This window comes from Chelonia mydas, chromosome 15 (genome assembly GCF_015237465.2).
Source record: "Chelonia mydas isolate rCheMyd1 chromosome 15, rCheMyd1.pri.v2, whole genome shotgun sequence".
In the NCBI taxonomy this organism is placed as follows: domain Eukaryota; kingdom Metazoa; phylum Chordata; order Testudines; family Cheloniidae; genus Chelonia; species Chelonia mydas.
In genome coordinates, this window is record NC_057856.1 from 2422591 (window position 1) to 2543476 (window position 120886).

At 53.8% G+C, this 120886-nt stretch overlaps 1 protein-coding gene across 2 annotated transcripts; it reads left to right on the forward strand.

Annotated features, from left to right (window-relative positions):
- Positions 1 to 8730: 8730 nt before the first annotated feature.
- DTX1 (deltex E3 ubiquitin ligase 1) lies at positions 8731 to 112917 on the forward strand. Of its 2 annotated transcripts, none has more exons than XM_037878913.2 (10): positions 8731 to 9138; positions 10503 to 11871; positions 71439 to 72120; positions 105661 to 105722; positions 106459 to 106620; positions 108503 to 108564; positions 109793 to 109951; positions 110403 to 110564; positions 111065 to 111154; positions 111421 to 112917. In XM_037878913.2, exons 2-10 carry the CDS (start codon positions 11613 to 11615, stop codon positions 111643 to 111645), a joined length of 1863 nt encoding a protein of 620 aa, XP_037734841.1. In that variant the 5' UTR covers positions 8731 to 9138; positions 10503 to 11612; the 3' UTR covers positions 111646 to 112917. The 2 variants fall into 2 exon arrangements, with proteins under 2 accessions (XP_037734841.1, XP_037734843.1); XM_037878915.2 differs by lacking the exon at positions 8731 to 9138 and adding an exon at positions 9691 to 9870.
- The last annotated feature ends 7969 nt before the right edge of the window (positions 112918 to 120886 follow it).

Genomic DNA, 120886 nt, shown 5'->3' on the forward strand with positions numbered 1-120886 from the left:
GTTTTGTGTGTGCCAGGGTCGGGCTGTTAACCCAGGTGTCCGGGCTGACTCCAAGTGGGTAACTGCGTGCCAAGATTGTAGCTCTGACCATGGAGGGAGAACTGCACTTTAGGTAGAAAGCAAATTAAAACAGGGCCCTTCCTATGGAAAATGCTGAAACACCGTATGCCATTTCCTGCACAGGAGCTGACATTTCAAAGCTGTACGTCTGCCTGGGGTCCCGGTAGAATTCTCCCCTACCAGTTCTAAACCCAAACAGACATACAAATGCATCTGCAGGCCCCCAAGGCCCTGGCACGCCTCCCGTCATCAAGACACACACAAAGGCAGATCTATAAACACACAGGGCCCCAGTATCAACACTGCTGGGAGCACAAGAGGCTGTAACCAGACAAGTCTCCCCAGCTGCTCCAGTGGGGGAAGGGAGTTTTGCCCTTGCAAACAGAGGGTAGGCTCCCCAGTGAGCTGGAGATCCCATGTGTACCCACACTCTCTGCCCTGCAAGGATGCATCGGGGCGAGGGCCTCGTGCTTTCACACAGGGAGGTCCGCTGCTTTCAGCCCTCCCCAGCCTGCTGAGCTCTCCATTTCCAGGTTAGGAGGACTTGTGGCCCCTTAGTCCTCCTGTTCTTTTTGCGGATACAGACTAACATGGCTGCTACTCTGAAACCTGTCATTTCCAGGTTGGTAGCCTTGATCAGACGGGGCTGGTGCCCACCATCCTAGCACAGGAGAGGCACTTGGCTCGCTCTGCCAGACCATAAAGTGAGTCTGGATTGTGCCACTGCCCAGCATCCAGGCAGCCTTTGCACAAATCCCACTCAGCTTACCACAGGCAGGAGAATGAAACCCACCACGGAGCAAGTTCGCCTGCCCCAGGTGAAAAGGAGAGGTCAAGGCTGCAGCCTTGTCCCCTTCAGCTGGGAGCATGTGCTTTACTCTGGTGTGTTATTTGTACACCGGAGCACCTAGGAGCCCCGCGGTGCTAGGAGCTATACGAACACAGAACAAAGACGCTCCCTGCCCCAGAAGCTCACAGTCTAAGTAAGCTGAGGGCTGCTGTTTATCCATAGAGCAAGTAGCACAGGGCAAGTTTCAAACCCCTCCCCGCACTGCCCGGAGAGGTCTGGCTCAAGTCTCACTGGATTGTCTCTAAGGCTGCCATGGCTTCCCAGTGGGGGCAGCTAACGAGGTGAGCACTGGGTGCTGGGTGGGACGCCGGCACTCAGCCACTAGGAACTGGGCTGAGGCTTCACAGCTCGTTACACCGAAGCCCTTGAAGGGGTCGAACAGGAATGACCAAGCCGAAGCGAGGGATCGAGCAAGGCTTCAGTCCCCAGCCCCTCTCTTGCTATCAGCCGTTCTAGAGAGAGCTGGCACGCTCACAGCGCGGGGGACAGGGACTCTTGGCTGGCTCTGGCCTTCCTGGGACATGCCTAGAAGTCCAGGCACTGAGTTGCCCCCATCCTGAGCTTTTGTCCCACTGCTAGGAACATACCTTGGCTCCCACCTCCCTGCCGGACAGCGTATGGCCCTTTCTCCCGGGCCCTTGTGACTCTCCATCCCTGGGCTCCTGTTGCCCTCTAGTGGGGTAACCAAGAGCTGCCAGAATGATCCTAAATCCCTGTCGCAGCTTGACACACCGGCTCCCTCACACTGGAGAGTCTCTCCTCTTCCCCTTCTCCTTCATCCCCTCCCAACGTGCCCTTCCACTGGCGGATCCATACACAGCTCTGCTAATGAACCTCTCTCCTGACCCACAGCCTTGCAGCTATTCCAGCCCCAGGCTCCTCCCCACGAGCTCTGCCAGTGCCCCTCAAATCCAGGCCTCCAGAACCCCCTGCTAATCCAGTTGTGAGTCCCACAGACAGCTCTTCCAGTATCCCTCAGTCCCGACTTGCAGTCCCCTTCTATTGCAGCCCTGGGCTCCCCATGCAGCTCTGCTGATGCCCCTCAACTCTGAAATGCACCCCAGCTCTCCCAGTCCCAGGGCCACACCTGGGCTTCTCTTTCTGTGGACAAGTGACCAACAGGGTTTAGGCCAGTAGTCAATAGGCAAACCATGGGCAAAATCCAGACTTCCAGATGCTTTTGAATGGACCCCCAAAATCTTTTTAATTTACTTATCATTTTTTTATTATTATTTTCTCTGGAGTCTGGACCTTGACTAAGAAATTTGGACCTTGTCAAAAAATAATTGACTACCCCTGGTTTAGGCCATTACACATGAAACAAGAGTAATCTTTAACCCTTGCAGGCCCCTGGACGCTTGTCTGTCTAGAGCAGGGGTGGGGAACCTATGGCCCGGATCCACTCCGTTGCTTAATTTCATCCGACCCACAGCAAGTCTCGGTGCCCCCCACCCTCCACCCCATGGGGCTGGAGCCGTGAGCATTGGCTCACCCCGTGGGGCTGGGGGAGAAAACCCTGAGCCTCCGCCCCCCAATGGGTGAGCTGAACGTTTTATATTTCTCTCCCTAAAAAAACCTCTAAATTAAGTTAATTTTTACTTGTGTGTGGCCCGCGATTGATTTTTTTTCTGTGGGTCAATGGCCTGTGATAGAAAAAGGGTTCCCCACCCCTGGTCCAGAGAATCGTGTCCATGCGTGGAACAAGAAGCTCATTCATTGGGAGCTGGTCCAAAGGCTCTGCCAACGTTGTACAGAACATGCCTCTGGTTTGCGTGGTTTTGGGAGCGGGGAGAGGATGTGAGGGCAGGGGAGGGGAAAAGGGATGTATCTGTGCAGGGCCATGCAGAACGCTGTTAGGACTATAGGTTGTGATGAGTATTCAACCGAAAACGTGTGAACCTCAGAACAGAGCCAAGCCAACTCCTCCGAGGGCTTGAGCCCCTCCGGCCCAGCAGTGCCTCTCTCTTCATTTGGGCTTGGGTCTCCTCTGGGGGAGGGGCAGGGCTTCTCTTCTCTTCCCTGGTGCTGGCTTCTAAGAGGACTGGGCTGGTAGCCCGCAGGCTCCCTCCATCTGCCGAGGTCTCAAGGGGGGCAGTCAGCTGGCCCGCTACCTCCAAGATGGTGGGATATCAAGACAAGACCATTCCCCTCATGCCCATGGGGGATGTCATCAGGATTGCCAGCCCACCAGGTCAAAAGGCTTGAGTCAGAGCCGCAGACCCCAGGATCATGGGGCTGACGCCAAAGTCATGGAAGATCATACGGTGTTGGTGGGGTTGTCTTTGATTGTTGAGCTCCCCCTGGGTGTGGGCAACAATTAGTGGTGCTGACTGTGACAGGCAGGGCCTTGCTTGACGGGGTCACGCTCAGGAGGCTTCAAAGCCCTTTTCCCCTTTCCAAGGTGTTTTTGGGCAGCGGAGGCTTGTCGGCTGGTTTCCCTCAGCTATTCCAGAGATGCAGCAGCTTTCAGCACCTGTGGCCTGGCCCTGCTGCTGACCTGCTCCTTCCTGAGCTCACTTCCTCCAGCTGCAGCAGGCTGTGCAGGCGTGGCTCTTTGGTGGGGCCTGAGCTCAGAGGGGGTGTTAGCCTCCTGACTGGGGTGGAGCGTGGCCCATCACAGTCTCTCCAAGGTGATCCTGCCCCGCTGCAGGGGCTCCAGCTGCTGCCCCATGGAGCTTCTAGCTCCTCCCCAAACCCCAGCACTAATGCATTCATTCGGTGTCCCCTGGAAGAGTGGACGCACTGCCAGCATGGCTTCTTGTGGTGGGAGATAGCACAGCAGCTCTCCTTGTCTGGTGCTGCTGGCTGCTCCAGCCCAGTGGTGGTTCCCCTCTTCTCGAGACCCAGCTCTCCCACTGTGACTGACTGTCTCACCCCTTTCGGGGAGCTAAGGTCCCAAATCACCAGTGTCCAGCACAGCACTACTCATCCATACCACGTCCTCTCCCGGTGGTGCACCTTCTGCTCCTCTTGTCGGTCAGTGGAGTGGCACCCCAGCTTTCCCTTGCAGAACTCAAAACCCCACGGGCAGCGTAAGCCATCTGCACATCCCAGACTTGAGCGTTTAGTCCCTTTGGCTTCTCCCCAGCTCCTGGCTCCTGCCCGAGAACACCAACCCACAGGGCCCACCACAGGGCAAGCTCCACTCCTGTGGCTTCCCCATGGCTCCCTTCCCCTGCTAAAGGGAACCCTAGAGCCCTTCTCCCTTTCCCCTGGGTCTTCCTCCTGCATCTCCTCCTGTAGCCGGGATCCTCAGTTCCAGCCTCCCTGTGAGGCCAAGTGCCTGGGGGCTGGCTGTCTCCCAGGCCTACCACAGGAGCCTTTGGCGGTGTGGACTCCCAGCTGAACCCCCCATGCCAGCTGTGCTTGCCCAGCCCTTTGTGCACCCCTCCCAAGCCAGCTGATCCCAGCAGCAGCTGGGAAGGGAGTCTGAGCCCCGTAAAGGGCCAGCCGGCCTTGGACACTCCTGCCCCGCATATCTGCTCTTCCCGCAGGCCCCAGAGCTTTTCTGCCCTCATCCCACTCCTCCTGCAGCTTCAGAGGTTCTACAGCCCCTCTCCCACCTGGGGGTCGGGATGGAGGGAGAGGGGGAAGAAGCAGGGAGCAGAGCAGACTGACCCATTGCTCATAGAAGGGGAGCTGATGGCCCTTTCTGCTCCCCTCTCCCCCCTGGGGGAATGGTATGCACTGGTCCCCCTCCCCTGGGAGAGAATGGTGTGGGCTGCTCCCCCTTCCCCCCACCCTACCCAAAATCTCCTCTAGGCTCCTGAGGGGAAGGGAGAGAGTGCTGCCTGCCTCCTGTGGCAGCCCTGATTGGTCACCCTTCCCCAGGAGGTGGGGGAAAGGGGAAGGCAGCCAATAAGGGGGAGTGTCCCCCCCCCCCCGAGAGATGGAGTTGGCCAGGGCGCTGGGAGTTCTGCCTGTGGGGGCAGGGCAGCATGGCCAGTCCCATGGTGGGGGGGTGACATAATGTACCCCATATAACCCCCTGTACCCAGGGGCAGGGGTTATGCCACTCCACTCAGCCCAGAGACTGGCTGTCCAGGGGATGGGCTGCGCCTGGTGGCTGGGTTGCAAGCTGGGTTGCGGGTTTGGAAACTGAGTGAACTCCAAGGGGTGCAAACCAACCCTCCCCCAAACCTGGTGAATCCAGCCGGCAGGGCCTGGGCACAGCTGGGCCCATGTCTGACTCCACAGTATGGGGGTGTTAGAGCATGTCTCAGCGCCCTGTGTTGGCAGATCCCTGGCACAGCTCTTCCATCAAATGCTCAGAAACCACAAATCCCTTCTCTGTTCCTCCCAGGAGCACACCTGGGGCAACACCCGCATGTCCTACTTCCTCCCACCAGCCCCCAAGCTGTGCACCAGACCAGTGGTTCCCAGAGTTTTTACTGAGGTGACTTGTCTGCTGCATTTTGTCTTTTTTGGAGGCCCACCCAAGGCCCAAATAGGTGGGGGGAGGGGGCAAAATAATAGGCCAGTGGCTTTCTCCCCCTTCAGTGCCTCCTCCTCCTCGCCCAGCCGAGGGGGCACTGCCCACTCGCATCATCACCTTCCACCCCACCCACAGCCCATAGCCCAGCCCAGTGTGAAGAGGAGGCCCTGGGAAGGGGATGGGTGGGGTGGAAAATGAGCTTGCCCTGCACTCACCCTGAAGTGGTGACTGCTACTGGCTCCCTGCTCCAGGTGGTGTGACCTGGTGCCCGGAGTTACAATGCCACTCATGTTTGGCCCAGCCCACCTGCTGTCATGACAGAGGAGTGGCCAGACCAAATTTGAGTGAGCGACATTATGGAGAGGGAGCTGGACCACACCTCAGTGCGGTTGTGACCCCATGCGCCAGATCACAATACCCAGAGCCGATAGCTGGGCCCAGGAGTTTGTTAAAAGTACCTAGATTAGACACACAGATTGAGATCAGCCACCAAGGGGCGCTGCAAACCAAAACCCCTTTACATCCCTAGTGTCTTGAAATATCTATTATACAGGACACAGGACCTTTCTTTCTGTTCACAAAGGCAGTAGGTGAAAAGTGGGGATGCTACGGACACTCAGGGCAACGAGCATGGATAGATGAAGATATGGGGAGGGTTGGGGCAGGGGGGAAGAAGGGGCAAAAGAAGGCACCATAAGACAATATGGGCCCAATTCACTGAGCACAACTCCAGTGGCATCAATGGGACTTGATGGAGTAACTCAGAATCTCTAACAATCCAACCAAAGTGAGGTGTCATTTAGTGCAGGGGTTTTCTTTCTTTCTTTCTTTCTTTCTTTCTTTCTTTCTTTCTTTCTTTCTTACAGGTCTCAACAGGCGAGTGTCCACCATTGAAAGTGACCTGCAAAGGATTTTTTAAATTGTGCTTTTGCCCTTTTCCTTTCCTTCACATGGCTGTGCAGAAGAAAAGGGTTTTGTTTGTTAATTTTTTCCCTGCTGGTGGTTTTCGTTCCGGGCTGTCAGCAATGCCAAGCAGGGGTCTCCTGGCTTTGCTGGAGGAGCAGTGGGCAGTGGAAGGGATGTTGAGCAGGAGTTCTAGGCCCCACCACTGAAAGCGGAAATGAAATCCAGCGCCCTTCTCAGACATCCTTCTCCAAAGCCACCAGGGGTGGGGTGGGTGGAGAATGGCCCAATTCCCCTTGCACTCACACCACTATTACCCTGGTGCATCTCCATCAGTCCCAGTGAAGCTCTTCTGATTGACACCTGGGAACAGAACAGGTCTCTTAGCCTCTGCTCAGTGGGAAAACAGAAGGGAAGGTCCCCTCCCCATTGCAAAGACAGCAGCCTCCCTGGGGAAGCTGAGGTTGCCACCTGGTTGACTGAGCTTTGCCCAGGGAAGGTTGATTTGCACTGTAAGGTCAACACCTGCAAAGCTCTGTAGCCCTGAACCCACTGGGTGGGCTGCCTTCAGACACAGCCTTGCAAAGCAAGCTCCTGTCTGCCCTGCCTGGATGCTAACCTCCTTCTGGCTCTCCCCCACCCCCCCCGATCCCTCATCTGTGCAGCAGGCCCTGTCTGGCTGCTGCATTTCAGTGCTGCTGAATATCCGTCATTGACATGGGGGGCCAGGCTTTGCACTAGGTGTTTCCTGGATGCAGCGTACCCCTGCCAACCCCCAGTCTTTCCGCCGCTAGCCATTGTGCCAGCACGAGGTGGGAACAAGTCTGCTGTATTTGATTTTTGTAAACCCACTACTACGAGCTGCAGGGCGCAGCATGTACTAGAGGGGAGCTGTGTCACTTGGCAGCTGTGAAATAAGAACAAATCTGGATCTTGGCACAAAATGTGAACCCAGGTTTGACACCAAATGTTTTGCAGATCCATAAACATTCACATGGATCCACATGTTCAGATGTGGCCTCTCATTCTGGGGGCCTTTGTTTTTGGTTGCTCAACTTAAACACCATCATCATTAAACTGATTTCCAGTAGGTAGCCCACTGTAGTGGGAAAGACAATTCTTTGTGACTTTGTTTCGCCCCCCTCTCTTTGTCTGTCTAATTGACTCCCCCTGAAAGCTCTCCAGGACAGGGGCTGTCTCTCACTATGTGTCTGTGCAGCACCCAGCACAATGGGGCCTTTAGTTGCTACTGTAACATTGCTGGTCTTTAATCTTCCCCTCAGAGGCTCCTACTGCTGTTTCCAGAGTTCTCATTTTATCTTGTCCTACTAATCCTGGAAACTATGGAATGTTATTATGATGATTTAGGTCAACTCTTGTGACATTATCACATGTCCCATGATATTTGGCGTTTTCTTAAAGCCCCAGCTCCTGGAGTCATGTGATTAAGTGAGAATCTCAGCCCTCATTTTTTTTTTAAAGTAAGTTTCCAGCCTTCATGGCCTCAGAGAAAACCTTGAAATGTGACCCCAGTGCAGCCCAAAGGTTCCAAAACTAAAAGACAAAGAAAAAGAAACTCAAATTTATCATTATTTTTTTAAATCTCATTTTTGGTTTTTGCAGTCTGACTCATGAATTTGGAATGGATTGGAGTTGGCAACTTTTATAGTACACTTTGGAACTGAGCATGGTATGAAAGCCTGGATAGATAGATAGATGGATCTCCATAGTAATCATACAGCACCCTAGGGGCATCCCGGGGAAACAGCAGATCAATTGTTTGTCATTCTAGCCAACGCACATGTGGTGGCTACAGGCAGGCAGCAAGGATAGGCAGTTGGGGTACAGGCAGGGACACCATTTCAGATTTCAATGGGGAGGGGGCAACTTTCAGCTGAGGTCCAGGTGCAACGCCCCCTATACTTGGGAGTCTCGGGGGGCATAAAGCCCCCTGATGGGCATGGCATGATAGAAGGGCAGCCAGGCCCAGTTTGATTGGTGTTGCAACCCCATGTGCCAGGTTGTAATGCCACTCAAATTTGGGATGGCTGGATAGGTAACCTGGGCCCCCTAATTAGCAAAATTCTGTTTGCATCCATGGCTCATATATTAGTGGGTCTAGGCCTGCTTTCCAGAATACTGGTGGGTCTGGGGACCCTTGGATCCATATGACCTTGTGCGTTGGGCTCCCTGCCCAACCTAAATTGCCACTGTGGTATAGGGCAGTGGAGGCAACGTGGACTAACAATTAGCATTAGAAAGTGGGAGCCAGAACATCTGAGTTTTATTCCCAGCTCTGCCCCTGAGTCTTTTGGGCGAGTCCTCACCCCCCACTCCGTGCCTCAGTTTCCTCAGCTGTAAAATGGGGACAATGGTTCCTGCCGTGCTGAGATGAAGGGCATGCATTCAGGAGGGATCCCCTGGGCCAGCCCAAAACCGCAGAGGGGAAACGCTGCTTTAAAGTCACCCCGCCTCCCTCCCCAAATCGGGGCAGGCTGTGCGCGCTCTGCCCCCGGGCGCATGGCCGAGGGACCCCCAGCCAGCTCCCTATGGGGAGGTCGCCCATCGCTTTCCATCCCTGCCCCTCCTTCTCCCCGGCCCCCGAGGGAGGTAGTCCTGGACGGCGGTCGGCCGCCTCTCGCCCCCCAGCCTCGCCCCGGCGCGGCGGCCAGGCGGGGCTCCAGTTAGGGATGCTCCGGATCCTCTGTGCGCAGCCTCTTCCCGCGGCTCGGCTTGTTGTTTTGGCGAGGGCTGGGCGCCGGGGCGCCCCCGGGTTTGCGCTCGCTCCTCTTGCTGCTGCAGCCAGTCCCCTCCTCCCCCAGCCCGGCCCCGGAGCGGCGGCGGCCGCCGCGGCAGAGCGGAGCCGAGCCGGAGCCGGAGCCGGAGCCAGGTGGGTGAACAGGGATCCCCGAGAGGGGGCGAGGAGGGAGAGGGAGCGAGCCGCCGCGGGGTGCCAGGAGAGCGAGCAGCCATGGCAGCGAGCTGGGTTTGCAGCAGGGAGTTGGGGAGGGGGCGACGGGAGCTGGGCTGGCAGATGGGCCCAGGCTGCAGGGAAAACGTCCCATCGGGACCTCGTGGGGGCTGCTTGGGGGGGCAGGTTTAAGGGACCTTCCTGACTCCCCTAATAGCTGTGCCCAGAGCCTTGCCGTAAAGGAGGAGAAAATGGAACCACCTGCCCCTCCCGGGTGAAGATCTCAGCCCTGGGACTCGTGTGCTGCCGGGCCGGGCGAGATGCTGCCATGCGCTGCCCCTGTAGCCCCCCTGCCCCTTCTGTTGCTGGGGGGGAGAGGGGGCAATGAGTCTTGGGGACCTGCCGCTTTGATCCTTGGGGGGGGTATTTGTCTGGGGATCCCTTCGGTGTCAAAACGTCCCAGGGACCCGAATCGGCTGCTGCTTCCCCGCACATCCGTGCGAGCGGAAAGTGCCCAGCGTGCCCCAAATCACTGTTGCTGGCATGCCCAGGGTGTGTGCGTGCGTGCTGCAGCCTCTGCCGGTGACCTCGTTTGTGGCGGGGAGGCGAGCAGGGAAGGCAGCCCAGACAAAGCCGGGGCGGCAGGGGAGATGTAGGAGCAGGGGCGAGTGGCTGAATCGCGGCTGCGGAGCTGCACCTGCAGTGAAGACGGTCAGTTCGAGCTGGGCTGGGGCAGGCGGAGGCATCCCCAGGAGATGTGCCAGGCGCTTGCTGGCTGAGGGGCTGTGGTGTTTGTTTAAATGGCGGGGGGAGGGGAGGATCCACTGGAGACCCCATTTAACCGCACTCCGGCAGAATCCGTGCCGTGGCTTGGCACGCTAGCCCGGGGACTGCAGTGCCTGCCAGCAGGCGAGGAAGGGGTGAGGGGCCTGCAGTGCTCTTTAAGCCTATAACGGCATCCCTCTCCTTTATCACACCAATCCCTGCACCCCCACCTCCACCTTAAAGGGACAGAAGGCATCAGGAGCGATCCTGCATCGGAGGGGCGGGCTGGATGGCCCCGATGGGTCTCTGGTCGATGGGATTTCTCCACTGATGAGTGAAATGGACAGAGATGGGGCTCTGGTCATCACGAAGCCAGCAGAGAGGGGTCACTGAGCTCTCATAGGGGGCCAGCCTGGCATATATGCTAGATGGATGGATGAGGAAGGAGACAGCCCAGGGAGAATGAGCCTGGGGTCAGTCCCTGGGCTGGGAGGTGGAAATACAGAGGGGGGCGGGGGATGGGAGTCTGCTCTCCCAGACAGAAAGCCCCATCACTGATTGATGCTTTCCCCTTTCAGGCTGCATCCCCCACCTGTCCTCCGGCAGCAGACGGGCCAATTTCTCCCCTTGCTACAGAGATGAGACTTGGCCAGCTGCTGTGGAGCCATCCATGACAGAGACTGAGCAGCAGGAAGCAAGAAGGAGAGGAGGGGGTTTCCCCTTCTGCAGCAGCAGCTTGTGAGCCCCAGGACGCAGCCCCCCCCACCCCCTCCTCCCTGCTGGGCTCCCTTCACCCCCAGTAAAGACACCAGAGCCATCCCCCCCAGGCACAGAATGTGTGATTCTGGCTGGGGGGGATGCCCTCCCCAGGGACAGGTTTCAGAGGAGTCACCTGCAGTGAGCCCCAGCTGTGACCCGTGGGGAGGGAGCTGTGATCCCATCCGACCAGCGGGGCAGGGTGCCTGAGGCCTTTTGGGACTGAGTGAGGCAGTCTGTTGGAATTGGGGGTGGGGAAGGGTGTGGGGGAAGCAGCTGGAGACTGATCACCCTGGCATGGGTTGTGTGGCCCTGCACAGCCTCCCCGAGGGCCTGGAGACAGGAGCCTCCCGAGACGAGACGCTGGGCTTGGGCTGGCTGTTCTGGGCTCTGCGGAGGCCTCATTACTCACACTGCTGAGGTCAAGAGCCTTCAGCAGGCGGCTGGGCTATGGAGGCACAAGCCTGAGAGCACCAGGGGCCGAGTGTAACCAGAGTCGAGCAGGGAAGAGGGGAGCGCAGGACAAAATCAAGGGTGGGACCCTGCATTTTCCCAGGGGTCTCCTATTTGGATGTGAACAGAGGGGCAGCAAGGGCTGGATCATTTTCCTTCTGCTCCCACCAGCTGCGCCAGGTCTTCGGAGCACCAGGGATTGGGTGTGGCCAAGATGCTCGCTCCAGCCTGGCTCCATGTGCAGTTAAGAGAATAGACAGACTCTGTGCAGCCGGGATCATTCCCCCGGGGACCAGCACGTTGCAGGGATACTGCTCGTTCCTCATCCCTGCTGCTTTCCGAAGGACTCTGAAACCAGAGGTCAAGCCAGTCAGGCCCAGAGAACCACCCCCAGAGGGCAAGGGCCCTGGGAGGATGCCCTCCTGCTGACTTCCCCGTCTGTCTGCCCTGCTCAGGCTGCTGCCTGCTGACCTGGCGCCATGTTGCGGCCGAGCTCGGGGGTGCTGATCTCGGTGAATGGGCTGGGCTTCCCGCCGCAGAACCTGGCCCGCGTGGTGGTGTGGGAGTGGCTGAACGAGCACGGGCGCTGGCGGCCCTACACAGCGGCCGTCTGCCACCACATTGAGAACGTGTTGAAGGAGGATGCCCGGGGCAGCGTGGTGCTGGGGCAGGTGGATCCCCAGCTGGCTCCGTATATTATCGACCTGCAGTCCATGCACCAGTTCCGCCAGGACACAGGTAGGGAGGGGCGCTGCGGGTCTGTGGGGTGTGGCTGGGGTGAGGGGTGGCCATGGGTGTGCTAAGATCTTGGGGTGACGTAGGGAGCTGCCAGTGGGGTTGGGCTTCAGGGCTCATCGAGATCCTCAATCTCTGCTTGGGTTGGGTGTAGGATTCGCACTGCCTCTTTGCCTGGTAAAGATGGGCATGGGGCTGATCTGGTCCCTCATGGCACTGCCGCCATCCAGCCCGGAGAGCAGAGTGCTCTTGGTGCTAGCCTCAGCTGTGGCTCTGGAGACAGCCAAGCGGCCCAAAAGGAACGTACACACTTGTGCAAATCGAGAGAGATGTGGATTAACCACAACCAGTGTTTATCGAGGCCAGGTGGTGGAGAGCACATCTTTTACTGGACCCATGCCAGTCGGGAGAGAAACGAGCTCTTCCTCAGGGCTGGGAAAGGAACTTGGGGTGTCACAGCCAAATGCGGGGGGCGGGGAGAGTGGGAGATTGGTTAGATATTACCCACCGCGTCTCTCTAGTATCTTGGGACCAAAACAACAACAACAACATCGCCGACGATATGTGTGTGTCCGTCCGTCCAGCTGGTGTACATTGCATCCAGCCAGCCATCCAACTGGTGTACGTATCTGTCTGCCTGTCTCTGTCTGCCAGGCCTGTCTGCCTGTCTGGGTTCTGCTTCTCACCATCATCACTGAGCATTTAACAATTCTCACTGCCACCCTAGGAAAGTCTCATGTGAGCTCATTTCCTCTTTTCTCCCCACGAGGCTGCTGGGAGGTGTCCCCCCTTCTCGATCCCCGATCATCCGCCCCTCCCCTCCCCTACATTCTGGGAACGCAAACACTGCGTCCCATGAGACACCCTGGCTGCCATGTGGGGACTGAGGTTTGGGGGGAGGTGTCACTCCAGCACTCCCATCACTTGGGCATGGGGGAGGTTGGCCCCAGTGACCATGGGGAGTGGTGGGAGGTGGCTGCTCTGAGCTCTGGTGTTTCCTGCTGGCCTAACTGTGGCGTGGTGCTTGCAGTGTTTTCAGAGAGAGGGAGTGCTGTGGTGGGGGAGGGCAGCCTGCAGGGAGGTGAGAAAGGGCATTAGAAGGAAGGGTGTACAGAGGGGCTCAGATACCTGGAAGGTAGAGAGCAAAATGCAGATCCTGCTGTGGGCCAAAACCCCAAAAGAGGAAGATCCCCAGGATCGGCTCAGGGAGCTTAAAATGAGGTGGAATCAGTTCCTTCCACATGGATGACATTGCCCCGAACCAGAGGCTGGTGAGATGGCTGGGACAGGGGAGCAAAAACCCGGGGTGCTGTTTCTGGCTCTGACACCAGCCTGCTGTGTGGCCTGGGGCAAGTCCCTTCCTTGCTGTGTGCCTCAGTTTCCCCCAGCCCTATAGAATGGGGATGATGACACCCACCCAGTGGAAAGGGCATTGGAGATGGGACATGCAATGTAATATGCTTCTGCTGCTGGCTCTTCATGGGGATAACCAGGAGGGGAATGTGGGTCTGTAATGAGGAATTGTCCTGAGAGTGGGAAGCCATGGAGAGGTGGCGGAGTGGGGTGGGAATGGGACCACTGCACAGCTGGGGTATCTGCTGCCTGCAGGTAGCCTGTGTGGACTCCCTTCCTAGGACGCTTGGGCTCTCTTTTAGGGTAGGCTGGGGTTGGGGGGAAAAGGACTGTCTGCAGGACAGCTTGTGATGGTGTCTGGCATGGGGAGCAGTACCTGGTGTGGACAGGAAGGAGGGGTGAAATACAGAGATATGCGCATCAGCTGGATTTCTGTCTCCAGACTCCCACAAAAGGTTCCTTAGCCAATGACACCTGCAGGCCCCTGGCTCCAGGGTGCCCTGTTTCAGCGGGGGCAGGGAGGGTCCCCTGCTCGCTGCACTCTCTGTGCCATGGCTGAGGTTACAGAGGGTGGGGACACGAGCTCTGTGCACTGGGCTTGTGCTCTTTGTGGTTTCTGTGTGACGTGTGGTTTGCTCTTCCATTGCAGCTCGGTGCAGAGCTCTGACTGGGAGGGGACTGGGCGTTAGAGATGTCACTAGCGGGTGGCTGTGTGGAGGTGATCACTCCTCACAGCCCCCTCTCCTCCAGCCCGCCTACCCTCCTCTCACTGCGGCTCCCTTGCTGCCTGGGCAGCATGCTATTGCCAGCCCACGATGGGGCATCCTCCCCACGCTGGCCCTGAGAGGGCTGAATTAGGCCGTGTGGGCCCAATCAGCCAATTAGGCTGCAAAAAGGGCAGAATTAAGCTGGAGGAAGCTTATTAGAAGACGGCTCCCCTTTGAGGGAACAGGCATGGAGGCTGGGAACAGTGCAGCAGGGAGGAAGGCTGTAGTCCCCCTCCCTGAGGTAGGGGAGAAGCAGCCCAGAAGGAGGGAGCCGGGGTGAGAGCAGAACAATGGTGGAGATGCACACCTCAGCTGGTCACGACGGCCCTGGACTGGCACCCAGCATAGAGGGCAGGCCTGGGTTCCCATACCAGTCACTGCAGAGCGGTACTGTTTGGGGGCAGTGAACAGGAAGACTGCCTGAGTCACTGTTGGAGTGACAGGGTCAGGGCAGCGGGCGTGAGGGCTGCCTGATGCTGTGTGGACAGAAGAGACTTTGAAAGACACCCCTGAAGGGGAGCCCATGCAGTGACCAGCCTGGAAGGCTGAGTCCCCAAGAGCTCCTGGTGCGAGAGAGGGGCTGGAGACAAAGAAGGTGAGATGGGGAGATGGAGTGCAACTACAGGAAGGGGCATTGACCATACAGAGCTAATTCCCAGAATAGCCAGGAGGAGGCACTGCCTGCGGTGAGTAGAGCCCCGCGTCACACAGCCCTACGTGTTCTGGTCAGTGTGGAGGGTGCAGTCTGCCTAGGTGCCCAGTCTGCTGGCCAGCACAGCGGATGCCTTCCACCTGCGCCTACCTATCACTGTAGATGTTTTCCACTAGGATGGCCCTGGCACGCGGGACAGCATGGCTGGTGCCCAGCTGCACAGTGAGTACCTTGGGCACAGATGGATCCAGAATGGCCGGTGACCTTGTTGTTGGCGGGTGCTCCCAGGCTGCATGCATTGTACCTGGCTTTAGCTGGAACATTAGGGAGTAGAGTGGGTGGGTTCGAAGCTTGGGGCATCTGTAACTTTCAGCAGCAAAGCAGGTGCATTTCAGCTGGATGTACCCAGAACATGGTGGCATGGCAGGTGGCGTTCGCCTGATTTACATCACATGGCTCTTAGGGGGCATGTTAGATTGTCCTGTGTCTGTGCCCTGACTTTCAACAACCTCTCTTGCATATCTTCTAACATTGGAAACATTGTAGGGAGCCCACACAACGCTCTCCACAATTAGCCTCCCACTGCTTGTGCAGGGCAGACTTGTGGGGTGCCATTAGTCTATAGATTTGTGCGCACCAGCTTTTGTACAGTGCCTAGCATATGGGGTCCTGGTCCATGGCTGGGGCTCCCAGGCACTGCTGCAATAAGTCAATGTACAAAGCTGTTGTTGTTATTTACATATTGTGGCAATTGGACAATGCTATTGTGGTGGGTCCCGCGTTTTTCCTTGGTGTGATGGGTCAGGGCACTGCCCCTGCCCCTATTCTTGGGCTCCGCTAGTGCCCTGGATGGGGAGAGAAAGGGAGTAGGAAAGGGACCCAGGTCTGCCCCCTACTCTGGTCCCAGCCCCTTCAGCTTCACAGGCTTCTTACCCTCTTTGCCCTTGGGCTGGGTTTCTCTCAATCCTCTGGGCTGGGGGAGTCCCACTGCCCAGCTTGGGCAGGGTCTACCTTCCCCTGGTCAACACCAGAACACCTCCAAACTACAGTCAACTCTCCTTCCCCTCCTCTGTCTGACCGGGGAAGGGGGTGTTAATTGGCTCCAGGTGCTCTAATTAACCTGCAGTAACCTCTCCTTAGTCCACAGGGAATAAGGCTCTGATGATCCTGGGTTTATATACCTCCCATCTATTACTCTTCTGCTGCCCTCAGGCCCTGCTGCATCACATATTCCCCACCCCAACACCATGGGGTTGGGCCACTTGGAACGAGAAGCAGTGCTGTCGAGACAGGCCGGTAGCATTGCTGTGTTGGCTTCCAGCTCTGTGCTGTTCCTGAAGTGGGAGGGACCATCTAGTCACTCTCGCATTCTCCTTGTTTCGGTGCATCCACTGGAGTGGGGTGTGGTCTGTTACGAGGGTGACCCGCCGCCCTGGTAGGTAGTATCGGAGAGTCTCCATGGCCCATTTAACTGCCAGACATTCCTTTGAGACAACAGCGTACCGTTGCTCCCTGGGAAGGAGTTTCCGGCTGAAGTACAGGATTGGTAGCTCCTCCTCCCCAACCATCTGCGAGAGGATGGCCCCTAGCCCTATCTCCGAGGCATCCGTTTGCAGGATGAATTCCTTCTCAAAGTCTGGGGCTATGAGCACTGGATGACTGCAAAGGGCCGTCCTTAAGTCTGTGAATGCTGCTTCTGCTGCATCGGTCCACTTTACTATCTCTGGACCCCAAGCTTTTATCAGGTCCGTCAGCGGCCAGGCCCTCATGGCGAAGTGAGGGATGAACCTACAATAGTACCCCACTATCCCTAAAAATGCTCTGACTTGCTTTTTGCTGACTGGTCGGGGCCAACCCTGTATTGCCTCTACTTTGTTCCATTGGGGTTTCACCAAGCCCCTTCCTACTACATACCCGAGGTATCTGGCCTCAGCTAGCCTGAGTTAGCCCTACTTGGGAGGGTTGGCCGTGAGGCCAGCCTGTCTAAGGGCGTCTAGTACCTCTTCTACTTTTCCTAGGTGCATCTCCCAGTCAGGGCTATAGATGACTACATCGTCTAAATAAGTGGCGGCATCCTTGGCGTGGGGTTGTAGTAATTTGTCCATAAGTTGTTGAACATTGCGGGGGCCCCATGGAGTCCGAAAGGGAGAACGGTGTATTGACACAGGCCATCGGGTGGAGAGAAGGCTGTCTTCTCCTTGGCCTCCTCAGCCAGGGGGATTTGCCAATAGCCTTTGCTCAAGTCCAAGGTGGTCAAGTATCGGGCCTTGCCTAACTGATCAACTAGCTCATCAATGCGTGGTATTGGGTAGGCATCGAATTGACATATTTTGTTCAACTTTTGGAAGTCATTACAAAACCTCAGGGTGCCATCAGGCTTGGGGACTAGGACGATAGGGCTGGACCAGTGCCTGTGGGATTCTTCAATAACCCTGGGTTCCAGCATCCTCCTCACCTCCGTCCTAATTTCTTCCCTTTTGGCCTCCGGTATTCAGTATGGTTTTATTGTTACCCTTGCTCCGGGACATGTGACGATATAGTGCTGGACCATTGTTGTACAGCCTGGCTGCACGGAGAACATATCTTGATTCCGCTGGATCATAAATGACCTCTGTTCATTGTGTTGGGGTTAATTCAGGGGATATCCTCACCTGTCCTTGTGGGCCATCTGCCTGGGGTGGAGCTTCCTGGGTGACCAGGCACCTCTCCTGGTTGCGCCAGGGCTTCAGTAAGTGAATGTGGTAGATCTGCTCTGGCCTTCAGTGGTCCGGTTGCTTTACCTTGTAGTCCACCTCCGCAATGGCTTCCACTATCTCATATGGCCCAGGCCAGCTGGCTAGGAGCTTGCTTTCTGTTGTCGGTACCAGCACCAGCACCTGTTCTCCTGGCTGAAATCTCCGTGTTTTTGCCTAGAAGTTGTAGTAGGTCTGCTGGACCTCTTGTGCTTTCTCCAAATGCCCTCATACTATAGGGGTCACCCGGGCTATTTGCTCTCTTATCTGAGCCACGTGCTCAATGACGTTCTTCCCAATCCTCCTTGACGATATCTAATATGCCACATGGGTGGTGTCCGTAGAGTAGCTCGAAGGGCAAGAATCCTGTTGACGCCTGGGGGACCTTCCGTATTGCAAACATCAGGTACGGTAGAAGGGTATCCCAGTCTTTTCCACCTTGGACCACCACCTTCCAGATCATGCTTTTGAGGGTACAATTAAATCGCTCAACCAGGCCATCCGTTTGAGGATGGTAGACTGAGGTCTGCAAGGCTTGGATGTGGAGTAGGGTACATAAGTCCCTCATTAATTTCAGCATAAAGGGAGTTCCTTGGTTGGTCAAGATTTCTTTAGGGATGCCCACTCTAGCAAAAACCTGGAGCAGTTCTTTTGCCATTGCCTTGAACTTGGGGCTTCTTAGGGGAATGGCTTCCAGGTACTGTGTGGCATGTAAGGATGAGAAGTTTGCTTTGGTGGTCCCGGGCCGATCTTTCTAGTGGCTCCACTAGGTCCATGACTATCCTTTCAAAAGGGACATCAGTAACGGGCAAGGGCTCCAGCGGGGCCCGTAAATGAGGTCAGGGGCTGTGTAACTGTCATTCTGGGCAGGAGGCGCAATAACGCTGGACTTCCGCCCGTACTCCCGGCCAGTGAAACCTCCTGAGAATTCTATCCAGGGTCTTATCTACTCCTAGATGTCCCTCGAAGAAATGGATGTGAGCTAGCTCTAACACAGCTCTTTTGTGCTTCCGTGGTGCTAAGAGCTGCTCTACTTCCTCCCCCTATATTTGCGCTAGTCGGTACAATAGGTCATGTTTGACCACATAGTATGGCCCTGGGCCTTTGGTTTTCCCCTGTACGGGCACGCCGTTTACCTCCACTACCTCCTCCCTCATGTTTGCATATAATGGGTCATAGGCTTGGTCCTGCCCAAAATTCTTGCATGCGGGGCCAATCTGGCCTAATTTTGTGGGGTCAGTTTCAACTCCACCCCCGAGTTGCTCCTACTGGTGCTGGGGACTGCCTCCAGGTCCTCACTGGTCTGAGCTGTCTCCTGGCCTCCCGGACAGCTACTGTCAAGGCTGATTCTCCACTCTGGCACTTCGAGTGCAGAAGGTGGGGGCCCGCAAGTATTCTAAAAATTAATACTGGCTACTCCAGGCTGGTATTAAACTCCCAAGGTTACAGCTTCTCTCTGACCTTGGATGGGTAGATGCTGCCACCACCCAAGTGCAAAACCCCTTTGAGAACCCAGGAAGGCGCATTTGGGGATTCCTTCATGTGGGGCACCCTCAAGCCCTTTCACCCCCCCGTCTGGGGAAGAGCTGAGAAAGAAAACGAAGGAAATCAGCTGTTGCCACCAGCTAATTAAACAGCATGTGCACAAACCTCTTAGGACACAAAATCCAATTCTGTTCTTAAAAAAGGTAAATTTTATTAAAAACAAAAAGAAAAAATACATCTGGAATTTAGGCTTTTTGCTAGGTTTAAAAAAAAAACAATTACAAGGATTAAGCATCAAGAGGTCCAGCTTAAAGGTTACAAGCAAAACAAAAGCACCTGGGGTTAGCACAGAGGAATCCACAAGCCATAACGAAATAAAAGAGAGAAACTTCATCGCGTCTCCCTAGACATTCCTGATCTACTCACATCTCTGGGGTTTCAAATGAGGAGTTTCTAGGTATGATCTGATTAATTTCATACCTGGCCCAAGCTTTTACAACATAGCTCCAGCCCTGTCCCTGCTCTCTGGGATAACAACACAGACAGATAAAGGGGAAGTTTTTTTTCCCAAGTTTAAAAAGTTCTAGCCTTCCCATTGGCTCTTTTGGTCAGGTGCCCACTCCCTCCCTTTTACCTATGGACTTTTTAACCCTTTACAGGTAAAGCAAGTAGAGAACAGCTACTAACAGGGATTTTATAGCTAACTGGCTGGCTGCTTGTCCATAAAAGGGAGCTACTCCTCTCCCCTTCATTTATCACACCTACCAACAAAGGTGGCTTTCTGATTCCCTTTCAGAATCCTGTTTCCTAATCTTTTATCTGCCCTCCTTTCCCACCTAGACTCCCAGGGCTTCCTGGGGTATGAAAATAAATCTGGGACAAGTCTGGCGAAAATTGGGACAGGGCTATTCATGGGTGCCTTGATCTCAGTCCGGGGGTTGCTGCCCTCCCCTAGCTCTATTTGTGGGAGTAGCTTCTAAAACCATGTGAAGTCCCTACTGATTAGGACTGGGTAGGGGAGTCTGGGGATCACCCCTGTGATCACCCCGGTAGTATTCCCCTGGATCTCAATTCGCACTAGGATCGTGGGGTAGAAACTTATGGTGCCATGGACGTATAGGTCAGTTGGCCTTGCCTTACTAACTTCCCTGAGTCCAGTGTGAGAGCATTCCCCGAATCCACCAAAGCTGTGGTCTCAATGCCATTCATCTTTACCGACCTGGTGTACCCATGTGGGGTCATTGTAACCCCCACCAAGCTGATTAGGCCACATCGCGTCCTGTGATCCCCCAGATTGCACTGCATGGGCTCCTCCCTGTTGGGGCACTGGGCTGCGATGTGCCCCAATTCCCCACACTCGTAACACCAATACCATACCCCAATTGTTGCCCTCTGCCTTGGGCTATTTGGCCCGTCCCAGCCCACTCCCCCAAAGTCCCCAGGACCCTTCAGGGCCTCAGGCTGTTCCTGGGTGTCCTTCCTTCCTGTTACGGCTCTCCTGGAGTTCTCAATAATCTAGGGCCTCAGGGCGTAGCCACTTCCAGCTCAGGTGGATTAGGTCAAACTGTTGCAACCTGTGGTGCCTTGTCCTAACTATACCGCCATTCATGGAACGTCTGGGCTTGCAACGCCGTTGTTAGAATCATAGAATATCAGGGTTGGAAGGGACCTCAGGAGGTCATCTAGTCCAACCCCCTGCTCAAAGCAGGCCCAATCCCCAACTAAATCATCCCAGCCAGGGCTTTGTCAAGCCTGACCTTAAAAACCTCCAAGGAAGGAGATTCCACCACCTCCCTAGGTAACCCATTCCAGTGCTTCACCACCCTCCTAGTGAAAAAGTTTTTCCTATATCCAACCTAAACCACCCCACTGCAATTTGAGACCATTACTCCTTGTTCTGTCATCTGCCACCACTGAGAATAGTCTAGATCCATCCTTTTTGGAACCGCCTTTCAGGTAGTTAAAAGCAGCTATCAAATCCCCCCTCATTCTTCTCTTCCGCAGACTAAACAATCCCAGTTCCCTCAGCCTCACCTCATCAGTCATGTGCTCCAGGCCCCTAATCATTTTTGTTGCCCTCCGCTGGACTCTTTCCAATTTTTCTACATCCTTCTTGTAGTGTGGGGCCCAAAACTGGACACAATACTCCAGATGAGGCCTCACCAATGTCGAATAGAGGGGAACGATCACGTCCCTCGATCTGCGGGCAATGCCCCTACTTATACAGCCCACATTTGCGAGCAGGCTGGCTAACCTAGTGAGGAGGGCTTTAAACTAGGTTCACTGGGGGAAGGAGACCAAAGCCCTGAGGTAAGTGGGCAAGCAGGATACCTGGAGGAAGCACAGGCAGGAACGTCTGTGAGGGGAGGGCTCCTACCTCATACTGAGAATGAGGGGCGATCAGCAGGTTATCTCAAGTGCCTATATACAAATGCACAAAGCCTTGGAAACAAGCAGGGAGAACTGGAGGTCCTGGTGAAGGCAAGGAATTATGACGTGATTGGAATAACAGAGACTTGGTGGGATAACACACATGACTGGAGTACTGTCATGGATGGTTATAAACTGTTCAGAAAGGACAGCCAGGGCAGAAAAGGTGGTGGAGTAGCACTGTATGTAAGGGAGCAGAGCTCCGGTATGAAACTGCAGAAAAACCTGAGTGTCACTGGATTAAGTTTAGACGTGTGAGCAACAAGAGTGATGTAGTGGTGGGAATCTGCGATAGACCACCGGACCAGGGGGATGAGGTGGACGAGGCTTTCTTCTGGCAACTCGTAGAAGCTACTAGATCGCATGCCCTGGTTCTCATGGGCGACTTTAATCATCCTGATATCTGCTGGGAGAGCAATACAGCGGTGCACAGACAATCCAGGAAGTTTTTGGAAAGTGTAGGGGACAATTTCCTGGTGCAAGTGCTGGAGGAGCCAACTAGGGGCGGAGCTTTTCTTGACCTGCTGCTCACAAACTGGGAAGAATTAGTAGGGGAAGCAAAAGTGGATGGGAATCTCGGAGGCAGGGACCATGAGATGGTCGAGTTCAGGATCCTGACACAGGGAAGAAAGGTAAGCAGCAGAATACAGAGGCTTTCTTCCGGCAACTAACGGAAGTTACTAGATCGCAGGCCCTGGTTCTCATAGGAGACTTCAATCACCCTGATATCTGCTGGGAGAGCAATACAGCGGTGCACAGACAATCCAGGAAGTTTTTGGAAAGTGTAGGGACAATTTCCTGGTGCAAGTGCTGGAGGAGCCAACTAGGGGCGGAGCTTTTCTTGACCTGCTGCTCACAAACTGGGAAGAATTAGTAGGGGAAGCAAAAGTGGATGGGAACCTGGGAGGCAGTGACCATGAGATGGTCGAGTTCAGGATCCTGATACAAGGAAGAAAGGAGAGCAGCAGAATACGGATCCTGGACTTCAGGAAAGCAGACTTCGACTCCCTCAGGGAACTGATGGGTAGGATCCCCTGGGGGAATAACATGAGGGGGAAAGGAGTCCAGGAGAGCCGGCTGTATTTCAAAGAATCCCTATTGAGGTTACAGGGACAAACCATCCTGATGTGTCGAAAGAATAGTAAATATGGCAGGCGACCAGCTTGGCTTAACAGTGAAATCCTTGTGGATCTTAAACATAAAAAAGAAGCTTACAAGAAGTGGAAGATTGGACAAATGACCAGGGAAGAGCATAAAAATGCTGCTCGGGTATGTAGGAATGAAATCAGGAGGGCCAAATCGCACCTGGAGCTGCAGCTAGCAAGAGATGTTAAGAGTAACAAGAAGGGTTTCTTCAGGTATGTTGGCAACAAAAAGAAAGCCAAGGAAAGTGTGGGCCCCTTACTGAATGAGGGAGGCAACCTAGTGACAGAGGATGTGGAAAAAGCTAATGTACTCAATGCTTTTTTTGCCTCTGTCTTCACGAAGAAGGTCAGCTCCCAGACTGCTGCGCTGGGCAACACAGCATGTGGAGTAGGTGGCCAGCCCTCTGTGGAGAAAGAAGTGGATACAGAGGGCCCTAGACAAATTGGAGTATTGGGCCAAAAGAAATCTGATGAGGTTCAACAAGGATAGGGTCCTGCACTTAGGACGGAAGAATCCCACGCACCGCTACAGACTAGGAACTGAATGGCTAGGAAGCAGTTCTGCGGAAAAGGACCTGGGGTGACAGTGGACGAGAAGCTGGATATGAGTCAACAGTGTGCCCTTGTAGCCAAGAAGGCCAATGGCATTTTGGGATGTCTAAGTAGGGGCATAGCCAGCAGAACGAGGGATGTGATCGTTCCCATCTATTCGACATTGGTGAGGCCTCATCTGGAGTACTGTGTCTGGTTTTGGGCCCCACACTACAAGAAGGATGTGGAAAAATTGGAGAGAGTCCAGTGAAGGGCAACAAAAATGATTAGGGGACTGGAACACATGACTTATGAGGAGAGGCTGAGGGAACTAGGATTGTTTAGTCTGCAGAAGAGAAGAATGAGATGGGGATTTGATAGCTGCTTTCAACTACCTGAGAGGTGGTTCCAAAGAGGATGGTTCTAGACTATTCTCAGTGGTAGAAGATGACAGGACAAGGAGTAATGGTCTCAAGTTGCAGTGGGGGAGGTTTAGGTTGGATATTAGGAAAAACTTTTTCACTAGGAGGGTGGTGAAACACTGGAATGGGTTACCTAGGGAGGTGGTGGAATCTCCTTCCTTAGAAGTTTTTAAGGTCAGGCTTGACAAAGCCCTGTCTGGGATGATTTAGTTGGGGATTGGTCCTGCTTTGAGCAGGGGGTTGGACTAGATGACCTCCTGAGGTCCCTTCCAACCCTGATATTCTATGATTCTAGGATTCTATGAAATGCCACTGGCCTTCTTGACAACTAGGGCACACTGTTGACTCATATCCAGCTTCTCGTCCACTGTAACCCCTACATCCTTTTCTGCACAACTGCTGCCTAGCCATTCGGTCCCTAGTCTGTAGCAGTGCATGGGATTCTTCCGTCCTAAGTTCAGGACTCTGCACTTGTCCTTGTTGAACCTCATCAGATTCATTTTGGCCCAATCCTCTAAGTCAGTGGTTCCCAAACTTGTTCCGTCGCTTGTGCAGGGAAAGCCCCTGGCGGGCCGGGCTGGTTTGTTTACCTGCCGTGTCCACAGGTTCGGCCAATCGCGGCTCCCAGTGGCTGCCGTTCGCTGTTCCAAGCCAATGGGAGCTGCTGGAAGCGGCACAGGCTGAGGGACGTACTGGCTGCCGCTTCCAGCAGCTCCCATTGGCTTGGAGCAGCGAACGGCAGCCACTGGGAGCCACGATTGGCCTAACCTGTGGACACGGCAGGTAAACAAACCAGCCCGGCCCTCCAGGGGCTTTCCCTGCACAAGCGGCGGAACAAGTTTGGGAACCAGTGATCTAATTTGTCTAGGTCCCTCTGTATCCTATCCCTACCCTCCGGCGTATCTACCTCTCCTCCCAGTTTAGTGTCATCCCCAAACTTGCTGAGGGTGCAATCCACACCATCCTCCAGATCATTAATGAAGATATTGAACAAAACTGGCCCGAGGACCGACCCTTGGGGCACTCCACTTGATACCGGCTGCCAACTAGACATGGAGCCATTGATCACTACCCGTTGAGCCCGATGATCTAGCCAACTTTCTATCCACCTTATAGTCCATTCATCCAGCCCATACTTCTTTAACTTGCTGACAAGAATACTGTGGGAGACCGTGTCAAAAGCTTTGCTAAAGTCAAGGAATAACACGTCCACTGCTTTCCCCTCATCCACAGAGCCAGTTATCTCATCATAGAAGGCAATTAGGTTAGTCAGGCATGACTTGCCCTTGGTGAATCCATGTTGACTGTTCCTGATCACTTTAATCTCCTCTAAGTGCTTCAAAATTGATTCCTTGAGGACCTGCTCCATGATTTTTCCAGGGACTGAGGTGAGGCTGACTAGCCTGTAGTTCCCCAGATCCTCCTTCTTCCCTTTTTTAAAGATGGGCACTACATTAGCCTTTTTCCAGTCGTCCGGGACCTCCCTCGATCGCCATGAGTTTTCAAAAATAATGGCCAAGGGCTCTGCAATCACATCCGCCAACTCCTTTAGCACTCTCGGATGCAGCGCATCCGGCCCCATGGACTTGTGTTCGTCCAGCTTTTCTAAATAGTCCCGAACCACTTCTTCCTCCACAGAGGGCTCGTCACCTCCTCCCCATGCTGTGCTGCCCAGTGCAGTAGTCTGGGAGCTCACCTTGTTCGTGAAGACAGAGGCAAAAAAAGCATTGAGTACATTAGTTTTTTCCACATCCTCTGTCACTAGGTTGCCTCCCTCATTCAGTAAGGGGCCCACACTTTCCTTGACTTTCTTCTTGTTCTTAACATACCTGAAGAAACCCTTCTTGTTACTTTTAACATCTCTTGCTAGCTGCAACTCCAGGTGTGATTTGGCCTTCCTGATTTCACTCCTGCATGCCCGAGCAATATTTTTATGCTCTTCCCTGGTCATTTGTCCAATCTTCCACTTCTTGTAAGCTTCTTTTTTGTGTTTGAGATCGGCAAGGATTTCACTGTTAAGCCAAGCTGGTCACCTGCCATATTTACTATTCTTTCTACAAATCGGATGGTTTGTTCCTGCAACCGCAATAAGGATTCTTTAAAATACAGCCTGCTCTCCTGGACTCCTTTTCCCCTTCTGTTGTTCTCCCAGGGGATCCTGCCCATCAGTTCCCTGAGGGAGTCAAAGTCTGCTTTTCTGAAGTCCAGGGTCCGTATTCTGCTGCTCTCCTTTCTTCCTTGTATCAGGATCCTGAACTCGACCATCTCATGGTCACTGCCTCCCTGGTTCTCATCCACTTTTGCTTCCCCTACTAATTCTTCCCAGTTTGTGAGCAGCAGGTCAAGAAGAGCTCTGCCCCTAGTTGGTTCCTCCAGCACTTGCACCAGGAAATTGTCCCCTACCCTTTCCAAAAACTTCCTGGATGTCTGTGCACCGCTGTATTGCTCTCCCAGCAGATATCAGGGTGATTGAAGTCTCCCATGAGAACCAGGGCCTGCGATCTAGTAACTTCTGTTAGTTGCCGGAAGAATGCCTCGTCCACCACATCCCCCTGGTCCGGTGGTTTATAGCAGACTCCCACCACGACATCACCCTTGTTGCTCACGCTTCTAAACTTAATCCAGAGACTCTCAGGTTTTTCTGCAGTTTCATACTTGAGCTCTGAGCAGTCATACTGCTCTCTTACATACAGTGCAACTCCCCCACCTTTTCTGCCCTGCCTGTCCTTCCTGAACAGCTTATATCCATCCATGACCGTACTCCAGTCATGTGAGTTATCCCACCAAGTCTCTGTTATTCCAATCACATCATAATTCCTTGACGGTGCCAGGGCTTCCAATTCTCCCTGCTTGTTTCCCAGGCTTCTTGCATTTGTGTATAGGCACTTAAGATAACTTGCTGTTTGTCCTGCTTTCTCAGTATGAGGCAGGAGTCCTCCCCTCTTGAGCTCTCCTGCTCGTGCTTCCTCCCGATATCCCACGTCCCCACTTACCTCAGGGCTTTGGTCTCCTTCCCCCCGTGAACCTAGTTTAAAGCCCTGCTCACTACGTTAGGATCTGTCTGGGATCTCTCCAGGATCTCTGCTTTCAGCTGGGGATAGTCTGCCACAGCCTCCGCTTCTGGGCCTCCCCACACAGGAATGGGGCGAGGATGCCAGACCACTGATCTTGGGGCCAGGCCTCCCACAGGGCTGCCCTCTTGAAGGCCAGGAGGTATGCCTGCACATCATCCTCCCACGTGATTTTCTGCAGAGAGTTGCTGGCCCATATGGTCCACGTCCCGTCGTGGCCGTGGCTCAGCTCTGGGAGGACCTTCTCCTGGTTCACCACTTCCTGCAACAGGGCGCGGTCCTGGGCAGCCTGGCTCATCCGCAGGCGATTGGTCTCCTGCTGCAGCTGTCCCGCCTCCTGTTGGGCGGCTGCCTGGACCCAGGTAGCCTCCTGTTGGGCTGCTGTGGCTTGCACCAGCGCCTTGACTGTGCCGTCCATCTTGGGGACGAGGTTGGGGGATTGGCGCACCCTGGATTAAGTCCACAACATGGTAAATCCCACTTCTCACACCATGTGTGGCAAATGGCCAATGCTATTGTGGTGGGTCCCACGTTTTTCCTTGGTGCAGTGGGTCAGGGTGCCGTCCCTTCCCCTATTCTTGGGCTCCACTAGTGCCCTGGAGGGGGAGAGAAAAGGAGCAGGGTAGGGGCCCAGGTCCGCCCCCTACTCCAGTCCTAGTTCCTTCAGCTTCATAGGCTTCTTACCCTCTTTCCCCTTGGACAGGGTTTCTCTTGGTCCTCTGGACTGGGGGAATCCCTCTGCCCTGCTTGGGCAGGCTCTCCCTTCCCTTGGTACTCTGATTCTCTGGTCAAGACCAGTATGCCTCCAAACTACACTCAGCTCTCCTTCCCTCCTCCTGTGTGATCAAAGCAGGGGTTTTTATTGGGGGGGGGGGGCTTAATTGGCTCCAGGTGCTCTAATTAACCTGTAGTAACCTCTCCTTAGTCCACAGGGACTAAGGCTCTGGTGATGCTGGGTTCATATACTTCCCGTCTACTACTCTCCTGCTGCCCTGCTGGCCCTTTGGCTGTATCACAATACATCTATTGCAGATCCTGTCCAGATACTGGCCTCTGCACAAGGATCAAAACCACAACAAGAATGAATATCCTTAACAGAAATAAAACATCCATTCATTTACTCTGAGCCTCTATAGGACTATAACTTAACGGATACACAAGAACTCCAGTTTACAGCTAATTCCTAGAACTACATGTTACACAACATTTAACTGACCTGGAGAATTCATTGCCGCAAGATGCTGTTGAGGCCAAGAGCTTAGTAGGATTCAGAAAAGGATTGGATATTTCTATGGCTAATGAGGACATCTCCAGTTACATGGGGGGGCGGGTAAAGCTTTTGTTGTTAGAAAGGGTACAAACTCTCATGCTTCAGGGCATGAGCCAACCACAAACAGATGGGGTCAGGAAGAAACTTTCCCTCTGAGAAGGGTTATTCCATAATTGTCCAGTAGGGGGTTCCTTGTACCTTTCCTCTGAAGCAGCTGGTGCTTGTCAGGCTGAGACAGGGTGCTGGCCTACGTGGACCCCTGGACTGATCCAGTATGGCAATTCCTGTGTTATATGCCCATATGTTGTAAGACCACTGCAGAGAATTACCTCTCCAGAGCCAATCACCCCCAAATCCTTCACCCCTGCTCCTCCCAGACAGCACAGCTCTGTATTAGCCCAATTTGACGCCCATCAATGTGCTTTCGACTGACCCATTTATGAAAAGATCTATCTGACATCTACAGACATGATGCCTTACACCTTAGACAGATACACGTGTATCAACAGCAAAGATAGATAGATCATAGGTACTGCCTGAATGGTTTGGCTTTATAAAGTATTACTTGCAGGTGCCCACCCAATGCTTCAGGCTCTCTCACAATACATCAAGCAATCATAGAATCATAGAAGATTAGGGTTGGAAGGGACCTCAGGAGGTCACCTAGTCCAGCCCCCTGCTCAAGGCAGGACCAACACCAACTATGATAATGATAGAACAATACTCGGTACTGCCAGTAGACATAGATTCAAACAGATGCCGAAAAATGCCTGGCATCAGCAAGGCACAGAGCTGATTGAAGATTTCCTGGCGGATCAGTTGACAGAACTGAAATTTTCTGTGGGAACTTCTTAGGCTGTCCAAACCACCCGGCTCCTAAGGATCACAGGCTCCATGAGCTAGCCAGCTCTGTGCATGGCCTGCCTGGCAGGTGGGCAGGCTGCCTGCCTTCTCAGTTCCCCGGGATGAGGGTGGCTGGCTCCCTGGCAGGCCGGCTCTCTGCCCAGCAAGCCAGCCATGGCGATGGCTGGGCCACTGGTAACCAGCTTTGCGGCCTGGGATTTTTCAGAAATGTCCCGTTCTGAGAGAAATTGGGCAGTTTTTACTTTCTTCCAATTAGGAACAAGACCAACTGGAAAAGTACCATGGGGATGGAAATTCAATGTGTGAAGGATCCAGAGTGAAGAAGTGTGGTCTTGTGGCTAGCTCTGGATCTGGATTTGGTTTCTGGCTTTGCCACAGATCCCGTGGGCAAGTCACTTAATCTCTCTGCCCATCAGCTCTCCATCTGGGAAATGAAAGTAGTGATCCTTTCTTTGGTCGAGTTTGATTAGCAATGCTGCAGGACAGGCCTGTCTCTTAGGGTGTCTCTGTGCAGGGCTTAGCACAATGGGGCCTCAGGCTTCGTACTATTGTAGCAATAATAAATAAATCACAGGACCCACAGTTATTCCCCTACCTCCCTCCCTTCCCCAGCTGCCTGGACTTTGTGGCCCTCTGGAAAGCTGTATATAACCATGTGATGGCCATGCACAGGGCTCAGCATGGCTTTAGCCAAGGGGTCGGCAACCTATGGCACGCATGCCAAAGACGGCACGCGAGCCGATTTTTAATGGCACCCTGCTGCCTGCCGGGTCCCAGCCGCCGGCCCCACTCAGCCCGCTGCCAAACCCAGCAGCAGCATGCCATTAAAAATCCTGCCCGCCCTGGCCCGCTCTTCTCTGCCCCCCCCACCCTCCTTGGGGGCAGGGTGAAGAAGCTTGGTCCTGCCGGCTGCTGCTGCAGGGCAGGCGAGCTCCCCCCTCCCCCGCCTCTTCCCCCAGCTTGCTGGGTCCTGCCCCTCCTCCCCTCCCTCCCTGCCGCTGATCAGCTGATGGCCCTTGTGAGGGAGGGGGAGACGCCGAGCCGCAGAAGAGGTGAGGGCGGGGCCCTGGGGACGGGGAGGGGGCTGGGGGGTGAGGGGTGTGTGTGTGTGTGTGGAATCAGGGCTTATCCCCTCCAGCCTCCTGCTGTGAGCCACTCTGGGCAGGGGACTAGGAGCACCCCCACGACCATAGCCCCCAGCCCTCTGCCCTGACCCCTACACTCCCCCCACACTATCAGCCCTCTGCCCTGACCCCTGCACCCCCCATGACCCCAACCCTGACACCAGCACCACCCACACATACCCAGCCCCCCGACACCCCATGCCCTGACTCCTGCTCCCCCTCACATGCCCCCAGCCTTCTGCCCTGACTCCTGCACCCCCCACACATACCCAGCCCCCCCCACACCCCATGCCCTGACTCTTGCACCCCCCACATTCCCACCCCCACCCTGAGCACCAAACGGGAGCTCCTGCACCCCCCCCACACACATTCCCACCTGCACCCCTCGCACCCAATGGGAGCTGCTCAGGTAAGCACTCCACACCCAAACCTCCTGCCCCAACCCTGACCCCCTCCCTCATTCTAGCTCCTGGCCAGACCGTGCACCCCAACCTGCTCCTTCACCCCCAGCCCTGTGCACTCCCACCCTCAGCTCAATGTAGAGAAAGGAAGAGAATGGGCTAGAACCAGGGAGAAGGTAGGTGCCCACTGCATGTGGGCAGGGCCGGGATCCCAGACCAGCAGCGGGCTGAGCGGGGCCCTGGCTGGCAGGAGCTGGCGGACGGAGCCCCAGACTGGCAGCGGGCTGATTGGCAGCAGGCTGAGCTGCTCGGCCCACTGCAGGTCTGGGGTCCCGGCCCCGCTCAGCCCACTGCCGGTCTGGGGTCCCGGCCGCTGGCCCCACTCAGCCTGCTCCTGGTCTGGGGTTCTGGCTGCTGGCCCCTTGCCAGCTGGGGTCCCGGCCGCTGGCCCCGCTCGGCCCGCTGCCGGTCTGGGGTCCCGGCCCCGCTCGGCCCGCTGCCGGTCTGGGGTTCTGGCTGCCGGCCCCGCTCGGCCCGCTGCTGGTCTGGGGTTCTGGCTGCCGGCCCCGCTCGGCCCGCTGCCGGTCTGGGGTTCTGGCTGCCGGCCCCACTCAGCCCGCTGCCGGTCTGGGGCCCCGGCTGCCAGCCCCTTGCCAGCCGGGGTCCCAGCCGCAGGCCCCGCTCAGCCTGCTGCCGGCCTAGGTGAACCAAACCCCAGGCTGGCAGCAGGCTGAGCGGGCTGGCGGCATAAGATCAGCATTTTAATTTAATTTTAAATGAAGCTTCTTAAACATTTTGAAACCCTTGTTTACTTTACATGCGACAATAGTTTAGTTATATCGTGTACAGACTTAACGTTAAAATGTATTCCTGGCACGCGAAACCGTCAATGAAAGTGAATAAATGAAGACTTGGCCACTGCTGAACGGCTGCCGACCCTGCTGTAGCCTCACATGGGGCCTCAGCATGGGGTGTGGTTTGAATGGCAGCACCAGGAGCTGGGTGTGTAAAACAACAATGGCAAACAGGAAACAACCCAAAGAGCAATTGCTACGATAGAGCCCCAGCTCAAGGGGGGAGGGCGGGAACCTGGGCCTGGAGAACAAAGGGGCGCTGGTGATGGGAAGTCCTAAGTCCCCTCCACTACTGGGGCTGCCCCCGTCCGTGTCTTTCCCTTGGCGAATGGTGCAAGGCAGAGGCCATCGGCTATGGTAGGAGGGCTGCTGCAATGGCACTAATGGCCAGTGGTAATGCTGCCGCAGCTGCTGCTTTCAGGGCCAAGGGCTGCACGTTCAAGCCCCAGCACTTTGCTGAAGGCTCCTTCTTTCTCCAGCACCGAGAGGTTCTGAGCACATACGGCTCCCTTCTGAATCATTGTATCCTTGAGGTGGAGGCAGGGCCAGGGCAAGCTCCGATGGTCTGAACCTGCTGTGGTTCTTGGGAGCTGAGCTTCAGTGTGTTGTGGTTGTTACTGGAGTATCCCAGTCAGGCTCTAGGAAGTCGCAGAGACCTGCAAATAGGGCTGGGGTTGCTTGGATCGAGGCCTAGAGACTCCCTAGTGAGGCATGGAACTGCCAGCTTTCCCGATCACTTCTGCACTGCAGGGGCATGCACCCAGCACCAAGCAAACTCCCACAGTCCACCTGCACCAGGCTCCGGGCAGAACCTGGCTGTTCCAACGTCTCACTCAGGAAGGTGCCGGGGGGGAAGGCCCCGGTTATGCCGATGCCTTTGCTGTACTAGGTCTTGCAAAGCATAGATGGCAACTGCTCTGAAGGCTGCTTCATTCTCCTACTGGCTCCACTGTAGGTCCCACAGCTCCATGCGTAGGGTTTTCCCTCAGCGCTGCTTCCAGCAGGGGAAGCATGTGCAGAGGTGGTGGGGAAGCCGCTCATTCCTGGGAACCAGAGGAGCTGGGCTGTGCTCAGAAGGGGCTCAGAGCTTGGGGCCGCAGAGGGGCTGTCAAGGTGGGGGCAGCTCTGTGTGCATGTGGAGAGGCAACTCTGTCTAAGCCCCATAACTCTGCCGTCCCTTACTGGCATCTCATGGCCCCACATTAACCACGGGGTGATGTCCCTTTTGTGCTGAAGGGCCCCTTCCCCAGGGTGCTGGGAATGCGTTCAGGTCTGCATTGCGGCTCTCTGCCCCTGCGTGGCTAACGCCCAAACCCCAGTACCATTGCATGGTGCCAGGGCATGGGGAAGAGGAGATGGAAGGAAGGTGTCGCCTTCAGAAATTGGGGAGGATCCCTTTAAATAATTGTGAGCTGAGCACAGTGAGCTCCCCTCGAGGGCTCTTGAAGGGATGCTCCCCAACTCCTATTCACTAGGGTGGGAGGAAGAGGAGCAGGACGGGGGAGACAAGAACAGAAGGCACAGAGGAAGAGATGGGCAGGAAGGGGGCTGTGGCTTTAAAGATCGAAGGCTTCTTTGGGTTCCCAGAAGATGCAAGCACTGTCTGAAAATGCCTCCCTCTTCCCCACTCCCCATCAACTGCGAGCCATACTCAGGCCTCCCGCCCCATGCAGTGTGGTTTACGTGTGGCTGCCTCTCTGCTCAGCACATGCTGCACCGGCTTTCCCACACCCGCCTGTTTGCAGGAAAGGGAAAAAAAATAAATCTGTGTCGGCCTGGCCTGGTTTCCGAGCAGACACGAGGTGGGGGATCCAGCGCCAGCCCCGATGGCCTGGCCTGGCCTGGCCGGGAGAGGTGATGTAGGGAGTGGACTGGAAGGTAGTTCGCCTGCTTCCTGCCCCCGACACACACTCTGGGGATCTCTGGTGCTGACAGAGTACCATGGGATTCCCACACATGTGCACGTGAACTCTCTCTCTCTCTCTCTCTCACACACACACACAGATTACCATAAGGATCTTGCTTACACACATACAAAATAGTAAGGGGATCTCTCTCTCTCTCTCTCTCACACACACACACACACACACACACACACACACACACACTCTCTCTCTCTCTCTCTCTCAGGGTAACATGGGATTTCAGGCCCGCACACTCAGGATGCATGGGATCTCAGGCGTGTGTGTGCGCGCACACACACACACAGAGTATCAGAAATGTCAGCCAAGCACACACATCATATTTACAGACTCGACAGGTAAATTACACTCAGAGCCCCCTTTATCTTGCACCTGTGGAACCCAAACCGGGGCTCCCAGCAGAAGGAAGTGAGCCTGGGAGGAAACAGGGTTGCCAACCTGCAAGGCACAAGCTGGCCCCATTGGGCCCAGAATCAGCTGGTGCTGCTGACAAAGTGGGCAGTCTGGTGCCGGGCATTGGTGGGTCGGCACATCTCCCAGCAAGCCTCCCTGGCTGGATTATCCAGCTCCCCTTCCCTGGCGGGGCGCGTGTGCTACTGCAGGGTGTCTCCACCACACCGACACAGCTGTCCCACAGGGGCACCATTTCACCTCTCCCAGCTCCAGAAGGGTCCAGGTAGCCTGTGAGTGCTTCTCCCTCTGTTCTGGGTCTCCGGAGCTCCAGTGCCCCCAGGCACATCCCTTCCCCGACAGAGTCCCCATGGCACGTGTGGCTTGGCTCAGCACGTGCTGGGCCGACGAGGCCTTTGCTACGACCTGACCCAATCTCCTCTCCCTGTAGGTTCTGGAGCAGTACATTTCCAGTGCTCCCAGTGACTGGGGGCAGGCGTGGGAGGAGGGAAAGCCCCCTCCCACTTCTCTGCAGTTTGGATGGCGAAGGACAGCCTGTCTGCCGGAGCAGCTGTCTGTCTGTTTGCTCAGCGGCGGACCGGTGCTAACCTTTAACCCGAGGTTCCCCTTGACGCAGCGGTCCCACCTGCCTCCGGCTGGGGTCAGTGCCATGAGCGGATGTGTGGGAAAGCAAAGGCTGTTGCAGTCAAACAGCAGGCAGGGGTTGTGCAGAGCCTGCGGGCTGGGGGCTCCCAGCTCTACACGGCTGATACAGCCCTTTTCTTAGGGGAAGTGGGGGCTGCTTCTGCCTGTTCAAATCCTGAGTCAGGTCACACATGTAATGAGTTTGTCAGTGTTATCCTAGTCCCTAGCTGGAGTGAAGCCAAAGCCCAGCATGCGCCTGTAGCCACGTCCTCGTGTGCTCCTTCAATCCACAGCTAGCCGTCCCAGGACATAGCTTCTGCCAGACTCACAGCCTTGCCTTCTTGGGTTTGGCTCTTGCTACGTCCCCAAGGACTCCAGCAGTGCCCGCTGAATAGCCAGCTCTTGTCATGCCCATACAACGCCCAGCCCCTGTATGCCACTGGAACCCACAAGCACATTCCCATGGCGAGGCTTGCCATCACGCCCCTAGTCTCCCCAACCTTTCTGGCATCCTCATGCCTTGGTTGCTCTTGTGCACCTTAAGTTGCTAGAGCATCTCTGCCAACCCATCTCCAGAGCCATCTCTTACTCATGGGTGGGCTACGGACATCTGCCTGGGATCAGCGTCTGGCATACCACGGGGCCCACATGAAGTGCTGGCATGACAGACTGCAGGAAGGCATCAGAGTGCAATGGGGCAGATCCTGCATTGGAACCACGGAGCCTGAATTCAGCCCCAGATCTGACTAGTGCAAAGGGGACCAAGCCAGCAGTCCTGTAAGCACCGCAGGATCTATCGAGAGCAAACCCCAATCTCCCTCTCTCGTGGTACTGGATCTGGCTAGTAAATCCCTGGGGGAGCCAAATGCCAGTCTCTGTTCCTCAGGCAGCAGGACGTAGACACTAGCCCCAGAGCAGACTAGCAAATGGCTTTTGGCATCAGCTGGGTTTCCACATCCCTTCAAGAATTGCTTGCATTTCCCAAAGCCAGGCGGGGTCCTGCGGTCTCCCTGTGCTCGCTGGAGATCTGCCTTCCAGGAGGTACCAACTCAGCAGCTCCCGTGAAAGGCCTATGCCCCTCCCACCTGCAATCAGGAATAATTACAGGGCAAGAGCCTCTGCCCATTAGCAAAGGGGAGACTTCCTTAGAAACTCCAGTAGATTTCCTTGTACCTTGTCTTACCTGTGATCTTGAATTAAGGAGCCATTCGCAAATGCCCTTGAGTGCTCTGCTGTGGCTGCCAGGCTGTTCGGTGAAGTCCTGCTCCTGCTTGTTTACTGCCCACAGCAAGGAGGGTCATGCTATAGACCGGGCAGCAGAGCAGGGGTCACTGCCTGGACCCTTGGTCTGAAAGAGTGACTGTTGCATGAGCAGTTGTGAATTGTGAGCAGGTTGCACAGAGGTTTTATTTCGATTGCTCGGTCTCGTTGTTCTAAATGGGGCAGTGCCCTGAGCACCTCAGTGGTGGACCCCCACGGAGATAGACTCACCCACTGCAATTAGTGCAGTGCAGGCCCCAGAAGGGAGCGTAGCAGAGGACAATGAGAGCCAGAAACCCGCCCAGTGCCATGTGCCATTAGGAACCACCTCCAGCTGCTGTGAGTTAGTTTCTTGTCGGTGGGGCCTTCTAGATTCTTCCCGGAAGTGGGTGTATCTAGTTCAGGGGCGGGCAAACTTTTTGGCCTGAGGGTCACATCAGGTTTCCAAAATTGTATGGTGGGCCGGTTAGGGGAGGCTGTGCCTCCCCAAACAGCCAGGCCCCCCAGGACTCCTGCTCCATCCACCCCTCCCTGACCCTGGACCGCCCCCGGAACTCCTGCCCCTGACTGCCCCCCACCCCCATCCAACCCCCCCTCTCCTTCCTGACTGTCCCCTGGCTGCCCCCATTCAACCCCCCTGTTCCTTGCCCTCTGACCGCCCTGACCCCTGTCCACACCTCCACCCCCTCACCACCACCCCAAACTCCCCTGCCCTCTATCCAACCCCCCTGCTCCCTGCCCGCTTACCGCGCTGCCTGGAGCACCGGTGGCTGGCGGTGCTACAGCCGTGCCGCCCAGAGCACCAGGACAGGCAGCCGCGCCACCCGGCTGGAGCCGGCCACGCACCGCGCAGCACAGAGACCGGGTCAGGCCGGGCTCTGCAGCTGCGCTGCCCGGCAAGAGCTTGCTGCCCCCCTGCCCAGAGCATTGTGCCGGCAGCGCAGTGAGCTGAGGCTGTGAGGGAGGGGGAACAGCACGGGAGGGGCCAGGGACAAGCCTCCCGGGCCGGGAGCTCAGGGGTCAGGCAGGAGGGTTCCCGCGGGCCAGATGTGGCCCACGGGCCATAGTTTGCCCAGGTCTGATCTAGTGGCTACAGAGGTCCATCCTGCTCTCATGCAGCAAGAAGACCCATATGATTAGTATTTAGTATAGCGCCTGGGAGCCCAGTCCTAGAGCAGGACCCCACCTTGTTCAATGCTGTACAGACAGAACAATAAGATGGTCCCTTCCCAAGGAGCTCCCAGTCTAAGGCCCAGATCCTCCTAGGTATTGAGGCTCCTCACTTCCACTGATTGCAGTGGGGGTACGTGTTGGGATGGAGTCCACCTGCAGGAGGAGCTGGGAATCCCAGCCAAGGAGAAGCAATGTTCAAAGATACAAATGGAAGAAGAGTCAGCTGGGAAGAAGCAAAGAGGTGGCAGCACTGGAGGTGCAGATCCCAGCCTCACAGGAACTGTCCAGCCCATGTACACGTCTCTCTAATGTGTCTCTCGATCTGTCCCCTGGGTGCAAAGAGAGACGAGCTTGCTCGCCTCGGTGGAGCTGAGACAGTAATTAGGAAAGGGAATCAGGGAAGTGCGGGGACATCGGCAGCTTGCTGCACCATGGAGCGCGCTTGGGTTGATGGGATTTCCATCTCCTCTTGTCCTGCGGCAACGGTGGGGGAAAGCAGAGCCAGCACAGGCGGAAGGGAAGGGGGCTTGGCTGTTGTTCACCTTAGGCAGCCTGGGTTCACGAGTGAAAAGGACTTGGGTGGTCTGGGTATGTTCAAAGCACAAAGCTACCACTGAGGGCTGAATCATAGAATCATAGAATATCAGGATTGGAAGGGACCTCAGGAGGCCATCTAGTCCAACCCCCTGCTCAAAGCAGGACCAATCCCCAACTAAATCATCCCAGACAGGGCTTTGTCAAGCCTGACCTTAAAAATATCTAAGGAAGGAGATTCCACCACCTCCCTAGGTAACGCCTTCCAGTGTTTCACCACCCTCCTAGTCAAAAAGTTTTTCCTAATATCCAACCTAAACCTCCCCCACTGCAACTTCAGACCATTACTCCTTGTTCTGTCATCAGCTACCACTGAGAACAGTCTAGATCCATCCTCTTTGGAACCCCCTTTCAGGTAGTTAAAAGCAGCTATCAAATCCCCCCTCACTCTTCTCTTCCGCAGACTAAACAATCCCAGTTCCCTCAGCCTCTCCTCATAAGTCATGTGTTCCTGTCCCCTAATCATTTTTGTTGCCCTCCGCTGGACTCTCTCCAATTTTTCCACATCCTTCTTGTAGTGTGGGGCCCAAAACTGGACACGGTACTCCAGATGAGACCTCACCAATGTCAAATAGGGGAACAATCACGTCCCTCGATCTGCGGGCAATGCCCCTACATATACATTCCAAAATGCCATTGGCCTTCTTGTCAACAAGGGCACACTGCTGACTCATATCCAGCTTCTCGTCCACTGTAACCCCTAGGTCCTTTTCTGCAGAACTGCTGCCGAGCCATTCGGTCCCTAGTCTGTAGCGGTGCATGGGATTCTTCCATCCTAAGTGCAGGACTCTGCGCTTGTCCTTGTTGAACCTCATCAGATTTCTTTTGGCCCAATCCTCTAATTTGTCTAGGGCCCTCTGTATCCTATCCCTACCCTCCAACGTATCTACCTCTCCTCCCAGTTTAGTGTCATCTGCAAACTTGCTGAGGGTGCAATCCACACCATCCTCCAGATCATTTATGAAGATATTGAACAAAACCGGCCCGAGGACTGACCCTTGGGGCACTTCACTGGATACCAGCTGCCAACTAGACATGGAGCCATTGATCACTACCTGTTGAGCCCGACAATCTAGCCAATTTTCTATCCATCTTATAGTCCATTCATCCAGCCCATACTTCTTTAACTTGCTGGCAAGAATACTGTGGGAGACCATGTCAAAAGCTTTACTAAAGTCAAGGAACAACACATCCACCGCTTTCCCCTAATCCACAGAGCCAGTTATCTCTACCACCTCTACTCAAGAGAGCTCCTGGAGTAGGGTAAGGGGTGGGGTTGCATTGAGGAGCATCAGCAGAGCTCACCTGGGTGTGTATCAGGGCGGCTGGAAGGGAAACCTGGACTCAAGTAGCAGAGCTGGTGGGGGCGTCAGGTAAGAGTGAAAAGCACAGGCAGAGCTGTGTGATGGGACCCAGGAAGAGCAGGTCAGATCAGGACTGAGGACTTTGTGTGGGTTGAGCGGGAGGATGGGGACTTGGAGCTGGACTAGCCAGGGATGCTGGAACAATGTGTGTAGTGGCGGTGCTGAGAGCCATTGAACCAAACTGCAAACCCTGGATATCATGGAAACCACTTCAATTCAGCAGTGCGGCAGCAGCCCCCACACCCCTACTCCCGGCCCCTGTGATATTCCAAGGCCGGAAGGGACCATTGTGATCATCTAGTCTGACCCCCTGGGTAACACAGGCCACAGAACTTAGCCAAAGTAATTCCTGGAGCAAAGCGTCTCGAAAAACATCCAATCCTGATTTAAAATGGTCAGTGATGGGAGAAGCCACCACGACCCTTGGTAAGTTGTTCCAAGGGTTAATTACCCTCCGTGTTAAACATTTACACTTTATTTCTAATATTAATTTTTCTAGCTTCAGCTTCCAGCCATTGGATCGTGTTCGAGCTTTTCTGCTGGATTGAAGAGCCCATTATCAAACATTTATTCCCCATATAGGTACTAATAGACTGTGAACAAGTCACTTTCTTTTTTTTAAGCTAAACAGATTGAGCCGAGTGAGTCTCTCACTATGTCGTGTTTTCCAATCCTTTAGTCATTCTCAGGGCTCGTCTCTGAACTCTCTCCAATTTAGCAACATCCTTCTTGAGTTGTGGGCACCAGAGCTGGACACAGGATTCCAGCAGCAGTCACACAAGTGCCCCGAATAGACATAAATTAACCTCTCTACTCACACTCACGATTCCCCTGTTCATGGATCCCAGGATCGCACGAGCCCTCTTGGCCACAGCATCGCACTGGGAGCTCCAGTTCAGCTGATTATCCACCATGCCCCTCTCTCTTCTTCAGTCACTGCTGCCCAGGATGCGTCCCTCATCCAGCAGTGCCTGTGAGCTCCAATCTGGAGCAACACTGGGACGCTGTTGTGCTAGGCACTGTACAAATACGGTCCCTGCCCCAAAGGGCTTACAAAGGGCTAATACAAAGACAACCAGTGGATGCAGACAGACAGATGGGGAGTACAAGGTGACAATACTGGCCAGCAACAATGGGCAGAGGGCTCAGTGCATCAGCTGCCTGGCCAGTATCAAGTTCTGTGCGGGCATTACAGCAGAGGAGATCATCTCTGATCTTTCATCTAGCCATCAACTCATCACCTCTGGGATGTGGCCAAAGGTCAAATCCTCAGCTGGTGTAAATCAGTAAAGTTCCATTGAATTCAGTGGAGCTATGCTGATTTACACCTGCTGGGGTTCTGTCCTAGTGGCATCAATGGAGCTATGCCGATTTACACCCACAGGGGTTCTGGCCCATTGCATCAGTGCAGCTATCCCAGTGTAGGCCTGCTTAGGATCTGGCACCAAGCAAAGAGAATTGCAGACCTAAAGGGATTTTATTTGAAGACAATCTGAGTAACTGAGAAAAGGTTGGAGGGGGAACCTCAGCTCCATCTTAATGAACTAGGCATGACAGTGTGTGGGAAAGGAGCTTGGGAAACATGTTGAACTGATTTGGATCAGTGGCACTATGGAAATATAAGGGGTTAGTTAGGGATGAACATAAGAACGGCCTAACTGGCTCAGAACAAAGGTCCATCTAGCCCAGTAACCTGTCTTCCAACAGTGGCCAATGCCAGATGCCCCAGAGGGAATGTACAGAACAGGTGATCATCAAATGATCCATCCCCTATTGCCCATTTCCAGCTTCTGGCAAACAGAGGCTAGGGACACCATTCCTGCCCATTCTGGCTAATCGCCATTGGTGGACCTATCCTCCATGAATTTATCCAGTTCTTTTTTGAACCCTGCTATAGTCTTGGCCCTGACAACATCCTCTAGCAAGGAGTTCCACAGGTTGACTGTGCATTGTGAGGAGAAATACTTCCTTTTGTTTGTTTTAAACCTGCTGCCTATACATTTCATTTGGTGACCCCTGGTTCCTGTGTTCTGAGAAGGAGTAAATAACACTTCCCAATCTACTGTCTCTACATCAGTCATGATTTTATAGACCTCTATCATATCCCCCCCTTAGCCATCTCTTTTCCAAACTGAACAGTCCCATTTTATTAATCTCTCCTTATATGGCAGCCGTTCCACACCCCTAATCATTTTTGTTGCCCTTTTCTAAACCTTTTCCAATTCCAGTGTATCTTTTTTGAGATGGGGAGACCACATCTGCACACAGTATTCAAGGTGTGGGCATACCATGGATTTATATAGAGGCAGTATGATATTTTCTGTCTTATTATCTATCCCTTTCTTAATGATTCCCAACATTCTGTTGGCTTTTTTGACTGTTGCTGCACACTGAGTGGACAATTTCAGAGAACTATCCACACTGACTCCAAGATCTCTTGCTTGCGTGATAACAGCTAATTTAGACCCCATCATTTTATATGTATAGTTGGGATTATGTTTTCCAATGTGCATTACTTTGCATTTATCAACATTGAATTTCATCTGCCGTTTTGTTGCCCAGTCACTTAGTTTTGTGAGATCCCTCTGTAACTCTTTGCAGTCTGCTTTGGATTTAACTATCATGAGAAGTCTTGTGTCATCTACAAATTTTGCCACCTCACTGTTTATCCCTTTTTCCAGATCATTCATGAATATGTTGAATAGGACTAGGCCCAGTACAGATCCCTGGGGGTCACCACTATTTACCTCTCACCATTCTGAAAACTGACCATTTATTCCTACCCTTTGTTTCCTATCTTTTAACCAGTTACCGATCCATGGGAGAACCTTCCCTCTTGTCCCATGACTGCTTATTTTGCTTAAGAGCCCTTGGTGAGGGACCTTGTCAAAGGCTTTCTGAAAATCTACATACACTATATCCACTGGATCTCCTTTGTCCACATGCTTGTTGACCCCCTCAAAGAATTCTAGTCGATTGGTGAGGCATCATTTCCCTTGACAAAAACTCTTCCCTGACAAATCGTGTTCATCTATGTGTCTGACAATTTTGTTCTTTATGATAGTTTCAGCCAATTTGCCCGGTACTGAAGTGAGGCTTACCGGCCTGTAGTTGCCAGGGTCACCTCTGGAGCCTTTTAAAAAAATTGGTGTCACATTAGCTCTCCTCCAGTCATTTGGTACAGAAGCTGATTTAAATGATAGGTTACAGATGACAGTTAGTAGTTCTGCAATTTCACATCTGAGTTCCTTCAGAACTCTTGGGTGATACCATCTGGTCCTGGTGACTTATTACTGTTTAGTTTATCAGTTTGTTCCAAAACCTCCTCTAATGACACCATAGTCTGGGACAGTCCCTCAGATTTGTCACCTAAAAAAATGGCTCAGGTTTGGGAATCTCTGTCACATCCTCAGCTGTGAATACCAATGCAAAGAATTCATTTAGTTTCTCCGCAATGGCCTTGTCGTCCTTGAGTGCTCCTTTAGCATCTTGATTGTCCAGTGGTCCCACTGATTGTTTAGCAGGATTCCTGCTTCTGATGTACTTAAATTCCTTTTTGCTATCACTTTTTGAGTCTTTGGCTAGCTGTTTTTCAAATTCTTTTTTGGTCTTCCTAATTATATTTTTACACTTCACTTGCTAGAGTTTATGCTCCTTTCTTTTTTCCTCACTAGGATTTAACTTCCACTTTTTAAAGGATGCCTTTTTGCCTCTCACTGCTTCCTTTACTTTGTGGTTTAGCCACGGTGACACTTTTTTGGTTCTCTTACTATGGTTTTTAATTTGGGGTATACATTTAAGTTGAGCCTCTATTATGGGGTCTTTAAAAAGTTTCCATGCAGCTTGCAGGGATTTCACTTTTTATGCTGTACCTTTTAATTACTGTTTAACTAACTTCCTCATTTTTGTGTAGTTCGTTCCCCTTTCTGAAATTAAATGCTACAGTGTTAGGCTGCTGCTTTTCCCCTGTACAGGGATGTTACATTTTATTATATTATGGTCACTGTTACTAAGCGGTTCAGCTATATTCAGCTTTTGGACCAGATCATGTGCTCCACTTAGGATGGGGAAAGCCACCGTGTGCGAGGCTCTTGCAAACCTCTCCCCCTGCTTTGGAGGATTTACAAAGCTACTTTCAATTCATGAACCTTTATTCTGGCATTTAAACCCAGGCGGTATTAATGGGGGAGTCAGTTGAGAAATAAACCCAACCTCCTGTGTGGTCTACCCCGAGGGAGTCCTGTGCTCTGTAGGAGAGCTAGAAGAGATGAGGCAAAGCATGGCTGTTCACATAGGTGCCCAAGGGAGAAGTTATCAACTGTATCTATTTTCCTTTCAAATTTCTCTCTCTGCCCCTCTCTGGTTCCCCCTTCCAAACTCTCTGCATTTCACTCTCCCACTCTCTGCTCCCCTTTTCTCATTAGATCGTTTCTCTCTGGTCTTTTCCCAGTGTCTCCTCAGCAGAATGGGAATCCCAACCATGCCCACCCTGGTCAGATCCTCTCTGCCATCTCGTCTGTGGAAAGTGAGCTGCCATTAAAATAATGGTGTGCAGTGCAGCACACCCATGGGTGCTAGCCAGCTTAGAGGGAGTAGGGAACAAGCCTGGGTCTAACCCCACTGCACCTTTTAGCAAAACTGGATGTATCAATGCACATGCAACATCCCCCTAACATCAACCATGCTCTTCTTGCACTGCAGTTAGGCACAATCCTTCCCCAGCCCAGGCCAGCCAGTGCTTGATTGTCATAATTGGTCCCACTGCTACTTTGCTGCCAATGCTGGCATCCGTCCCCATGGCAGCAACGCGTGAAGATGTCAGGCGAGACTGTCCTGAGTGGTGAAGTGGCCAGGTGTCGGGATCAGCGAGACCAATCAGACGTAGGTTCTAGGGGCAGGATGTCATGGGCTCTGGAAGTGAGCCCCACCCTTGGAGTATTTACTGGAGCAGCCGCTTTGGGATTGTGAGTCTCCTTAACGTGCTGGTTCCAATCAGCTCTTCTGAGCTGACTCTGCTGGCTGAAGACCTCCGTTGTCTGGGAAAGGCAAAGAAAAAAGCCATCGGACTCTAGCAGCCTGTGGGATGCACGTGTAATTAATAGCAGTTTACTTAGTGGTGGCAGCCGTGTCGAGAAACCAATAGCTTCCCCGCTCCGTCTGCAGAGACGGATTATGCTCAATACAGAACACGGTACAAATGGGATTTAAAATTAGATGTCTACCAGAGTCCATTCCAGGTGGGCACAGGAATCTGGATCTGGTTCATCTCCTCCTAGGCTGCACCCAGACTCTGTTCCTATGGGCCCAGGAATCCTGGCTCCCAGCAGATTCATTAGACGCTTCCTCCATTTCAGTGAAGTTGGGCACCAATAGTCAGCTGACCCTCTTCATTATGCCACGGCAATGAGCCCACAGGCTACTGCTCTGCCTTCATGGCCCAGTGCAGGCTTTGCTAGCCCATGGTCTCAATGCACATAGCCCAGGCCCTGTTATCCTGCACAGCAGGAATGGGTATTGGACATTTCCTCCCAAGACACAGCCCACAGTCCAGCTCAGGTGCAGGGCACTAAAGAGTGGGGTCTAGCCAAAGCTGGATAGAAGATTGGCTGAAGATCAGCACAGAGATTTCCAGGTGGAACCACAGATTCTGAATCAACTTGACCCTGACATGTGTTCCAAGCAAGCCCATGCTGAGCTGCAGAATGGCTGGGGCTACAATTCTGACCTGAAGCTGATGAGAAATGAAAGCTGGCGAGTTTCCAGGCTGGGTTCAACCTATTCATGCATTTCTTTTTGTGGGTTAGGATCCCCACTTCACTGAGTCTGTATTCAGAGAGCCACAATTTCTATCCAATTGTCTGTGGATCTTCCGATCAGCCACTGACCTCCATGCAGGAGGGGACCACTGGGTGGAGATCTCTCTAAAGGAAGTTGATTGGGCACCAGACCAACTGCTGGCTTGGAGAAAGCACAGTGTCCTTCCAAAATACAATGGGATCAGATCTTTGGAGTGAGAATGCCCCTCCCTTAATGAGATGGAAAGAGATTCTCCAGTGACAGGGGAACCCAGACATCATGAACAGGGCATCACTCCCCACCAGTGACAGAGCCCTGCATGGGCAGCCAACTAGAAGGACATAAAGGACCCAAGAATTCCCCACACAGGACATTGCTAACCCACCAGTCATGCACAGAGATGGTTTGGTTTGATGGGGAGCCCTGGAGCTGGCCATCCCAAGCTAGGGCATTGCTCACCCACCCACCTGCAAAAGAGATGTGGGTGAAGCACAGAAAGCCCTGGCCTCAATCCATCTAGATCAGGGCTGGGGACAATTATTTCTTCAGACAAATGTGTTTCTCTCCCTAGTGGCATGGAAGCTGGAGCTTGAGATGGAAAGTCAAGTCTGGGAAGAGACAGTCACTCCACATTGATCTCAAACCTCCACCTCTTTTAATGTCTCCATCCGCAGGATGAAATGGATCTGAGTCTGGATCTTGGTCTCACCCCTAACTCCCCAGGGCTGGCAAAGGCAGCACCCTCAGTTCTGGGTGGGGGAGGAACAGTGGGAGGCACCTCGTGCCTCTAAAGTGACCTCCTCTGGCTGATACTCGGTGTCAAAGAGCCTAGGATAGGTTGTGGGAACATGGGACCATGAAGAAGAAAGGAAGATCCCACAGGACTGTCACGGGCCAAAGCAGTGTGAATGAGCTGGCAGGGTGGAAAGAGACTGATTTTAAAACCTGTGCAACTAGTGATTGATGTCTAGACAAATTAGAGGATTGGGCCAAAAGAAATCTGATGAGGTTCAACAAGGACAAGTGCAGAGTCCTGCACTTAGGACAGAAGAATCCCATGCACCACTACAGACTAGGGACCGAATGGCTCGGCAGCAGTTCTGCAGAAAAGGACCTAGGGGTTACAGTGGACGAGAAGCTGGATATGAGTCAACAGTGTGCCCTTGTTGCCAAGAAGGCCAATGGCATTTTGAGATGTATAAGTAGGGGCATAGCCAGCAGATCAAGGGACGTGATCGTTCCCATCTATTCGACATTGGTGAGGCCTCATCTGGAGTACTGTGTCCAGTTTTGGGCCCCACACTACAAGAAGGATGTGGAAAAATTGGAGAGAGTCCAGCGGAGGGCAACAAAAATTATTAGGGGACAGGAACATGACTTATGAGGAGAGGCTGAGGGAACTGGGATTGTTTAGTCTGGGGAAGAGAAGAATGAGGGGGGATTTGATAGCTGCTTTCAACTACCTGAGAGGTGGTTCCAAAGAGGATGGATCTAGACTGTTCTTAGTGGTTGCAGATGACAGAACAAGGAGTAATGGTCTCAAGTTGCAGTGGGGGAGGTTTAGGTTGGATATTAGGAAAAACTTTTTCACTAGGAGGGTGGTGAAACACTGGAATGCGTTACCTAGGGAGGTGGTGGAATCTCCTTCCTTGGAAGTTTTTAAGTTCAGGCTTGACAAAGCCCTGGCTGAGATGATTTAGTTGGGATTGGTCCTGCTTTGAGCAGGGGGTTGGACTAGATGACCTCCTGAGGTCCCTTCCAACCCTGATATTCTATGATTCTATGATTGGTTTTGGATGCCCCAGAATCACTAGCTGGTTTTCAGCGGTTGATAGAGGTAATCGTGTCGCTGTAATGTGGCATTTGGGGTGTACTGCACAACATTTTGATAAAAAATGAGAATGCTATAAAATGAACATGGCACACGTTAAATGAATTGAAACCTGGCTAACTGATAGGTCTGAAAATGTGTTGGTAAATGGAGAATTGTCATTAAGTGGGTCTGTTTCCAGTGGGGTCCCACAGGGATCGTTTCTTGGCCCTTTGCTCTTCAACACTTTTATCTGGAAGAAAACAGAAAATTACGGCTGATAAAGTTTGCGGTGACACAAAAATTGGGAGTGGGAAGTAATGAAGAGGACAGGTCACTGATTTAGAGTGATCTGGATTGCTCGGTAAACTAGGTGCAAGCCAACAATTTGCATTTGAATATGGCTCAGTGTAAATGTTTACATGTAGGAACAAAGAAGGTAGGCCATGTTTACAGGACTGAAATACCGATAACAATTAACAATAGTGGGCCTGGTTTTCAAAGGTGCTGAATGCCCACAGATCCCACTGACGGCCGCTGAGTACCTTTGAAAATACACTGAGTACCTTTGAAAATACGGCTTTATTTCATGTTTGTTTGGAAAAATCTGAGTAACATTAGGTGACCTTGCTTTGAGCCCTGTGATCCTGAATCTGCTCCCCACCTGTCCCAGTGGTGATATTTACATATCTCAGAAATGGCAGCAGCTGGAAATGTCAAACTTGGTCAGTCTCGAGAAAGGAAAAAGGCAGTTCAAGCTTGATGAGAATTTTGTTCAGCATTTTAAACCGATGAATCTCCAAATTGGGCGTTTCTATGCAATTGCAGGAGACTTTTCTTTTGAGTCTTGACCTGGTATGTTAACCCTGGAGCATGTTAACGAGGCCTTTACTAAAGACGCTTTGGGTTAAGAGCTTCTGGGTTTATCTACTGTAGGGAAAGGACCCACTGCAGATAACAGGGGTCAGCAGCAGGTGTAGCTGAGCATATTTTAGCTGCAGATAGAGACTAAGAGGTTGTGTTCAGCATGGCTGTATCTATAGCCCTCATCACCACAGTGTCTGAGCACTGCCCAGTCTTTAATGTATATTACATCAACCCCTCGAGGCAGGACCATGCTGTGAGACAAACTCCCACAGGCAGCGTGCGGTGGAGCAGGGCCTGCCAAGGCCTTGGCTAGTGCCTGAGCCACTGGGCCATCCTTGGTTTTCACAAGGAGTGGGGGATGGAAGGGCAGGTGACAAGCACCATCAGTGACTTGTAGGTAGGAATGGTGTGATTATACACCACGTTTGGCACTACGGGACAGGCGATACAGGCTTCTGGGTGCTGGGCATGAGTGTAGCAGAGATGACACCATCACTACCAGATGCTGGCGATTCACAGACGCTGTGCTACTGTGACATAGCAGAGGGGATGCAGTCATGTCTCAGTGCGGGGTGTGTGTGTGTGTTTCCCGGGTGCTGTGTTGTGATATAACAGAGGGGCTGTAGTCATGATTCAGTGCTGGGGTATCCCAGGTGCTGTGATATAGCAGATGGGATGCCATCTTGTCTCAGTGCTGGGGGTTCCCGAGTGCCAGGCTGTGACAAAGCAGAGGGGATGCAGTCATGCCTCAGTGTTGTGGGTTCCCGGGTGCAGTGACATAGCAGAGGGGATGCAGTCGTGTCTCAGTGTTGCGGGTTCCCGGGTGCTGTGACATAGCAGAGGGGATGCAGTCGTGTCTCAGTGTTGCGGGTTCCCGGGTGCTGTGACATAGCAGAGGGGATGCAGTCGTGTCTCAGTGTTGCGGGTTCCCGGGTGCTGTGACATAGCAGAGGGGATGCAGTCGTGTCTCAGTGTTGCGGGTTCCCGGGTGCTGTGAGATAGCAGAGGGGATGCAGTCGTGTCTCAGAGTTGTGGGTTCCCGGGTGCTGTGACATAGCAGAGGGGATGCAGTCGTGTCTCAGTGTTGCGGGTTCCCGGGTGCTGTGATAAAGCAGAGGGGATGCAGTCGTGTCTCAGTGTTGCGGGTTCCCGGGTGCTGTGACATAGCAGAGGGGATGCAGTCGTGTCTCAGAGTTGTGGGTTCCCGGGTGCTGTGACATAGCAGAGGGGATGCAGTCGTGTCTCAGTGTTGCGGGTTCCCGGGTGCTGTGATAAAGCAGAGGGGATGCAGTCGTGTCTCAGTGTTGCGGGTTCCCGGGTGCTGTGACATAGCAGAGGGGATGCAGTCGTGTCTCAGTGTTGCGGGTTCCTGGGTGCTGTGTTATAGCAGAGGGGATGCAGTCGTGTCTCAGTGTTGCGGGTTCCCGGGTGCTGTGACATAGCAGAGGGGATGCAGTCGTGTCTCAGTGTTGCGGGTTCCCGGGTGCTGTGACATAGCAGAGGGGATGCAGTCATGTCTCAGTGTTGCGGGTTCCCGGGTGCTGTGAGATAGCAGAGGGGATGCAGTCGTGTCTCAGTGTTGCGGGTTCCCGGGTGCTGTGTTGTAGCAGAGGGGATGCAGTCGTGTCTCAGTGTTGCGGATTCCCGGGTGCTGTGAGATAGCAGAGGGGATGCAGTCGTGTCTCAGTGTTGCGGGTTCCCGGGTGCTGTGATAAAGCAGAGGGGATGCAGTCGTGTCTCAGTGTTGCGGGTTCCCGGGTGCTGTGACATAGCAGAGGGGATGCAGTCGTGTCTCAGTGTTGCGGGTTCCTGGGTGCTGTGTTATAGCAGAGGGGATGCAGTCGTGTCTCAGTGTTGCGGGTTCCCGGGTGCTGTGTTATAGCAGAGGGGATGCAGTCGTGTCTCAGTGTTGCGGATTCCCGGGTGCTGTGAGATAGCAGAGGGGATGCAGTCGTGTCTCAGTGTTGCGGGTTCCCGGGTGCTGTGATAAAGCAGAGGGGATGCAGTCGTGTCTCAGTGTTGCGGGTTCCCGGGTGCTGTGACATAGCAGAGGGGATGCAGTCGTGTCTCAGTGTTGCGGGTTCCTGGGTGCTGTGTTATAGCAGAGGGGATGCAGTCGTGTCTCAGTGTTGCGGGTTCCCGGGTGCTGTGAGATAGCAGAGGGGATGCAGTCGTGTCTCAGTGTTGCGGGTTCCCGGGTGCTGTGACATAGCAGAGGGGATGCAGTCGTGTCTCAGTGTTGCGGGTTCCCGGGTGCTGTGACATAGCAGAGGGGATGCAGTCGTGTCTCAGTGTTGCGGGTTCCCGGGTGCTGTGTTATAGCAGAGGGGATGCAGTCGTGTCTCAGTGTTGCGGGTTCCCGGGTGCTGTGAGATAGCAGAGGGGATGCAGTCGTGTCTCAGTGTTGCGGGTTCCCGGGTGCTGTGATAAAGCAGAGGGGATGCAGTCGTGTCTCAGTGTTGCGGGTTCCCGGGTGCAGTGACATAGCAGAGGGGATGCAGTCGTGTCTCAGTGTTGTGGGTTCCCGGGTGCTGTGAGATAGCAGAGGGGATGCAGTCGTGTCTCAGAGTTGTGGGTTCCCGGGTGCTGTGACATAGCAGAGGGGATGCAGTCGTGTCTCAGTGTTGCGGGTTCCCGGGTTCTGTGATAAAGCAGAGGGGATGCAGTCGTGTCTCAGTGTTGCGGGTTCCCGGGTGCTGTGAGATAGCAGAGGGGATGCAGTCGTGTCTCAGTGTTGCGGGTTCCCGGGTGCTGTGAGATAGCAGAGGGGATGCAGTCGTGTCTCAGTGTTGCGGGTTCCCGGGTGCTGTGACATAGCAGAGGGGATGCAGTCGTGTCTCAGTGCTGGGGATTCCTGGGACCTGGGACATAGCAGAGGGGATGCAGGTATATCTCAGCGCTCAGGGTTCCTGGGTATTACGATATAGCAGAAGGGATGCAGTCGTGTCTCAGTGCTGGAGGCTCCTGGGTCTTGTTATTCAGTATAACCAAGCGAAAATAGTGGAACGTCGCTCTGTTTCTTTCATGCCCTGTTCCTCAGTGCACGGCGCGTGCTCACTGCTCCCTGCGTTGTCACCGGCAGAATTTTATCCACGAGCTCTTTATGTCTGTGGCAGCTGACGTGGTCAGGAATGCTGCAGCTGTGCGGCTGAGGGTGTCACAGCCTGCCTGCAGAGCTGCTTTCCCTGTGCGTGAGCTGACGTGAGCCGTGCAGCCAGAGCCTTCCTCCTGCCGGAGACCCAAATTGCTGCCGCAGCATATGAGCTGGTGCCTAATTTCATTCCCTCCCCTCTGCCAGGCTGGGGTGCTGCTGCTCTGAAGCCAGGGGATTAATAACGGTTATTCTAGTCATTAATAGGGCTGGGCAAACGTGTCAGAATGTCTGGGGGAATCTTTCCTTTTGAGAGCCAAGCAAGGGGCTTACACACAGCCTGTGTAGCCAGCATTCCGGCCCAGGAGAGGAGAGGGGCCCACAGGACTCTGCCCTCATCTGATTGTAACATGCTTGGAAAGGGTTTGCTGCAGACCCATCTTTGGCTTGACCACAGAAGGCAGCCTGCAGCTGCTGCCTGGTAAAGGACATGGACCCAGATCCTCCAAGTTAGGTGATTTCAATGGGAGTTGGGCATCTAAATTCCTTTGGGGATCTGGCCCATAGCTCTTTGAATAATGGCACTAGGCTGGGACCCAGGAGATCTGGATTCTGCTTTTTGCTCTGCTGCTGGGCTCCTTTGTGATCTGGGGGAAGTCATGTGCCCTCTCCGCCGTCACGTGGCCTGTCTCTTTAGGCCCTCAGCTCTTGGGTAAGGACCGTTCTGTGCGCCTGGACAGTGAGCAGCATGGAGCCCCGCCCCACACATCAGCCCCAGTGCTGTGAAAGCTGGCCCTGCTCTCAGGGCCCCGATTAGCAGGGAGAGGAGAAAACAGGAGCAGCGTCCTCCCTTCCGGAACCCAGCCCTCGAGGGACCCACTGCCACACCCAGCCCCTCCTTCCAGACACAGGGTGATTTTCCAAACCTAGGAAGTAACTCCAAACCATTCCTCAGCCCACCCTGCTTGATTATTTGTATTCCAGGAGCTCCTAAAGGCTGCAACTGAGCTGGGGGCCCCATTGTGCTGGGCACTGCACAGACACAGAGGGAGACAGCCCTGGCCCTGAAGAGCTCACCAGAGTGGGAACAGAGGTACAGAGAGCAGAGTGAGTTGCCCAAGGTCACTAGCAGGTCAGTGGTAGAGTGGGGAATAGAACAGAATCCAAGCCTCGTGACTCCAGATCCAGTCCTTACCTGGGAGAGCGCATTGTGTGTCCGGGATGGATGTCAGCAAAAACGTCCTGAGACGGAGATGCATTGATCTCCCAAAGGAAAACAGAGGGAATCCTGTCACTGGGAACATAAACTAGACTGGACTAAGCAATGGAAAATCTACTGCAGGGAACATCCCGCACTGACGGGATGGACTGGATGACAGAATAGATCTATTTCCTCTCCAGTTTCCATGGATGAAATTTATCCCCTGATAAATTGACGTCAGTACAATCAGACCAAATATTATCTGTCTGTCCGTCTGTCTGTCTAATACTGGTGTCACTGCTGTAACTGAGTGCTGGCATGGAAGAGGAGGTGGGTGAAGAAGGGAGATGGTAGAAGGAGGCTGCGTCTGTGCCCTGGATGATTCTGCTTTCAGACTGCAGGGGTTGGGTTGTGCTATGGCCAAGGTAGCCATGCGAGGAGATTCGGGATGTTTGGGCTTTTTGTTTCTCCTTAGGCTTCAGGCCCTGCAAGTTTCTGGGCTTCTTTGTGCTCCCCCCGGACGGGGCTGGCCGGTTGCCACTGCTAAGGAGAGTGTGCAGAGTGCTGTCAGGGCATAGGCAAGGCTGGCTGGCTGGCTCTCTGGCTAGAGCTGTTGGCTAGGGACCGTGAGAAGCATTGGCTGTGGTATCCTGCGTGATGCATGCATGGTGATGGAAAGACTCTCCCAGTTGGACCAGGCAGGTCTAATGGTCAGCCACTTCCTTGCAGGCACAAAGCTGCTCAAAGGCAGAAGCCCACAGGGCTTTACAAGCAAATGTTCAGCACCGTCAGTAGCAAGGAGCAGTGCTTCGTCACCTCCCCCCTTCTCCCCCAAGCTTGGGTCATATCCCAGCCTCCTCTCTTGGGGAGGTCCTGTCGGGGGAGGGACTCGCCATCCCTTCCTAACCTGGGTGATATTTTTCACAGCATCCTGACTGCAGCCCACAGGTTAAAGAACTTCCTGCACCCTGTGCAAAGTACTGGCCCCCTTTTCCCAGATGCCCCATTCCAGCACACAAGTGGGGAGGGAGCATCTCCATCAATAAAGCTCAGGGAGGTGATGACGCTCACGGTGCGGTCGTGATATACGCGGTGCCGCTCTCGCGGCTCGTCCTTAGCACAGAGAGCTGCCGGTTCACTCCAGTCCCCAGCAGCGTCTGTATTACCCACATCCTGCCGTTCTCTTGCAGCGGGGCTGTGATTTACCTTTCCTCCCCACGGCAGCCGTTGTGCCACTGGAGTAGTTCAGAATCATGGCGCAGCAGGAAAGGATCGAGGCACTCCGTATTTTTAGATTCCAGTAGCACCTAGAGACCCAGCCAGGATCAGGGCCCTGTTGTGCTAGGCGCTGACAGGACCATGTTAATTCAGTCCTAGGCTCCAGGCATTTATGTTTCAAGTACATAAACATTGTTACGAGGAGGAGGGGGAAGAATTGTTCTCCTGAGCCTCTGAGGATAACCTCTGAGAAGAAGCAATGGGCTTAAATTGCAGCAAGGGAGGTTGAGGTTGGACATTAGGAAAAACTTCCCGTCAGGGTGGCAAAGCACTGGAATAAATTGCCTAGGGAGGTTGTGGAATCTCCATCATTGGGGATTCTGAAGAGCAGGTTAGACAAACACCTGTCAGGGATGGTCTAGATAATACTTAGTCCTGCCATGAGTGCTGGGGACAGGACTAGATGACCTCTCGAGGTCCCTTCCAGTCCTATGACTCTATGATGATTCTATGATCTCTGCTTAAAGCCCCTGTTCTGGTGTTTCCCCCCCATGCTGCTCTGCCAACACCCCTTAACGTGAACCTGCTGTCCCAATCCTCTGTCCTCCCCCAGCTCTTCCAATGGCACTGACTGCTGAGCTGCAGCACCCCCTGCTGGTTTGCTCCCTGCTCTGAGGCGCTTAATGTATAAACAGACAGGTGTGATCCTCTGTGAACTGAGGTCTTAGAGCCAGATTTGCAAAGGTATTTAGGTGCCTAAGTATCTTTGCAAATCCAGCCCTTGTTCCAGCGCCCATTGAAGTCAATAGATCAGCACCTGCCTGCCCTCGACTTGGCCAGGGCACGCACAGAGGCAGAAGGAGGAGATGAAACTAGATCCCCTGATTGCCAGTCCAGCACCGTTCATAGAATCATAGAATATCAGGGTTGGAAGGGACCTCAGGAGGTCATCTAGTCCAACCCCCTGCTCAAAGCAGGACCAATCCCCAATTTTTAGCCCAGATCCCTAAATGGCCCCCTCAAGGATTGAACTCACAACCCTGGGTTTAGCAGGCCAACGCTCAAACCACTGAGCTATCCCTCCCCCCTCAGCGTTATAAGACCCTGGTGCAGGGGTGGGCAAACTTTTTGGCCCGAGGGCCACATCTGGATAGAACTTGTATGGCGAGCCATGAATGCTCACAAAACTGGGGGTTGGGGTGCGGGAGGGGGTGAGGGCTCTGGCTGGGGGTGTGGGCTGGGGGGTGTGGCTGGGGATGAGGAGTTTGAGGTGTAGGAGGGTGCTCCGGGCTGGGACCCAGGGGTTCGGTGGATGGGAGGGGGATCAGGGCTGGGGTAGGGGGTTGGGGCATAGGGGGAGGCTCAGGGGTGCAGGCTTCGGGCAGTGCTTACCTCAAGTGGCTCCCAGAAACAGTGGCATGTCCCTCCTCCGGCTCCTAAGCGGAGACGCGGCCAGGCGGCTCTGTTGTGCGCTGCCCCACCTGCAGGCGCCGTCTCTCCAGCTCCCATTGCCCGTGGTTTCCGGCCAATGGGAGCTGTGGGGGTGACACTTGGGGCGGGGCCAGAGTGCAGAGCTAGAGGGGGGCCATGCCGATGCTTCCGGGAGCCGCGCGGAGCACCCCCGACCCTGCTCCCCGTCTGTGGCACCGGAGCGGGGCAAGCCCCAGACTCCGCTCCCCAGCGGGAGCTCAAGCGCTGGATTAAAACGGCTGGTGGGCCGGATATGGCCCGTGGGCCATAGTTTGCCCACCCCTGCCCTAGTGCCTGCTCTTATGCGCTGTTGGCTCAGACTCCATCAAGCCGTTCTGCGTCCACAGGCTCTGGAGTTTGCTGAGTTCTTGTTGAGTCCAACTCCAGTTGCTGCAGTCCTTTTAGCCCCTTGTGAGCCAGGGGCAGAGAATTTATGGGGAGCCCTCCCAAGTGGAAGGGGCTGATATTTGCCACCTCTCTTCCTCGCACTGATTTGTTGGTGCAAGACTTGTCCTCCAGTTTTTGATGCATGCTCCGTTGAGCTGGGCGAGGCATACTGCTCCTGGAGAGACATGGGGGAAAGTGGGGGAGGGTGCCTGGGGCAGGCTGTAATGTCCTTGGTGACTGGGTACTTGTAATGGGTATACTGGCCCCTTAAGGACAGAGGGATTGCGGGGAAGGGGACAGGGTCGAGGCTACCCCGGTCCAAGTAACCCCAACTTTACAGAGACCATGCGGCAGCAGGGGCAGGCATGGGGGAAAGGCAGTGGTCCTGGGGTAAGGCTGATCTCGAGGACAGGAGAAACCATCTCTTTAAGGGCCTGGGACCAGGAGCCCTGTAGGGAAGGGTGAGGGGGGGCAGGCTCTCCACCTCCCAATCAATAGATCCGCTGATCAGTCAAAACACAGTCGTGGGGAGAAGAGCATACATGAGTCTCTCTGCCCTTTCTAAGGGAGGGACTGTTCAGCAGGAAGGGAAAGGGCTGACCCAGGTGGTGCGAGGGGGCGAGAGCCCCCCACCCAGGAGCAGCAGGAAGGACTCTCCGTATCCAGCTCTGAGTTTAACAGCACTTTGGTTTGAAAGACATTGGCAGAAAGGCCTCTGGCACCTGGTATCTGGGAATTAAAGGGCCCATCAGGAAACAGAGCCCCCCACAGTGCTCCTGCCGCAGTAACTTCACCAGCTACAGTGAGTAACTCAGCTGAGCGGAACAGGCCCCAGAGCATGTGCATCAAGCCAGCCCTGAGTAACCCGCCCAAAGTCCTGCCTTGGCCCAGGCTCTGGGAAGGATCCAGCTTTTACCTGACTCCCACTGTCTGGGCAGCCTCCCCCAGCTGTGAGGAGGGACCACCGGTCATGAGGTGTAGCGAGACTCTAGGCCAGCTTGTACAAATCCCACACATGGGCAGGCTCCGGGGTGCTGGCGCTGGGGAGCAATTTGGCTGTCAAGTTTTAAGACACGCTGTGCTAGGGGTTGTTGGACCAGTTCAGCTAGATTAGAACCATGCCCAACCTTCATCTAAGAGCCCTACCAGCTGCAGGCCTGCAGCTGCGTGATATGGCTGCGGTCTGGTCAGGACTGGGGTGAGGGCCCTGCATGAAAAGCCCCGGTGCCATCGTGACGACTCGGGATGGCAATCATGGCTCTGCATCTGTATCGATCCAGGCGGACTGGGGCAGTGTGCTGCTGGAGGAGCCAAATCTAAGATCCTCCTTGACCTCTTGTGTTCATTAAAGATCTCCTGGCAATTCACACCAGCGCCGGTGGGTTAAATTCCAGCTGGCTAAAGTTCAACTCAGGCAGCATATTTATGCCAATCTCGTGTTTTCCCTGTAGACTCAGCTGGGAAGTAATTGGTCACTTTCCCTCTTAAAAATCTGCTGGGGCAGAACAGGTGGCCCACTCCACTCCAGAGATGGCTGCATTTCAGCGTTGGGCTGGCCCTTCCTTTGGCTATTGGAAAAACCTGAGCTAGCGTGTGTGCGCACCACTGCCCTCTACTGGATGGGCTCTGCAGCGCACGACTGTGGGTCATAGTCCCCCTCCGTCTCACAGAGATTCCTGAGTTCCAGTGCTAGTGGCTGCTGAAGTAGGCGGTTCTATCCGTGGTGTTGCTGTCGAGTTGTAAGTAGCCATTGTGCGTAGCATCGTCCCAGCCATGCAGTGTTGCTAGAACTAGGGGGACTGGGGGCATTGCTGCACCCTCTGGCTTGAAGTGGTAGTAACAATCCAAATACATGGTTTCCATCATTAGCACCCCCACTATAAAATTGTTCTAGCACCCCTGTCCTGCTATTCCAGAGGTATTTGATGTCCTGGTGGGAGCCTTCTTCTGTAAGGTTTCCAATCAAGAGCCTAAAACAAAGGGGTTTTGACCTTCTGGGTGCTTATTATCCAAATGGAATCTCCAAACCTGGTACGGTTTGCCCATCACTAGTTGACACCTACAGTCAGGATGAGACAGATCTATAATCCTGCACTCCTTGCTGTGGCTAAGTCCCCACTGGCTTCTGTGGCAGCTTTGCCCGAGTAATGACTGCAGGATCAAACCCACTCCCCTTATACACACAGTGAACCCAGGTTTTTTGTGCCTGGCTGGGAGTCCCAGCTCAAGCTGCTGCAGTCCTTTTGCAGGGCAGAGAGCCAGAATGATAGCCAAGCCAGCCCTTTGGAAATAAACACCACAGCAACCACTAATGTACAGCTGTTTAGCTTCATGAGTCTCCGGGGAGGGATGCATAGCTAACAACACTTCAGACATAATTATTGATTGCACACAGGGTTGCTCTTACATTTGCCGTGTCAGCGTCGGAGACCGAGGCAGGCGCAAGGGAGGAGTAAAGGCAAAGGAGGGGAGCGTGTGGACCCTGATGCAGTGGGGGCTGTTGTGAGTCGGCCTGCACAGACATTTTGGCGGGGGTGTGCAGCACTCCATTTCAGCTCCCTGCTGCCAGGCAGACAGGGCTCCGGGCTGATGTTTGATCGGGAAGGTGCTTTTCTCCAGTGGGTCTGTGCTGCGCCAATCAGAGACGCGTGCTGCGTCATGACTGCGTTGCCAGCTAATTGCATGAAGGACGCTAATCGCATCAGCTGCACCACAGTGCTCTGCTCTGGCGGCTGTAGGGTGACCAGATGTCCCGATTTTATAGGGACAGTCCCGATTTCGGGCTCTTTTTCTTAAATAGGCTCTGATTACCCGCCACCCCCTGTCCCGATTTTTCACATTTGCTGTCTGGTCACCCTAGGCGGCTGCAGGCTATTGCAGTGGTGGCCTCTTGATTCACATGTGAGGCCTGGGGAATAAAACGGGGCTTTGTGTTCATTGCTCCACTGATCCTGGCGTGTGGGATGTGGGGGGACCTGTGAAATCCCATTCCAAGGCCTCAGGGATCCTCTCATGGGTCCCACTCCCAAGTCTTGGGAGACTCCACTCGTGATGCCCATTCTCAAGTGCTGGGGAGGCCCACGCTTCCCATTTCAGGAGCTGGGGACCCTCATTTCCATGCTTCCCAATCGTAGGCATTGCGGGTGTCCCTAGGGCCGGCCTTTCGTTCGGGCAAACAGGGCGAAGGCCCAGGGCGCCTCCAGAGCAGGACTGCCCCTCCCCCCCCCCCCCCATACTCTGCTGCAGCTGCCCCTGCCCCCTGCCTTGGAGCCGCCCCAGCCAGCTGTTCCCAGGAGCTTCCCGTTTGCTGTGCAGAGCAGGGGGCACTGATGTCAGGGTGTGTCCCCCCCCATGTACCCCCTCTCTGCTGAGTTGGGGTGGGGGGACAGGGGTCAGGAGTGGGACAGAGCTGCTGGGGGCTGCTGCTGTCTGAACAAGCCTTCAGACTGGTGAGTGCCGCTCTGCTTAAAGGGGCAGCACGCTGTCTCTCCCGCACTCCCCCCGCAAGCACACTCGCTCACATCCTCTGTCTCTCTCACTCTCACACACACAGTGTATCTGTCTCACACTTCCCCAGCATGTGCACACACACACTCTCTCTCTCACACAAACGTACACACTCTGTCTCTCTCTTATGCGTAAATTTAATTCTTTGAGTAATGAGTTCAAAAATGCCTAACTTGTCCTGGCTGGAGTAATGATCATTGTTACTGTTATTATCATATTGTGCTTTGTCAGTCGTTATTTAAAGTGGTACAGTCCAATAATCGTATCCTCCTGGAATGTGACTTTAGCTCGTACTAACCTTAGCAGTGCCCATTGAAAAACCCTAAGCTAAACACATCACTTTAGACACTGGCAGAGGAAGGTCACTTATTTTCAAATTGTATTTTTATATCTATAAAATAACTTAAGATTTGCATAAAAACAAATGCAGTTCCAACTATGATACCAATAGCAATGGCGGAGTCAAATATTAGTGAGTCACATACATGATTGTGATCGGGAGACATAAATTCCAAAATCATTAGAAAAATAAATTCCCTTTCTTAATAAAAGAGAAAAAAACCCTGAATCACGTATGATAAAATTAAGTATGTTTTTAGTGGCGTGAAAAACCATTGACTAAAATAGAGGAGATAATGGCAGTAACACAGAGTGTGTCTGTTAGAGAAAGTAAGCAGATTTTAAGCAGATTTTATTTATTTTTAACTCTATTAAAGACAGTGTACAAAGTATCAAATGTGTGTTTCTGAGATCTGTGTTAAAGCTCCAGATCTGATACCTCAAGGTTTGGGATTGGGAATATCTCGCTGTATTATCTCCTGATTGTTCAAAACGTACGTATAAACTTTAAGTGTGGCTTTAATTGGAGTTTGTATATATTTTCTTTCTTTTTATAACAATTAGATACCTTGCGCCTGTCTTCAGCTAATTCCTAATTTATTATCTGGAAAAAACCCTAGAGTTTTTGGGTGCCCGCGTAGACCCTGGAATCACAGTTATAGTTTCCTGCCACGCCCCAAAATCTGAACTGGCGCCCCAGTGAGCCAGGAGTGCCCAGAGGGCTGCAGGAGGGCCAGGGGCTCTGGCAAGGTGCAGCTCCTGTGTGATGGCGCGAAACCCGCCTTGAGCCACATGCCGAGCACCAGGCACCACAAGCCACAGCAGCAGTGCAGACGTAAGGGTGGCAACACACCATATACCAGGCCACCCGTACGTCTGCGCTGCTGTGGGCGGTGGCATTGCCTTCAGAGCTGGGTGCCCGGCCAGCACCCGCCAGTATCAGGCTGCCCTGCCAGGGCTGAGCTCTGGTACCTCTTTCGATACAAATTAAACACAGAGGGAAGCAGTGGGGCCCAGAGCTGATGCGGGGGTGGGGGAGATGAGAAGCCCAGGGAGCCCGTGGGGGCTAGGGGTGATGGTGGGGGGGGGGGCACCAAAATACAAGTTTGCACAGGGCTCCTAGGGCTCCTGCTGTCACTGCACAAACCCTCCTCACTGCACCGAGGTTGCAACATCCAGGCCACAAGTCCAGCCTCTTTGTGTGCTGAATGCACGAAGGCTGGGCAGGCTGTTCTGCTGGAGGGGCAAAACTGAAGTAAACCTGGATCTGGAGTGCCAAGAACTAGTCTTATCCAGGAAGCAAGTCTCCCCTTCTCTGCCACTTTGCATGTGGCTAACAGACTTGACCAATAGGGAGTCCTCATGTGGGGCGACAAAACTGCAACGGCCAGCCACCCTGGAATGGATCCTGAGCTGAGAGTCCCCAAAACACGGGTCACCTAGACCTTGTAGTTATAGCCACGTTCTGGTTGTGACATTCTCCTCAGGCCTGGCTACAGCCCACATGGTCGCGCTGCATCTGCACATTGGCATTTCTAACCACACAAACGTGGTGGATAAGGTGGATAGATTGTCGGGCTCAACGGGTAGTGATCAGTGCCCCAGGGGTTGGTCCTGGGTCCGGTTTTGTTCAAGATCTTCATTAATGATCTGGAGGGTGGTGTGGATTGCATCCTCAGCAAGTTTGTGGATGACACTAAGCTGGGGGGAGAGGTAGATACCCTGGAGTGTAGGGATAGGGTCCGGAATGACCTAGACAAATCAGGGGATTGGGCCAAAAGAAATCTGATGAGGTTCAGCAAGGACAAGTGCAGAGTCTTGCACTTAGGACAGAAGAATCCCATGCACTGCTACAGGCTGGGGACCCACTGGCTAAGCGGCAGTTCTGCAGAAAAGGACCTAGGGGTTACAGTGGATGAGAAGCTGGATAGGAGTCAGCAGTGTGCCCTCGTTGCCAAGAAGGCCAATGGCATATTGGGCTGCATTAGTAGGAGCATTGCCAGCAGATCGAGGGAAGTGATTATGCCCCTCAGTTCCGCACTGGTGAGGCCAAACCTGGAGTATTGCATCCAGTTTTGGGCCCCCCACTACAGAAGGGATGTGGACAAATTGGAAAGACTCCAGCAGAGGGCAACAAAAATGATTAGGGGTCTGGGGCAAATAAGTTATGAGGAGAGGCTGAGGGAACTGGGCTTGTTCAGTCTGCAGAAGAGAAGAGTGAGGGGGGATTTGATAGCTGCTTTCAGCTACCTGAAGGGGGGTTCCAAAGAGGATGGAGCTAGGTTGTTCTCAGTGGTGGCAGATGACAGAACAAGGAGCAATGGTCTCAAGTTGCAGTGGGGGAGGTCTAGGTTGGATATTTGGAAAAACTATTTCACTAGGAGGGTGGTGAAGCACTGGAATGGGTTACCTAGGGAGGTGGTGGCATCTCCTTCCTTTGTGGTTTTTAAGGCCTGGCTTGACAAAGCCCTGGCTGGGATGATTTAGTTGGGGGTTGGTCCTGCTTTGAGCAGGGGGTTGGACTAGATGACCTCCTGAGGTCCCTTCCAACCCTGATAGTCTATGATTCTAAGTAGAGTTGGTGAGTCCCACCCAGCATGCTACCTTGCCTTGTGGGAAAATCTGTGCAGTTAAAGGGCCTGATTCTCCATTGTCTCTCCCCTTGTGGAGTCATTTATATCTGGGCAAAAGTGGGTGTGAAAATGCTGCCAGGTTACCTGCTCTGCACAGGAGCGAAGGTCTGCACACTGGGGTGTCACAGTGCTGATCATGGGCAGCAGGACCAACCGAACCGGCCACAAAGGAGCAGTCAGGAGGTCCTATCTAGGCTGCACAAAATAGTGCCTGCCAAGCTGGCTCAGGATAACATCCACCTGCTAGCCTAGGGCTCTCACAGGGGGTGCACGGCTCAGATCTGAGCACCAACCATGTGTGCTGACACTAACTTACTTAGAGTCACCCATGCCAGGAGCTGGTTACAACTGGTTCAGTTCTAGCCTCTCCTATCAACCTCCCCCCACACACATGCTGCTCCCCCAATAGCTATTCCCTTTAGACCGGGCTCCAGTCACATTGCTCAGTTTTGAGGCCATCCAGCCTGTCCGATCCAGTCACTGTTTTCCCCTCAGAAGGGCAGGAAGTCTTGTGACAGCCCGGTGTGCTTGGGGCTCTTCCTCTGTGGATTTGTTCAGGCACTGAGGAGGAGGTGACCTCCACCCTCTGTCGGGCTCTTCCCCAATGGTGTCATCCTGCCTCTTCGCTCACTTCCCATTCCACATCTCCAACCAGCCCTTAGCAGATTCCACTGGAGGTCTCAGCTGCCTGCATGAGCGCACCCCCCTCCCTCAGCTTGCTAGCCACAGAGTCCTTTGGATCCTGCACAACAGCAGGAAAAGGGGAAAGTTCCAGTTCAGAGCAGAGACTCCAGGCCGAATTCTGCACTCAGTTACACCAGCATCGTCACACTGCCATCCAGGGGGTTTCTGAGACTTTCCCACCATCCGATGGAAATCTGACCCTGTGAAGCCGACACATTTTACTCCTGCGTTGCTGAGAGCACAGTCTGGCCCATCGGCATTATTCAGTAATTGGGGTCAGAGTTGTATAACTGTGGTTCTCTAGATCCACAGCTTCGTAGCAAGCTTGACGTTCCCACATCCCCACTGAGGCCTTGGAGGGGCCCAACTGTAGCAGTGTCTGCTGATGTAGGGGCAACCACACCTCTCGAGCATCTCCCAAATATTGGACAGTTGCCATCTGCTTGCTGTCCTGTCTGGACTGGTTAACACTGAGCTGGCTGTAATCTGGAACCTGAGGCTGCTTAATGGTAATGGCCAGAGACTCCATTTTGTCTGGATTAATAACCAGACCAATGCACGCTGCTTCTTGCCCCACCAGCTTGGCCATCAGCTGCAGAGATTCGAGATCTCAAAGCAGAATGGCGTTCAGCCGAAAGCCAGCAGCCATAAAGCCAGCTGCCTTTATCCATTAGCTAATCAGTGCAAATCCTGAACAACGATGGTGACAGAATACAGCCTTGCTGAACACCTGTGGAGAGAGGAAACCAGGCCGTGTGTCTGCCACTGAGGCAAACGCAGCTTTCTGTTCCACTATTGAGCACTTCTATCAATGACACTGGCCAAAACGCCTCATCAGATCCCACAAACTCACTCAATGCACTGAATCAAAGGCCTGGAGGAAGCCTGTTAAAAAAAAAAGGGCCACTCACGGCATATGAAATTCAGACATTTTCTCAAAAAGTGGTGCTTTCAGTGGCTTTCTTGGCATGGACATGTTAGAATGGAAGACAAATGAATTTCCAAGTGTATATACCAAGGAATGCTGCTATATGGCTGGCAATCATGTGGGTGTCAAAAGCTTCAATGGCTTGAGAACATTTCCCAATGGTGGACATAAACTGAATTTACAACCAGACCACTGTAGGCTGCTTGCCAGAGATCAGTCTGGGGCGTGCTCAACTTGCAAGGAGACCGCATCCTTCTGGGTTTTGCCATGAAGATGATGAATTGGGATCAGAATCTGGCAAGAGTTACTCCAGATTTACTAGGGTTTACATGTCAGCAGAGTCTGGCCCAATGGAGTTACTGTGGATTTACACCATTGTAACTGAGATCTGAAATCCTGAACCCCGTTCCAGCGTGCTGTGTCGCTACAGTATGCAAAGGAATTGGGAAGCTGGTGTAACTGGGGCTATCAAGGGGCCTACACCACCCACCTTCACAGCCCACAGGATAGGGTGTGTATGGCTTGTCCTCCAGCAATCCCAACAACCCCTTGGTTGGTAGAACTTAGAACAGCCCTGAGGCTGCTCTAGGTTGCATTGGGGGCTGTGCTTCCTCCGAGCAGCTCTAGGGATCATGGGGAGCAGAACTGTGTTAAAGCCACTTTTATCCTCTCTCCCCACCTCAGCTGCAGCAAGCAGAGGTGTGGCGTAGTGAGCCTGATCCAGTAAAGGCCATGTTACTCCCGATTTACCTCAGTGTAACAGATCAGAAAGTAGCTCAGTGATTCTGCTTGGGGTCTACCGACAAGAAAGAAAACAGGGATATTTTACAGCATGCTCCTGTTCCACTGTCCTGATGCCATTTGTGCAGGCTGGGCTGGAGGGGCTGGAGCTGGGAGATTGCTTTACTTTTAATAACATTTGCTTACGGAGCAGATTTTTATTATTGTTTCAAAGCAGGCTGGCACTTTCTTTTAAAGGCAAACAAATTGCCAAAGTTACAGCTACACCAGAGCCAAGAAGAGGATTTAACAAACTGTGTGTCTGGGAAACACCTTGTTCAGGAGCCTGGCAGCTGGTTATACTCTTGTACCTCTGACTTCTAGGCTGAAAGCTGGCCCCCATTGCTTCCGAGCGAGAGATGTGACCATTTCAGTGCTCCTCTGGGGAAGGACTGGGGTGGGTTAAGCCCAGGCCCTGGGGAAGGGGCATTGGCACCAATTTGGCAGTCTCCCGTCACTGTCATCTTGTTAGTACATTTACGTTTCCCAACAGCCTTGTGTTAGCTCCATTTTTACACACGGGGACCTGAGGCTAGTGACGTAGCCTTGAACCACCCTTCCTCACTGCAGAGAGGCTATGGGCTCATGATGCAAGGCCTGGAAGAGAGAGTGTAAAGGGTTGAAAGCTGAAGGGACGCTCAGGCTTGAGCAGAGTCTCTGGTGCTGTTATCCCAGTATAGCTGTACCGCAAACCCTCCTAGCATGGATGCTGCTTTTACTGGCAAGAGTTGTTCCACTTCCCTGAGCAAAATAAGCTGTAATGGACCAAGGCCTTTTCTACCGTCGTAGCCATGTCTACACTAGGGCTTTTGCTGGTATAGAAATGGTGCCAAAAATCACCCCCCAAAATGACATTGCTGAGGGGGCAAAAGATTGTAGTGCAGTCCTGGGCCCGTGGTGCCGACTCCCAAACCAAGCCACCCCAGCAGCTGGTAGAATAGGAAGCAAAACTCAGCATGCTGCCGTAGGTGCTTCTGGCTTCAAAGAATGTTCTTCCAGGGTGCCAAGAGAACCGGCTTTGCCACTTTGGGCAGCATGCTCTCTGATTGCAAGCTAAGCAAACTGGGCTTAGTCAGCGTGTGAATGGGAGAGCAACTGTGCGAATGGAAGCCGTAGTGATGGTCAACAAACAGACCTCTTCCCCCCAAGCCCTAGAATCATAGAATATCAGGGTTGGAAGGGACCTCAGGAGGTCATCTAATCCAACCCCCTGCTCAAAGCAGGACCAATCCCCAACTAAATCATCCCAGCCAGGGCTTTGTCAAGCCTGACCTTAAAAACTTCTAAGGAAGGAGATTCCACCACCTCCCTAGGTAACGCATTCCAGTGCTTCACCACCCTCCTAGTGAAAAAGTGTTTCCTAATATCCAACCTAAACCTCCCCCACTGCAACTTGAGACCATTACTCCTTGTTCTGTCCTCTTCCACCACTGAGAACAGTCTAGATCCATCCTCTTTGGAACCCCCTTTCAGGTAGTTGAAAGCAGCTATCAAATCCCCCCTCATTCCTCTCTTCCGCAGACTCAACAATCCCAGTTCCCTCAGCCTCTCCTCATAACTCATGTGTTCCAGTCCCCTAATCATTTTTGTTGCCCTCCGCCGGACGTTTTCCAATTTTTCCACATCCTTCTTGTAGTGTGAGGCCCAAAACTGGACACAGTACTCCAGATGAGGCCTCACTAATGTCAAATAGAGAGGAATGATCACGTCCCTCGATCTGCTGGCAATGCCCCTACTTATACATCCCAAAATGCCATTGGCCTTCTTGGCAACAAGGGCACACTGTTGACTCATATCCAACTTCTCGTCCACTGTAACCCCTACGTCCTTTTCTCCAGAACTGCTGCCTAGCCTAGTCCACCATCACAAGAGACCACACAGTCCCGGATTCGCAGATGAGCTCCAGCATGGTCCGAAAGGGAGGTACTGGATCTCATCGCATGTTGGGGAGATGAATCTGTTATGGCAGAACTACGTTCCAAAAAAAGAAATGTGAATACGTACGCTAAAATCTCCAGGGCCATGACAGAAAGAACCTACTCCAAGGACACAGAACAGTGTTGTACAAAAATCAAGGAGCTCAGGCAAGCTCAGGTGTATCAAAAAGCCAGGGAGGCGAACGGGCCTCTGGGTCACAGCCCCATACATGCTGCTTCTACCATGAGCTGCATGCAATTATGGGGGGTGATGCCACCACTACCCCACCACTGTCCATGGACACCTGCAAGGGGGGAGTTGCACGGAGCAAGGTGGATGAGTTATTGGAGGACGAAGAGGAGGAGGACGACGACGACAGTGCACAGGTGGCAACTGGGGAATCTGTTTTCCCCCCTAGCCAGGAACTAGTCTTAACGCTGGAGCCAACAGCCTCCCCCACTCCCAAGGCGGGCTCCCGGACCATGAGCCTGGACAAAGCACTTCTGGTGAGTGAGAGCCTGATCGGAGCCACGCGGTGGGGGGCTGGGGGGAAACCCAGCCATGCTGGGCTGTTGGTGTTTAGTTTAAAGAGCTCATCCCTGCTCAGAGCCTTATCGCAGCCACGTGGTGGGTGCGGGGCAGGGGGTGTTGTATGAAGCGATCATCCCAGAGAGCCTGCAGGCCCTCCTTTTATATGGCAAATCCACCAGGCTTTGGTTGCTATGGGAAATGGGGCCCGGCAGTTTGTAAGCATTGAAATGAATGCAGAAGAAGCAGAACCCCGCATGCCCCTAGGGCTTACCGTGGCTGCCTGCAAGCTGAATTCTGTTGCCCGGCCGCGTGTGGTGGCTTACTCGCACCAGAGTGGCAGGCACTTCAGTATAAGAGGCAAGATGCGACCTTGTACAGAAAGAACATGTGCTGTGTACTGTGAATTGCCTGTTTCACTGAGAAAGAGTGTCCCCTTTGTTCTCTAAAATGTATCTTTTAAAATACGACCCTCCCTTTTTCTCCTCCCGCAGGTGCAAGTGTTTCAACAGGGCCCCTATCTACTCCATCCCAGAGGCTGGTCCAGATTAGAAGGTGGAAAAAACAAACTCGGGACGACATGTTCACTGAGCTCATGCAGTCCTCCCACACTGATAGGGCCCAGTTGAATGCGTGGAGGCAAACAATTGTGGAGTCCCGTAAAGCGTTACATGAACACAAAGAGAGGAGGGACGCGTGCGATGAGAGCAGGCAGGATGCTATGGTCAAGCTCATGAGGGAGCAAACTGACATGCTCCACTGTAAGGTGGATCTAATGCGGGAAAGGCAGCAAGACCACAGACTGCCGCTGCAGCCCCTCTATAACCGCCCTCTCTCCTCCCCAAGTTCCATAGCCTCCTCATCCAGACACCCAAGAACATGTGGGGGGGGAAGGCTACAGGGACCCACACACTCAACCCCAGAGGATTGCACAAGCAGCCGAAAGCTGGCATATCCGAAATTTTGATTTGGTTTCTGGACTTGTCCTTCCTTCCTTCTCCACCCCCCTAACCAAATACCCCCTCTCCTCCCCTGATCTACCTTCTGATTTCTCTCAATGTGTTGTGCAACAAATAATAAAGAACGTTTTTTAAACAATTGTGACTTTATTTCCTTTCATATATATAGGGGGCAGGTAACTTCAAGAGAAGCAAACAAACTGTCACACCGTACCCTGGCCAGTCATGAAACTGGCTTTCAAAGCTTCTCTGATGTGCAGCGCACCCTTCTAATCGCCCTGTTGTCTGGCTGTGCGAAATTGGCCGCCAGGCGAGTTGTCTCAACCTCCCACCCCACCCTAAACGTCTCCCCCTTACTCTCACAGATATTGTGGAGCACACAACAAGCAGCAATTACAATTGGAGTATTGGTTATGCTGAGATATAACCGAGTCAGTAAACTGCGCCAGCGCGCTTTCAAATGTCCAAAAGCACATTCTGCACTTGCTCAGCCTATAGCTGAACTGCTCCTTACTACTGTCCAGGGGGGGCCTGTGTATGGCATCATGAGCCAGGGCATTAAGGGGTAGGCTGGGTCCCCAAGGATAACTATAGGCATTTCAACATCCCCAACAGTAATTTTCTGGTCTGGGAAGTAAGTCCCTTCCTGCAGCTGTTCAAACAGACCAGAGTTCCTGAAGATGCGAGCATCATGCACCTTTCCCGGCCATCCCATGTTGATGTTGGTGAAACGTCCCTTGTGATCCACCAGTGCTTGCAGCACCATGGAAAAGTACCCCTTGCGGTTTACCTACTGGCCGCCCCGCTGTTCCGGGGCCAAGATAGGGATATGCGTTCCATCTATCGCCCTGCCACAGTTAGGGAACCCCAGTGCATTAAAGCCATCCACAATGGTCTGCACATGTCCCAAAGTTACTACCCTTGATAGCAGCTGGTCAATGATTGCGTTGGCTTCTTGCAGCACAGCAGCCCTCACAGTAGATTTGCCCACCCCAAACTGATTCCCGACTGACCGGTAGCTGTCGGGCGTTGCAAACTTCCACAGGGCTATGGCCACTCGCTTCTCAGCTGTGAGGTCTGCTCTCATTTTGGTGTCTTTGCACTTCAGGGAAGGGGACAGCAAGTCATAAAGTTCCATGAAAGTGGCCCTACGCATATGAGAGTTTCGCAGCCACTGGGAATCATCCCATACCTGCAACACTGTGCTGTCCCACCAGTCTGTGCTTGTTTCCCGGGCCCAGAATTGGCGTTCCATGGCATGAACCTGGCCCAACTCCACCATGATCTCCCAATCGCCACATGCCGTGCTTCTAGGAACGTCTGTGTCCATGTCCTCATCAGTATAGTAATCGCGCTGTCGTCGCTTCCTCGCCCGGTTTTGCAGGTACTGCACACACTGCTGGATAATGCGCGATGTATTTACAATGGTCAAAACTGCAGCAGAGATCTGATTGGGCTCCATGCTTGCCACGCTATGGCGCCTGCACCGGTAATCCTGGAAAAAGGGCGCGAAACGTAGGAGAGCAGAGTGGCAACTGAAGAGATGCTGTTCAGTTCACGATAGCCGAAAAAAGGCAGGAAATGGTTGTCTTCTGTAGCTTTCACGGAGGCGGGAGCCCAGGACAGACAACGTGGAGAAGTTCGGTAGTGTGCCAAGAGCGGGAGAGCAGAGTTGGCAGCAGAAGTGGTCAATGAGGAAGAGAAAGAGTAGATACTTATAGGGATTATGTAGAAAGACGAGAGGAAATGCGAGGTGGATTCATAGTACCAGGAGAGAAGCGGTGCACCATACTGCACCGTCTGCTGAAAGCCGTATGGCTTCTGCATGCCAAAAAGGCACTGTCATAAATATAAAGGGAAGGGTAAACACCTTTTAAATCCCTCCTGGCCAGAGGAAAAACCCTTTCACCTGAAAAGGGTTAAGAAGCTAGGATAACCTCACTGGCACCTGACCACAATGACCAATGAGGAGACAAGATACTTTCAAAGCTGGAGGGGGGAGAAACAAAGGGTCTGGGTCTTTCTGTATGATGCTTTTGCCGGGGACAGAACAGGAATGGAGTCTTGGAAACTGAGTAAGTAATCTAGCTAGATATGCATTAGATTCTGATTTCTTTAAATGGCTAAGAAAATAAGCTGTGCTGAATGGAATGTATATTCCTGTTTTTGTGTCTTTTTGTAACTTAAGGTTTTGCCTAGAGGGATTCTATATGTTTTGAATCTGATTACCCTGTAAGGTATTTACCATTCTGATCTTACAGAGGTGATTCTTTTTACTTTTTCTTCTATTAAAATTCTTCTTTTAAGAAACTGAATGCTTTTTCATTGTTCTTAAGATCCAAGGGTTTGGGTCTGTGGTCACCTATGCAAATTGGTGAGGATTTTTATCAAACCTTCCCCAGAAAAAAGGGGGTAAGATTTGGGAGGATTTTGGGGGAAAAGTTGTTTCCAAACTAACTCTTTCCTAATAATAATAATACCGGTGTTAGACATTTGGTGGTGGCAGCGAAAGTCCAAGGGCAAAGGGTAAAATAGTTTGTACCTTGGGGACGTTTTAACCTAAGCTAGTAAAAGTAAGCTTAGGAGGTTTTCATGCAGGTCTCCACATCTGTACCCTAGCGTTCAGAGTGGGGAAGGAACCTTGACAGGAACGAAACGATTGTCTGCCGTAGCTTTCATGGAGGGAGGAGCGACTGATGACACACACCCAGAAACACCCCAAGAATGTTTTTGCCCTGTCATGCACTGGGAGCTTAACCCAGAATTCCAATGGGTGGCGGGGACTGTGGGATAGCTACCCACAGTGCACTGCTCTGACATTCGATGCTAGCCTTGGTACTGTGGACACACTCCGCCGAATTCATGTGCTTTAGTGGGGATACACAAGACCAAATGTATAAAATAGCTTCCGAAAATTCGAATAGAATAATTTTGAAATAATTCTGTACTGTAGACATACCCGTAGAATTCTTTGCTGCTGCCTACAAACTGCACTCTGGGAAGGGTATTAAGTTTTGCTAGGCCAGGCGAGGCCGACAAAGATTCTGTGGCTAAAGGTGTTTCCACTGTCCCCTGAGTTGATGGTAAGTGTAATTGTAAATGGGCAGTCGTCATCAAGCAGGTCTGTTTCCAGTGGAGTCCCACAGGGCTCAGTTCTTGGCCTTTGCTATTTAACCTTTTTATCAGTTACTTGGAAGAAAACACAAAATCAGCTGATAAAGTTTGCAGATGACACAAAAATTGAGGGGGCGGAAAATAATGAAGAGGACAGGTCATTGATTCAGAGTGATCTGGATTTCTTGGTAAACAGTGCAAGCCAACAGTATGTGTTTTACTACGGCTCTGTGTAAATGTATACACCTAGGAACAAAGAATGTCAGCTGTACTTACCAGATGGGGGACTCTATCCTGGGGTGCAGTGACTCTAAAACAGATTTGGGGGTCATGGTGAACAATCAGCTGAATGTGAGCTCTGGGTGCGACACGGACCAAAAGCCAACGCAGTCCTGGAATGTATAAACAGGGGCATCTCAAGTATGAGCACCCTTGTGTTTGGCACTGGTGTGACCACTGCTGGAATCCTGTGTCCAGTTCTGGTGCCCACAGTTCAAGACGGATGTTGATAAATTGGCGAAGGGTCAGGGAAAAGCCTGGCCTCTGAGACCCTCCGCACTCATGGGGTTTCAGAGGCCGGGCTCCAGACCAAACCCCAACATCTACACTGCAGTTGTTAGCCCTGCAGCTGGAGCCCCACAAGCCCAAGTGAGCTGACCTGGGCCAGTTGTGGCCATGCCATGAGTCTTTTATTGCAGTGTAGACATACCCAAAGAGAAGGTTAGGGGCTGACTTGATTACAGTCTATAAGTACCTACATGGGAAACAAATATTTAACAATGGGCCCTCCAATCTAGTAGAGAATGGTTGAAAATGATCCAATGGCTAGAAGTTGAAGCTAGACAAAATCAGACTAGAAACAAGGTGTAAATTTTTTGATCGTGTTGGAACCTGGCTCTCGGGGTTACAGCAATGCTCAGGTTTGGCCCAGCCAAAATGTGATCGGGCTGTGGCCCCAGTGCTGTTCCCACTCCCGACTCCATGGCCAATGGCTTATGCAATATGTGGGGGCCTACTGTGGCTTGTGCGGTTGGTAACGGGGGAATGGAACCTTTCACAGGTAGGTCACCGACTCTATCTGAGTCAAAATGTTGGTGTTCCATAGCTTGTGTGGAATGAATTTGTTCAGACCATTTCCTAAGGCTCAGGTGTTGATCCCACAAAACCCATTGTCACTAGTTAACACTAACTGGCTCCTGGTTGGCAGGCTGAACCAAGCATTGAATGGCCCCTCCAAGCTTTGAATGGGTGGCCCCTCCAACTCAGGGCTAAGCCCCACTGTGCTGACCTTGGTGCCCAGGTGCTAAATAACGGGGGCTGACTTGCTGCTCTGTTACTAAAGTGCGACTCTGTGGGTTCGAGTGGAATTACCCTGGTATCAGCTTGGAAGGTAGTGGCTACTCAGCCCCATCTTTTTAAGCAAAGCGGGTTCTGTGGCTCTAATTCTCCTCTCCCTTACACTGGAGTAAAGCCAGGGTAACCCCATTGCCTATCCCAGGGCGAGAGGCGAATCGGGCTCAGGGTATATGTGTCTGTAATAATATAAGTGGGTTTTGCTTCCAATAATTATAGAGGGCCAGAATCTCAGTGGGAGTAAATTGGCATTGCTGCATTGAAGTCAGTGCTGATTTACACCAGCTGAGGATCTGGCCCTGATGGGTGTAAAAAGCCCAGGGTGATAGCTGGGAACAAGCTCTGCTCAGGTGTTAGGAAAGCTAGGGCTTGAAGGACCATCCCAGGGTGTGAAATCCTATCTCACCTGGAGAGGTCTCCCAGCCTGACCTGGATCGGCCAGGCTCACCTCGGAGGGCTCCATTCCTCACACGAGCTAGTGTGTCTGACCCATGGAGAGGAAGCTCAGCATCCCTTTTCTGTGTTCTTCTTTCCCCCAGGGACCATGCGTCCAGTGAGGAGGAACTTCTATGACCCCTCCTCGGCCCCTGGCAAGGGGATCGTGTGGGAGTGGGAGAATGACAACAACTCCTGGACCCCCTATGACATGGATATTTGCATCACCATCCAGAATGCCTATGAGAAGCAGCACCCGTGGCTGGACCTCTCCTCTCTGGGCTTCTGCTACCTGATCTACTTCAACAGCATGTCGCAGATGAACCGGCAGACACAGCGGAAGCGCCGGCTCCGGCGCCGCATGGATCTGGCATACCCACTCACCATGGGCTCCATCCCCAAGTCCCAGTCCTGGCCTGTGGGCACCAACTCCGGGCAGCCGTGTTCCTGCCAGCAGTGCCTGCTGGTCAACAGCACCAGGGCAGCCTCCAATGCCATCCTGGCCTCGCAGCGGAGGAAGGTGTATGTGGGCAACGGCAATGGGACTCTGGCTGTTAGGCAGAGCAACACTTTCAACGGCACAGCATTGTGGTCCGCGGGCACCATGACAACCGGGGGGGCAGCTAAAACGGAACAGGCCCGGTCCCCTAGCGGCACGCAAGTGGCCACCTTCTCCCGAAGTCAGAGCGCTCCCACAGGCACCCAGCTTCCTGGGCAGAACAACCTGAACAGGCCTGGCACGCAGCGGGTTGCAATCCTGAGTACCAGGGCCTCCATCCCACCAGGGTAAGGATCCATACCTCCTGTGGGTTCAGTGGCGAGGAAGTGGGGGTAGCTGCTGGAGGGCAGATGTGGAGCCAGGTCACATTATAGGGCTGTTAAAATGGTCCAGTGCCCCTCAACCATAATGCCTATGGTGATATATGGCCTGCATGTTTATGTAGTTTGGCATCCTCCTCCCCGTTGCACTCAGAGACCCTCAGCTCTCATCTGGAGCAGACGCACCCTCCTGAGTAGATGATGGAATTCAGCTTCTGTTCTTTCAAACATGGGGCCTTATTCTCTTCTCTCTTACACCTGGGTAAATCAGGAGTGACTTCACTGAAGTCAGGTGCGTAACATTGGGGTCAAGCCAGTGTGAGTGAGAGGAGAACCGAATGCCTGCTGTCCGCTATGCTCCTTGGCTGGCGGTGTCTAACCCTGGCCTGGAAGGAACGCCCCTCCTTAGTGGGATTCAGTTTCCATGTTCTGTCAATCTTGGTAGCCCTCCTTTGCTCCACTGATGGCATCTAGCCCTGCTGTGGGGGTACCCCAGCCATTCCCGAAGGTGACATGGGAATTCTGTGCTAGGAGCATTATAGAGCAAATAGATTGAGAGAGCAGTTCCATGTCCATGACTGAGGATTTGAGCAGACACTGTTCTATATGATCACGTGGCACCCTTTTCCAGGCTTCCATCCTGTCCAAAGAGGGGCCTGTGTCACTTGGTATTTCCCTGGAGGGGGCTCTGCATTGTTCTTTGGGTGTGTTCATTGTCAGAGAGCCCGACATTCCTGACTAGCTCCACGCAGCTCCATGTGGTGCTGCACGCCTCCCCTACTTCCGGTGGGGAAAGCCAGAATGAATTCATGGGATGGCTTTCCACAGCAAGAGGAGGGCCAGGGTGGCTGGCGCCAGGGTGGGAAGGGAAGAGCTGGGTGTGGTGGGCAGTCCTGGAACTTGACAAAAGTATAACCTAGCGGAAGTCACCCTGGCACCATCAAGATCTGTCTGTTCCCCTCTCCTCCATGTCTTACTTCCCCACCCAGTAACATACACAGCCCCGGTCTGGGTGGAGGAAGCCTCCCTCCTTTGGAACTACTCTCTAACTCCTCGGCCCGTGGGCCTGTTAACCATCCTGTGCCTAACTGGACTGCCTGGGGTCCCTCCTGGGCCCCATTAGCTCAGTCAAAGGGATCATTGCAGATCAGCTCCAGCCCAGCAGCTTGTCCCATCTCTGCAGGGTGGGCAGCCCCACACGGCCAGCCACAGGTAGCGCTGACCACAGACGCGGCCGGAACCGGTGACCAGTGAGAGCAGGGACAGGACGCTGGAGAGAGCAGTTGGTATTTCTAAGCAGCCCTGAACTGGCAGGTGCAGGCCTGGGCCAAGGAGAGACAGAAAGGGCCGTTGTTCCCAGGAGGATGTCAGGTGCCATGCAGTGCCATGCCGTGCGGCCTTGCAGAGCCTGGGCCTTGCAACCACCCACCCCAGAGCCACCATGCAGAGCTGAAGAGCCAGGGGGTGGGGGTGTCTGACTGTCACTGGGGTTTGGGCTGGCTGAGGGGTCGGCTTTGTGCACTGAAAGTTGTGTGGTCTTGTTGCTGTGGCACCCGGGCCCAGGTACAGTGGGCTGTAAACACAAGGGGATTCTCCCGGAATTGCTAAGTGTCCACTCCTGCTTGCTCGCTCTCACTCTCCCAGCCTCCTTCCTCCTCCATTCCTTGTCCCCCCGCACCTGATCTGATTTAGTGCATCCTTAATTTCCAGTGCTAGGGTCCATCGAACTCCCAGAGGCTCAATGGACCATAACTATATAGACAGATGGATAGAGTGGGTGGATGGGAAGGAGGGATGGAGAGTGGGGATGGAGGGATAGAGGTTGTCAAGCTTCCTTCCCCACTCTGAACTCTAGGGTACAGATGTGGGGACCTGCATGAAAGACCCCCTAAGCTTATTCTTACCAGCTTAGGCTAAAAACTTCCCCAAGGTACAAACTTTGCCTTGGTCTTGAACCGTATGCTGCCACCACCAAGCGTGTTAAACAAAGAACAGGGAAAGAGCCCACTTGGAGACGTCTTTCCCCAAAATATCCCCCCAAGCCCTACACCTCCTTTCCTGGGGAAGGCTTGATAAGAATCCTCACCAATTTGTACAGGTGAACACAGACCCAAACCCTTGGATCTTAAGAACAATGAAAAATCAATCAGGTTCTTAAAAGAAGAATTTTAATTAAAGAAAAGGTAAAAGAATCACCTCTGTAAAATCAGGATGGTAAATACCTTACAGGGTAATCAGATTCAAAACGTAGAGAATCGCTCTAGGCAAAACCTTAAGTTACAAAAAGAAACAAAAACAGGAATATACATTCCATCCAGCACAGCTTATTTTACCAGCCATTAAACAAAAGGAAATCGAACGCATTTCTAGCTAGATTACTTACTAACTTAACAGGAGTTGGAAGGCTGCATTTCTGATCTGTTCCCGGCAAAAGCATCACACAGACAGACAAACCCTTTGTCCCCCCCACTCCAGATTTGAAAGTATCTCGTCCCCTCATTGGTCATTTTGGGTCAGGTGCCAGCGGCGTTACCTTAGCTTCTTAACCCTTTACAGGTGAAAGGGTTTTGCCTCTGGCCAGGCAGGATTTTATAGCACTGTATCCAGAAAGGTGGTTACCCTTCCCTTTATATTTATGACAGAGGTGATGGATGGAGGGGAGAGATGGGGAAGGAGGAGAGGGATGGGAAGGGAGAGATGGAGGGGGGATGGGGATGGATGGATGGATAGAGGGAAGGCATGGGGATGGAGGGCAGGGGTGGGGAGGGAAGGATGGAGGGGATGGATAGAGGGGAGGTATGGGGATGGAAGGAAGGGATGTGGAGGGATGGGGATGGAGGGATGGAGAGGAGGGATGTGGGAGGGATGGAGGGAGAAGAGGCATAGGGATGGGGATTGTGGGAGGGAGGGATGGATGGATGGAGGGGGGAGATGGATGTAGGAGAAGGTTGGGGATGGAGGAGTGGAAGGGAGGGAGGTGGGAGGGATGAATGGATGGAGAGGAGGGATGAGGAGAGGGAGCCCCAGTAACGCTATCCACAAGGCTCAGAGTGGGGTGCCTTGCCCAAGGCTGTAGACCCAGTCAAAATAGTCCAGAGCTTTGATGTAGTGTGCAAGGGGACTCTGTGCTGGGAGGAGCGATGCAGCCAAGTCTGATAAGTGCTTCCAATGGGCTTGCAGAGCCCAGCAGGGACTACCCCTGTTCTTCTCAGGGTCTGATGCTACTTGCAACCATACCATGATACACGCTGGAGATGCAGGGGCATGGCTCTGCGTGCATTTCCGGTTGGAAGTGAATCCTGTGGGTCTATCTGGGTTTGTTATCAGACTGTAGAGATCTTGGGTTGGGTAGTGCTCTTATTGCCAATCAGGCATCAGCTTCACTTGGCTGGGTAGACAACCAGACTGGGAGACCTGGGTTCTGTTCCTGGCTCTGCCATTGGCCTGCTGGGTGACCCTGGACAAGTGATTTCACCACTCTGAGCCTCAGTTTCCCCATCTGTAAATAACACTGACCTTCTCTGTAGAGCGCTTTGAGATCTATGAATGAAAGGTGCTATAAAAAGCTAGGAATTATTATTCTTCATGTTGGACTGGGCTTCGTCACTATTCTGGGTCTGTCCCTAGTCAATATCTGTGCTCAGATACCAGGCTGGTAGATGCCTGAGAAATATCTTTGCTAGCTAGGGTCAGATGCTCAACTCGTGTAACTTTTCCCAGATCTGTTGAAATAATGGAGCTATGCTGAGTCCCACCAGCGGAGGAGCTGCCCCATAACCCACACAATAGGCAGGCAGCCGGGTTGGCACATTCATCCCGGGACCATTGCGATCAGCTAGTCTGACCCGCTGGATCGCACAGACCCTAGAACTGCCCCACAGTAAAGCCTAACGAAAGCAGAGCAAGACTGACTCAGACACGACTTTCACCTCCACTGCTTTTCAGCTGTCCCCCTTGCTACCTCCTCTGCTTTGGACACCCCCTAGCCCTTCTCCGATCAGCCTGAGAAATGTATTGAAACAAGCTATCTTAGCTTGGCTCTTGTAGCCTCCATCAGTGATGAACCGGGCAATTCTCTGAGACCCCTCGAAGCCCTGTCACCACCAGCCTATCCCCATAAGAACATAAGAATGGTCCTACTGGGTCAGACCAAGGGATCATCCAGCCCAGTATCCTGTCTTCCGACAGTGGCCAACGCCAGGTGCCCCAGAGGGAATGAACAGAACAGGTCGTCATCAAGTGATCCATCCCCTGTCACTCATTCCCAGCTTCTGGCAAACAGAGGCTAGGGACACCATCCCTGTCCATCCTGGCTAATAGCCATTGATGGACCTATCCTCCATGAATTTATCTAGTTCTTTTTTGAACCCTGTTATGTCTCGGCGTTCACAACATCCTCTGGCAAGGAGTTCCACAGGTTGACTGTGCGTTGTGTGAAGAAATACTTTCTTCTATTTTTTTAAACCTGCTGCCTATTCATTTCATTTGGTGACCCCTAGTTCTTGTGTTATGAGAAGGAGTAAACAACACTTCCTTATTTACTTTCTCTACACAAGTCATGATTTTATAGACCGCAATCATATCCCCCCTTAGCCATCTCTATTCCAAGCTGAAAAGTCCCAGTCTTATTAATCTCTCCTCATACGGAAGCCGTTCCATACCCCTAATAATTTTTGTTGCCCTTTTCTAAACCTTTTCCAGTTCCAATATATCTTCTTTGAGATGGGGTGATCACATCTTAACACAGTATTCAAGATGTGGGCGTAGCATGGATTTATATGGAGGCAACATAATATTTTGTGTCCTATTATCTATCCCTTTCTTAATGATTCCCAACATTCTGTTGGCTTTTTTGACTGCCGCTGCACATTGAGTCGATGTTTTCAGAGAACTATCTACAATGACTCCAAGATCCCTTTCTTGAGTGGTAACAACTAATTTAGACCCCATCATTTTATATGTATAGTTGGGATTATGCAACTGCGAGACTGTGGAGCACATTCTGCTCTTGGGTACCCCAGGAAAGTTCACTGAAGGCAATGCGGATGCCCTGGGGACAACTTTTCCCAATGTAAGAAGCTTTCTACATAGTTATATCTAACTAGAGGCTCTTTCCTGGCCTGCCCCCTATGAATTAAACAGAGAGGGCCAGCTCCTCAGCTGATGTCAATTGGTAGAACTCCACTGAAATCAGTGGAACGATGCTGATTTACACAGCTGAGGACCTAGCCCCCTTGGTGTGTCACGGTCCTAAAAACAGGGGATGAGGGAGCTGCAGATGAGTCTAAATTAGATCCTCAGCAGGCCTGCCAGGTGAATATTCCCCTAGGTCAATCTTACAGGCACTGTGTTCTGCTCCTGTGTGGTCCCTCTGAGCAGGCCTTGCTGCCTTGGCTTCCCTTTAATTCTGCAGCATTCACTTAGCAGCCTCTTGCATTCCTCGCCCTCTGGGGACTCTCTTTTCCTTCCACTTCCTCTCATTACCTTGGTATCTGAGATCTTCCCATTCCAGAGGTGTCTCTCTCTCTCTTCCTTCTTCCCTCCTTAGTTCTGCTTGTCGGCCCTGGCACTCTCAGGCAAACCAGTGTCTTTTTTCAGTCCCCAGGAAAGACCTGTCAAATGATGTCAGGAGATAAACTCGATTGGATTAACTGTAAAGCCCCAGTTAATCCAAGGCCATGAGTGAGGCAGCCCCAGTCCCCAGCCGCGCCTCACTAACCCCCAGGGGCTGTAAATGGGCTGGCTGTGTATATATCCACACCCCACTGGGAGCCTCTCAGCATGGAGGTGGGGAGGGATGTGATGGAAAATTGCAGAGCTGGAGAGACCCAGCACTCGGATGGTCAGCCTGGGGAAGATTAGCCCTCCGGTGCAGTTGGTCCAGTGCTGGCACTGGGGTTTCTGGGGGCAGAAAGTGTTCGTCAATTCACCCCAATAACTCATTGTCAACAGGTGTGGTACCACATGACAAGGAAAGAACATGTATGTTTTATAGTGGAAGTTGACTCAGTGGAGCTGCTGATTTACATCAGCTGAGGATCTGGCCCATGGATTCCAAGCAGACAGATGCAATCCAGCAATACTCCCTGAATGGCAAGTTCAGACTATTCCACCTTCCTCAGCCCTCTGTTTCTGCCACCTCGTATCCAAAACACTCCCCAGGCCTTCTCGGCAGGAACTGAGAGCAGCCTTCAAATGGGGAAAGGAAATAGGGAGGGGATGGGTCAAGAGACTGGAAATGGCCCATAGAGATTTCTGGCTTGAGCCCAGTCCAGGTCAGCTGGTGAGCGAAAGTCTCTGGTGGCCTGTGTGAAATGAACTGGCAGGTCTCGATCCAGTTCCAGCATCACCCAGGCTGCAATTGGCCCACCCTGGGTGGGGATGTCAGCATAGGAGGCAAGGACTGAATGCAGCATGGAGGATGAATGGTCACCCTTCCAGGTCAGAGTCAAGGCATGGAGGCAGTGTGGTAGGGGAGGAGTTTTCATTGTGCTCTATCTTTTCTGCTCAGAAACAAAGAGCTGTGGGCTCCAAGGGGCTCGCAGCACTGCCCTTTTCACCAGAACTAATGTGCCTTTGCCAGGGTGGAGGAGGATAAAACCCAGAATGTAGCTGACCGGTTAGGTGGTAACAAAAGGATCTAATCAGAAGGGAATTACTAAGTAACCCCTACGGGCCAATACTTTAGTGAGTAATAGCCTGGCTTCCCTGAGAACAGACCTCCTGAGTTAGACGCGAGGGCAAACTAGTTGATCACAGTGGTGCTTTCTGGCTTTATAATCTATGAACACACTTGGGCTTTCTATGATCAAGCCACCAAGATGGCAGACATGGAAGACGCCCAGATGTCATGGATTTTGATTTGAGTTGAATGTTTCGAGTGCTAGAGCCTGGCAAGGAAAGAGCCCTGCGTGAGGGAGGAATCGGCTCACAAATAGCAAACCGCCGGCTCCCTGGCGTCCGCAGAAATCAGAATGGCTGGCAGCGGTAGGTGGGTTCCCTCAGGGTCAGCGCTGGGGTGGCTGGTGTTCAGTATCTTTGTAAATGGTCCCACGCAGGAAGTGCATTGTGCATTGCAGATGAAGAGAAGGCACTGCCAGTGCCACGAGGACAGGAAGCGTGAGAGGGCAGGAAGAGAGGAGATTTAAAGGGCTGAGCAAAGGGGCTTTAATATAGGAAAATGCAGTGCTCGCTAACTGAGAGATGTGGGAGTCAGGGGGTCTGGACTCTAATTCCAGCCCTGCCACACCTGCTCTGTGTCCTTGAGCAAACGACTTCCCCTCTCTTTCTCCTCCTACTCTGGGTCTATTTAGACCAGGGGTCGGCAGCCTTTCAGAAGTGGCTTGCCAAGTCTTCATTTATTCACTTTAATTTAAGGTTTAGCGTGCCAGTCATACATTTTAATTTTTTTAGAAGGTCTCTTTCTATAAGTCTATAATATATAACTAAACTAGTGTTGTATGTAAAGTAAATAAGGTTTTTAAAATGTTTAAGAAGCTTCATTTAAAATTAAACTAAAATGCAGAGCCCCCCGGACCAGTGGCCAGGACCCGGACAGTGTGAGTGCCGCCTTCGGCACATGGGCCATAAGTTGCCTACCCCTGATTTCGACTGTAAACATCTCGGGGCAGGGATTGCTTTTTCCTCTGTGTTCAGATAGCTTCTAGCCCAGTGTGGGCCCGGATCCCAGCTGAGCCTCTGGTCACTGCTGTGATGGAGGAAGACCAAAAGGAACTGGGTTAGTGGTGCGAGGGCAGTAGCGGTGCAGACAGGGATTTGGAAGGGGATAGTAGGGGAGAGATTAAATACAGATTTGCAGTGTATTGCTGTAATGAAAAAGGAAAAGATCAGCATGAGATTATGCAGAAAGAAGCTGCATGGAAGAATGCAGAGGAGCCCAGTACCCTGGTGGGGGATTACTGGGAGGACCACTGGATCATATCCGCAGCCGGTGCAAATCTGTATAGCTCTGTCCACTCAGCTCATTTGTAGCCACCGAGGATCTGGTCTACTGTGTGCATTGCTGGGCAGCTGACCGGATGGAGATAAATGAGAGGAGGCAAAGAAAAGTGATCGTGATAAATGTGAAAGGTCCAACGTGACAGGAAGGGCTAAAGGGACTTAATTCCTAGAAGAAAGAAGGATGAGGGTATTGTGATAGCTCTGTGCATAGAGTTAAGCGAGAATATTAAGGATGGTGAAGACTTAGTCAAGGTTGCCCAACAATAGATCAAAGAAGTACAGGTTAGATCACATACCTTCAAGCCACCAGAGCAAATAGAAAATGGAGCAGTCAGGAAAGGTCATTGAGACGTGCTCAGTGAGACAAGACCACATACTCTGGGGACAGCATGGAGGAGAAGCCAGGAGCAGCAGCTGGACTGGATGTCCCTTCTGGGTCTGATCTCTGTGAATTCCAGTGAGTGCAGTGCTTGGGAGGGGCCCTGGGAGAGCAGAAACGTTGGTGTCATGGCGAGTAGCCCTTGGCCTTACCCATTGTAAATCGAGATGAGGGTACTGCTTGTGCAATAGACACTATACTGTGAATTTCAGAGTTGGGCTCAAAGCAAAGGACAGATCCAACCTGACCCCTAAGGTGGGAGATGGGATGTCACAATCTAAACCCGGGATCTACATTTTGCAGCTGCCGCCTATAATGGGCCAAATCTAACCCCAAATCCTCCCCACCCCAGACTAAAATGTTGGGGCATTCAAAATGAAGGTCTAGATTTGAATTATACAGGTTGGTCCCTCCCTGGAGTCTGAGAAACCACCTCTGAAAAGGACCTGATGGAGAAGCGCTTGAGAACGTCTGGAGAGGAGGCAGGAGGGGAAATTGAGCTAGAGGCTCGATCTGAGTCAGCAATGCAGCTGTGGTGGAAGCTCGGTATTTGTCATCTTCGCTCTTGCTTTGCACGTGGGAACACCTGTTTGTCAGTGAGAAAATCTTTGAGCCCCAGTTACTCTCTGGTTCCCACGCCCAACGCATCACCTCACCTCTCTCCTACTGTCAGGAGACCCTGATCTGTCACCAACCAGGTGGCTACGGCATGGCTTTGTGATGCCAGTGACCCTTGGCTTAGCACCACCCTCTACCCCATCCTGCTGGGGGCAATACAAGTGAAGCCCAAAGTGGGTCTTGCAGATCAGAGCCTGGGGCACCACATGGCAGGATGGCACAAGGCCCAGATCCTCAAAGGTACTGAGGCAGCCTTGCTGCAGGCAGATGGGTCCTTGATGTCCTTGGCTCTCACCCCTCTGCCTTGTTCTCAGTCTGAGAGGGCCCACAGCACCTTGTGGCATGTGACCCTTTCCTCTGGGCTAGGTGTTTGAGCTGGGTAGCTTTGGACTCCACTTAACCCTCCCTCAAGAACATCTCACAGCAGTCCCTGCAAACCCTCTTGAACACAGCAAAGTTTATTCAACACAGACACTGGAGAGAGAACCAGTGGAAATGAGAGTGCCTCGTATACTTTCCTACTGCAGCTCAAGGTTCCCACAGATGCCCAGGGCAATGCCTGGATGGCCCAGACTTTAGCTCTGTTACTCAACCTGGTTAATGACACATTTTCTGTCTACACTGCAAATCTGACTCAGGTTATGACTAGGTCAGGGGACAGCCAGGTTAACCATGGGTATATCAGTATAGAGGGAGTCTTGTGTTCTTCCTTAAGGTCTTGCTGCCCTCGAGGCCTGGAAAAGCTCAACTTTGCACCGAGGGTCTGTGTCCGCTGCAGTCACAGGCTGTGATTGCAGCTCGTGTGGCAGTACCTGAGCTAGCTGGGGTCCCGGAGCCATGACAGCACAGGCTGGAGAAGCCCTCCTGGACCCCTGTGTATTACTTAGCCCTCCAGCCCTTGCTGCCGTGGCTTCACTGCTCTGGTACCTTAGCTAGCTCCCCTGAGACTGCAGTGTGAACACCCCTCCCCTCCCTTCCCAGTACCTTCACTCATCAGTCTAATGGCTTTGCATCGCCTGCTTCGGGTATCTCAGTGCACACGACCTGTTCTCTGGGCCGCCAGCTCTGTCTGCATTCACGGTTGGCCCCAACGCTTCCATCCACTGCCTGGCAGTTTTACAGGCTCCAGGAAGTCTCACTGATGTGCAGCACAGCTGGGCCCCTTCCCCATCTCTAGCCCCTTGGCCCAGGTATGGAAAGATCACACATGGCTGGTGTAGGGATCAGCTGTTCTGAGTTTATGGCAAGACATGGGTCTGGTTAAGGGCACTCTTGACTATTCCATATAGCTGCTGGCACTGTGCATACGGACAGGGGGCTTTTGCAGCTGGGTGCTGTGGCTGCTGCAGGGTGCAACTCCATTGACTTCAGTGGATTTGCACCTATAGAATCATAGAACCATAGAATATCAGGGTTGGAAGGGACCTCAGGAGGTCATCTAGTCCAACCCCCTGCTCAAAGCAGGACCAATCCCCAACTAAATCATCCCAGCCAGGGCTTTGGCAAGCCTGACCTTAAAAACTTCTAAGGAAGGAGATTCCACCACCTCCCTAGGTAACATATTCCAGTGCTACACCACCCTCCTAGTGAAAAAGTGTTTCCTAATATCCAAACTAAACCTCCCCCACTGCAACTTGAGACCATTACTCCTTGTTCTGTCATCTGCTACCACTGAGAACAGTCTAGAGCCATCCTCTTTGGAACCCCCTTTCAGGTAGTTGAAAGTAGCTATCAAATCCCCCCTCATTCTTCTCTTCCGCAGACTAAACATCCCCAGTTCCCTCAGCTTCTCCTCATAACTCATGTGTTCCAGCCCCCTAATAATTTTTGTTGCCCTCCGCTGGACGCTTTCCAATTTTTTCACATCCTTCTTGTAGTGTGGGGCCCAAAACTGGACACAGTACTCCAGATGAGACCTCACCAATGTCAAATAGAGGGGAACGATCACGTCCCTCGATCTGCTGGCAATGCCCCTACTTCCCCGGCTCCTCCTTCTTCCCTTTTTTAAAGATGGGCACTACATTAGCCTTTTTCCAGTCATCCGGGACCTCCCCCGATCACCATGAGTTTTCAAAGATAATGGCCAAGGGCTCTGCAATCACATCCACCAACTCCTTTAGCACTCTCAGATGCAGTGCATCCGGCCCCATGGACTTGTGTTCGTCCAGCTTTTCTAAATAGTCCTGAACCACTTCTTCCTCCACAGAGGGCTGGTCACCTTCTCCCCATGCTGTGCTGCCCAGTGCAGTAGTCTGGGAGCTGACCTTCTTCGTGAAGACAGAGGTAAAAAAAGCATTGAGTACATTAGCTTTTTCCACATCCTCTGTCACTAGGTTGCCTCCCTCATTCAGTAAGGGGCCCACACTTCCCTTGACTTTCTTCTTGTTGCCAACATACCTGAAGAAACCCATCTGATTACTCTGAACATCTCTTGCTAGCTGCAACTCCAGGTGTGATTTGGCCTTCCTGATTTCACTCCTGCATCCCCAAGCAATATTTTTATCCTCCTCCTTGGTCATTTGTCCAGTCTTCCACTTCTTGTAAGCTTCTTTTTTGTGTTTAAGATCAGCAAGGATTTCACTGTTAAGCCAAGCTGGTTGCCTGCCATATTTATTGTTCTTTCTACACATCGGGATGGTTTGTCCCTGTAACCTCAATAAGGATTCTTTAAAATACAGCCAGCTCTCCTGGACTCCTTTCCCCCTCATGTTATTCTCCCAGGGGATCCTGCCCATCAGTTCCCTGAGGGAGTCAAAGTCTGCTTTTCTGAAGTCCAGGGTCCGTATTCTTCTGCTCTCCTTTCTTCCCTGTGTCAGGATCCTGAACTCGACCATCTCATGGTCACTGCCTCCCTGGTTCCCATCCACTTTAGCTTCCCCTACTAATTCTTCCCGGTTTGTGAGCAGCAGGTCAAGAAATGCTCTGCCCCAGTTGGTTTCTCCATCACTTGCACCAGGAAATTGTCCCCTACACTTTCCAAAAACTTCCTGGATTGTCTGTGCCCCACTGTATTGCTCTCCCAGCAGATATCAGGGTGATTGAAGTCTCCCATGAGAACCAGGGCCTGCGATCTAGTAACTTCCGCTACTTTCCCTGAAGCTGCATTTAGTCTTGATGCTGGAGATTTTTAGACCCAGGTGGCAGAGTTTATAACCAATCCCCTTCCGCCCTATCCCTGACCTACGGGATTTACACACTGGGTGCTGTTGGAGGGAAATCTCAGCCTCCTAACTGGAGATGGAATCAGGAGCTAGCCACAAAGCTCATGAAAATGCCGTCCCCAGCTGCAGCTCCCCCTTCATCAAACAGTCTCTCCCACAGGCTACTGCTGGGTCACACCTTCCATCTGGGCTGCTTCTCCTCACCAGCCTCCAGGCTCGTCTCTAGCTGCAGCTGCCTGCATCCCCCCAGCCTGGAGGGCTTTTGCAGTCCAGAGATTCTCGGTATGGTCCTTAGCAAAGGGCTGACAGTGAATCGGAGAGAGGAATGAGCCCTTTCGAGCCCTTTGCCTGTGACCCTCGCTTAGGATGGGCACATTTGTCCCCCACTCATGCCTTGGCCACTCAGGAGACCTGATAACGGGGGGAAGGGTGTGAGGTCTGGCTCTGAGGCAACCGCTATTGAAATCTGCCTTGAATGTCTCCTCCTCTTCTGATCTCTGTCTCTCATTGCCCCAGAGTCTGGGCTCCAGCTGCTCGGCAGTGCAGGAAGTGGTTCGCGGAAGCCGTTCAGCTGCGGTTAGCCGGGGAGGGATGTAAACGAGCATCACACTGCCTGTGGCCCCCTGGTCCACCCACGAGTTCGAGAGCCGACGTGAGAAAATGCACTTCCCCTCTCGCTCGCCCCCTCCTGCAATGAAAATAGAGCAGGCCTCCCGCGGGCCCTGAGAACTCCTCTCTGGCTCGGAAGCACCTTCCCAGCTGGGCTTCTCAAATGGAGGCCTGGGACAGGGCTGTCTCCACGGTAGCATCTCTGGCCAGCTCAGAGCCCCCATGTGCTGCAGAGGTTAGTCATTAGAGAGGGGTCAGAGACAACGTTTCCAGGTAGGTGTACGTTCCTGTACACACACACACACTTCTAGGGGGATCTCACACACAGAGATACTCCCCCCTGCCACAGATACACACATCACACACACTCTCTCTTCTTCTGAGATCTCTCACACACAGATACGCGTACAACGACAGGGATTGGGGATCTCACAAACGCTCACCCTGTGCACATGTGCATGCATGCACACACTGCTGGGGACCTCACTCCCACCCCTTTGCACGTGTACACGCATGCACACACACTTTGCTACAGGAATCTCACACACACAAACGCCACGCTATGCAGGAAGCATCAGCTAGAGGCAAGCCTAGCAGCTGGTGAGGAGCAGCAGCCCAGATGGAAGGAGTACGCACACGTACGCTCAGTCATGGGGATCTCATACACAGGCATGCACACACCTCCACAGTGAGCCACGTTCACAGTCCACCCCACACAAACCCTATCCTGGGGATTTCTCTCTCTCTCTCTCGTACACACACATACACACAACTCAAGATCACACTCATGCACTCACCCTCACACCCCAGCATGCACCAGATACAGCAGTTTTCTAAAGAAAATATCCAGAGCTAGGGGATGCATTTACAACGCTGAGAAACTTCCCAGTGGAAGGGTGCGGGGCTGGTTTTCAGCCATCACTCCCCCCAGGTGTTCTCTCAGGAAACCAGCCTGATCTACTCCCACTATTTGTAACAAGATCGTTGATGAAAGCTTTTCACTGGTTTCGTACTGAGAAAACCAGAACGATGCTGGTGAGCGAAAGCCTCAGCAAGACAGCCTGCCAGAAGCAAGGCAAGTGTCCCACGCCAGCACTGCCATCACCCCAGTCCTAACCCCAGTTGTTCCAGGCCTGGGTCCCTGCAGCTATCCCAATGCGCTGCACTTCTGACCTGCAGCTCACCGGTATTCCAGTTCAGCTCTCGCCTGAGCCATAGAATCCCTGCCTCTCCTGATCCTGGGCACAGCAAGAGCTCCCCCCATGCATTTTGTTCCCTACCTTCAGCATTCCTGCTGTTCCAGTCTTAGGAACATAGGACCTAGGACTTGAAGGGACCTCTTGGGTCATTGTTTCCAGCCTCTGCTATCACAGGCAGCTCCATCATATCATCCCATTCATAAACTTCCCGAGCTCAATCCCAGACTAATTTGGTTGTTTGCCCACCTGCTCCTAGGGGTAGGCTGATCCAGAGCCACCCTCCTCTGATGGGTAGAAACATTTTTCTCATTTCCAGCCTCAGTTTACCCATGGCCAGTTTATCCTCATTTGTTCTTTTGCCAGCATTGTCCTTTAGCTCCAATAGCTCTTCCCCCTTCTTGGTATTTACCTCCCAGTGCATTCATAGAGAGCAATCAGAGCCCTTTGCAGCCTCTCCTAAGATGGGCCCTCCATCCCCTGGGCAGCCTAGCAGCCCATCTCTGCACCTGTTGCAGTTTGAATCCAACTTTCTTGACCACAGGTGACCAGCCTGGTACACAGTATTCACATCTACCAGTGTGATCTATGCCATCATGTGCCAGCAATACCCCTCTGCCATGTACATTGGCCAAACCGGACAGTCCCTACGCAAAAGAATAAATGGACACAAATCTGACATCAGGAATCATAACATTCAAAAACCGGCAGGAGAACACTTCAGCCTCTCTGGCCACTCATTAAAAGATTTGAGGGTGGCAATTTTGCAACGGAAAAGCTTCAAAAACAGACTCCAACGAGAACCTGCTGAGTTTGAATTAATATGCAAACGAGATCCCATTAACTCGGGTTTGAATAGAGGCTGGGAGTGGCTGGGTCGTTACACATATTGACTCTATTTCCCCATGTTAGGTATCCTCACACCTTCCTGTCAACTGTCTAAAAGGACCACCTTGATTATCACGACAAAAGTTTTCTTCTCCTGCTAATAATAGCTCATCTTAACTAATTAGCCTCTCACAGGTTGTATGGCAACTTCCACCTTCGCTGTATGTATATCTGTATCTTCTTACTGTATGTTCCATTCTATGTATCCGATGAAGTGAGCTGTAGCCCACGAGAGCTTATGCTCAAATAAATTTGTTAGTCTCTAAGGTGCCACAAGTCCCCCTGTTCTTTTGGAGTATTCCAGAGGGGAGCGCACCCATGCCCAGCTCGGCACCATTTCTTGCTGTGCTCATTGCTGTTTTTGCACTGCCACACAGTTCTGCAATCTCCCTGGTAGTCTGGTGCTGGCCACTGACACAGCGTCTCAGTCCTGACCTGCGCTGCCTTGGGCTCTTCCAGTGTTGCAGCCCCCTCCCCGCTCTGCAGCGATCTTTCTGTTCCACCCCCCAGCTCTAGCAATGACCAGCAGCCCTCCCGGAGCAGCACAAGCCAGTTGAGCAAACCGTGATGATCACTAAGCCACGCATCGCCCCATTGATGTCTGTCGGACTGCTCGCAGTATAAGGTCAAAAAGAACAGGAGGACTTGTGGCACCTTAGAGACTAACAAATTTATTTGAGCATAAGCTTTCGTGGGCTACAGCCCACTTCATCGGACACATAGAATGGAACATACAGTCAGAAGAGAGTGTAACAGGATCAGGGTCCTAGCTCATCTCATGCAAAAGGCGTATGGTGTATGAGAAAAGAGCAGGGTTGGAAACAGCAGCTTGCCCAGTGTGATTGACCTGGAAATTCTCCCCCCTCAGCTGAAGAGGGAGGCATGTGAAGCCACAGGACGTGAGATCATCACCAAGCAGGAGAGTGAGAAAGAACAGGTAGTTTAAAAAAGCAGCATGGTCTAGTGGGTAAGGCATTACCCTGGGCTCCATTCCCAGCTCTGCCCCTGCCCTGCCTGTCCCCTCACCCCACCTGTCCCGCTACACAAACACACACTGTAGACAGTCATCCTTCCGAGGCAGGGACCGTGCGTCTTGCTGGGTGTTTGTACAGCGCTGGGCACAAAAGCACTTGTCTGTCCTACTTGGATACAGCTAAATAGCAATCAGAGCGAGTGAGAGCTGGGGAAAGAGGGAGGGATTTTCAGGGCACTGCTGAAATCACCACAGTGAAATGCAGAGGAGCTGGGGCTGCTATGCCAAGCTGGCTGTGCCCAGCCGAGGCTGCCACCTGGTACGAGCTTCCTTCCTCTCGGTGACACTGCGCTTTCGCTTCCCTAGTGCTGGGAACTGGTCAGAGCTGGGTTGTGGTAGCGTTCTGATCTGCAGAGACGGTGCAGCCCACAGCTACAGATGGACAGGTAGGAACGCCCAGCACCTGGTTGATCCAGCCAGGAGAAACATGACTAATGTCTCTTGTCACCTTCGTGCCTGTGAGAGGGGCTGGAGTGACAGCCCTGCAAGACCAAAACCTGTGGAGCCCCAGAGTGGGTAGCAGCAGGGCAAGCTTCCCAGCAGGATGGCTTGACAGTGACCCGGAGAGACCCCCCTCTAGGGGTGCGAGGGGAGCTCTCCCTCCGGGAGCCGTTCAAGCTTCAGCTTCTCAGCTGGCACTGCCAACAAGGGGCCAGTGAGTGCCAGCGATGCTGATGTTTTTGTGGGAGGGAGCCATGTGCCCCCGGGCTGGCCTGACACCCAGCTCTCCCATTGCACAGAACCCACACACAGTCGTCAGCTCATTTTCAGAGAGTGGTGACCTAGGCAAGCTAGAGGCAAAAGTCTCTGAGTCCTGCACCCAGCTGCCATGAACCAGGGCTTGGGGCTTTTTTATTTCCATTGTGATCGTAACTAGTGACTAAGTGACCTGGCCCTGAGTGTTCACTTCTTGGGGGCATTTGAGATTCCAGGGGTTCACTTTGGGATGTCCTTCCCATGGGATGCAGGCCCCACTTTCCCCTGGAGCAGGAGCAGAAAGTGTTCTGTATCTTCATCCAGGCTTCCATGCAAATAGAGGAAACCCACATCTCTTCCCCCGGGCAGTAATAGCTAGAGTGCTGGTGGGGAGAGAAGGGGATTCAGGTTAATGTCTTTCACTTCCTTTGCAACTAAGGAAGCTGTGTGGAGTGCCATTGCCTTACCCCTGGTTTCCTGGGGTCAGACATTTACGGCTGGCCATTCTCTGCATTCAGCACTGGGCAACCTTAACTCTGCCTCAGTGAGGATTTTGGACAGCTAATGATTAGTTACCCTCTGTGCAGACATAATGGAAATACAATCCCTGCTCCCAGAGAGTTTACAACACACAACAAAATGTGTAGTCCTGATTGTTCAGTCTCGTATTGCATGGTCACATAATAAAATATAACCTCGGGTAGTCTTTTCTCTCACACAGCAAATAGTGAATAAGGCAAGATTCTGTGTGCCATACAGAGATATGAATGTTACAGAGGGGTGTCTAAGGCTATAAGGGAAAAAGGTACGCTCTTGTATTGTTTGAATAGTAGGCTATGATCATGCCTGTATTGTGATGATGTATATCCGCAAGGGGGCAGAATTAAGGTTACCCAGGCAGCCTTACCAGGGCTATTTTCTGAGTGCTTAGCTGTGCAGCTGTAATGTCCTACTAATATAGGTTTCAGAGTAGCAGCCGTGTTAGCCTGTATTCGCAAAAAGAAAAGGAGGACTTGTGGCACCTTAGAGACTAACCAATTTATTTGAGCATAAGCTTTCGTGAGCTACAGCTCACTTCATCGGATGCATAAAGTGGACTGTATGAAGTGAGCTGTAGCCCACGAAAGCTTATGCTCAAATAAATTGGTGAGTCTCTAAGGTGCCACTAGTCCTCCTGTTCTATTAATATAGGTTTCTTTAAAAAGGTGTTTGGGTTCAGGAGCAGATCCACAGCTGGTGTAAATCAACCTAACTCCATGGATTGCAGTGGGACTATGCCAGTTTACATCGCCTGAGGATCTGGCCTTGGTCTCAGTGGTTGCCCCTCGACTTTGAACTGGTTCTGCTCTGTACCAGTCTCTAAATCTTCATATAAGCAGGGGCAAACTAACAGACAGACCCACACTGTGAGCCTAGTCCCCACTTAATTCCACCTTCTCTCATTTGAGAGAGATCCACTGCACGGAGCGACTCCACCTTAAACCAAGCCAGGACGCGGTAATCTCCCCTAAGCTCTTATTTATCAATGGCAATGGCAGCTGGTGGCTCTTTCCAGATGCCCCCACCCGTTCGCAGACTGTGAGGTCATTGACAGGGGAGGTGCCATTCTGCCCCTTACAGAAGGGGATTAAGGCCCTGTATAAAGCCGTCCACCAGGCCCTTTTAAGCCAGAGCCGGGGCGAACATCAAGCAGGCTTTCCTCCCCCGGTGCTGCGCTTGCCGTCTCTGGAGTGACACACACTGGACCGTGGCCTTGGTCACAGCCATGAAGATCAAGCTGGCAGCTGGGTGAGTGAGCTGACAGCATGAGGGCTAGGAGGAGTAGGGTGGGGCAGGGAGAAAGGTGGAGAGCCACACCTGTGCTTCACAAGCTGGCTCCCGCTCCCGTGAAAGTTTGGCCAGCAGCCAGAGCAGGCTCAGAGCCTCCGCCCCACTGGCATTTGCCCTGCCTGGGTCTGAGTGGAATGAACAGGAGACTTTCCGCAACTGCAGAGCAATGGGACCTGGTCCTCTCCGCTCTGGGCCCATGTTTCTCTTGTTTAGTGCAAGCCTGGGGGCCTGGGGCTGGGTCAGGGCTCCATGCTTCCTGGCTGCTGTCCCTTGGCTGGCTGCCACCCGTGACACTGGGGCGTGGGGGGATGGGAATGGCTATACTGATGTTGTCCTTTGGCTGCTTTTCCTTGTAGCCCAGCTCAGGAGGCCAAGCCAGCAGAGCGGGCTTCAGTGATGCCACAATGCCGGGGGCAGTTGTTTTTAGTCCCACCCTGGCTGGGCTTTGTCTCATAGCACCCATAGCCCAGCAGTGGTGAGGGGCACAAGGCCGTTTGGCAGACAGACAAACAGCGCCAGAGGAGAGCCTGTGGCAGAGTGCACAGCCCTTTCCCATCAGCCCAGGAGTGCTCCAGCTTCCCAGGCCCAGGGAGCCAACAGGTCATAGCTCCGGGTGAGGGGCCCTGGGCCCTGAGCCAGTCAAGAGGGTAATAGGAAGTCTCTCCTGGACTCTAATCCCAGCACTGCATCCTGACCTGCCGGGAGTTAATCTGGGATAAGGCTGAGAGCTCCCTGGGCTGATGTTAACCTCTTAGGCACTGTGATACCTATACTTAGATGCTGCCACCAAAGCATTCATTTAGCCAGCACTGTGGAAAATGCCAGTGACCTAAGGGTTAACGCTTGGTTTGGTACTTTAGGGGTTTAGCATTAGGCAGGAGTGCGCTATTTATATACTTGCATGTGTGCCAGTTAGGGGCTCTTAGCCACCCCTTTGCTATGCCTGCAGAGCTCCTCTTAACACAGTAACATGGGCACGAGACCCATGTGCCACGGGTGGAATATACCCCAGGGGCTGCAACTGCGAGTATTATACGTTTCAGCTTACATATTGCAGCTACCACATGTATGCACTTGTGGATTTCTGCAGAGATAGGTGTACTGAGTGAAATGGTTAATACCACTCAGCATAGGCCTAATTTTGCTCCCACTGGTCAACTATCCAAAGTCAGTCTCACCTATTGATTACAGATTTTCACTTTGTCAAAGCCAGACTGCTTTAGGGCATCTCCATTTGGGCATCCAGAAACTGAGGCACTCAAAGTTAGGTCTGGTTGGAAAATGTTTTTTTCTACCTTTGGAAAATTTTGATTTTTCACCAAAAATTCAGTTACTGAAATATTTCAAATCAGAAATGGTGCCTCATGGGAGCTGTAGTTTGGCTGTGGCGTGCTCCCAATCTTCTGTATAGGATGAGCTCCCTGGTCAAACTACATTTCCCATGATGCACCAGTCTCCCCTCTTGGTCAGGAGAGGCAGTTGTATCATGGGGCGGGGGGGGGAAATCCCTGGCCATGGTGCATTATGGGAGATGTAGTCCAGCTGGGGAGCCTGGCCCATAAAGGAGAATGGGAACATGAGGCAAATGAACTACAATTCCCTTGACACACTGAAGCAGCATTTCCAAACTGAAATATTTTGGTTTTAGGGCATTTGGCTTTTTGATGAAAATCAGAATTTTCATGGAAATCAAACACTTTTTGTGGAAAATTTTTAATCAAAAACTCCAATTTTCTATTGAAAAGTAGTTTTCAACCATCCCACCCCCAAAAATCACTAGTCACGTGAAAATTTTGACTGGTATTTTTAACATTAGAAAATTGAAATAAATTGGTTATGGTGTATCTGTTTACTGTATGGAATCAGGATTGCTTGACTGCGTGTCATAGCCCGTACACTGTTTATTTTCAACAAGATTCTCTTGTGGTAGCTCAAGCAACAGGGCCCCTTGGTGTAGGAGGATGTGCTGTGTGTATGGATTTGCTACGTCATTTAATAGCTGCCATGGTGCATGGGAGTATCTGCTGTCCATGAAACAGGTACACTGAGTGGCTTGTTATAATTGGTCAACATGGGGACCATGAAGGGTAAATATTTTACCAGCACCCCCTCCCTTCTATTGACAGGTACGATCATATTTACAGTATCCTTGCCCTGATGGGATGTAGGATCTAAAAGGGAAGGGCAGGAGAAGCCCCACCCTGGCGTTTCTAGGGTTGCCAACCCTCCCGGTTTCACCGGGAGTCTCCCAGAATCAGGCTCTATCTCCTGGAGGCTACTGAAGCCAAACCAGGAGATTTTAGGCCGCTAAAAGTCCGGTGGTGCAGCAGGGCTTAGCCAGTCTCCCTGCCAGCCCTGGCCCCATGCTGGTCGCGGAAGCAGACAGCAGGTCCCTGCGGCTCCTGGGGTGGGGGCGGGGGTCTCTGCACACTGCCTACGCCCTGAGCGCCGACCCTGCAGCTCCCATTGGCCGGGAACAGCAGTTAATGGGAGCTGCGGGGGCAGTGCTTGAAGGCGGGGCAGCACGCGGAGCCCCCTGCCCCCACCCCAGAAGCCACAGGGGCCTGCTGGCCGCTTCCAGGAGTGGTGTGCGGAGGGGGCAGCGTGCAGAGCCCCCCCGGCCCCGCTTATCTCGGGCAGCTCCCGGTCGACAGTGCAGTGGGGCTAAGGCAGGCTCCACCACGCAGCTCCCATTGGCCGCAGTTCCCAGCCAATGGGAGCTGCGGAGTCAGTGCTCGGGGTATGGGCAGCGCCCAGAGACCCCCTGCCCCCACCCCAGGGGCCGCAAGGACGTTCCAGCTGCTTCTGGGACCGGTGCAGGGCCAAGGCAGGCAGGCAGCCTGGCTTAGCCCCGCTGTGCCGCTGCCCAGGAGCCACACAAGGTGAGAGCCACCTGGCCGGACCCTGCACCCCTCACCCCCCACCCGCACCCCTCCCACACCCCAGCCCTGAGCCCCCTCCAGCACCCAAACTCCCTCCCAGAGCCTGCGGCCTGCACCCTGTCCTGCACCCCAACCCCCTGCCCCAGGCTTAGCCTGGAGCCCCCTCCCACACTCTGAACCCCTAAGTCCCAGCCTAGAGCTTGCACCCCCAGTCGGAGCCCTCCCCCTCACCCCCTACCCAGCCCAGTGAAAGTGAGTGAGGGTGGGGGAGAGTGAGCAACGGAGGGAGAGGAGATGGAGTGAGCAGGGCAGGGCCGCAGAGAAGGAGAAGGATAGGGGCAGGGCCTCGGGGCAGGGGCAGGGAAAGAGTGTTGGGTTATGTGATTGGACAGGAGGCAGCCCTAGGAGTTTCATAGAATCATAGAATATCAGGGTTGGAAGGGACCTCAGGAGGTCATCTAGTCCAACCCCCTGCTCAAAGCAGGACCAATCCCCAACTAAATCATCCCAGACAGGGCTTTGTCAAGCCTGACCTTAAAAACCTCCAAGGAAGGAGATTCCACCACCTCCCTAGGTAACGCATTCCAGTGTTTCACCATCCTCCTAGTGAAAAAGTGTTTCCTAATATCCAAACTAAACCTCCCCCACTGCAACTTGAGACATTACTCCTTGTTCTGTCATCTGCTACCACTTAGAACAGTCTAGAGCCATCCTCTTTGGAACCCCCTTTCAGGTAGTTGAAAGCAGCTATCAAATCCCCCCTCATTCTTCTCTTCTGCAGACTAAACAATCCCAGTTCCCTCAGCCTCTCCTCATAAGTCATGTGCCCCAGCCCCCTAATCATTTTTGTTGCCCTCCGCTGGACATTTTCCAATTTTTCCACATCCTTCTTGTAGTGTGGGGCCCAAAACTGGACACAGAACTCCAGGTCGAATAGAGAGGAACGATCACATCCATAGATCTGCTGGCAATGCCCCTACATATACATCCCAAAATGCCGTTAGTCTTCTTGGTAACAAGGGCACACTGCTGACTCATATCCATCTTCTCGTCCACTGTAATCCCCAGGTCCTTTTCTGCAGAACTGCTGCCTAGCCACTCAGTCCCTAGTCTGTAGCCGTGCATGGGATTCTTCCATCCTAAGTGCAGGACAATGCACTTGTCCTTGTTGAACCTCATCAGATTTCTTTTGGCCCAATCCTCTAATTTGTCTAGGTCCCTCTGTATCCTATCCCTACCATCCAGCGTCTCTACCTCTCCTCCCAGTTTAGTGTCATCTGCAAACTTGCTGAGGGTGCAGTCCACGCCATCCTCCAGATCGTTAATGAAGATATTGAACAAGACCAGCCCCAGGACCGACCTTTAGGGCACTCCACTTGATACAGGCTGCCAACAAGACATGGAGCCATTGATCACTACCCATTGAGCCCGACGATGTAACCAGCTTTCTATCCACCTTATAGTCCATTCATCCAGCCCATACTTCTTTAACTTTCTGGCAAGAATACTGTGGGATACTGTGTCAAAAGCTTTGCTAAAGTCAAGGAATAACACATCCACTGCTTTCCCCTCATCCACAGAGCCAGTTATCTTGTCATAGAAGGCAATTAGCTTAGTCAGGCATGACTTGCCCTTGGTGAATCCATGCTGACTGTTCCTGATCACTTTCCTCTCCTCTAAGTGCTTCAGAATTGATTCCTTGAGGACCTGCTCCATGCTTTTTCCAGGGACTGAGGTGAGGCTGACTGGCCTGTAGTTCCCCGGATCCTCCTTCTTCCCTTTTTTAAAGATGGGCACTACATTAGCCTTTTTCCAGTTGTCCGGGACCTCCCCCAATCGCCATGAGTTTTCAAAGATAATGGCCAAGGGCTCTGCAATCACATCCGCCAACACCTTTAGTACTCTCGGATGCAGCGCATCCGGCCCCATGGACTTGTGCTCGTCCAGCTTTTCTAAATAGTCCTGAACCACTTCTTTCTCCACAGAGGGCTGGTCACCTCCTCCCCATGCTGTGCTGCCCAGTGCAATAGTCTGGGAGCTGACCTTGTTCGTGAAGACAGAGGCAAAAAAAGCATTGAGTACATTAGCTTTTTCCACATCTTCTGTCACTGGGTTGTCTCCCTCATTCAGTAAGGGGCCCACACTTTCCTTGACTTTCTTCTTGTTGCCAACATACCTGAAGAAACCCTTCTTGTTACTCTTAACATCTCTTGCTAGCTGCAACTCCAGGTGTGATTTGGCCTTCCTGATTTCACTCCTGCATCCCCGAACAATATTTTTATACTCCGCCCTGGTCATTTATCCAATCTTCCACTTCTTGTAAGTTTCTTTTTTGTGTTTAAGATCAGCAAGGATTTCACTGTTAAGTCAAGCTGGTCGCCTGCCATATTTACTATTCTTTCTACACATCGGGATGGTTTGTCCCTGTAACCTCAATAAGGATTCTTTAAAATTCTCTACCATCAGAGAATGTAGTCCTTAGCACCTATTTTACTCTGCCTAATCTGTCCTGTCCTGTCGGTCTATGGTCTTTCTAGGCCCCTACCACAATGGTACCTAATACTGGACATAGTTCAGTTTCAGGTGATGATAGCCTTAAGGATGTTTCTTCTCTCCCCATCTTCCCCTTTTGTTGCTGCCTATGTTTTTAGGGACATCATCACCTGGGGAGCATTAACCCAAGAGGTGGATTCACGCTGTGAGTGACCAGGTTGGGGTTCCATCTGATCGCTGCTGGTAAGAGGTTCTGCAGCCATGGCCCTGCGGCTGAGAGCCCCCCATCTAAACCTGGGTTTCTCCTGCTGCGCTCTCCCTGAGGGGACATGGGGCTGTCAAGGGTGCTCTCAGAGGTAGCTCAGCCCCATCCCATTAAGGGCTGCGTATTCACACCACTACTTTGAATATCTAGCCAAGCAACAGATGGAGAGCTAGTGGAGTGTGCGGAGTGGCTGTGATATCACAGAATCATAGCACTGGAAGGGACCTTAAAAAGTCATCTAGTCCAGGCCTCTGCCTATTATCTAGACCATCCCTGACAGGTGTTTGTCTAACCTGTTCTTACGATGGAGATTCCACAACCTCCCTGGGCAATTTATTCCAGTGCTTAACCACCCAGACAGTTGGGAAGTTTTTCCTAATGTCCAACCTAAACCGCCCTTGCTGCAATTTAAACCCATTGCTTCTTGTCCTATCCTCAGAGGTTAAGGAGAACAACTTTTCTCCCTCCTCCTTGTAACAACCTTTTACACTCTTGAAAACTGTTCTCATGTCCCCTCTCGGTCTTCTCTTCTACAGACTAAACAAACCAATTTTTTTAATCTTTCCTCTTAGGTCAGGTTTTCTAGACCTTTAATCATTTTTGTTGCTCTTCTCTGGACCTTTTCCAATTTGTCCACATCTTTCCTGAAATGTGGCACCCAGAACTGGACACAATACTCCAGTTGTGGCCTAACCAGCGCAGAGTAGAGCGGAAGAATTACTTCTCGTGTCTTGCGTAAAACACTCCTGCTAATACATCCCCAGAAGGATGTTTGCTTTTTTTGCAACAGCATTACACTATTGACACATATTTAGCTTGTGGTCCACTCTGACCCCTAGATCCCTTTCTGCAGTATTCCTTCCTAGGCAGTCATTTCCCATTTTGTATGTGTGGAACTGATTGTTCCTTCCTAAGTGGAGTACTTTGCATTTGTCCTTATTGAATTTCATCCTATTTACTTCAGACCGTTTCTTGAGTTTGTCCAGATCATTTTGAATTTTAATCCTATCGTCCAAAGTACTTGCAACCCCTCCTAGCTTGGTATCATCCACAAACTTTATAAGTGTATGCTCTATGCCATTATCTAAATCATTGATGAAGATATTGAACAGAACTGGACCCAGAACTGACCCCTGCGGGACCCCAATCATTATGTCCTTCCAGCATGACTGTGAACCACTGATAACTACTCCCTGGGAACAGTTTTTTAACCAGTTTTGCACCCAACTTATATTAGCTCCATCTAGGTTGCATTCCCTAGTTTGAGAATATCATATGAGACAGTATCAAAAGCTTTACTAAAGTCAAGATATACCATGTCTACTGCTTCCCCACAATCCACAAGGCTTGTTACCCTGTCAAAGAAAGCTATCAGATTGCTTTGACACAATTTGTTCTTGACAAATCCATTCTGACTGTGACTGTATCACTTTATTATCTTCTAGGTGTTTGCAAATTGGTTGCTTAATTATTTGCTCCGTTATCTTTTCGGGTACAGAAGTTAAGCTGGTCTGTAATTCCCCAGGTTGTCCTTATTTCCCTTTTTACAGATTGGCACTATAATTGCCCTTTTCCAGTCTTCTGGAAATTTTTGTAGGACTCTGTTTTGATTTTTGGATCATTGACGATCTCCTGGTTAAGCCAGGGTGCTCTCTTGCCAGACTTCCTGTCTTTCCTATGCAGTGGGATAGTTTGCTCTTGTGCCCTTAATAATGTCTCTTTGAAAAACTGACCACTGTCTTCAATTGTTTTTCCCCTTAAATTTGCTTCCCATGGGGTCTTACCTACCAACTCCCTGAGTTTGCTAACATCTGCCTTCTTGAAATCCAGTGTCTTTACTTTGCTGTTCTCCCTCCCACCATTCCTTAGAATCATGAACTCCACCATTTCGTGATCACTTTCACCCAAGCTGCCTTCCACTTTCAAATTCTCAACCAGTTCCTCCCTGTTTGTCAAAATCAAATCTAGAACAGCCTCTCCTCTAGTAGCTTTCTCCACCTTCTGAAATAAAAAATTGTCTCCAATACATTCCAAGAACTTGTTGGATAATCTGTGCCCTGCTGGGTTGTTTTCCCAAGAGATGTCTGGGGAGTCAAAGGCCCCCATCACCACCAAGTCCTGGGCTTTGGATGATTTTGTTAGTTGTTTAAAAAAAGCCTCCTCCACCCCTTCTTCCTGGCTAGGAGGTCTGTAGGAGACCCCGACCGTGACCTCATCCTTGGTTTTTACCCCTTTTATCCTGACCCAGAGACTTTCAAGAAGCCTGTCTCCTATTTCCATCTCCACCCCCGTCCAAGTGTATACGTTTTCAATATATAAGGTAACACCTTTTCCCTTTTTCCCCTGCCTGTCCTTCCTGAGCAAGCTGTACCCTTCTCTACCAATATTCCAGTCAAGCGTGTTATCCCACCAAGTCTCTGTGATGCCAACTATGTCACAGTTGTGTTTATTTACTACCATTTTGAGTTCTTCCTGCTTATTCCCCATACTTCTCACATTAGTATCCAGACATCTAAGATACTGATTTGATTCCCTCCCAGTTCTGTCTTGTCTCTCCTTTATCCCTGCTATAAGAGCCCATGCTCCCCCGAAATTCAGAACCTTCTCCCAGGTCTCCATGTTCTTGACTTACCTGTGGGCTTTGGTCACCTGCCCCATCTGAACTAGTTTAAAGCCCTTCTCACTAGGTTAGCCAGTCTGTATCCAAATACGCTCTTCCCCTTCCTCGATAAGTGGACCCCATCTCTGCTTATCAGTCCTTCTTCCTGGAACAGCATCCCGTGGTCAAGGAAGCTGAAGCCCTCCTGGCAACACCATCCTTGCAGCCAGGCATTCACCTCCAGGATGCATCTGTCTCTGCCTGGGCCCCCTACCCTTGACCAGAAGGATGGAAGAGAACAGCACCTGCACCCCCAACTCCCTCACCCTCCCTCCCAGAGCCCTGGAGTCACTTCTGATCTGCTGAGAGTCATACCTCACAGCATCATTAGTGCCCTCATGGATGAGTAGCATGGGGTAGTAGTCAGAGGGCCGGATGATCCTCGACAATCCCTCCATAACATCTTGGATACCGGCCCCTGGGGCTAGTGATGGGGAGTGGAAGGGCTGCTATGTGCCTTGGAGTGGGGTTCTCAACTTTTTCCTTTCTGAGGCCCCCAACACGCTATAAAAACTCCACAGCCCACCCGTGCCACAACCACTGGTTTTCTGCATATAAAAGCCAGGCCGGCGTTATTGCCTCGGGCCCCACACCACGGGGGCTCCCAAGAAGCTAAGTTGCTCAGGCTTCAGCTTCAGCCCCAAGTGCTGGGGCTCAGTGCCCTGGGGTTCAGCCTCATGCGGTGGGCTTTGGCTTTCTGACCTGGGCCCCAGCGAATCTCACACTGGCCCTGCTTGGCAGCCCCCTGAAACCGGCTTGTGGCCCCCCGGGGGCTCTGAACTCCTGGGTGAGAACTGCTGCCTTGGAGGGTGCACATTTCTCTCTGTGGCTGGGTGAACCCGTGCTGGGCATGTGCATCAGTGGCAGATTGAGATCCAGACCTGGATTTTAACCCTGCCCTCCTCTCCGGTAGATCAGGGTTCTTTGCATCCTGGGGCTTTGCTCAAGCCCTCTCTCCACAATAGTCCTAGAGCTTGTCTACACTACAAAATTAGGTCGACTTAAGTTAGGCCGACCTGCAGCCTCGCCAGTAATCCAGTGGGCTGTCGGTTTCCTCCTTCTGCCGGTGGTGCGTATCCTCCCCAGGAGCACTCGCACAGACTGAAGCAGCACACCGTGGGGAACTGACCGCTGCACGGGGCTCACAGCTGGAGCCCCCCCCACCCCGGGGTGACAGCCCGAGCTGCGAGCCCATGGCTACGCAGTTTTGCAGCAGGGAGCCTGCCAGCAGTGCAAATGGCATTCGTGGGCATTTCACAGCTGCCTCCAGCTCAGAGCAGCAAGGGGCTCACAGCTGGAGCCCTAGGTTCCCTGCCGTGAATTGAGCCCCCCATGCTCACAGCTGAGGCAGGAGAGAGTCTGTGAAGAGCAGGAGCATTGTGCAAAGCTCTGGCTGGCTGGAGAGTGGCTGTTGCTCTCTGGCCAGCCCCAGGGGCAGTAACTGCCATGCTGGGCTCCTTTAGGCTTCCCATCAGCCCTGAGTGGGAAGATGGGGGGTGGTGCTGCCCACCTGCACTGGAGATGGGGGAAAGCCATGCCCAGCTCTCTGTGAAATCACCATCCATGCTACACAGGTGCCCCACAGCACTGGCTGGCGAGGCCTCCCTGTGCGGGCTGTGTCACATCCCCGTCCCACCCACAGTGGGCAGCGGTGGCGCCATCACTTGTGGGGCATGTCGCCCAATCTCCAGAGGTGTGAGGACTCCCCAAACGGCTGGGCAGGGGAGCCGCTCATCACTGGAAACCCCTAAAATGTGTAAGGAGGGTCTGAATGAGCTCTCCCGTGACATCTAGTGGCGAGCGGTGGAAGAGGGCTTCAGGAGCTGATCTCGTTTGCACGGGCACACCCACCCTGCCTAGGGGCTCAGCGTGATGGGGCTGCTTGCCCAAATGATCACTTTTGGCTGGCGTTGGATCCCCCAGTCTCCTTGTTATTGGAGCAAGAGTAATAAAGGACTGTTATCCTTGTTGTGTGAACCAAAGACAGCAGAACTGTACTTGGTATAGCCCAGGGGTCGGCAGCCTTTCAGAAGTGGTGTGCCGAGTCTTCATTTATTCACTCTAATTGAAGGTTTCGCGTGCCAGTCATACATTTTAATGTTTTTAGAAGGTCTCTTTCTCTAAGTCTATGATATATAACTAAACTAGTGTTATATGTAAAGTAAATAAGGTTTTCAAAATATTTAAGAAGCTTCATTTAAAATTAAAATAAAATGCAGAGCCCCCCGGACCGGTGGCCAGGACCTGGGCAGTGTGAGTGCCACGGAAAATCATCTTGCGTGCTGCCTTTGGCACGCGGGCCATAGGTGGCCTACCCCTGGTCTAGCCTGATGGAGGGACTCACCCTCAACTAAACGGCACTCGCTAGGCAGGGGACATGGGTTGGTGGGACCTGAAGACATCCTGGTGGATTCATGAGTGGTTGGCAGGATAGCCAGCAGAGAGGTGCAGTGTTTGACTGGTAGAGCAGCTGGTGGAAAGGCACAGTGATCAGCTGGTGAAGAAGAGCAGAGCGTGGATCAGCCGGCAGGGCTGCTGGGACGGAGGTGGGGCAAGCAGGTGGCTGGCAAAGAGGAGCTGTAAGCAAGTGCCTGGGCAGTGGAGCGAGTAACGTGCTTTCTCACCCCCCCCCCACCTCGGGGTCTGAACTGACCAAGGGCAACAACTGTGAATGGGGTGCAGAGAAGGGACTGGCATGTTAAAAGAAAAGGAGTACTTGTGGCACCTTAGAGACTAACCAATTTATTTGACCGTAAGCTTTCGTGAGCTACAGCTCACTTCATCGGATGCATACGGTGGAAAGTGTAGAAGATCTTTTTATACACACACAAAGCATGAAAAAATACCTCCTCCCACCCCACTCTCCTGCTGGTAATAGCTTATCTAAAGTGATCACTCTCCTTACAATGTGTATGATAATCAAGTTGGGCCATTTCCAGCACAAATCCAGGTTTTCTCACCCCCCACCCCACACACACACAATGGGGGGGTGTGAGAAAACTTGGATTTGTGCTGGAAATGGCCCAACTTGATTATCATACACATTGTAAGGAGAGTGATCACTTTAGATAAGCTATTACCAGCAGGAGAGTGCGGTGGGAGGAGGTATTTTTTCATGCTTTGTGTGTATATAAAAAGATCTTCTACACTTTCCACAGTATGCATCCGATGAAGTGAGCTGTAGCTCACAAAAGCTTACGCTCAAATAAATTGGTTAGTCTCTAAGGTGACACAAGTACTCCTTTTCTTTTTGCGGATACAGACTAACACGGCTGTTATTCTGAAACCTGGCATGTTAAAGGGACTTTTGGTTGCTGGAGTTAAGAACCTGACAGAAAAGGACACTGCCCAACTTACTTGGGGGTGGGTCTTTTGCTCATGGTTTATGTTTATGAACCACATTTGCAGTGTTTCCCCAAATTAATGCCAGGTTACTTCCCTCCTTTTATTAAAAGTTTCTTTTCTGCACTCAGACTCTGTGCTTGCAAGAGGGGAAGTATTGCCTCTTACAGGTGCCCAGGGGGTGGTGTGTAATTGTCCCAGGTCACTGGGTGGGGGCTCGAGTTGGTTTTGTGTTGCATTGTTGAAGAGAAACCCCTAGATATTGAACCCGGGCCTTGCTGCTGCCAATTCCAGTGGGCAGCAGGGTTACACATGCAAGCTTGGAGACTTCCTGCTGAAGTGCGTAATAGTCAGCTGCACTGATCCTGTCTGTAGAGCAAAGGCATCACCCTCCCTGCACTGAACTCCCCAGGTCCAACCTTCTGCTGGCATCAGTCCAACGTAGTCAATAGAGCTGGGCCAGCCAGGAACTTGGCCCCAAAACACCTGGCCCAGTGTAACCTGGGCTGGATCCCTGGGCTCTTAGCTTGTTCCAAACCCTGGAAGGGACATCCCCATGACATCAGAACTGCCTTCTTCCCACCCCGGACTCTGCAGCTCAGAGCCCCATGCCCCTCGCTCCTGCCTCTCTCCCCCTTACCAGAAGGCTGGAGACTGACAAAGGGGAGACTGTGGAGAGGTGAGGGAGAGTTCCAAACTCCGGTCTGGGACCGGGACAGCAGGGTCTCAGGTGGGTCTGGAGGGACGTTGGTGGAGCTGCAGGTCAGCTAGGGGAGCAATGGCGGGGCTGGAAGTGCAGAAGGTGTTGCAGGGCAGGGTAGAGGCACTGGAGGGGGAGGAGGGATTGGGCCGTAGCACAGGACTGGGGAGCACTGGCAGAGTTACGTGGGAGAGGCCTCACATCCGCTGCCTGGCTCTCAGGGCCAGTAAGATTCCAGCACTAAATCCACCCTCCCAATCCCCAACCACAGCCATCCCCACTAAATAGCCAGGGTCTGAATTCGTCCCCGCAGCCTGGCACCCACTGGTACTGTACGCAGCTCATGGTGCTCTGAAGGGGAAACCCATGTGAGAGATGCCAGGGCCATGCAGGGCAAGGGCAGGCAAGGAGAGTGGCACACAAGAGGTTTGGGAAGGCAGGGACCGTCCCTGCTGTGCTGCTGAGCACTGCAGCTTTGGAACAGAGCCAGGGATGCCCTGGCAGCGTGCCGTTGTGTGCGCTCGGCTCTCGGCTCACTGGCCTGAGCAGCCAGCACGGAGTCAGTCAGTCGGAGGAGCAAGAAGCAGATGGAAGCCCACCAGGAGTGTTCCTAGCCATGTGTGCACACGCACACACGCTCTGAGCACACACACACACACACACGCACACACACACAGAATGGACACAAAGGGTCTCACACAGAGACACGTCCCCTCACTGAACTGTTACACCCATGAATTCAGTGCCTGGCATGTGCACAGTCGGGTGTGATCCCAGACGGGGGCACACTGGTGGTGGTGAAAGCTCCCTCATCTGGGTCACTTCAAACTGAGTAGGACAGAGCACTGGAGAACACCCCGGAGGGCTCACACCTGCCCTGCTCCCTCCCCCAAGAGACGAAATCCACGGGACCGCACTTTGCCATCTCTAATTCCACTGACCAGTCACGTCAGTGTCTGCACCAGAATGCTGCTTCTGCCAAAGTGAGAGGCCTGCTACCCCGACATCACCTCTCCCCAACATCCACCGGAGGCGCAGGGCTTGTGTCGGTGCAGCTAGGGAGACACAGTGCCTGTGTAGACACTGCCTTGCTGTCATTCTTGGCAGTTTCATGCGCCCTAGCCCCGGCCTCACAGCTGAAGCTGCCGGTAGGCTCCCTGCTTGGCTCACAGCTTTCCCAGATGCCAGCCGTCCTGGAGCCCTCACTGGGGCTGGCTCTTCCCAGCCCCGGGGGTGTGGGATGGAAAGCTCGGAGAGCCACTGGGGTAGGGGCTCTGCATCCTTCCCTCTCTCCCTGGGGAATTGCAATACAATGGGACCACATGGCAGTGAGGGGGTCCTGGTCCCCTTTCCTGCCCCCCCCACACCGAGCTGGCAGCCCTGCCCCATGGTGGAGGTGGCTCCTAGCCTCTCTGCAAGGCTCCCAAGAAGCAATCCAGCAGCTTTACTCCACAGGGAGCAGGATCAGCCTTGCGGACATTTTGGCCCAGGCTCAAGATCCTGAGCTCTAATTAATACAACTGAGCACAGGGCTTAATTGAACACATGTCTGGGAAAGCTCTCTCACCCCACCGGGGGCTGGGCTCTTCATTACCAGCCGCGCCTGGCCGCACTGACTGGGCCTGGGCACCATGCCCGCCTGCTGCTGGGCGCTAGCCAGAGGGGCACAGCTACCACAACCCAGCCCCGCATGGGCTTCCCCTTCCCCCAGGACTCCTGGCCCACAGCCCCAACGTTTGGCCCAGGGGAAGGAGCAGCAGAGGGAGGGAGACAGGCCAACACACATGCCCTGTCTCTCGGGTGTTCAGCCTGAAAAGCAGAACAGATTGCTGTGGGTGGAAGGAGATCAGTGGGTATTTGGGGAGTGGGGATGGGAGGGAGCCTGGCTCCTAGGGCAGAATGGACATGCTCTGGCTGTCATATAATGGATTGGTCCCTTCTCACCTGCAGGACTCAGAATGCCTCACCCAAGGAGAGAGGGGAAGATTTATTATCCTCAGTGCGCAGAGCCCAGGGGCTCCCTAGCAAGAGCTGTACACAACAGGTTAGGGGCTCAGGTCTCCTGACCACCAGCCCCATGCTGGGGGCCCTAGAACAAGGATGCCCCTCTAGGAACTCTGCCCCTCGAGCATTCCCTGGGGAGCTGCTTGCTTTCCCCCTCTATTCGTACTGCAGTCTCTCTCAGGCTCACTCCCACTAGATCCCTAGCCTCAGGTACAGGCAAACCCACCAGCCAGTGCAGCTTCCCCCAAAGCCCCTCCTCACCTGGCTTGTCTCCATCAGCCAGAGGGGCATACCGATGTTCTCTGCTGCCTGGGATGCCCAGCACCCACTGCAGGAGCTAGTGGGACCCTCACTGAGTTCAGGGGGAATCATTTGTACCCTGTGCTATGAGATGGAATCCCCTGCAGCCTGAGTCTGCTGCCAGCCTTGATGTAACAAGGTCATCAATGGGCACACAGGATCTGGGTCAGGGATCCTCTTTCTGAGGGTCTGACAGAGAGAGGGGCTCTCTGCTCGTCTGACCATGGGGCATGCTTCATTAGCTAATACTCTGAATGCAGGAGTGGTCACCTTTAGATCCTGGGCTGGATTTCTGCACTCTCTTGGAAGGGATTCTGGCATCACCCCTGGAAAGGTACGATGCTCTGGGGAACAACATCACTAATTTCACCTCCGCTCCCCTCCCCCTCTCTTGGAGCAGTGGTTACCGAAGGTGTGGCTTAGCTTTCTGGGCACTACCTTCCAACAACTAAACGTGCTTTCTGCTTCACTTCTCTTGTCTCTGCTTCAGGGTTCCTGCCCTCCCGGTTAAGAATCTGAATGGAACTGGACCAGTCCATCCTGCCCTGGCAGGTAAGAGCAGCTGGAATTCCCCCAGCTCTGTGCAGCTGTCCACTCCTGGGTATAACACTGCCCAGTGAGATGGTACTTACTTATCATGGTGAGTGTGGATGGATGGATGGATGGATGGGTATGCTGGATGGATGGATGGATGGATGGTTGGGTATGCTGGATGGATGGATGGGTATGCCGGATGGATGGATGGATGGCTGGTTGGGTATGCCGGATGGATGGATGGATGGGTATGCCGGATGGCTGGCTGGTTGGGTATGCCGGATGGATGGATGGATGGCTGGTTTGGTATGCCGGATGGATGGCTGGTTGGGTATGCTGGATGGATGGATGGATGGCTGGTTGGGTATGCCGGATGGATGGCTGGTTGGGTATGCTGGATGGATGGATGGATGGATGGATGGATGGATGGATGGTTGGGTATGCCGGATGGATGGATGGATGGATGGATGGTTGGGTATGCCGGATGGATGGATGGATGGATGGATGGTTGGGTATGCCGGATGGATGGATGGATGGGTATGCCGGATGGATGGCTGGATGGATGGCTGGTACAACCTATCCATCTCACTTCAAAGCGAAGGGACAATTTCAGCATTTGAGGTCAGTCTCACACACTGCAGAAGGTCCTGTCCCATGCTGGGATTGTGGCCGTTCAGTGGGGAGATAATCGCCCAGCCCCCTAAGTGTCTGCACTTGGCCTTACTGTTACCCTTATCATCCCTCTGTGACACAGGTATGACAGGCATTCTGATGTGTGCTGCTGGGCTGCCTGTGTGCCTGACCCGGGCCCCAAAGCCCATCCTGCACCCTCCGCCCGTGAACAAGGGCGACATCAAGCCGGTGCCCGGGATCAATGGCATCTGCAGGAAAACCAAGAAGAAGCACCTCAAAAAGAGTAAGAGACAGCACCCTCTCTCCAGCCCACAGAGCCATAAGCCCTGGCCTCCATCCTGGCAATCCCAGTGCTGGGATCTAGCTGGGAGCATAATGACATGGAGAGGCCTGATAGCCACGCCAAGGCACAGTATAGCCTGGAGCAGATCACCTCCGCCCCTGAGCCTCACTCCTGACCCCAAGCCCCGCTGATATCCCAGTCCTGGGCTTCTCTGCCAAACTGGGCTCTTTAAACTAGCAGAGAAAGGCGGAACTAGAACCTATGGCTGGAAGGTCAAGCCAAACAAATTCAGATTAGACACGAATATGTGACAGTGAGGGTGAGTAACCACTGGAACCAACTACCAAGGGAAGTGGTGGATTCTCCAGCTTGTGAGATCTACAGCTCAAGACTGGGGCAGGTGCTTCAGCCAATCAAAGGCTATTGGGCTGAATCCAGGGGTAATGGCCTGTGATCGGCAGGGGGTCAGACGAGATGATCTCATGATCCTGTCTGGTCTTGAGCTCTGTGAACCTAAGACTGTTCTTACCTGCAAGCTGCTGCCATGGGGCTGTGGATTTGGTTAGCCCAGCAGAGCTCAGGGCGCCCGTGCTAGGTGCACAGATATAATGTCCTGGCCCAGAGAGCTTCCAATCTAAATAGACAAGACAGACAGGCGGTGGGAGAAGGGAGGGATTCTTTTTAGGGCCTTACCAAATTCACAGTCCATTTTGATCAATTTCACAGGCAGAGCAAGAAGCTCCATGGCTGCTGGAGCCTGGTCGGAGCCCCCGGTGCCCCCAGCCCTCCCCCGCCCCCCCTCCAATAGCTAGATTTCACAGGGGAGGTCTGATTTCACAGTCCTTGCAGTTGAGGCCCAGACTCAGTGCTTCTGTAATTCAGTGCCAGGGCAGTTGCCTAGCTCCACCAGATCTAGTCTCCCTAATGCCTGGGAGTCATGAGAGATTCGCCCGTCGGTTTACATCAGCTGCCTCCTGACAGGGCAGGGCGGGGCGGAGCAGCGAGCGGTCGAGCCCATCGTCCCATCGCCTCCCTGAGACACACGGCCTCGGTTGCTGCTCCCATCGTCTCACCGAGAGACTGCTCCGGCCCAGCTGCTGCTTATAGAGGGCAGGCCATCAATCCCATGTGACCGGGCGCCCAGTCACACGCCCCAAGGGCCAGACGCTGAGGGTATCGCTCAGAGGCGTGCAGGCTGCTCTCCCCCTCCCCACACACAATCCCAAACGCATGGGGCACAGTGACAGGCCAGCCCCTCGCCAGTGGTGAGCAAGCTTGGGGTGAGGAGGCCGGGTCCCGCAGGGAGACACGCAGCAACATAGTTTGCCCGGCTTTAGCCCCTTGGATGCCGTGTCTGAGGTGAAGCGGGAGGGAGCCACGTGGTTCAGGGGACGCGGTGTGACCCACTCCTCACCCAGCTCTCGCTGTTCCGAAAACCACGGCAGCCTCCGTCCCTGGGGACCCAGCCCAGAGAGTGGAGCTCTGCACCAGCCTGACTGGAGAATTTCATCCTGATTCTGCCTCTGAGCTGGGCCCCTCAGCCCGGAGCGGGGGGACTCCTGTCCTAGGGGGCAGCGGGATTCCCTCTTCATGCTCCCTCCTCCTGTGGCTTCCAGGAATGGACCCCACCACCCCCACCCAGCTGATGAAAGGCTCTCTCTGAACTCCCAGGGGTGGGTTTAACCTCCTCCAGCCCTGACCCAGATATCCCACCCGCTCCAGCCAAGCCAGTTTCTGGGTCCGTCCGGTCCTCCTCCCCCCCGACCCTGGTGTGGCTCTTAGCTGTGGAGCAAGGGGCCGCGTGCCCCAGCTGAGTGGGTGGCCCTGGGGCACTGTGGGCCATGAGGGTGCAATCTGACCCTCTGCTTCTCTGCTGGGGCAGGCAAGAACCCCGAGGATGTGGTGCGCCGGTACATCCAGAAGGTGAAGAGCCCGCCGGACGAGGTGAGCACCTACGCATGGTTCTCACAGTAGCCCTGCCCTGGGGGCGGATGGGATCGGACAGTACCCAGGGCTGGGGCGCTGCATGGATGACTAGCCCTGTGTGAGTGGCAGCCCCGCGGTGGCCTGTGAATACACCGTGAACTCTTGGGGACACAGTGACATACAACACACCTGGTATAAAACTCCAGCAGCAGGGACCCCAGCAGCTCCTCCACCCACAGACACACACCTCACCTCTGCCACCCCCTTAACTCTGCCCCCCCAGGACGCCAGCCAGGCAGCACCCCTTTCCCAAAATACCCCCTGGAGAACCCCCCGACTCCCCCAGGCCCTCCCGTCTCCACACTCCCCCTGTTTCCAGCTCCTTTGGCCCCGGGTTTCAACCACTTGTGCTTCTGCACCAGTTCTGCAGTGGCACTGAAGCCACTGAAAGGGACGGACAAAGGGGTAACTGCCCCATGCAGCTGGCCCCAGCCCTGGTGCAGTCCACGCCCGCTAAGGCTGAGACAGGCCAGTCCTCCATGAGAGCTGCCGGCCAGGGAGCAGGGCGGAGAGAGGCCAGTGGGAGGAGTGAAGGGCAGACGCTGGGGGTGGAGGGAGAGAGGCCGACGGGAGCGAGCGGGGGAGCGGAGGGGCCAAGAGGACAGCGGGGGTAGGGGGGTCGGGCCAGAGGGGCGAAGGGGGCAGTGGAGGGGGGGTGGGGCAGAGGGGGCAAGGAGACAGCGGGGTGCAGGGGTAGGGCCGAGGAGGCAGTGGGGGCAGAGGGGTCGGGGCAGAGGGGTGAAGGGGGGCAGGGTAGTGGGGGCAGGGAAAGGGCAAAGGAGCTGAGGGGGCAGTGGGGGCAGGGGTGGGGCCAAGGGGCAGTGGGGACAGGGGGGTTGGGGCAGTGGGGGCAGGGACAGGGCAAAGGGTCCGAGGGGCCAGTGGGGGCAGGGGTGGGGCCGAGGAGGCAGTTTGGGGAAGGCGGGTCAGGGCAGTGGGGCCAGAAGACTGGGGGAGCGGGGCAGGATGGTGGGGTAGGCAGACGTCGGGGCAGCCAGGCTGGCTGGCAGAGCAGGTGCCGTGGGAAGGATGTGTACCCAAAGGCTACAAAAGCGCCAGAGACCCAACCCTGCTGCCTGGCCCCTTGGGCAGGGGGGTGATGGTGGAACCAGCTGCTGGGCTCTGGGGGCCGGGGGGGGTTGGTGCGGGGCCAGCTCAGCTCTGTTAACACCCCGCTCCCCGGCAGGACTGCACCATCTGCATGGAGAGGCTGGTGGCCTCGTCCGGCTACGAGGGCCTCCTCAGCCACAGGGGCGCCAAGCCGGAGCTGGTGGGCAAGCTGGGCAAGTGCGGGCACATGTACCACCTCCTCTGCCTGGTGGCCATGTACAACAACGGCAACAAGGTGAGAGCTGGGGCAGGGTGGGGACCTGCTGTCTCAGCCAGGGAGAGGTCCCTCCAGCAGAGCCCCCTGGCAGGCAGCTGAGAGCCCCCTGTGCCCTCCCCTCCCTGATCACTTGACCCATCCCACGGCCCCGCAGGGGCCTCACAGCCAGCTCTGGGCCGTCAGCAGAGGCTCGGTCAGTTCCAGCCTTGGTGCCCCTCCAGGGCCTTCAGCACGCTTACCCCGGAGCTGGGTTTGGCTGACACCCAGCCAGCACCATGGAGCCGAACAGCCCTGCCTGCGGGAAGGATAGTGCCCTGCGAAGGGAGACTCCCCCATTAGCTGTCAAAACACGGCTGCAGAAGGGCCCTGGAAGCTGCTCCCCCCAGCAGCCTGTTTGCAGCCTGTGCCCTGGAGCAGGATGCTCTTCCTGGCTGGCTGACCCTCCTCACCCTGTGCCTCTGCCCCCAAGGATGGCAGCCTGCAGTGCCCCACCTGCAAGGCCATCTATGGGGAGAAGACCGGGACCCAGCCCCCAGGGAAGATGGAGTTCCACATCATCCCACACTCGCTGCCAGGCTACACGGACTCCAGAACCATCCGCATCGTCTACGACATCCCCACGGGCATCCAGGTGAGCCGCCCAGGGACAGAGGAATCTCCGGGGGAAGCCAGTGCCTCCGTGGCCAGAAGAGTTGGAGTGCGCTCCCTCCCGCTCAGGAGATCCCCCACGTGGCTGAGCATGCCACATCCTCCGACCACTCCACCTGGCCCTGGGGGCACCTGATGGAGAGACTGGGGCCTCCTCTGCAGAGGCAGCCCAGGGTGTGACACCCCATGGATTTGGTGGTGGGTCTATGCCAGGCCCCATCTCCTATTCCTGGGTGGTGCGGTCGTTGGCCTCCCAGTAGCTGTGCCATGCCTTGCCAGGCGGGATCTCGCTCAGACCCCTGCTGCCTGCAGGTTGTGCCCCACTGTCGGCCGACATGTCTCACTCTCAGCCCCGTCCAGCCTGAGCAATGCGGGGGGCGTGGGCAGGCCTGCTGCCCTCTTTGGTCGAGCAGGGGGGTGACGCATTTCAGGCACAGCTGCTGGCTGCAGGATTTCCCCAGCGCCTGCTTTGTTCCCTGCCAGGGCCCAGAGCACCCGAACCCCGGGAAGAAGTTCACAGCCCGAGGCTTCCCCCGGCACTGCTACCTACCGGACAATGAGAAAGGCAGGAAGGTGAGTGACCTGCTCCCCGCACCCCCTGGAGCCTCTCCTGCGCTAGAGAGATGTCCGGAGGAGGGCCGAGCCCTCGATAGCAATCAGGGAGCAGTGCCATAGACACTCCCTATGGTGCTCTGGGGACGGAGGGGCAGGCAGGCCTCTCCCCCTCAGTACATGCTGGCAGACTGGGGAGAGGATCTCAGCCCCAGAGCAGGGCGCTGTAGGCCAGCTGGGGCATGCCATGGCCAGGCAGGGTGCGTGACCTCCCTCTTGCCCCATAGGTTCTGAAGCTCCTGATTGTGGCATGGGACCGCCGGCTCATCTTCACCATCGGCACATCCAGCACGACGGGAGAGTGCGACACTGTGGTGTGGAACGAGATCCATCACAAGACAGAGTTTGGTTCCAACCTCACTGGCCACGGCTACCCCGACCCCAACTACCTGGACAATGTCCTGGCTGAGCTGATGGCCCAGGGGGTCTCGGAAGCCAACCTGAAGGACTGAGGAGGAAGCTCCCGCTCTCTGCTAGCGTGCTTCTTGGCAGCCAAACCCCGCCTGCGTCCGTGTGCGCTCGTGTGTGTCTCCGTGAGTCCGTTCTCCACCACCCCCATGCCCGGGAACCACCCGCCTTCCCAGAGCTCTCACTCTGCTTCCGCTGCCTTGACCTTCAGTAACCTTCAGACTGCAATGCTGGACTTGGCTGGGCGGCCAGGGCACGTCACCCACCAGGCGGAGGGGCTCTCCCGGGAACCGATACTGTGCGCGGCCCTCAGACCTGCCAGCCGGCGAGCAGCAGGCCAGCAGGAGCTGCGTGAGTGACCAAGCAATGCAAAGCTGGGCTGAGTCTTTTTTATACTCTTGGGAGCTGTGATATTTTCCCTGTTAGAGACCCCAGCCCATGCCTGACTGTACACACCCACGTCCCCTCCATATAGCTCGCTCTCGCTGGAAATCCTGTACACTATCTATTAGAACACACGCACATAGCCAAAGGGGCAACTTCTGGCCAACTCTCCCACAGCCCCACCGCCACCACGTGTCCTGTCCGGTCTGGGCCAGCATCGGCCGGGTGAGCCACCTCCCCCCACAGCCACGGGCACATTTGCCGTTGCTCCTCATTGCCGCCACTTGGAAAGGGAGGGAAAAGGGCCCAGGCTGGGGCAAGGGAACAGGAAGTGCACAGGAGAGAACTGCTCCCACAGCTGGGCAGGGATGGAAAATGAGGTGGCTCTTACTCCGCTGACTTGGCAGGGGTTTTGCCCCTCCTGCGCTCCCAGCCCTGCATGCACTATCCCTGCCCCAGAGCGAGGGCTCCAAGCCTGGCAGGGGCGCAGGGATCGACCGCGGGGTGACGGTAACGCTTAGCACTCTGCACTGCAGAGACACCAGCTAGCTAAGACCCGAGCCGGACGCCCCTTTTTGGCAGCCTCGCAGAAGTGGTTTATTTCCCCTTAAAGAAGAGGGGTGGAGCAGTCAACACCCAATCAGCAGCAAACAGACCTCTTGCCCGTGAGCCGCCGCTGCCCTGATTGGTCCCTTCAGGCGGCACCACCAGGATTCAAAGGGCCACTTACGATTTTAAAAGCCACATGTGCAAACAGTGCACGGCTGATACCCATGTGCCAGTGGAGATTGGCACACCTGCCTACCTGCATGCACGTGCCCTTTGCATGCGTGGCTTTAAAACCCCGGGCCTGGCTCTGGCTCGGGAGTTTGTTCCCCGTGTATGTAGCACCCCTTTAGCTGGAAAATAAACCTGCTCTTCCGGTTGGTGTCCCCCTGCTTGGCAAGTGCCTGCTCGTGCTGGAAAGGGTGTCCCGGTCACGGCCCCTTTCCCTGTGCACCTGCAGCCTCTCCGCCCCAAGCCATCGGGTGGGCTTGCCCAAGGGCACTAGCTCCTTGCTGGCGGGAGCTGCTTTGGGGCGTATGATCCACACGAACGGTGAGAGCAGGGCTAGCTGCTCAGGAGCCTCGTGGGGCAACCTTGGCTGGGTCACGCCCCCTTCTGTGCTGCCTGGTGGGGCCCCCGCTTTGCCCCGGGCTTTGGGCCCCCGGGAGCTGGTTGAGCTCTGCGTACTGTGGAACTTAGCAGCAGCGGGAGATCACACCTTGCTGGGCTGCGCCCCTGTAGGGCATGGGAACGGTCTTGCCTAGACAGGCCCCTTAAACTCCCTGTTCCCTGCAGAGTGGCAAACAGATGCGGGTAGAAGAGGCAGGGGTCCCCCCAGGCTCCCCACACGTGCCATGGAAGCGGCACGGCGCACACAGCGAGGCTGTCCCAATGGGCTGGAGTGCCCCCCTCAGCACACAAGGCAGCCCAAGGATCTCAGCCCAAGGGGCGATGGCATTGCAGCGGAGGGCTGGGGGGGTGTCCTGTTCCTTTGGCAGGTGGGGACTGGCTGGCTGGGTGTGAGACATGAGAGAGAGGAGGCGAGAGGCTGAGGGGAGGAGGGAGTAGCCTTCGTGGGAGGAGGCAGAAAGCTGGGGAGGAGGAGGAAGGCTGGTGGGGGGAGGAAGGCTGGAAGCAGGGGGGGAGGAAGGCTGGTGGCGGGGGAGGAGGAAGGCTGGAGGCAGGGGGGAGGAAGGCTGGTGGCGGGGGAGGAGGAAGGCTGGTGGCGGGGGAGGAGGAAGGCTGGAGGGGTGGGGGAGGAAGGCTGGTGGGGGAGGAGGAAGGCTGGAGGCCGGGGGAGGAAGGTTGGAGGCAGGGGAGGAGGAAGGCTGGTGGCGGGGGAGGAGGAAGGCTGGTGGCGGGGGAGGAGGAAGGCTGGAGGCTGGGGGAGGAAGGCTGGAGGCAGGGGGGAGGAAGGCTGGTGGCGGGGGGAGGAGGAAGGGTGGTGTGGGGGAGGAAGGCTGGAGGGGTGGTGGAGGAAGGCTGGAGGCGGGGGGAGGAAGGCTGGTGGCGGGGGGGAGGAAGGCTGGTGGCGGGGGAGGAGGAAGGCTGGAGGGGTGGGGGAGGAAGGCTGGTGGGGGGAGGAGGAAGGCTGGAGGCCGGGGGAGGAAGGTTGGAGGCAGGGGGGGAGGAAGGCTGGTGGCGGGGGAGGAGGAAGGCTGGTGGCGGGGGAGGAAGGGTGGAGGGGTGGGGGAGGAAGGCTGTGGGGTGTAAGGGAGCAGCGAGGAGAGGGAGAAGGCTCTGAGTCTGGCAAGCTGGTGCCCATGGCCAAGGACTGGGTGCAGGCAGAGCCCCTCTGCTTCCTTGCTGTTGAGGAGCCGTTGGCCAATGTGGCTGGTCCTGCCTCTCGCTGTCTGTCCTCCCACTGCCAGGCCCAGAGATCTGCAGAGAGGAGAGGGGCTCCAGACCCCAGTGTCTAGACAGGGCCCAGAGGGCACTGGAGGCTCCGGTGTTCTCTGCTGTCATGCTTTGGCACACCCGCATATGCTGAGCACACGCTTCCATGGGGGCTGGCACCTCCCCAGGGCAGGGGACAACATACCATCCTCTCCCGCAGGCCCAGCTCAGGGCACGCCGGGGTGAGCAGCTAGGGTCCCTACGGACATGCAGACCCTGCCCCCAATGCCCACATGCAGGCAGGAACCCCAGCACCCCCCCTTGCAGATACATGCCCCCCAATGCCCACACGTGGGCAGGAACCCCAGCACACCCCCTTGCAGACACATGCCCCCCAATGCCCACACGTGGGCAGGAACCCCAGCACCACCCCCTTGTGGATCCACATGTCCCCACTGCCCACACACACAGGCAGGTGCCCCAGCACCCACCCCGCATAAACCCTCTCCCCAAGACCCCACATGACTTGGGCTCCTGTACAAATAACTAACAGCCATGGGACAAGGCCCAGCTCCCATCTCGCAGCACCCAGCCGCCCAGTCTCTGGTGCTCTTGCAGCAGGAGTCCCTGCTCTCGCCCGCCCTCTCAGCGGCCGTTGTGCCCGTCACCCTGGGGTACGACACCCAGGCCAACCATCCCTTGCCACAGCCACAGGCCGCCCTGGTGCTGCTTGTCATCCGCGCAGGGTTCGAATTGCCCTGATGCCTCGTCCTGCCCCCTCAGCGGAAAGCCCGAGGCAGCCAGCGGGTACCTGGCCATGCCGGCTGCAGGGATGGGCCCCGCCGGCCCCCTGCAGCAATCAGCTCGTGCCCTCTGCTGAGCAGAGCGGGAGCTGTGCCTGGAAGTGGCACGTTCACCTTTCAGATGTACCAGGGCTCAACCGTGAAGCATCCGTCACCCAGCGGGACATTGGCGGGGTGTTTGAGCCGGCACCCTCCTCTGCTCAGGCAGGGCCCCGGGGCCAGGGCACTGAATAGCTCCTGCCCCATCGTGTCCCCTTTACCCAGAGCCCCTGACTCTGCAGCACAAACTCACACAGCCAGCCCACACTCAGGAGTCAGCCAGGCCAGAGAGCAGCTCTCACCCCACCATGAGAAATCTGGGCAGGGTCTGTCCAGGGACCTGAGAGCAGCAAAACAGACACACACTGCATGCACGCAGCCTGCACGCTCGCACCCCCCCCCTCTGCCACACATCCTGCTCCCCCACACACCATGCACAAACTGCACATTGGACACCCACTGTAGACACATGCACTGCACGCACACCCGCTCCCTCTCACGCACACACAGCACATGCAAACGTCCCTCTGACACACGCACATCCTCAGTGTACACACCTTGCACACACACACACACACATGTGCATGCACACACATACGCCTAGCTCCCAGGCCATTAGGAAATTCCCTTCCCCCACCACCAAGGAGCGCATTTTCCATGTCCCTGCCCCAATGTGCCTGACCCCACAGAGCCTGCCCCATTGTCAGGCCTGGTGTCTGGGATATGGCCAACCTGTAACAGCATCAGCCCTGCAGCAGCTGCAGCTCCTCTGAAGCTGGTGTGGTACATGGGGCACGTCTCTGGTGCCCACAGGCCTGTCACCAGCCCTGGCATAAGGAGAGGACTGGGTGACTCACCCAGGGAGCAGGCCAGCAGCCAGGGCGGGACCAAGGGGGCCAGAGGGGTGAGGCCCCCTTCCTGTGATTAAGTGAGGGGGAGGGGGTGTAACGGGTTAGACCTCGCTTCTGGGATGCCACTTGATGTACTGGGGTTTCACTGATCCCCTCCTGTTCCACCAGCCTGGATTCCCTCTCCCTGTTTTGCTGAATTAGTCTCTGGCATCTTGCAGCACACACAGGTAGGGCCACACCGAGCTGCAGCCAAAGACTGAAGTCAGCTCTGTGAGAGGACACCCCCAGCACTCACATGCACATACCCTTTGGGGAGTAAACCCAACATAATACTGACTTGTGCTGTATAGAAAGATCTGCACAGCGCAAGCTCTTAAAAATTCACCCTCTTCCCCAATGTGAAGAGAGATATGCATGACTTCTTGCCCCCCACCCCATTAGAAATTGCACAAACTGGATTTAATAATAAACTAAACAAATATATTAACTATAAAAGGCAGATTTTAAGTGGTTAAAGAGATAGCAAACAGAACAAAGCAGATTACTAAGCAAATAAAACAAAACACTCAAACTAAGCTTGATTTACTAAAGAAATTGGCTACAAATAGTAATTTCTCACCCTAAATATTGTCACAGGTAGATTACAGAGATTCTTGCAAGCCACTGTAGTGGCCTGCTGCTTGAAACTTCAGGTATTATTACTCACAGGCTAGACAACCTTTGAGCCTGGGCTCAATTCTTCTCCCCTCGGTTCAGTTCTTCTTTTCAGGTGTTAACCAGTGTCTCTTTGGGTGGGGAGGCAGAGGAGAACCACAATGATGTCACTCCCCTGCCTTATATAGCTCTCCTGTATGGGGGGAACCCTTTGTCTCCCAGCAGAAGAACACTGGCATTCCAAGGGGTGGGTGACTCAGACCCGTGTCTCTGCAGGGCTTTGGCAACCATTACTCGCAGGCTGTCTGGAGCGTCCACAGGAAGACTAAACTCTTTCACAGTCCATTGTCTTTGCTAATGGGCCATCAGCCCTGTCTGGCTTTTCCATTGTTGTACCTGAAGGGCTAGTTGTGAGTGACACCCAAAGTAGCACATTTGAAATACCGATCATAGAATCATAGAATATCAGGGCTGGAAGGGACCTCAGGAGGTCATCTCAAAGCAGGACCAACCCCAGCTAAATCATCCCAGCCAGGGCTTCATCAAGTCATACCTTAAAAACTTCTAAGGAAGGAGATTCCACCACCTCCCGAGGTAACGCATTCCAGTGTTTCACCACCCTCCTAGTGAAAAAGTTTTTCCTAATATCCAACCTAAACCTCCCCCACAGCAACTTGAGACCATTACTCCTCATTCAGTCATCTGCCACCGCTGAGAATAGTCTAGAATCCATCCTCTTTGGAACCCCCTTTTAGGTAGTTGAAAGCAGCTATCAAATCCCCCCACATTCTTCTTTTCTGCAGACTAAACAATCCCAGTTCCCTCAGCCTCTCCTCATAAATCATATGCTCCATCCCCCTAATCATTTCTTGTAGTGTGGGGCCCAAAATTGGACACAGTTCTCCAGATGAGGCCTCACCAATGTCGAATAGAGGGGAACGATCATGTCCCTTGATCTGCTGGCTATGCCCCTACTTATACATCCCAAAATGCCATTGGCCTTCTTGGCAACAAGGGCACACTGCTGACTCATATCCAGCTTCTCGTCCACTGTCACCCCTAGGTCCTTTTCCGCAGAACTGCTGCCTAGCCATTCGGTCCCTAGTCCGTAGCGGTGCATTGGATTCTTCCGTCCTAAGTGCAGGACTCTGCACTTGTCCTTGTTGAACCTCATCAGATTTCTTCTGGAGTGCAACGTCACAGGGGATTTGACAGGGGGTGAGTAGAGAAGGGGAGGGGAGGGGTGGGTAAGGGCAGGAGCCAGGTAGGAGGACAGGGAGAGGCTGAGAGTGTGTGTGTTAGGGCAGGGGTGTCAGGCCAGCATGGCGCATGGGGGGGCGGTGTGTGCGTGTGTGTGTCTGTGTGTGTGTGTCTGTGTGCGTGCACATGTACGTGTGTCTGTGTGTCTATGTGTGCATCTATCTGTGTGTGCCTGTCTGTGTGTGTGCACGCACACAGACTGGTTTGTTTCTTCTCTCTGATGCCAGCTGGAGGTGCAAGGGGAAGTCTTTTTCTCCATCCTCACTCCCTCTGCCCAGGGTTGCCAGGTGCCTGGTTGGTGGTGCAGCTGTCCGGCTCCTAGGCGCAGGGGCAGCCACAGGGGTTCCACACGCTGCCCCCGCCCCGAGTGCCAGCTCTGCAGCTCCCATTGGCTGGGAACGGTGGCCAATAGGCACTGCGGGGTCAGCACCGCCCTCTGTTCCTTCTGCCTAGGAGTCGGACATGCCGGCTGCTTTCTTCCAAGAGCTGCCTGAGATAAGCGCCACCCAGAGCCCGCACCCCGCACCCCGTGCCCCCGCTTGGAGCCCCCTCCCATACCCAAACTCCCTTTTGGAGCTCGCACCCACTCCCACACCCTGCACCCCTCATCCCCAGCCCCATCCCAAAGCCCGCATCCCCAGCTGGAGCTCTCACCCACTCCCACACCTCAATCCCCTGTCCCAGCCCCGTGAAAATGAGCGAGTGAGTGAGGATTGGGGAGAGCAAGCGACGGAGGGAGGGGGGATGGAATGAGTGGGGGGCCTGGCCTCAGAGAAGGAGCAGGACAGGGGCGGGGCAAGGGTATTCAGTTTTCTGCAGTATTGGCAACCCTACCTCTGCCGTGGGCTATAGAGACCCCTTGACTTTTACCGCTCCCGCAGCGCTAAGTCCCTTGTCCTGGGAAGTAGAACAGACTGACAGGGGGCTGTCAGACCCCCCCATTCTCCCACCCAGCAGATTCAGCCAGACCAGGTGTCACGAACATACTGTTCCACTGCATTGCCCCAGGACCATGAAGAGGGGCTTTTGAATGACCCGTTCATTAATGGGGCTGGCGTGCCCTCGGTGGGGTGGGAGTGGGAGGAAAGGGAGCTGGCCTGGATCGCAGATCTAGATTCCCCTGTGTTGCTGCCCCTCAGCTGTGCAATACGGATTCTCTCCCCACGCAGGGCAGCGTCCCCTGCCTCTTGCCCCCCAGCCACAATCCCAGAATGCCGCTCCCTTCCCCTGGGACCGGTGATGCTTTCCCCAGCTCTGCAGCAAGAGCAGGAAGACCGCTCTATTGAAGGACTCGCTCAATGCATCTGCTTTGCCATGGGGCAACAGAGCCACCCCTGAGACGTGGCCAGACTGGGTGGCGGTGCCTCTGAAGCCAGGGGAGCCCAAATCCTGCCAGCTGCAGGAACCCGATGAGCTGTCAGGGCTGTATCTGGTTTGCTTAAAATGGAGCACATTGTAGCCGGCTGTCTTGAATACAGAGACGTGGCCTGCAGAGACTACAACTCCCAGCATGCGTGGTTCCATCTTGAGCCAAGCTGCTTAAAGCCACGCGGCGCTCAAGGTGGAGCATGGCATCCTAGGATCTGTAGTCTCCCGAAGCCATGCTTTGGGATCCGTGTCCTGGCTCTCTGTAAAGGCCTTGCTGGGAATCTTTAAGGGCTTTGTCATTTCCTTTGTCTGAATCGCCTCTGTCATGCTCAGCATGTGTTGATCTTTACAACTTATTAAATAAATGTGGAATCCATACACGGCCGCGTGCAGCCTCTTCGTTGCTGTCTGGGCTGGCATGTGTGGGCGGGAGGGGGTAGATTTCAGTTCTGCGCCCTGCTCTCACGCTAGTTCAAGGGTGAATGGAGGGGGTGGGGATGGGGTGAGAGGAGTGCTTCATTCCCTAGTCTGGGTCACATTTGTTTCTGGTTTACACCAGTGTAAATCTGGAATGACTCCATTAGAGCCAAGGGGCTCAACTGGATGTCAGTGAGTGGCAAATGCAGGTTCCTGTAGGTCTAGTGGATAGAGCGCTGGCCTGCACAAATGCATGCTAATCCCAGCTCTACAGCTAACCTGCTTAGAGACCTTGGGCAAATCACTGGCTCGGTGCCTCAGTTTCCCCTCTCCCCCTTAGAGTAGGGACACGCTCTTAGGCCTGGTGATCACACAGCTTTCAGACCAGTATAAACTCTTTTGGGTATAAGTATGATTTTCATACCAAACTGGCCGCAGCTGGATGCTGTTATTTTGGGTGAGACGAGCGGCTTGCCAGCAGATAGGCCTTTAAGTGGAGGGGCGAAGTGTGAGCTCCTTCATGTCAGTATCACGACGCCCCCACCACGGCTTGAAACCAGTTTCGCTGAAGCAGCACAACAATCGTAGCCCATGGTGTGGACGCACGGCCCTGCGGTAGGAGGTGTGAGGTCTCCAGGTCAGTTACCGGCTCCTGGATGGGAGCCCCCCGCTCACGAGGCGTCGCACTCTGCATCACTCGCCCTGCCTACCATTGGGGCTTGCACTGGTGCACCGTGCCCGCTGGCTGGCCAGCCGGCTTTTGTTTTAAAGCACTGGGCAGAGATTTCTGGCTCAGCCCTGACTAAAGGGGCAGGGGGGTGGTGCAGAGCTGGCTGTCTCCAGGCTGCACTGAGCTCTGGCTCTGGCCCAGCACTAACCCAGCTGGTGGTCATTAAAGCATGTAATGAGCATCTGATCTGCAGCTCCCAGGGAAGCACAGAACCCGCAGCGGGAACAGGTGTTGGCAGTGCCTGGCGCAGTGTTCCCAGAATGAACAGTACGACTTCCAGGGCAGCCCAGAGGAGGGCCCAGGCTGACACCATCCCCCGCAGCTCATCCTGCTAGCTGGGCTGAGAGCAGCTGGGGGCTTCCCTGCAGCCAGGGATTCCACACCTGTCCCTGCAGCT

Coding starts and splice junctions, on each gene's coding strand:
- DTX1 (XM_037878913.2), top strand. CDS start 11,613: ATGTTGCGGCCGAGCTCGGGGGTGCTGATCTCGGTGAATGGGCTGGGC. Junction 72,121..105,660: donor AGGGCCTCCATCCCACCAGG/GTAAGGATCCAT, acceptor TCTCTGCTTCAG/GGTTCCTGCCCTCCCGGTTA. Junction 105,723..106,458: donor AGTCCATCCTGCCCTGGCAG/GTAAGAGCAGCT, acceptor TCTGTGACACAG/GTATGACAGGCATTCTGATG.